At 44.8% G+C, this 142,801-nt stretch overlaps 4 protein-coding genes across 9 annotated transcripts; 2 read left to right on the forward strand and 2 right to left on the reverse strand.

The window, feature by feature from the left end:
* The first annotated feature begins 458 nt into the window (after positions 1-458).
* On the forward strand, positions 459-30,764 carry RAB3IL1 (RAB3A interacting protein like 1). 5 transcript variants are annotated; one of them, XM_082236092.1, is made up of 12 exons: positions 467-1,075; positions 13,492-13,741; positions 15,484-15,579; positions 16,428-16,505; positions 19,012-19,230; positions 19,751-19,879; positions 21,927-22,055; positions 22,179-22,291; positions 23,465-23,488; positions 24,384-24,483; positions 25,849-25,915; positions 26,848-30,764. In XM_082236092.1, the coding sequence occupies exons 1-12, from the start codon at positions 1,065-1,067 to the stop codon at positions 26,928-26,930; spliced, it is 1,299 nt and encodes a 432-aa protein (XP_082092218.1). In that variant the 5' UTR covers positions 467-1,064; the 3' UTR covers positions 26,931-30,764. The 5 variants fall into 5 exon arrangements, with proteins under 5 accessions (XP_082092219.1, XP_082092218.1, XP_082092220.1 ...); XM_082236094.1 differs by having other exon boundaries at positions 471-1,075; positions 19,802-19,879; XM_082236093.1 differs by lacking the exon at positions 23,465-23,488 and having other exon boundaries at positions 459-1,075.
* LOC309539735 (eosinophil peroxidase-like) lies at positions 29,010-51,312 on the reverse strand. Of its 2 annotated transcripts, XM_082236073.1 has the most exons (18): positions 51,277-51,312; positions 48,529-48,628; positions 47,871-47,964; positions 47,543-47,718; positions 47,318-47,450; positions 45,466-45,595; positions 44,807-45,013; positions 43,715-44,075; positions 42,708-42,868; positions 40,653-40,911; positions 39,225-39,395; positions 38,847-39,084; positions 37,149-37,360; positions 36,344-36,508; positions 35,165-35,296; positions 33,712-33,808; positions 31,780-31,888; positions 29,010-31,736 (listed from the first exon to the last, which is right to left on the reverse strand). In XM_082236073.1, exons 2-17 carry the CDS (start codon positions 48,596-48,598, stop codon positions 31,795-31,797), a joined length of 2,700 nt encoding a protein of 899 aa, XP_082092199.1. In that variant the 5' UTR covers positions 48,599-48,628; positions 51,277-51,312; the 3' UTR covers positions 29,010-31,736; positions 31,780-31,794. The 2 variants fall into 2 exon arrangements, with proteins under 2 accessions (XP_082092199.1, XP_082092198.1); XM_082236072.1 differs by having other exon boundaries at positions 29,010-31,888.
* A 14,140-nt stretch (positions 51,313-65,452) lies between these two features.
* On the reverse strand, positions 65,453-92,430 carry LOC309531649 (acyl-CoA 6-desaturase-like). The gene is made up of 12 exons (XM_082221253.1): positions 91,705-92,430; positions 85,028-85,138; positions 81,340-81,537; positions 80,699-80,800; positions 78,569-78,694; positions 75,352-75,412; positions 74,155-74,231; positions 73,850-73,947; positions 72,108-72,204; positions 70,998-71,077; positions 70,164-70,289; positions 65,453-69,185 (listed from the first exon to the last, which is right to left on the reverse strand). The coding sequence occupies exons 1-12, from the start codon at positions 91,909-91,911 to the stop codon at positions 69,134-69,136; spliced, it is 1,335 nt and encodes a 444-aa protein (XP_082077379.1). The 5' UTR covers positions 91,912-92,430; the 3' UTR covers positions 65,453-69,133.
* Positions 92,431-100,009: 7,579 nt separating this feature from the next.
* On the forward strand, positions 100,010-128,802 carry LOC309531653 (acyl-CoA (8-3)-desaturase-like). Its single transcript, XM_082221264.1, has 12 exons — positions 100,010-100,308; positions 106,171-106,281; positions 107,983-108,180; positions 109,091-109,192; positions 109,272-109,400; positions 118,197-118,257; positions 119,926-120,002; positions 121,704-121,801; positions 123,346-123,442; positions 125,103-125,182; positions 126,218-126,343; positions 127,689-128,802. The coding sequence occupies exons 1-12, from the start codon at positions 100,120-100,122 to the stop codon at positions 127,738-127,740; spliced, it is 1,320 nt and encodes a 439-aa protein (XP_082077390.1). The 5' UTR covers positions 100,010-100,119; the 3' UTR covers positions 127,741-128,802.
* Positions 128,803-142,801: the final 13,999 nt, after the last annotated feature.

Consider the following 142,801-nt stretch of genomic DNA (forward strand, 5'->3'; position numbering starts at 1 on the left):
GATTTAGGGTGGGCAGCTGCAGCCCCTTGGCTATGCATTGGGGTGCCAACTTGAATCAAATATTGGGGAAGGGGCAGGTAAGCCCCACCCTGAATAAGTGATCAGAAGACGTGGCACATGCATGCCATTTGAATGGCAATGCCCATCAACTCCGGCACCAGGCTAGTAAGTAGGAGCTGCCTTATAGGGAGTCACCACTGGTTCTTCTAGGGTCCTCACTGATTGGCAGATCTGCAGGCAGGGGTCCCTCCCAGCCCCACCAGGGCGTCCGTGAGACTGGACCCGGGACCTTCGTTACGCAAAGCAGGCACTCTACCACTGAGCCACACAGCCTCTCCCAAGTGTCCGGGCAAAAGGACTTCGGTTGCGCCCGGTATCTCCATCTCAACAGCAATCTTTTACAGCCGCGCGGCGAGCGTTATGCGATCCACGTCTCCTCCCTCCGTTACTCCGGTCCTGCGTCGAGGGCGAGACGCTTGAAGAGCGGAGGCGGCGGGGGGCGCATCTTGGCGAGAATGCCTGAATCCGGGAAGAAAGCCCAAGCTGGCAGCTGGCAGGGCTGGCGTGGAAAGAAGGAATTGGGGGTTGTGCAGAGAGTCACGCCGGCCCCGTCACTCGAATGAAACGCAGAGGAGGCCCACGCGGAGGGAGGGGCAGCCCGCGCTCGGGCGCCGCGCAGAACCCGAGTGAATGGATGGGGGGGTGTTGTGGGGGGGCCGGTCACGTGACTCGCTGGCGAGCTGGATGTGCACGTGCATCTTGGCGCTGTGGAAGTGGGAGGGGGCGAGGAGGAGAGCCTCCCGAGAGGTCACGTGACCCCTCCCGCCGGCTGACTCCCCCCCCCCCCGCCCCGCGCTGCAGAGACGCGCCGGCGAGCAGCTGCCTGGAAGGGCTTCTCCGCCACTGCAGCAGCGGAGCTGGCAGGGAAGGAGCGCAGGCAGAGGCGGATCGATCGCCGTCTCCCCGAGACTTCCATGGCTGCGCCCGCCTCCCCTGCCTCCTCCTCCTCGTGAGCCTCTTTCTCTCTCTCCGGGCCACGTCCTTGGAAGTGCCGCGGAGGCAGCATGTGGAGAGGGTAGGTCGGGAGCCCTGCTGCGGGGACCCGTTTCCAGCCGGGATGCGGAGGCAGGGAGAGGCGGCCCTGGCACTTTCCCTGGCCTTTTGTCCTCTGTCTGTTTCGGCTGCACCTCGGGGCGGGAATGCGCCGCTTGCTTTTGCAGCCCGGTCTTGCTTCTCCTGGGAAGGGAAGGGGCGGCGGGAGGCGGCGGGGGGAAGTGGCGGGATCCGGGAGGGAGAGAGAGAGAGAGACGGGGTCCCGAGCGCTGGCGCCGCCGCCTGCGGGAAGACGCGTCTGTCTGGGCGGGCGGCGAGGCGACTCCCTGGACCTTCCGGGTGCCGTCGAGGCTCTGCGCGGCCTCCCTCCCGCTCGCCTTCCCCCGTTGCCGGTCGCCAACTTTCTCCCGGACGCTCGGGATGCCGCTGCCCGAAACGAGGCAATGCCGTTGGGTGAGGGCTGCTGCCGTCTAGTTCCCGCAACGTCGGAGAGCGTTAATGACCCTGTCTCCAGAAGTTTTAGCGTCCAAACTCCGTTTTAGAAACCCAGCCTCCTTCAGCTTCCCGCCGACCTTGCAAGGCAGTCTACTGTCACCCAGTGGCGTAGCGTGGGTTGTCAGCACCCGGGGCAAGGCAAGTAATTTGCGCCCCCTAACCCGTGGATTTGCGCCCCCTAACCCTAACCCCCAGATGTTGCGCCCGGTGCGGCCGGCCCCCCTGCACCCCCCACGCTACGCCACTGTTGTCACCCCCATTTTTCAGACAGAGGCTCCCGTTCACTTTGCATGCAATGCGGTCCCACAGCTGGTTTGGGAAGTGGTGTAGGCAGGACACAAGCCGCAAATCATTTCGGTTCCTAATACTACATGCCCCACCCCATAAAAAAACAAAACAATCCAGCATCAAACCGAACTGAGAAAAACAAACGACCTGGCCGCACTTTAAGCAGGTAGTGTGTACACAGCCAAGGGAGAAAGGACTGTCCCAGGTGGAACCTTGACTGACCTGTACTTGGAATAACTTCATGTTTTGCCACTAAGGGCAGATATACAGGGCAGAGGATGGGTTTAAGATGCAGGGCAGCGCAGTTAGCTTGTGCCTTAGGAAGATGTTTCTTATGAGCCTCCAGTTTGATGAAATTCCTAGTTAGATGTGCTACCTATTTTCCCCTGAGGGCATTTCCACTCATTTAAGCATTAAAACCAATCCACGCTGTGAATAGAAAGCCTAAATTGGCTGGGATATACGTTGGATTCCTCTTTTGTGATTTCTCATAAATTCACAGAGTTGGAAAGCAGAACAACTGGAGCATCTTAGAGGGTCAAAATCTAAGTGCCAGTGTGTAGCAATAGTATGTTAGTACTGTCTTAAATTTTTTTGTAAAACTAGTCTCAGTCCCCAGGATTTTATTGGAATTCTTAGGGGCTCTGTTCAAGAGCAGTTTGGTACTCTCTTGGTGTTTGGCTTGAGAGGAGGACCATGAGTTTTACAGTACACAGTAAGCTGTTTGCTCCTGGGAAGAAACACCTTTGGCACTCTCATGCCCTCATGCTCAGGACTGCAAAGGGAGGGTTAAAGTAAGTGATTTTGCTTCTAGGAAGGAAACGGAAAATTCTGAATATCCAGTTCTTCATCTTTGGATGCCAGTGGCTTGTCTGATCGCTGCTGATGAATAGGGGACAGTGACCTCAGGTTTGCTGCAGAAATATTAGCCACAGAGAAGGGAATTGCATCCCCCACCCCCATGCTGAAAAGTTTTCTGGTTGGCAAAACGAGATAAATGAGGCACATCAAAACCCTGCAGTGACCTTGGTTTAATTGTTGACATGCTGTCAAAGTCTCTAGGACATCAGAGATGCTGCCTGCATCATGTGACAACCAGATACTGTGGGCTCTCGCAGCAAGGCTTATTTGAGGAATTCTGTGCAAGGGGATCTAGTCTGAAGCAGTGGCTATTAAGAAGCATGGTAATTTCAAACTTTTGGGTACATTTGTTGCAAAGTGTGCACATTTTACCTGTGCCTGAAAAAAATCATGCGGGTTTACATCAAAATTTGTCTGAGCATCCATCCATCCATTCTTAAGGATGTCAGGATGTTAAGGATGTCAGAGGAGGGTAGAGAAACACTGGCCTGTGCCTTTCTTTCTTGCAACCTCCCCTGCACAACTATTATGCTTAAAAAGCAGGTTCCATAGTTGTCAATGGGAGCTGACTTTTAAGCCTATTTGCTGCAGGGGTGATTTTCGCTGTATGTCTCATAGGTGAGGAGGGAAGAGTTAACCTTTTGTTCCTGCATGTTGTGATTTCCCTCCCCCCCAGTGGCGTAGCGTGGGGGTGCAGGGGGGGCGGCCGCACTGTGCACAACATCTGGGGGTTAGGGTTAGGGGGCACAAATCCATGGGTTAGGGGGCGCAAATTACTTGCCTTGCCCCGGGTGCTGACAACCCACGCTACGCCACTGCCCCCCCCCCATTTTTGTTCACCCCTGCTGCACAGCAATTAGGCTAGGAAAGAAACTGCTTTGCACTGGTGCAGAAGATTCCTATTTTTGTTCTAAGCTTTAGAATCAAATTGGGGGTGTATATAACATCTGCGCAAGACAGGCTCTTGATCTGTAAAAGCAGAAGTTTGAGGAATAACATGATTTGCTAATTAAAGTACAGCAGTGAGCCCCCAAAAACAAACCTGTCAGCATTGTTCCCGTACTAATAGTTGGTGCTACTGTAGTACAATCCTGTATTCAGAGGGCCATAGTGAAACTATCAATTTGTATAGCAAACCTTATGATGCTGTATAGTTTTCCAGATACTAACTACCTCTCCACATTAGTAAAAGAAGGCAAGACTTTGTACAGTGAAACATAGATGGCATCTATTCTGGACTGCAAGGATTAATAGAATGGCAAAGAGCAGGCTTATCCTTGCATCGGCAAGGGAATATTTTTCTTCTCTTGGTGACAGAGCATATTCCTAGCAGATTTGGGAGTGGATGATGAGAATCATTGGGACATGCTCTGATGTGTGTGCTCCCTGCAGAATTGTGCTGAAAGTGTCCCACAGGCTTTTCGTACAGGAAACAGCCCTGTCTGATCAGTTCTGCAGGAAACCGCCAGGGCCTCCTGTTAAAAATGCAGATCTTGCACGTTTACACCCACCCTGCTTCATTTTGGCAGAATCTGACTTAATACTTCCCATTGTGAAGACACTTGATGATATGCATTGGGCTCCTGAACGAGATTTGCAGGATGAAGTCCACATCCAGCTTAGGGTTGCTACCTGAAGGGCTCCCAAACAGAGACTGCATTTGTGAAACAATTAAGAGAACAATGTTATTACTTGTGTCAGAACATTGACAGCACTTCTGTCCTTCTAAACAATGTAGCAGATGTAATACACTTAGGGAGAATTGTCTTCAAAGGGAAGATACTATATCTATATCATACTATATCTTCAAACTTAATCAGGGACAGTTCATTGAGATAAGCAGAAGGGGACAATTCTAATCCTGTCTAACAGTAGCCACAGCATAGTGTGTGTGAATCTGTGTCCTCGTCTTGATTTCCATAGCTTCCAATTGGTCAGCCAATTCAAACAATGTGTGATAAACAAGTGGGGCAGAAATAGGAGTAAAATGACAAGCTGCCATCCACGGGCATTTATCTGGAGATATGACACATGTTGCATGGTGGGTTTGCAGCTGAGAGGCAGCACAGCAGGATGGAAAAGATATATAAATAATAATAATTTATTTGTATCCCACCCTCCTTGGCCGAGGCCAGGCTCAGAGCGGCTGGCTAGCATCATAAAAACAACACAAAAGATGGGGATAGGCTTGAAGGAAGATGGGGGGAATCATCAGAAAGGGAAGAGAAGAAGCGAAAACTTGTTCCCGAAAGAATAAGAACACTGCTTGAAAGTATTGCTGGGGCTGCTCCTTTTTTATATAAAGAGCCATTTACTCCCATGTGCAGTGGTGAGCTGGGAAAGCTGCTCATAAAGTTTGCACTGGGTTCTCATACATATGTTACAGGATAAAATCATCTTCAGCTTTCCACCTTAACCTGAATGAGAGTCCACAACTTTGGGTTTTATGAGCACCTGAGGAAAGTCTGTCTTTAGAAGACGCTTGCAATGAGGGAAAGCTTTCTCGCTCCCCACCCGCCTTTCTTGAGTTTGTTAGAAAGTGTTCCTTCCAAAATAAAAACTCATCATTTGCACGTTTTGTGAAGCAGCGCCTGAATTCTATTTGAGAGAACAGACATGTTGTTGCCAACAACTCTTGGAGGGGGACAGGAGGAGAAGGAGAGAGCAGCCGCTTTCTACCATTTAAAAGCAACTCCTAAGTATTCCCAGAGAGCTGGCAGTGGACTTCATGTGAGGTGAGAAGAAAGGCTTTTGATATGCAGTACCCCTTTCCTAGCTTTGCTGTAGGGAATGCTTTGGACCTTAGCTATTTTGTTCAGCTGGCAGTTTCCTTCGCTGGAAAACTGTTGCTGACTGAAGCCCTTTCAAACTAGGCTAGCCCAATTATGTTGTGCTTCGCCTTGCTTCTTTTTGTGAATAATGTTTTTGTACTTTTGTATCTTTAAAGGGTGTATGTCAAACGTGAATCAAGTTTAAAAGTGCTTTGTTGCCCATTTGGCAAAAAGGCCCTTTAAAATAGCCCCTGGGTTCACAATAAAATGACGTATGGAAGGAAAGCAGTAGTCATTCTTGGCAGTTTGAGCCAGGAATTAGGAATCTACTTCGTAGAGCAGGGGTGAGGGAACTTCTGGGCTGTGGATAGACTCTGACTGCCCATCAGCCTCCAGCCAGTGTGGCTAATGGTCAGGGGATGGTGGGAATTGTAGTCCAGCAAGAAGATCAAACCTATCCATTCTGAAGGAAATCAGCCCTGAGTGCTCACTGGAAGGGCAGATCCTGAAGCTTAGGCTCCAATACTTTGGCCACCTCATGAGAAAAGAAGACTTCCTGGAAAAGACCCTGATGTTGGGAAAGATTGAGGGTATAAGGAGAAAGGGGACGACAGAGGACGAGATGGTTGGACAGTGTTCTCAAAGCTACCACCATGAGTTTGACTAAACTGCTGGAGGCAGTGGAAGACAGGAGTGCCTGGCGTGCTTTGGTCCATGGGGTCACGAAGAGTCGGACACGACTAAGCAACTAAATAACAAAACATTAGGAGAGCCATGGGCTCCCCATCCCTGGAGTAGGGAATTGCTGCCGCATGAGACACAAGGCTGAAACATAGGTGTACCCAACCTACAACACTGGTAGGAGGAACAGAAATAAGGCAGAATGCCCTATAGGGCATTTGAACTTGAACCTGGGATTCCTAGGCATATCATCCAACCTTACTGTGGACTAGCTGCATGATTTTGGCCATGTTTCATTGCAAACTCTGTCGTTCCATCCTAAAACTGGAATAATGATAACCTCAAGGGTGTTTACAAAAGGGATAATGCTTTTCTTTATTTTAGCATTGGGTTTGCTGACTGAGCATGTTTGGTATCTGGTAGTCACATTTTTCTGCTGGTTCTTCTCTAGTTGTCCAGAGGGCAAGACAAGGGTGTACCAGAATCGTGTGGCATCATCCAAAGTGGGGACTATTGTAGGAAGAAACCATTGCCATGCTTCATTGGTGCCTTTCCCCTCACTTCTGTTTTTGTTTGCCTTTAACGCAGTAGCATTAGACTGCCTGGATGAAACCTGCCTGGATGAAAGCAATATTGCAGGGTTTTTAGAACAAAGGATAATTAGGTGCCTGACCCGATTTATCAGCATTGCCTCCTTCCTCCTCAGCCCCCACAACTCAGCATGCTCCATTCAGGAGGATCCTTCAGAAGGGCTGGCAGAGGAGGAAGGAGCAAAAAATAACATTTTGCTGAGCACTCTGCTTCTTCCGGCACTTCTTTGGAATCCAAGTCAACAAGTTTACTGAAAGATGTTTTAAAGTTTTTATTGTCCTATCTCTTGCTGTTTGCTGCCCTGGGCTCCTTTGGGGGGGGGAGTGTGGGATGAAAATGAATTAATTAATAACCCCACAAGAGAAGTTTGGGGGGCAACAGTTGGCAAGCTACCTTTGCTCTTTTGTCTTTGGCACCATCATGCCTTGTTTCCACAGAGTTATACTCTTGCCAATTTTGCCATACACGTTCTAAATTTCCCATTGGAATAATCTTGGTTCTTTTAGTTTTCAGTTAAGATAGCATCCTGTGAAACCATACATTCCAATAAAAAGTTGTGTGTTACATCTATATTTTTAAAATATCCTGATTGTTGATCAGGGTTAAACCTAGCGTGGGGGTAAGACTGGCCTAGTTTTCACTAAACTGGTAAACCAGAGTTTAGTCTATACCACTTCAGATTACAGTGAGGTGATTGCACGATCAAGTGCTCCTTCATACAAAAAAGTCCCCAGAATATAGAAAACTAGATGTAAGGGAGAAGGTTGGACTAGAATCTTTCTTTTCAACATACGGTTTTCTACATGCAAACAATTTGAACCCCCATCTGCAGGTTGGTTCAAGATGGTTCAGAGCAGGTTTATTTGTTCACTAAGAGTTAAATATTTGCACCCTAATTCTGCTGCTGTGTAAACAGTTAGTGCCTCATTGATAGTTTCCAGATGATTTGTTTGTTGAGCATCTGCCCTGATTTATTTGCAGAGTTTTCAGGGAGGTTAGATGAACTTAGCAATTTATTAAACATTGATTCTGATTTATTTGCAGGGAGGTTAGATGACATTGTGTCAAACAGGTGTTATCTCACACTTTCCAGTGCATTTCACGGTCAATAAGCTTATTGCAAAAGGCCCAGATTTTTAAGGAAATGGTTTGGTTGTGAAAGAGCACCAAATGCACTTTTAAGTGTGCAACCTATATTTGCTGGTATGTGATTGAATCCCACCTAAAGATAGTGACCATCTCAATGTGCCCCATGAATATTCCCCTTGTGCCTGATCCAAAGCATACTTTCCAAATATGTGGCTTCTCTCTGTGTCAGCATTCATCCTTCACTGTTTCTAACAGACTTGCACTTTTTTTTAACCATTCTCCCCACATACTTCCCCTTTTTAAACCTGATGTTTTCAGCAGTTCCTGGTTTATTTGATTTGCAGGGTGAGAGAGAGAAAAGAAGAGAACAAATGGACTTGCTGTCACTGCTCAGTTATTATCCCCGCTCCCTCATTTTTAGCTCTGCTTTGCAGATGCATGCCAGAGCAGAATTGTCCAAATGTGAACTTGAGATGGAAGACTTAGAACAGGGGTCAGCAAACTTTGCTACCAGCAGGCTGGCTCACTGTCCCTCAAATCTTCTGGTGGGCCAGACCACACACACACACATGCATGCATGCTCGCGTGCACACATATACCGGTGGAGGGGGGCTTTTCTCTCTCTCCTAGCCTCTCCCCCTCCCCCTGCTTTCTTAACTCCTCTGGTGTTGGCTGGGAGCCAGTGACAGCTAAGAGCCAGCAGTGGTGGTGGCACCTCTTGTTTCTGGTCCATGGCCGCAACGCTGGCCAATCTGAAGACTCGCCGCCCGCATGCTGAAGAAACCTGGCGCGGCTTCAGATTGGCCAGTGTTGCTGCCCGCCCAGAGGCGCCCCTGGCTTCAGATTGGCTGTGGGAGCTTCTTGGAGCCAATCAGAAGCCGCCTGCTCACCCATTGTGGAAGTCAGTACCCACGCGGCAAGGCTATGCCACGCCAGTTTAGCATGGAGACTGGGCAGGTGGGTGGCAGGGTCCTCAGGCCGGATTAAAGAGCCCCTTGGGTCTTATCCAGCCCGCGGGCCTTAGTTTCCCGACCCCTGAGTTAGAAAGTGCATGAGATGAGACACAGGTTGAAGCAGGGAACAAAGTCTGTTAGGATTGGGGGAGGGTGCAGAGAGACCTTACCTGCCTTTTGAAAGCTGCAGTTCAAAAATGCTATTTTTTGTAATATGAAGATCTGCAATTCTGCTTCATAATTTATCAACTTGGCTGTAAATAAGAGAGGTGGGCTAGGCTAGTTGCTCAAGACTTCTGCCTTCTTCATGCAGACCAAGGTTTTCCATTTCTGCAAAGAAAATGGGGCCAGCCTGAATGAATCATGACTTTCCTCATAAGCTTAAGGAATTGAAGGAGTTATCTTTATCCTAAACTTTCATTCTTAAAACTTTTATAACAGTACTTTGTTTTCTTGTAGATTCCTATTCATGACTTGTTCCCAGTGCAGATCTTGTTCCTCATGTAGATCTTCACTCACCCTTTTTCCTGATATAAATCTTTATTCCCTACCCCTCCCGTTCTGATGTAGATCTTTAACCCCCCCCACACACTTGGGTCCTGATGTAGATCTTCACTCACACCTTCTTCCCTGGCAGGGCCCCTTTGCAGATATTCTGTTCCAAACTCTAGTTACAAATCCTGGTTATCTTGGGTTAAAATTTGTGCCAATGTACCCTTTAAGAGCCTTTAAGGCGGAGAGAGGGATTTGCTTCAGAAAACAGAGGCAGCACTGGATCTTTTACAGAGGGAGCTCCTGGTCTTTTAACCACAATTGATTGGCATTGTTAAGAGTGTGCCAAGATATTGATACGTGGGGCTAATATCCATCTGTGTTCCTTGTATCTTTTTGTTTTTGTAATGGCTCATAAGTGTTGAGCCTAAATTTCTGGACGCCTTCCATCGCTTCTCCTACTCATGCTGCTTGGCTGCCCAGTGTGCTATTTTACTTGGAGTCAAAATTGGAATTGTAAGGGGAAGAGCTGCCAGATTAAATATCACATTCCTTTTTGCAGAACTGGTTCCCTGTTGATTGTTCTTTCTGCTAATCTTAAAATACAATTGCCATTGCTCAGCCGCTCTCTTTGGTGCATCTCAGCTCACCCAGATCCATCTCTTGTCTTCTAAGGTGCCTGTTTCTTTACTTCTTTCTAAAAAAGCAACACCTGCTTTGATATGTCAGAGTTGATGCACCACACCTGTTAAAAATGTAGGCCGCATGACTGAATTGGCAAATTTAGAGATTTCTCTGATCTGGGTATGAGATACTTTGAGATCACGTAGTTGGTTATATCAACTGCACGTCCTTTCCCCCTCCAGACCTCTTTTTCAGGGTCTGATCTAATAAGATATTGACTATAATTCAACAAAAGCATAGCCTGCATTTTCTTATCATTGGTTTTTGAATTATTTCTATCCCATTGTTAACCCACATGGCTATCTGAATAGCAGCCATGACCATGATATTCTCTTCTACTTTCTAAACTCTTCCCTGGAGAGGTTTCTTCCTAGTCGAAAGGCTTTGCAATAAGTGTATTGCTCTTAATTATTTATGCTTGGGGAATTCCTTTTTTAAAAGAAACCTTCAAATGGCTTTGCAAAATCTCTGGTGTTTGCCTCTGTAGTCATCCTGTGAAATATACTGTTATTATTTCCATTTTGTTGGTGGAAATTTGAAGCAGAGAGAGAGGTTTGGTATCCAGGGCCAAGGTAGAATTTCATTTCAGGCCTTTCTGGCCAAATCCAACATTCCACCCCTGTAGCCATCTTGCTGTCTCTGGAATCAAATTTTGGCTTCTTCCACATATGCACAAAAGATCTTTCTTGCTACGTGAGATTCACACACACACACACACACACACACACAGAGAGACAGACAGACAGACAGACAGACAGACATACATACATTAGCACCTCTGTTTGCAAGCTGATAGCAGCAAGAGTTCTTCTAAGACTGAACTCCCATGCAGGATGCAAGTACCATTGCAGGAAGGGACACTTTATTCTGAGTGAATATGCACATTTACTTGGCTGTCTTTATCTATTCCTTGCAAACCTGGCAAAGGCCATGTCTTCTTTATCTGCTTCTGCACCCCCTCTCCTAAACAGTACATATATTCTGTTTTGTTTTTTTAGAAACTGGGATCCAACTCCTAGACTTTACCAAGCTATTTGTGTCTCTTCCCCATATGCCATTTCTACCCACTTACGGTGATTTTTGTTTGTGTGTGTCTTATTTTTTTCTCCTTCAACTCATTTCCCCCCCAAAGCCCAAGGACATACCTTCTAAATTTAGTATAACATCGTTCTCACAATCAGCAGATGGGATGACAAATGTTTGCATGAACTGCACCACTTCAAATTACAATTGGGAGTTCATAGGACTGAATACTACTCCACATATATTCCCTGTAGTAATAAGAGCTCCCGCTTTCATTGCGAAGTGGTTAAAGCTCAGGCACAGACTTCTTAGCCCATCTGGTGTCGTCGTCCCCACCTGAGGATTAGCTCCAAAGGACTGAGAATTACTTTTAGAGAACTGACTATACCAACAATTCAGAAGTATCTACCTCCCACAGACTGCCTCTGGCTTTTGTGTTCCATCCCACTGAGTCAACCAGGACTGTCCTACCCACTGGAGAAAATAGGGGCATTTCTCCCAGGCAGGGATGGGGAATCTGTGGCCCTTCAGATAACATTGGACAGCAGCTCCCATCATTTCTGACCATTGGCCATGCTGGCTGGGGCTGATGAGAGCTGGAGTCTAGCCATATTTTGGGGGAGCCACAGGCATTGGACTAAGCAAACCTGAATGTTGTTCCTTAGTTCACTTGAAGCTTGATTGCTATTGCTTGCCCGCTGTTTCTTCTTTTCTCCCCAACAAAAACAATGTTAGGAAGCTATCTTTTATTCCCTAGAAAGGAGGAGTAGATGCAACATGTTGGATGGACCTTCCAAGATTTATTCGTAAACTTTTGGCACTTTGTTTAGAACTGCAAACTCTTCAGAATTTGGATCATTTCCAGCTTTAAAGAGAGTATTGGAAACTCTTAGGGAAACACCCATCCTGTCTTGTATGTGTGTCTGTGTGCTCTGCTTCTCTCCCTTTCTCTCCCCCACTCCCCACCATGCACACATCCACTTTTATGGAACATAGGAATCTTCCTTACATCATGTCAGAACATTGGTCCCTCTTGCTCAGTCTACCCAGGCTGGCAGCAGCATTCCAGGGTTTCAGGCAGATATCTTTCCTAGCCCTGTCTGCATATGCCAGGGATTGATCCTGGGATCTTCTGAAACGTGTTTGTGTACTCTGCCATTGCACCCTGACCTTTCCTTGGAAGTTCTCTGCACTATTCTGAACTGGGCAACAGAGCGGGAAGGAAGCAGTGTTCTGTGATGTCGTAAGGCTCAAAAGCTTGTTAACAGACACTGGCTCGCCAGTAGTTCACAGGGTGAGGAAATAATGCAGCAGTCTGACCTTGAGGCCCCTCTGTGGCCAGGTGTGCAGGCATTCGGAGCATGCAGGCTCCTGCAGAACAACATCTGGAATCCCTAATGGAATTTGGCTCCTGAATAGCTTTTGCAGATGTTCACCTTTTTGATGCAATGAGCATGACTTCCTCCCGTAGAGCTGTAGTGGTGCTAGTTTTTATTCTTGTCAGTGTAGTGTGGTAACTACAAAATCTAATGTGTGAATTGCTGCTGTGGCGATAACCTTGGTCAAGGGATAGATGGTGGTGGAACCTATTTGTTTCTATCAGAAGTAGAAAGAAGATTTATACACTTAATATAGGAAACTAGGTTATACCAGATGGTACTTATTTGCCCATTGGGCCTCTTTTTAAACTACACACTTTGTGCCTCTCAAAAACAAGTGCAAAAATACAATTCAGTTGGAGTTCAAAGCAATAATGCATTCATTGGGGACTCCCCTAGAACTGATGAGAAAAAACATAACCCTCCCTCTCCACTTACCTGCAGTCCATGAGAAATTGACTTCAATGAAAGTAATAAGCATATTACAAACCTACACCAGAAAGGTACAAAATCAAGAGCTGATAAAAACGGGGAAAATGGCAATTAGGGAAAATTGTCAGAAATTTTAAAAAATCCAAAAGCAAATTCTCAATCGAATACAAGTCAGTATAGGGTAGATAGGCAAAGCCAAAGGTTCACACATTCCAAATTCTAGCATAATGGGATTCTGGATTTTGATTGTCTTCTTTTGTATCAACATAAGCCAATACCAAGTCGGAATCAATTTGTTGGATTTTGAGGTACCCCAAAGTGTTGTCAGCTTAGGTGTCAACTTCTTCTTAAATGTTAAGTGCCACACCTTGTGAAACTGGTAGCCCCGCATTGCACCCAGTAAGTCCTTCCTGCGTTTTGCCGGGGTTCTTTGTTGTTGACACTTGACAGCAGCATCTCTCCAGAGTATAAGGCAGGTGTCTTCCCTCTCGTCGGCTAACCTGATCCATATAATCTCTGAGCACATCTCTCTCTCTCTCTCTCTCTCTCTCTCTCTCTCTCTCTCACTCTCGGCAGAGGGCCACTCCTATGTTTCCCATTTCCCAGTCTTTTGTCTTGTGGTGGGGGAATGGGAGCATATCTTCCATGTGTTGAGAGCCCTTTTTAGCCACCCAAAGCTCATTGGTTTCTTTCCAACAGCCAGGCCCAGTTTGAGGATACCCGGCAGCATCTCCAAAAGCAGCCAGTGGTGGGACAATGGAAGCCCCTTGCACCAAGCAACAGGGGCCAGGAGCTGCAGCAGCCAGAGCCTTCTGCCAAGGACTCAGCAGGTGGGGATGAGAACCAGTCCGTGGCGCAACTCAACGTCTCCCGCTTGCGCAGCTCCTCTGTGGAGATCCGTGAGAAGGGATCTGAATTCCTGAAAGAAGAGCTCCACAGAGCTCAGAAGGTAAGAGGTTTGGTCAAGATGGGAGAACAGGATGGCCACATCCAAATGCCATGGTAAACTCTAAACATATATTGGTGAGCACAAGCCACAGGCACAGGGCAGTGCCTTCTGAGTCAGAGCTTGGGTCCATGTAGCTCAGTGTAGTTCATACTGACTGGCAGCAGCTCCTGGGACTTCTTCCTTTCCCAGAGATGCAAGGGACCTTTTTGGTGCAGAGCAGATGCTCTGCAATTGAGCTGCGGCCCATCCCCACATATCTGCATTGCTCACTAAGGGGCATTCTGGGTCTCTTATTAGCATGCAGTGGGAAGCTGCTCCAAGGAACAATTGACATTTTGGGTTGTATCCAGTGGTGTCTGTGCATGAGTGGAATGAATGCTGATGCAATGGGACTTCACCTTCACCCCCTCCCCACTGCACCATGCAGGGAGTGTAGGGGGCTGGGGGTGGGGCGGAAATGAAGGAGAAATCTTGTTGAGTGAGTAGAATGCGGCTTGCATAGTGTTGGGTTCACTCCACAGTAAGGCTAACCTGCTTGCCTTCTGTATTGATTCTGTTCTGTCAAAAGCAGGCTCATGCTGCTTTGTGAGTAAGACAGGTGCTGAGTGGGCAAAACACCAGAATCCAATTGCAGAAAAAGAGCGTCTGCCTTTATCTCTCAGTCTCAATTAAAGATGCCACTGCATAATGTGTGGTTTGCATTATAAATGCATGTGTGCACCTTCAAGCATTATAGGAATACATTTTATATTTCTGGTCATTCATGGTGGCCTGATACCTTGGACTTGTGCACATTGCTTATCCTTTTTCATGCTGTTCTTCCAGTTACAATTGCACTCTTTAATTAAAGAAGTGTGATTTGCTTTAAAGGAAATTGGAGAAATCAATTGATATTATTCTTTCAATGTCTGTTGGGCAATGGACAGCTTGTATGTCCTTAGGTTGCAGAGCAGGCAGACCACAGCACTGGTAGTTTTTTCATAACCAAACATCCAAACTGGTGTTGAGGGTGTGACAGTTTGGTGTAGTGGTTAAGAGCGGTAGACTCGTAATCTGGTGAACCGGGTTCGCGTCTCCGCTCCTCCACATGCAGCTGCTGGGTGACCTTGGGCTAATCACACTTCTCTGAAGTCTCAGCCCCACTCACCTCACAGAGTGTTTGTTGTGGGGGAGGAAGGGAAAGGAGATTGTTAGCCGCTTTGAGACTCCTTAGGGTAGTGATAAAGCAGGATATCAAATCCAAACTCCTCCTCTTCTTCTTCTTCTTCTTCTTCTTCTTCTTCTTCTTCTTCTTCTTCTTCTTCTTCTTCTCTAAGAAGATACAATACGTGCTGGCCTAAGGGAGACATAGATTCTAACCTAACTCCCCTTTCCCACCCACCAAATATTTGCCTGTAGGCCAGAGATAAGAGTTAATGCTGACAGTTAAGTACCGGTATCTTTGTTCAATCTTTTGTGACATATATGGAAGCCCAAGGTAGGAAAACACGCTGTTTTTCATTATGGTGTCTTAGAAACCCTCGATCAGTAGCTGTGGGGATGAGGGGTGATGCCTTAGTTTCACCAGCACGAGAAGGTCTTCTCTTAGCATGCCCATGGAGAGGCTTTTGGCTAAGGCCTTGGAAAGCCACTGTTTATGAGTTGTGACTTGGTGCCTGCCGACTCCTTATATCTGTGACTGTGGCCAAGGAGCCTTTGCCCCAGGTGTGCTGTTTCACTTACTTGCATGTTCTGCTCTGCAGGAGTTGAAGTTGAAGGATGAAGAATGCGAGAGACTTTCAAAAGTCAGAGAGCAGCTGGAGCAGGAGCTGGAGGAGTTAACCGCAAGCTTGTTTGAGGTACCGTCTCGTGCCTGGCCTGAAATGAATCCCAGAGCCTCCAAGATGGTGCTGTTCACCTTTAGGAACCACTTTCAAGGCCTTCCTTATGTAATCGGAACAGGCATGTGGTGTGTGTCTGTATGAGTGCACATATTTAAACCCTTATCACCTTCACATCCTCTTCTGAGGCACTTTTGAGCAGTCACAGTGTGTGGGATGGGGTGCTGCCCTCTCAGTTGTGGCTGTGCTTCTTTTTGCCAAGATCTGGAGCAGGCATGGTAGTGGCAAGGGTGGGAGAAACACTTGGTTGTGGGGATGGGACGGTTGCCTGTGCTTGGGCCTGCTGCCAGCCCAGTGCTTCCCCTGCCCTCACTGCTGCCCTGCTCCCTCCAGATCTTCGCAAACAGAAGCACTGCCAGAAGGGTGGCACAGTAGCACTACCCCATCAAACATGCCACAGCTGCTTTTGAGAAACAAGTTTACACAAAGCAGTAGAATTATCAGGCGTGGCTACATGTGTGCCCGCTCACAGAAAACTAGCATGTCAATGAGACGCTTGTAACCTGGATGTCTTCCTGCATCACAGTTGTCTCTATCCAGGGCACTTAATATGCAGGAACATTAAAAGGTTATTCTCTCCTGTCCTCCACCCCCTTCAACCATCACCAGAAGTGAAGAACTGCATCGTGTTGTTTTCATGATCATGTGCCTCAGCTCTGACAGGAACTTCCTTTTTTTAAAAAGAAAGGTTCTATGTAATTTCCCCAGCCCTAGGAGGAAACTTGTATATTACAGTGCCGTTTAGCAAATGCTGCTGCTTTGTATACAGGTGTGTTTTCCCTTGTTTCTTGTTCTCTCTGCTATAGGAAGCCCATAAGATGGTGCGGGAGGCAAACACCAAACAAGCAGCATCCGAGAAGCAGCTGAGGGAAGCCCGAGGGAAGGTGAGCCCTGTTCTGCCACAGAGAGCCATGTCCCCCTTACATATACTCGTGTCATGGGAGGAAGGGCAAGCATGCCTGCTGGCTCTGCCCCAGAAGCCCACATAATGTCCAGTAAAGAAAACCTTCCTGCATTGGCTCTTCATGAGATTGGGTTTCCTGATTACATGGGGAACCTTTAGCAGGCCTCTAAGTGTGCGGGGTGTGTGTGGGGGGGTGTGCCAGCTCTCCTTTTCAGATTTTGCACTGAATGTGCAGAGGTTGGCAGCCAGCAGAATGTGGGGGGGGGCAGTTTGAAAGAAGGGCTAATATGCGGCAAGGAGCAGGTAAAGGTGACTTTCTCATTGGTCCAACTCACGTTCCATGAAAAGAGAAACAAAGCAAGTTTGGGACCCACTGCTCTAGACCTTTTGGAGTTTGGAAAAGACATACAGCAGGATGGGAAACCTCAGGCCCAGGCAGCAAACCCAGCTCCCTAAGTCTCTCTTCCCTGTCTAGGCCTCAAACCTTCTGCAGCTCAGCCCAAGCCTCGCCTCTCCTCTCCCTGGCCCTGCTCCGCATGTGCTTTTGCCTGGCTGGATCATGTCCTTGAGCTGTGGTAACCCCTCTTAACTTGCCTGTAAAGGAGAGATTTTGGGGGTGTTTGTGTGTGTGGAAACCTCTGCATTCTTGGCTGAAATATGGCCTACTGTTGCTCCACCCTCTCTTGCTTCTCACCCTTGCTCACCTCTGAAGTTTGGCCTCCTTGAAAGCTTCCCAGAAGGGAATGCCTAAAAAAGGGTTTCCCACCCTGATACACAATGTCTTAACTTGGGTCCTCCGCCATGAGAAAATTTCTTCAGATGACTCTGCACTCCTCCGTTTTTGGCCCAGGATTCTGTGCCTGCTCTTTATCCAAAGGCTTCTGGCATTACTTGGCAGTGGCTGCTCATGTTGTGACTGTTTTGGATGAATGCTCAATTCAGTCACAGTTCCAAGTGGCTTTTTGGGAACAAGGATGCGAGGCATTTAATAAATATTCAAGCAAGATCAAGGGCAGAGGTGCATCTTTGTGCCTCAATTCCGGCCAGGACACAGGGAACTCTTGTGAGGCTAAGAGCAGATATGGCCAAACGTTCTGTTGTTAGCTGAAAGGGCAAGAGATTTGCAGAGCGCACTGGGTGGAGAGGACAGATAATTAATGCCTAGAGCAGTGCAGTTCCACTCCAGCAAGCTTGCAAGGTCCCTGTCTCAAATTTCGCCTGCCCATATAACTGCTCCCAGCGAAAAGCAAGGGAATGCAGTGGTAGGTGGCCCCACCTAACCAGTCCGTCTGCCAGGGAGGCCACTGAAGGTTAGTTGTTCCTCGCTAATGCAGTGGTCCCTGTAATCCCTTTCTTGATAAACTTTGTAGAACCAGCTTCTCTAGAACTACTTGAATGTCCAAAACTCTGAGACAATGCCTGAGGGTTTCTGAAAAGGATCTGTAGCCAGCAGTCCAGAATGTAGTCATAAAAAAATCTCATTACCATATGGCTGCAGTGCCACCTGTTGACAGGTCCTAGGCAAAGCATACAAATGCTTTCTGTCTCTTCACACAAGCTGGATTCTTGGCTGTATTTTTTAATTAGATTCCTGAGAAGTGCTGCATTTCAAGTCCAAATATTTTGACATTTTAACCTTCCCATTTTAGGGGTGGGGGTGGGGGTGGGGGTGGGGCGGGATAGGAAACTGTGGCTAGGACTGTACCAGCTTGCATATGTTCAACACAGAAGTGACTAGATTTTTTGAAAGTGCACTCCTAACAGACAGCCAAGGCTGGTGAGGGGCAGGTGACAATACTCACAGCACAGCATCCCAGATATAAGTGTGTGTGTGGGACCACGTTAGCATACTGTGCAAATAAAAATTCTGAATCAGTGAGAGCTGAATTTGGCAACCCATATCCATAATAAAATATGCTTCGTTTTGCATATTTCATGATTCCTCTGTTAAGTTTTGGTGTTCCTCCTCATAGATGTGCATCAGGCATCTTCACTGTGCAGCTTTCAGCAAATGCAGAAAATGCACCTCTTTATCCTTGCCCTGATGGAACGATCACATTAGCATGACATGAGGGTGAATAACTTTGTGGAGTACTGCGTCCCATGCCTCCTGACCTCTGGGCATCTGACCCACCTCTGGCTTCTGAGATTTCACCAGGCATTACTCATGCACTTTCAGTCTTACCTTTGTGCTCTTAAGCACTAGATATTTTTTAATATTTTAGGTAGGTTTCTGCACCTGCATGGAACAAGGAGCACATGCAGCTTCAGCTGCACAGCTTGATGCTCTAGACTTCATCAGGCTCCCTTTTCCTTTTTAGAGAACAGAGCTGAGTGGGTTTGGGTGAGCCATTGCATGTTCTGCAGGAAACAGGCAGGCAGGTCCCTGGATCGCATTCAGAGCACCTGCTTCCTGCGTGGAACTAGGTCCTGTGATGAATGAAGAACATGGCACCGGTGATCTCTTTTTGTCTCCTGCCACCCAGATTGACATGCTGCAGGCGGAGGTGACCGCCTTGAAGACTCTGGTAATCACGTCTACGCCTTCTTCCCCCAACCGGGAGTTGCACCCCCAGCTCCAAAGCCCCTCCAAGGCAGTCTTCAGAAAAGGGCACGGGCGGAATAAGAGCACCAGCAGTGCAGGCGCTGCCACTGCCGCCAGCCAAGGCCTGCCTGTGGAGCCAGTCAGCAGTGAGTTCAAAGAGGTGGGTCAAGTTTATGGGTCAGCATTCTCGCTTGAGGTTTTGGAAGGAGGGGCTACTTAGCATCCGTCACATTGGGGAGGGGTGCACATGAGTGGGGTGTGTGGTGAGGTTAGGGTTCAGAGGGGAAAGGTCCTTTTTATCTTGAAACTTGCAGACCCTTCTCTGCTCCACTACAGAAAGCAATTGAATAGCCTTAAACTGACCTCGTTTCATTGCATCAGTCTGGCCAGGTTCTTTAGCTGCCCCGGGCCAGAGCCAACAATTGCACTAGGAATGTGGTTGAGGGGGACCTTAAAAGCAGGTGTAGGCAAGGACCTGAAAAATTCCTTGAGTTGCTTTGACTACCACCTTTATGCAGCTTCATGGGGCTTTGTGCTTTCTTATGAACGGAGTCTTCCTCTTCCAAATCTTCTCTCCCTCTCACACCGTTTTGCTTTCTCTCCTTGTCTTTCTGTCTCTTCTTCCTTCCTGACCCTGCTACCTTGTCTGCCTATCTGTCTGACCCTCCCATTCCTCAAAGTCTGGGGTGCCCACCCTCCTCTCCCTCCTTCTCTGTATCGTCCCTGCGAAGGCTATCCACATCACCTATGAGCCAGGCTGGCAGTCCCTGGCATCAGACTCTTCCTTCTCCTCTTCTCTCTCATGGCAGGTAATCTCTCTCTCCGTTTGGGGTGGCAGCAGGGTGACCCGATGGGGAGGAGGAGGACGGGGCTCGCCCGCCTTTCTAGTCTCTCTGGCAAAGAGATGGTTTTGGCAGGCAAAGCCTTTTAAGCAAGCTTGAGGTGAAATCTCTTCTACAAAACCACTCAAGGGCACCAGAGCCTCGTTCTCCTTGACATCGGTTTGTCCTGCTTGGGGAAAGCAGGAAGGCTTGGATGCAGTAGCCTCTTACAGCTCCCCACCGCTTTCCGTTCTTTCTTTAATACTAACACCCATTTTTGTTCTGTTTTCTCTTTAATTGTTTCCTCCCTTCCCTCACCCCATATTGTGGCTCTGAAGTTGCCTCCCGGTGTCAGGTGAGCAGTCTCTGTAACATAGCGCTTGTATGCTGTTGGTTGAGACCTTTCTCGGGGGGACCAGGAGGAACTTTTTTCATAGTTATATCATGCCTGTGTTGTAGCTGTTTCTTCTCTTCAGCGTGGCGGGGGCAGGCGAGGGAACAAATTATTCTTAAATATTCAGCTTGGGAAGCAGCTAACTCGTTTAAAGATACAACCAGACACAGCATAATACAGTTGTTTCTGCTCAGGGCATTTTTTCAGGTGGGCACCGTTGCCATTATAAGAGAACAAGGGAGGCTTTCATTGTGAGTTCTGGCACCACCTCCTCTAGAAAAATAGCGCAACTTTTGCTGATAGGCCTTGAATCCCAGGGTGCCCTAAACTCTGGTGTATGTCTTTTAGAGCAAGGCATGCTGGGAGTGGTTGGGGAATCCCGTCAGTGACTTTCTGGCTGAAGAGGGAGAATCTGGAGTCACTTCTGGATTTTAAAACTGTGTGTTAGAAAAAGCAGAAGTATTCTTGCCTTTGGATATGATTGATTGATTGATTGATTGATTGATTGAATTTATATACCGCCCTATACCCAGGGGTCTCAGAGCGTTTCACAGAATAAAATCAAGATATAAAACCACAAAATACCTAATAAAAATAAAAACAACAACCCAATAGTGCCCCCTCCCACACAAAAAAACAATTTGGAAGGGCGTAGGATGTAGTATGTGACAGTGCCACAGTGTGGAAACCCGAGAGCTCAGAAACCAGAAAGTAATTGCGGAGAAAGAGGTGACCAGAATCTTCAAGGAATCAGGGCTTACCTGACCCCTTGCAAGTTTAAGCTATGGGTGTCTTTTGTCTTGTGAGCCTGCTCCCTGGAGTATTTTTGCCTTTCTGCAGTGTCCCATAAAAGGCCTTCAATGGAGGGCTCCTTATGCTGATTTCCCCCACCAGCATGCTTGTTTCTGGGTTCTAGAATTGGGCCCAAGATCAGCACAATAAAATTTGCCTGTTTTCCCCCGTGGACTTTGGGTGACCCTTGTTTGCTTGGATGGGAAGTGAGTTCTCTCCAGCAAAGCAAGGTGGCAGCTAAGCTCACAGCAGACAGGCACCACATGGGATGGCAGTGGAATAAACCCGCTTAGTGGCTGCTGTTCTTCTATCTCCCATTGGCACAGGGCTGGGGAACCTGTGGCCCTCCAGATGTCAATGGCCTCCAACTCCCTGGCCATTGGCCATGCTGACTGATGGGAGTCAGGAATCTAAAACATCTGGGTGGCGACAGTAAGCATTCATCCTGAAGAAGAAATTAACCTTCCACAGCTCCTGCGGTGGGTGTGTGGACACATACTGGCTTGGGCATTTTGCAGCTAAAGGTAAACACTCCCATTGCTTAAATTTATCTGGTATTAGGATGGATAGAAAGTATGCTGTCTCCTGATGCTGTTTCCCTTGGCATGGCCCTCTTTTTCTTCTTGTAGACATTGCTTTGTGTCTGGAGTCTTACAGATTCCAAGGCAATGAAGTCTGCTGCTTTGACCCACAGGCCACACTTATTCTGCTTGTTTGCCTCACAGGTTGCACACCAAATACTGCTTAGTCTGAGGTAACCTCTTGGTTCTTGTACGCTAAACCCTGCTGAATCCTTTGTCTCTCCCCTCACCCCATTGTCTGCTCTTCTGTGTTTCTTTGTCGCCGTAGGTGGATTCCATCTTGTTTGCCGAATTCCAGGCTTGGAAAGAGTCTCCAACTTTAGATAAATCATCTTCTTTCCTCGAAAGGATTTACCAGGAAGATGTAGGCCCATGTCTAGACTTTACTAAGCATGAGGTGAGATTAAAAAAGGTTTGGACCGAGGTTTTGAGAGAGCTGGCGTGCTGGGATTTGTTCCAGCAACTGCTCCCTCTTTGGAACCTTGCCTTGACTTCCCTGCCTTTGTTTTATTTGTTGCAGCTCTCGGAGCTGATCCAGGCGGCTGTGGAGCAGAACACGCTCACTATTGAACCCGTGGCTACCCAGGCGCTGCCTGTGGTGAAGGTGTCGGCCATTGAATGCGGCGGACCAAAGTAAGGAAATATTGGCCGCCTCTGCTGCCTCCCCTCCCTCATCACACAGATACACATCTGGCCTCCTTCACTGCTCCAGGAGCAGTTGCCTAGCAGAAGGAAATGCTGGTTAGCTGTTCATGGAGTGCAACTGGTTTATTCCTTCCTTTTATATCCCACTTTTCAACATGCCACATGTGACTCACAAGATAGGAAGGAGAACTCAAAGCAGGGAAGGAATCAATGACAGCAAAAGTGGGGAGGGGAATGAAATCTTGAACAGGCACAAAAATAAAGCTGCATTGCAATGAATTTTGCAATAAAATAGGCAAACCAGAAGGGAGTTGTAAAGCAGAGGAAGGGAACCTCTGGCTCTGAAGTTGGACTAGAGACTCCCATTATTGCTATTGGCCATTCTGACTGGGACTGATGGGAGTTGGAATTCAACAGCCTCTGGAGGGCCACAGATTCCCCATAAGAGTTTGCAGATATTTTTGTTTTTTGTATTATTACTTAATATTTATCTTGGACACTGCTTTCATAGCCTCAGGTGATGAAGTCGTTTATAAATATGTGAAACAATAATACCCAATACTAATAAATATGGTGCCACCATCAGGAAATCCCTGTGCTTAATAACTGCTGCCCCAGAAGGTTGTTGCGGGGGTGGGGGGCATTTTGGTACATTTGGAACAGTGTAGTTATAAATTCACCCAAGTATGCAGGGATGGTTTTTGAGTGCAAAGAGCCTTCTGTGAAAGGAGGAGCAACAAAGGAATACACCTCATAGAATAAAGCTACCATTGCATATCAAGCTAAAAAGGCAGCAAGCCATAAAAACAAGAGAATATTGACCATTAGAAACTTGTTCAAATGAAAAGCTCTTTATTGCATACTAAAATGGTCCTGACTTATGTCCCCATTTGTCTGGTCTCAGCAGGATGGAGAGCAGGGCCTCTGATGGGCAGGTTAACCTCAAGGTTCTCCTTTTCTGAGCAACAGCTCATGTAGGTGAAGACTTAACTTTCATAGCATCAGAAGCCAAGGGCGTGACTGAAATCACATGGATTTTGTCTCCCCTCTCTAAAAAAAGTCTTTCTCCAGCATCAACCATGTTTTCTGGGGTTTGCCAAACAGAACACCTTCTGTATTTTCATCCTGATTTTGGTTTCCTCCTCTTGTTTCTTCTCACAGTGGCTTCCGGTCCCAAATTGTAACGTAAGTTACTTATTTTAAGGCAACGATGAAAGGATGCCTTGCTCCACTAATAAGTTACTAACTTGCCTACTTACTAATGGTCTTGAAGTTGGAACTAGAAAGTAACTCTTAAAAATTCCTGGTGGTTAACCCACTGAAAGCATATCAGTCATCCTTGCTTGGAATTCTCTTTGAAGTTGATGGCCTGACTTTCTGTGGTGCTGGGTATGAAAGCCTAGAGAGACCTCTGGCCAATAATTTTCAATGTTTTTCTGGAATATTAAACCCACTTGGCTTTCAGAACTGCCAAAAATGTACCTAATGCTTCACTAACATTTTTCACTTTCAAACACAGATGCAAGAAAGTTTGCCTGCCTGCAAATAGCCTGGGAAGCCTCCATTTCACACATGACCCAATCCTAAGCATGCTTACTCATAAGCAGTGCTTTTTTTCTTTTAAAAAAATGTTTAGAGGTACTCTCATTTTCCTACTCATATTGAAATACTTTGCCTCAATGAGGCCAAATTTAGATTCACAAAATGTTTAGGGGTATGCGTCCCCCTGTACCCCCCCGAAAAAAGCACTTTTTATAAGTAAGCCCTACTGAGTTCGGTGGGGCTTCTTCCCTAAGAAATATGCTTAGGATTGCAGCCTTCATCACTGTATTCCCTGTTTGCTAAGGGTAGCAAATAACTGAAAGTGATGAAACAAGAATATGGTGTACAATATCTTGAAGAATATGTCTCTAAAATTCCATATCCCAATGTTCTCAATAACATCATGCATTAAACTGTTTGGTCTCTTGGTTTGGCTTTCACTAATCACCAGCATAGTTTGGCTTCTCTTTTTCTTCTTCATTCCTTTGATGAACTGTCTTTTGAGGACAACCTGCTTTTTCTTTTTCCCCTTTTGCAGGAAATGTGCTCTAAGTGGCCTGTCTCGGGCCTGTAGGCATCGCATCAAGCTGGGAGACTCTGGGAATTACTACTACATCTCCCCTTCCTGCAGGGCCAGGGTAAGTCTCCCAAGAAGCCCTGAGATTATTTGCACAGGGGCAGGGGCAACAACCATCACATGGAACTGTCTGGTCCTCAGCATGATCCTGTGGAAGTTAACACTTGCACTACAAATGTCTGCAGTCTTTTGTTTTGCTGAGAACACAATGTCCTTCTGCCATTTCTGAAGCACCCAGTGCTCTTGTACATATTGCTCATGTACAAAACAAACTGTGTTTTTAAGTCTAACATGTATTGTTCAGGCTCAACCAGAGCTGAATTCATCAGATGCATTAAGTAAGCTGTGAAGTGGTAGATATTACACAAGTGGGACCTGTTCCCAGCGGAGGTTCTCCTCTTCATGGACCCAGCCAGTCATCTGATCCTCCAAGATGCTAAAGACATTCACTTCTTGCTACCCCCCTCACCCAAAATAAAAACCTGGTTCCATTTTGCTTTCCTAACTGACACACAGCATTCTTTTGCTGTTGGTCAGGCTCTGTCTGTATTGGGCTGTTCTTTGTGGGTTTTTCCTCAGTAGGTTTTTTAAATATATTGCACTTCTATAAACTTTGGGGTTTGGCTCCAATCTATCAGCACTCACCAACAGAGTTTGCTGTTAAACTGAAGATATCCACATAACACTGGGATATCCACATAACACTGTTTCATTTTTCATTTAAGGAATTCATTATGGGTTCCAAGTAATAAAATAAAATGCTGCCTTACTTTTTCAGTGGAAGTCTGCGAATCATTAGAACACATTATTGCTCACAGTGTGCAGAAAAGCCCTGAAACACACATACACAAATGTTCTTTGCCAAATCTGCTATGTTTATCCTTATAAACATACCTGAGCCTCTTTTTTCCATTTTTTAAAAAACTTCACGAAACTCTCTTAGTCATATTGGATTTGCCTCTCCTTCTCTAGTGTGGCTTCTGTTCCTTTGTAGGATACCAAAATAATCCTGCAGCGAATCCAAAGACCCATTGTTTCCTCCTGTTGAGACATGTTTTCCCTCTTCTATTGAGCCCATTCTTTGCAAAGGCTGCATAAATATGTAACTTATAAATGTATATGAATATACTGTATTGTAAATATTTTAGTTATCAGTATGTCAATTGTTGTTACTAATAATATTTTATTATGTTTATAATATTTTATTATGTTTATATCCCACTTTTCCTCCATGGAGCCCAGGTGGTATACATGGTCCGTCCCCCCTTTTCATTTTATCCTCACAACAATCTTGTGGGGTAGGTTAGGCTTAAGAGGCAGTGCCTGGCCCAAAATCATCCAGTGAGCCTCATGGCTGAGTGTGGATTTGAACCCTGGTCCTAGTCCAACATTCTAACCTGTATTCCCTCCCTCTTTATTTTTCCAGATTACAGCAGTATGCAACTTCTTCACCTATATCCGTTACATCCAGCAGGGACTGGTGAGGCAGGATGGTAAGTGATGTGTTGGCCTTTCCCATTTTGGATGTGAAGTCTTGGCTGCTCCCTTGTTCCTTACTGGCTAGCTCCTAAGACTGTGCAACCACTTCCTAGCATGGAGGAACTGCTGGCTCAGAGCTCAGCTTTTCATTCAGAGACTTGGCAAGGAGCTCCCAAGAGGGAGGGATCAATTCTTCTCCACCCCATGTGCACAGCTTGTCATTTTTACCCAAGGCAGGCTGAAGATGAATGACATTTCCACACTAGCCAAATGAAGTGTGAGGCAGAAAGCAAAGTGAGGGGCAGGGAAACCAGATAAAACGAGATGAGCAAGGTGAAGCTGAAGTTAGGATGGCTGCAAGTCCAGCTTTGATCCTGGTAGAATTTGGCCCGTTTGAAACCAAGCTCTGGTCCACAGATACTTGCCAGATCAGTGAATGGGGAAAGATGCGGTGTCAGAAATGTCAAAGGATATGCTTAAAAAGAGTATGCTAACACTATGCCTCTAACCCACAAGGGAAGTAGCTTTGCCAATCCTTAGCCTTCATTAGCTACATTAGTGACATTCATTAGTGACAGTCAGAAGGTGCTGCTTCTAATGTTAACGGATGATGGGTGGTATGCACATTTAATCAATGTATTTTTTTAAAAAAGACAAGCTGAACATCAGCCTGCTGTGTTGCTCTCCTAGACACTAGATGGGTTGGCTTTTCCAAAAGGAGGATGTAGAATCTATTGGATACCACCTCCCAATAGCCCTAGTCAGCACAATCAGTGGTTCGGGGTGATGGAAGTTGTCATCCAACAACATCTGGAGGGCCACAGGTTCTCCACCCCGGTGTAGAACAAACATGCGTACTTGTCTTCTACGTTATGGCTTTCTCTGGTGCTTCACTCACCTCTCTCTCTCTCTCTCTCTCTCTCTCTCTTCCTCTCCCCCCTTGCAGTGGAATTGATGTACTGGGAAATCATGCGTCTCAGAAAGGAAATGTCCATAGCTAAGCTGGGGTTCTTTCCCAGTGAGATGTAGCTGAGGACCGGCACTCTGGAAGGGCATCACCTTACCACTACTCCGCCAGGCAGTTAGAGGGCTTGACCCAGCACATCTCCTGGTGCTGGCAGGATATAAACTGAAGCTGCCTGATGTAAACTGAAGAGATAAGAAGCACAGATTTCCCCGTTGCATTATTTGCAGAGCTTCCTGACAGTGCTTAGCCTGATGCGGAGTAGCCAAGGGACCAGCCCTTCTGTGGCTCAACTGAATGAAGTTGTCTCTGGACTCCTCCCTTCCCCTGTCTCTATGCATTCCACAGCCATTATATATCAAGTCTTCTTCAAAGATCTGCTTCTGAAGGTTCTGAGGCCATGGCTGGCCCTTGGGCTCATTATCTGCTTGCTGCTCTGCAATGCAAATGTAGCTGGGCATTCCCGTACAACACAGAGAGAGAGAGATTCGGACTCTTCCACGCAGCTGCCAACTCCAACCGCGACTGGGCATGGGGGTGTCAGTGCTGTACGGTGGCCTTGTTTGATGGCCTCTACGTGTGTGTTCTTCGAGTTGTTTCCCAGGCAGCTCTCCTCCTGAGGAGCCCGCAAGAGTCAGCCGGGGGCTGATTTCTATTTATAGCTCAGGGCTTGCCGTTTGGTTGTGTGACAGATCCGATACCTTGCTCTGTGTAGGCAGGCATCTGTTCTAGGCCAAAACTCTGGCTGGAGCCTTGCTTGTGATGTAAAAGTGGGGAAATTGCATAACAGGCAGTGGCCCACAACCACATTGAGGTCAGCTGCGCGAGACCGCAGATGCTTTTGCTCCCACTCTGCAGGCCAGAGAGTTGGCTGCTGCCACATTAGTTTTCTAGGGAGCAGCTGTCCTCAGCTGACACCCTCCTTCCCACAGGCTCCTTCACTGTGCTTTGTTGCAGTCCAAACGACACTCTTGTGGTATTTTGTGCAACACATTTCAGCTCCGCTCTAGCTTCCCATTTGGTGCTTGCGTCTGCCTTGACAGTATTATAGACTCTTGTATGAAACATTCTCTCTTTTGCTTCATTCACGTTGGAGCTTAAAAAGGACTTCACATCTTGAATATTCTGGCACAATTTTGGGGTTTGTACAGCTCAGCCTTTCCCAACCTAGCACCCTCCAGAGGTTTTGGGCTGCACCTCTCATCATCCCTAGGAAACACAGCCTATGATGAAGGATGATGGGAGTTGGAGTCCAACAACAGACTGGGGGACACCATGTTCACCACCCCTCGTGTACATCCTGCATTTATATTTTTTTAAAGGGGGGGGATGGGGATAATATTCGGATTCAAGTGTTACAAATAAATTTTGGCCCCTAAATGGTTTTGGTACTGTAAAAAAAAAAGAACCACACTTGATTCTGAATTTGTAAATCAGAGTTGGAAGACCTGTTGAATGTTGACAGAAGTGAAAAGTCTTCCTCACTTAGCTTTTGATATGATTTTTTTTTTTAATGGGAAGGGGAGAATGAAGCTTATCTTTTGGATGCTGTGCCTGATTTCTAAAATGGGAGCGGCTAGGGTTGTGCTCTAGCTGGAAGCAGCATCCTCTGCCCTGAGAGCCATTTCCTCCTATTCCCAGGCAAATGGGAGGCTGGTTGGTGGCTGCTCAGTAGTGAAGGGGAGGCACTCTGCCCATGCTGGAAAGCACTCACTATGCTATATTCCACAGATGAGCTCTGGCACTGAGGACGAGGCTTCAACGGTGAACCCTGGTATCCGTGAAGCCCTAACAGCATCCATGGCCAGAGCCTCACACTATAAATACAATGAAGTACATTTAAATCATCTTGGCCATAGCGAGTGGTTGCATCATCACCCCTGGTTCCATTAGGCAGAAACTACTGGCTGGTGCGAAAACATCTTGAACACCCCAGTGCTGCTGGTTGCCCCTTGATGCCTGCACTGTACGCCTGGCTTTGTGTGATCTTGTGACTGGCAATCCCAATGCCACTCCCTGGAGGAGGAGCACCATATCTGCTTTCATAGGAAAGAATCGCCTGCCTTTTGGGATTGTGTGCAATGGAGAGCACTTTTTGGTATCATTGAAGTAAATGCCTTTTCTTTCTTTCCTTTCCTGTTGAGTGCAGTATCTCCTTAGCATTACAGGTAAGTGGCTGTCTTATTAGACCTTGATGGCTGGAGGGGAATTGTGGGTTCCCTGCCACTTGGCTGCTCAGTGGCCCAGGGCTTTGTTTCATCTTGATCACATGTAGTAGCACTTGCATGCTAAGGATTATAGTAAATATATATATAAATATAAATATATATATGTAACTTAAAAAGCTATTCTCCCCAAAGATGTATCTGGGAGAAAATATTATTGGAATTTATGCTTACAGGAGAAAACGTTGCAACAACACTTGCCTCTTCCTGCTTTAGACAAGGCTTGCCATAAGTGAAAGGACAGCTTCTCAAGGGATCCTCTTGACCTTGCTCTCAGCCGTGGGGCCTTCTGCTCCTCACCTCTGCAGGGATGGTGAACTGCCAAGCAGGTTTACATCCAGCAAATCTTGAAATGTCAGAATTCCTAGTACCATGGCCTGCTTCCCATTTCCTTGTCTGCCTTTGTGTTTGTGGAGGGGTTTATCCCTTATTTCCTATAGCTAATTTCACTTGATTCAGTAAGAGAGGATTCCCATACTATGCTCCACATGGCAAGCTGCGGCCCTTCAGATATTGCTGGACTACAGCTCCCATCATCCTTGCCCATTGACCATGCTGGCTGGAGCTAATGGGAGCTGGAGTCTTCTACAAATGATCAAACCAGGCCAGCTCCTGATTAATGACAGTCTACATGCTGCTTTGCACATTATGGCAAGCCACAGACTGACTTACCATGACCACTTGAATGTGATGGCTCCCTGAGAAGAGCTTGCACCTGCTTTGCTCCTCCCTAGACTGCTTAGGTCAACATGCAACAGCAATTAAGCCAAGGTTTGGCCTTCGTGGGATCCTGAGTAAGGTCTCATGCCCTTAACTGCAATCTGTAATTGTAGGACAAAACTTGGCTTCTGATTGTAGCTAGGTGAAGAGCCCAGGATCTGATGCCATGCTAAGCCAGACTCTGGCTTAGCTCCATGCAACAGTGACCTAAAAACTGCCCCAGGAAGGAGCAAAGCCTAAGCACCAGCATGTTCATGTTAAGTCATGGTTTTGCTTAGTGTGGTGTGCAAGCTCTCAGTGCCTCTCCCAAGAAAGAGTTCTGCTCCAGGAGAAGCATTCAGTCACGCATCATCTCCACACCTTGATAAGCATAATTATTAGTTGCCATATTTCTTCTATCATAGAAAGACTTCCCATACTATCTCCCTGGTTTTTGCTGCAGCAAATTGGGAGTGCTGTCTGGAAATTCCTTACAATAAACAGACACTACTCTGCTGGAAGCAGGTAATGACATTGGAAGCTGCCTTCTATTGAGTTGGGCCTGTGCTCCACCTGGCTCAGAGTTACCTGCTCGTGGCTCTCCTTGGTCTCCGTTTAATGGGTCAGATGCTGTAAGTGGGAGTCCAGTCAATTCTAACAATGATGATAAATTAATTGAAGAGCCTGGCTTTCTAAATTCACCCACCACTCACAGCCACTCTCTCCAAACTGCTGGAGGAAGCACCTGTTTTGCTTCCAGTCTCTTACGGGAAGGGGCAACTGCTGAGCTGTTCTCTTGGCTGCATTATTATCTCCTTACTCACATGTTCATATTTTAATAAAATATACTGATCTCTATTTAATAAATAGACTGCAGTACTGACAGTGAGGCTGGTTCTTATTGCCTTTGGGCTGTTTTATTCCTTTTGAAGCCTGCATGTATTCCAGCTGCAAAATAAACAGCACATTTTCAAAGCAGAGTTCATTGTATTTCTCTCCCCACCCCCTACGAAGATTAATTCTTAAAACTTGTATGAGATGATTTTAGCTTCCTGTAGGGAAGAGGTGTGCCCAGAATTAACTCTAGTACACACTAAGCTTGGATCACCATCAGTTTGTGCCAGGATTACCTGCCACCTGGGCCTTGAATAGATTAAGCGGTAATTAACCAAGGATAGGAACTGCCAAGATCAGGCTGAGACTTCAAAGGCCTGTTGGGTCCAGCTGGCAAACGAACACAGATACTTCTGTCTTGCCTTGTTCGTGGCTAGACAAGCAGCCAAGGGGCAAAGTAGACGAGTGGACATTTGTAATGCAACATTGACAGTGTAAAAATAAGTAGTCTCAGGTGTTTGCTTTTGGAACAGAGGAATGGCACCAACAGATGTGGCATTGCTTAACTCTTGAGATGGGACATGTGGTTCTCCAGATGGCATCGGACTTCCCCCCCCCCCATCAGCCCCAACCAGTATGGCCAACTGTTAGGGATGATGGGAGTTGTAGTCCAACAGCATCGGGAATGTCACAAGTTCCCCACCAACCATTTCTTCTGCTTCAAGCTTCTTCCTGGACATACTCTACTGCATGTGCATTGGAACCCTGATGCGGATAAGCAAACTCGTGTCTGGGTGAGAGAAAATTGCTTCCTTTCATTAAAAAAACCCCTCCTGATATGACCCCAGTCTATTTGCAGGTATTTTCTAACCAAGTGTTGCCAGTATAGGCTTTTCCCTAGGGCCAGTCCTAGAGGACTACCTGCCTCCCCCTCCTCCAATCACGCCATGGGCTGTGCCCAGAGCACCCAGCGAAGCCCCTAAGTTTGACCAATCTTCAGTCGTCAAATCTTCTTTGCAACTCTCTAGAAAGATGGGGAGGAAGGGCATTCTCTAGAAATTATTTGGCAAGAATGATTTGAGAAATCTTTAAACTTGAAAATAATACTAATTCAGAGCCACAGTGGTTTGGGTTCCTGAGATGCAAGGCCTGGAAGAGAACTTGGGGAGAGCTAACTTGAGTCAGGATTCTGGCCTTCTTTGGAACAATCCTGGGGACAGCGACTATCTCTAGAAAGGGAGACCTCCTCCTTGCTCCTGAAGCACCTAGGAAGCAAACAGCAAAACAAATGGTCATGAGTGCTGAAGGGGCAGGGCAGGCTCTTCAAGCAGCATGGGGCTGGAGACTAGAGAACAGGGGCCATCTTCAGTTCTTGAATCAGCTACACATTTGGAGCAGCTCAGTCTGCAGGAAGTTGTTGTGGAAGAAGAGATCTTTACCAAAGGAGGAAAGACACACTTGTGAGTCAGAGGTGCGGACTCTGTTGCCCTTGGGATGCTGCTGGAGTCCAGCTCCCATCATTCCAGGCTGCTGGCTAGGGCTGTTGGGAGTTGGACCACAGCTTCCCCACCCCTGCTGGAAGTGCTGGCATGGAGAGATAATAGATGTGGGTGTCACTAATGCACACAGAGGCAAAGGCATGGGACAACACACTCTGGGCTGAAGGTGGTATAGGCTGTTTGGCTTAGCCCTTAATGTTTCAAAGGGGAAACTAAGAATCATAACAGTATGTTTCATAGCTGTCCTATTAAGGCAGGGCACTAGGTGTTGGATTTCCAACCCACAGCAGCCCCATCCAGCATAGCTAATGGTCAGGGGTGATGGGAGTTTCAGCTTGGCAATGTTTGGAGAGCCACAGGGGCCCCACCACTGACTTGGCGGGGCAAACAAGCCTATAGCTGCAGTGCAACCCTGCATTTCAGAAGAGAACACTTGCAGTTAATCCAAAATGTACAGAACTGTAAAACATTTTGCAGCGATAAAGCTCTTTGTAAATAGTTTTTAAAAAACCCCCCAAATAAACAGAAAATGTCAATAGGAGTCCCCACCTCTGGATAGCTGTAGTTGTATAGTGAGCCACTCTGCATTTCACAACTTAAATGAGTGTCTTAATACTTGTTTTATGCATAGCCTTCTCTTTTCGGAGGATTAGAAATTTAATAAGTAATAGCAAAAATTGGCTTTTAAACTGTGTTTAGGGGGTGTTGTTTTCCATTGTGATTATGGTATTATGGATTAAAAGCGGTGTAGAAAAAAGAAAGCTCCATTGTATTAGAAATAGAGCCATCACTGTATCAGGGCAATAAAACTTTCTGAGGTTCCATTCAAAGGATTTCTAAACACAGCTGCTTTACTCCACTCTTGCTTTTAGGAGTGAACATCTCCATATTAAGAGAAACATACAGGTTTTGTTCCACACAGAAGTCAGCCTAGATCTCCATGTGTCTCTCCAGTAATGTCTGAGGACACATGATGTGGATTACATTGTGCTCTGGTTCCCCAGCCAATAAGATGCAGCAGGGATTTTTAAAACCCTCCTCTTTAAGTAAAAGTGACCAAAGTGCGGATGGGGAGGAGAGATGTGGCAATCAGGTGGCAACCAGACATTCCATATAGCTTTGTACCTCAGGTTGGACTATATAAACACACTTCTGTAACTAGGAATTTAGTTCCACTGACATGCATGTGACTTGGAGAAAAACAAGAATAATATTGGATGTAAGTACATGCAAGCTGCAGCAATATTCAATGACTTTCCCATCCTCTTCCCTGGCCTTCAAGGATTCATCTAAACTAGGGAGAATGTACATCCCCAAAACATGGAGAGGGGAAGCACAAACCCCTCGTGCTTTCCTGAAACAGCAGAAGAGGCCAGAGGTCCATTTGTGTCACTTGGAAAAGTTACGTGAGCAGATAATTGAAAAGAGAAGAAACCCAAAGGCCACAAGAAACCACAAGAAAATATTACAAAGTTGGTCCTACTGAATCTATTACTTCACTTTGGCTTTTCCCCTCTAAGTGGGCCAATGCGACTACATACATTTTTTTAAAGGAAGAAAACATTTCCAGAGGTGTAATTCAGCCATACCTTCTATGCAGTGCCACAGCTACGGCAATGAGAGAAATAGCTCCGGCCACAATAGCTGCAGTTGCAGCCAATGAAGTAACAGTGACTCCTTGGCCCCCTAGGACAGAAAACAGCAGCGCTTTTAGGGCAGATCTCACGTGCCTTGCAAAACCTGTGGTGTGACTGCCTTTGGAAAACTGTACGGTTCTGGTCACCTCACCTCAAAAAGGATATTATAGAGTTGAAAGAGGTTCAGAAAAGGGCAACCAAAATGACCAAGGGGATGGGGCGACTCCCCTGTGAGGAAAGGTTGCGGCGTTTGGGACTTTTTAGTTTAGAGGAAAGGTGAGCAAGAGGCGACATGACGGAAGTTTATAGAATTGTGCATGCCATGAAGAGAGTGGATAGAGAAAGGTCTTCTCTCATAACGCTAGAACTCATGGGCATCCAATGAGGCTGAAGGTTGGAAGATTTGAGAAAGATAAAACTACCGTATTTTCTGCTCTATAAGACTCACTTTTCCCCTCCTAAAAAGTAAGGGGAAACGTGTGTGCGCGTCTTATGGAGTGAATGCAGGCTGCGTAGCTATCCCAGAAGCCAGAACAGCAAGAGGGATTGCTGCTTTCACTGCGCAGCCATCCCTCTTGCTGTTCTGGCTTCTGAGATTCAGAATATTTGTTTGTTTGTTTTCCTCCTCCAAAAACTAGGTGCGTCTTATGGTCTGGTGCGTCTTATAGAGTGAAAAATACGGTACTTAGTTCATGCAGCGCATAGTTAAACTGCTTCCCACAGGAGGCAATGATAGTCACCAACCTAGATGGATTTAAAAGAAGATTAGACAAATTCATGGAAGAGAGAGGGCTACGGACGCCATGATGGCTCTGCTCGGCCTCCGCAGTTGGAGGCAGTAATGCTTCTGAATGCCAGTTCTGGAAACCGCAGGAGGGGAGAGGGCTCTTGGGCTCAGGTCCCGCTTGTGGGTTTCCCAAAGGCATCTGGCTGGCCACTGTGAGAACAGGATGCTGGACTGGGTGGGACGTTGGTCTGATCCAGCAGCCTCATCTAACCTTCTTAAAGGTAGGCAGAGCAACAAAAGTAAAAATCCCCTGTTTCTGCACACACTAATGCATACCTTTCTATCCTTCATCCAGACAAGCAAAAGGCATTATCAGCGTTCAAGGGGAGACGTGTGGTGTGGGGAGAGTCTTGAGGGCTAGAAAGAGAAGCTGGGCCCCCCCCAGGCCTACAGTTTACCACCCCTATGATGGAGGAAGACTCCAGGAATGACTCTTTTTTAGTTCCAAGTATAAGATTGAGCAATCAAAGCAATGAGACAAGGGAGAAACGCAGCTTGAATAAGGATGCTGACATCTGCCAAACCCTTCCAATTGGCTTCTCCCAGTGAGGAAACGAGGTCAAGGGCTTTGCTAGACCTTCTGGCTTCCTCACAGCCTGGTCCCTCGACCCAGCCTACCAATGCAGGTGGTGCCATCCTGAGACGGAATCAGGGAGCCCTGACAGGCACATTTGAAGCTCCCAGGTATGTTCACGCAAATCTGCAGAGAGGGGCAGGGATTCTCTTGGCCATGCTCACATTCATCAATGTCTAAAATGACAAGAAGGGGGTGGGGGGCAAAGAGAAAGAAAGGAAATGCTTAGAGCACTCCCTACAGCATCAATGAAGAAAATGAAACTCACGGGAAGAAAATGTCCAAAATTCCTCATTTCCTGACATAGGACTAGCATCTCTGGAGCCTCCTTATTTGGGACTCTCATCAAAGATAGACTTCTGTACTTTATAAATAATAATAATAACAATAGTAATAATTTATTGGGTGGCTCCCAACAGAATATTAAAAATACGATAAAACATCAAACACTAAAACTTCCCTAAACAGGGTTGCCTTCAGATGTCTAAAGTCAGATATTTATTTCCTTGACATCTGTCGGGAGGGTGTTCCACAGGGCAGGCGCCACTACCGAGAAGGCGCTCTGCCTGGTTCCCTGTAACCTCACTTCTCACAGTAAGGGAACTGCCAGAAGGCCCTCGGAGCTGGACCTCAGTATCCAGGCTGAATAATGGGGGTGGAGACGCTCCTTTTCACAGTTGCAGTGCTGGACTGACACACAAGCTAAGTAAGCCACTGTTTAGGGCCTCAGATTACTAGGGGGCCTCTAAGCACACATAAAATACTAAATTTCAAGTTCCACATAACTGGCTAATAATAATAGAACAATACACTTTTTAAAAGCATTGCTATAGGGCCTCTTAAATGCAACAAGGCGTTGGGTCTCTTGATCTGGGCGTGAATAGCAGTGTGACCTGGAGGAGCTGGACAGTGGTTTCCGTGACCACCACTGCAACACAAAAGCGTCAGAGGCGCAAGCCAAGCATATGTATGGATACACTTGTAAGGCCAAGTCTTACAAGTGTATCCATACAGACTTGACAAGAAATCTGCCTGCAATGTATGTCACACATCTAGGTGGTAAGGGGATAGCAAAGCTGTAAATAAAAGTGGGAAAGGGGCATGAGGTAAAAAGTGGCAAGAAGTGAGGCTGAAGAGGGGTGGCGTCATTGTTTTTTTTTTAAAAAAAATCATGACATACTTTATACATGCGTCCCCAAGACTCTTCCTGTGGTAGGTCTTACCTCGGCAAACAGGCAACCCAGTGCTCCACTCTCTGTCCTCAACATTGCAGGTTATAGAGGAAGGACCCTCCCGAATGTAGCCAGGCCAACACTCAAAGAACACCGAGGCTTTACACTGGACGTAGTGGGCACCTTCAACCAGAGGGACCGGCCCACAAGGTGTGTCTGTGGAGAGAGAAAAAGAACACAGCAGAAGGACTTCCTAGTTTGAAAGATGCACTGCACTGGAACCAATTCCCAGATGCAGACCTCTTAGTGTTCCATGTTCCCAAATGGAAATGAGTGAATATTGCAAGAGGGGAAGGGAGAAACGAAGAGAGGACATAAGGACTTCTTCTGGATAGGGCAGGGCAGTGTATGCATATTTGGTTGTGAACACACAGAACACAGGCACAGTGACAAATGTCTGGGCTATGGCAGATGTATTAGAAATTTATTACTAGCTTTATTATAAAGGTACAAACTGTAATAAATTTACATTTATTATCAGCACTTTGTTCTGGGTTTACTCAAGTGTATGCAGTACTGGCACATTTTATTTTTTCAAATGTTAAAAAGTGTGGCACTTACTGTAACAACATGGTGAGTACCACCCTTCTGTAAAAAATAATAATCCTACAGCAGTTTACATAAAGGAAAGCATGCAATATATATATATGTGTGTGTGTGTGTGTGTGTGTGTGTGTGTGTTATACACCCCCTCCCATCCCTGAGACTCCCTTCTTAAGTGCCTGAAGGTGGCTGAGAACAGGCTGTCAAGCCCTCTGTGAACTGTGTTCTGAGTTGTGGGCACTCCAGGTTCTACCTGCTGAATCTTCCCTCCATGCGGTCAGGTCCACCCTTGGAATCTGGGAGCTCTTGCAAGACACAAAGTCACTTGGGAAGTGACTGGTTGAGAAGACGTCTGCAGGGAGGTGGTGGAGGTGGGTGTTGTCGCAGAGGATCCGGAACAAAGTCACCTTTGCTAACTCTTCCCTCTGGCGAGGGGTGAACACTCCTTCATTCTCCCACCAGAACCTGCAAAAGAAAAGGGGGAGCAAAAGCCTGTTCATGAATACCTTATCTGGCTGAATTCATTTATTTCCTGCACTGCTTCCTGCTATTGAATGTAGCCAGAAGATAAGGAAATGTATAGGAAGGAAGGAATCTTTCCCTCACCCTGCACCCTGCCCCAAGTTTGAAATCGAGAAGTAAGTCATGTGGATTGTGTAGCTGGTGTGAATGCCACAGTGAACCCTATTTGTGGAATGGTCTGCCAGGATCAGGCAGCAAAGCAGTCCAGCAACAAACCCATTAATTCCAAGCATATATACCATACCTCTCACAATATCCAGTCTAGTTTTGTACTTCTCACAATATGCCACAAGTTTGGAAAACTCAGCGGTGGCCAAAGGATTGGAGAAGATCAGTCTACATCGCAATCCCAAAGAAGGGCAGTGCCAAAGAATGCTCCAACTACCGCACAATTGCACTCATTTCACACGCTAGCAAGGTTATGCTTAAAATTCTACAAGGCAGGCTTAAGCAGTATGTGGACCGAGAACTCCCAGAAGTGCAAGCTGGATTTCGAACAGGCAGAGGAACCAGAGACCAAATTGCAAACATGCGCTGGATTATGGAGAAAGCTAGAGAGTTCCAGAAAGACATCTACTTCTGCTTCATTGACTATGCAAAAGCCTTTGACTGTGTCGACCACAGCAAACTATGGCAAGTTCTTAAAGAAATGGGAGTGCCTGATCACCTCATCTGTCTCCTGAGAAATCTCTATGTGGGACAAGAAGCTACAGTTAGAACTGGATATGGAACAACTGATTGGTGCAAAATTGGGAGTATGACAAGGCTGTATATTGTCTCCCTGCTTATTTAACTTATATGCAGAATTCATCATGCGAAAGGCTGGGCTGGATGAATCCCAAGATCGCCGGAAGAAATATCAACAACCTCAGATATGCAGATGACACAACCTTGGTGGCAGAAAGTGAGGAGGAATCCTTCTGCAGATTTTAAATTGGAAACTAATTGAGGGTAAGGATCTATTTATTTTCTGTTTATGTAGGCTGAACTTTAACCTTGTACTGTGGTCCTGATATGGTTGGCTACCCCCCCCTCCCTGTGCTTGTTAACTTGTACTGAACATGTGGGGTGGGGGTGCATTATTCAGTGATTGCATCTTTCATTTGCTAGGAATAACTGAATCAGTCCGTTTCTGATCCATGTCACTTCCACATGTGTTCACCCATAAATCCTTTCTATTCCATTTCCTCATTATTCTGTGGCTTTTTGTAAACGAAAGCCCACTTCAAATTTACAGTTAAATACACACTTGAGCATGCATTTCTAACTTATTATGACCCTTATAGCTGACAACGGTGTCAAAACAACTGAGAAGCGCCACGGTAAGCAGATAACAAAGTTCTGACCTGCACATTAGTCTGGGAGGTACAGATCAGACAAGTTTCTATCTTGGAATCTGCAAAGACTACATTCCTCAAAGATTCCCTACCTGTCACCATCTCGCAGGGCCTGGAACTGCCTTCCCAGCAAGCAGGCAAGCAGTTCCCCCACTCGGGCCCTAGGCAGGAGAGGTTCTGCGATGGCCCCAATCCAGACATCAATGTTCTCAGGCGTCCCATACAGCTTGAGTAGCTTGTGAGCCAGGTAGCTGCTGTTGAGGATATGCCGCAAGTCAGAGAAAGCGTGGGCCTCTGGGAGACCGCAGAACCTCCTCCAGGAGTTGTAACCTGCAGGGAGCACCAGAAAATGGCATTTGAAGAGAACATCAAGTGTTAGTTCTAGAGGGAGGTGCCCTCTGCTTCTGATGTCCTCTCTTTCTCTTTGTCTCTCTCTTTCCTGTCTCTACCCCTGCAGCAGGGTTACACACCTAGCAGTCCATGGTCCCGGCCTCTTTGCAGGTTCAGAGCTGCCAGGTCAAGGGACAGGGCCTTCTTGGGATGAAACAGCTTTTCTGTCAGCTCCTCTGGCATCATCTGAGTGGCTGTCTGGAGCTTTGCAAGGGTGAAGATCTCTCCACGTAGGATAGGATCGATTCCTCCTAAAGTTTGTGACAGAAGCCAGCGAAAACAAACCAGCATTCAGTCTTTATGGCAAAGCTCTAGGGCAACTTCTCACACAATATTTGGCATTCTGAAGCAGATGATTCAGTAGAAAACACTGTTATTAATAATCCACGTGCACAGCACCAGACACAACATGCAGGTGTTTTGTGTGCAAAGCATTCATGATGATCAGCTTAGCAAGGGCCCTTTTCATGTGTGACACCCCGAAGCTCTTCCCCTTGTCTGTGTTACATTTGCCCCAGTTTCTAGGACAAGCAATGGCGATATGGGGTGGTGCCACAGGATGGCTGAAAGATGGCCTCCTCCCACAAGGCCCAGGGAGGCACAGAAACAAGCTGCACGCTACTGACACGACAAAGCACCGTAGGTTGAACCCTGCGGCTGACTATATTCACATAACTCAAAGGTGGAATGTCTATAAGCAGAAACCCTGGGGATTTTTAAGCCTAACATAAATGGTGCACATTTCTTTCCAGCATCTCTGAATGTTGTAACCCTGCAAACAATTCTCTCTCACTGCTCTCCACAGGACCATTCCTGGCCATATGTAAAGGATGCCACTCAATCTCACATTCCCTCAAATTCCTCAACAACAGCAGAGGCTTAAAAAGAAAAAGAAAAAGTACAGACACTTTATTTAAATAACATATTGTTTCAGGCTGTTTTTAGGATGAATAAAGGTGGTAACCCTATGACAGCCCTGTCACTCCCTTACAAGATTCCTGTCACCAGGAGGATTCAAGCCCCCTCCCCCAAATGCACTGTGACAGGCTTCCCTAGGCCTGTTTTATCGCATACATTCAATGAATGTATAGGCTCAAGCCACAATAAAAATATTAAGGTCCTACTGCAGGAACTTCTAGTTGATTTTGATGCAACGGATTAATAAGGCAGCCACACTTCTGGAATTCAGCCACTCAAAAACATGATTTACTCAGCACAATCTGAGTACAATAGTTCTTAGATGAGGAATGGGGAACCATTGGTCCTCCAGATGTTGCTGGACTTCATCTCCCATCATCCCTGACCACTGGCCATGCTGACTGTGGCTGATGAGAGTTGGGGAAACATCTGGAGGGCCACAGGTGTCCCACCCTTGCCCTAAACATTGCTGATCTCTGGGGCAGATCTGGGTTCAATGGGACTAACCCTGTGTAACTTGATAAATGACATCACCAAAGACAACATGCCCTTTCCACCCGCTCCCATCTCATGTGTTGCCAGTTCTGTACCTTCCTCGATGATCCTCCATGGGGAGAAGAATGACTGATGAAGAGATATGCTGGGGTGACTGGGATTCTCTTCAAAGTTTTCATCCAGACGGGAGAGGAAAGGATTGATGGTGACGTGGGCAAAGCGAAATGCAGCTGTGGCAAAGACATTGGAGATACGGGGGTCAACAGACTCGTCGTAACCAGAGTATGGAGGAAGGTAGGCCTCAGTGGCTTCTGGGCCAAGGATCTTTGGGACATAATCCCTCCAGTTTATAATCTACATCAAGTGAACAAACATAAAAAGGAGAAATATACTTGAGTTCAGTGGGCTTGATTGAGCATCTAGTGAAACCAATGGATGCTATTTCTATCTGCTTTGTACCAGGCTAAGTCCAGTAGATATGAACACTGAAAAACAAGGTGAGAGCACACCACATGGAGAAGGTAAGAGGAAAAGAGCCTTGCTCTTCCATTAGGGGTGGCCATTTATGAACGGCTAATTTACTATAGCATATATGTAACCACATGGTAACTGGCTGGCTGCATTATCCTGCCAAGTGGTAAAGATAATTTTACCACACAACAAGTGCATTCTGTGGTAAAATGGTTGTGTGCCTCCATTTTGAGTCCCTTCCTGAGCAGTCAAAATAAAAAAATTCCTTCCAGTAGCACCTTAAAGACCAACTAAGTTAGTTCTTGGTATGAGCTTTCGTGTGCATGCACACTTCTTCAGATACACGTATTTTTATTTTGACTATGGCAGACCAACACGGCTACCTATCTGTTCCTGAGCAGTGCCACTGCTACTCACTGGATGGATGGTTGCCAGAGGAGGAATCTCAGTCAAGTGGGGAGCCATGGAGATGTGCAACAGGAGCAACAAACAAAAAGCATTATTTCATTTGTGCCCAGGCTAAAGTGGAGAGAAGCAGTCAAAATGGCAGCTCAGTCACAGAATTGTACCATGGAAGATACAGATTTGTTGGGAAGAAATTGCTCATTGGGCCTCAACCACTGCAGTGCAATAGATAAAAGTGTTGGGATGCATGCAAGAGGCTCAGCAATGAAGCTCACCGGTGGCTTATTCCCAGGCAATAGCTTTCATGTTCATCCATCTCACAGGTTGGCTGTGAGGATAAACATGCTAAAATAACATTCACTTTCCTCTGAGACTGCAAAAATATTCTGTGAGCTCTGTTCCCTAAACAATTGGAATGTCTCTGAATATTCTGTGCCACCACACTGGGTCAGCCAAACTGGTGTCAGGTACTTCATTGCCTATTAGGATAGCATAATATTGATGACCTTTTAAAAATGAATGTGTAAAAAACCATCTGGATTTATGAGAACAAAATTTCTAATAATGTCAATGTTTCCTCTCAGCGACTTTCATATCTGGTGAAACTGAACCATGCCTCAGAGAAAACACTTGAATGGGATTCCCCCCCCCCCTTTCCATCCCTTGCAGACGCTCTAGAAGGGAGCTTGAGTCCCAGTAGGGAGATCAGTGTCCTGCAAGTTAAAGAGTTTTTCTATTTCACTGCCAGCTGCACTTTGACCCTGGTGTTAGTTTTGCGGTTCTTGCATTTCTTCACAAGAGGCCTGGTAAGATTAGAGTGCCTCTTGTGCAAACATATCCACCTGCATTAACATGGCTTGTTGAGTGTTTTCAGAATTACCAGCTCTTATCTGACATAAGAGCAGGTTCCGCAAAGCAAGCAAGGTGGAGCAGCGTGTGAGTGATTGGCAATAGCAGTGTATTTGGAGCCAAACTGTGGCACAGAATGCAAAGCTGCGGTAGAAAACACCAGCTGCATGTTTAGATCCCCTCCATCTTCCCCATAATAGCTAGTAAAATTTAGTCATGTCCTGACATCACAGCAACCGTGGCGCATGACATTGTAGAACCATAGAGTTGGAGGGAGGGGGCCTCATTATAGCCCAACCCTCCTAGTCCCCAAACACGACTGCCATATATATAACATGGATGTTATATATAATCTGCCCCTCAATGGGAACTGTATCCAGCCCTCTGTTGAAGGAACTAAGCAACGACATGCCTGAGGCCCTCACCTGGAGGTAGGCCCCAATGACTTTGCGAGTCTCCTGATACAGAATTTCCCCACTCCACTGGGGGTTGAGCTGGTGGAAGGTGGTAGCGATCCTGTTGCTCTCCCTCAGGAACACTGTGTGCAGGACTTGAATGCCTAAATGTTCATTGGACCGCGAGTCTCCTGGCAAGGAAAAGACCAATGCACACAGTAAATGAGATAGAAGTTACACAGCCTTTGGCAGGCTTTAAGCAGCCTGCAAAAAGCGGGAGGGGGGAATGTTACATACATGTTTTGGGGGGCGATAGCCCTGTTTTAGTATTTTCACCATTCACTTCCATCAGTGGAGGTCCCACTGATGGAATTTTGGCTCCAGATGTTTTCCCCTGATACCTCGAGGTAGAAGCCACCCATCTCCCCAGTCCTTTTTCACCTTGTTCCCAGCATCCAACAGGACTGGCATCCTTCTGAAAACTCACCCACGAAGCTCCCATATATGGACCAAGCACACAAGTCAGTTAGGGAGGGGGAGAACCCTACAGCCTATAGGTGGTGCTATTGGACTTGTTAAACCACAAGTCAGACAAAGCAGATCCCATTACGGTAATCCTGAAAGGCCGTGCACACATTCAGGGGAATCCTGTACAAAGCCAGGAGACCCACTGGAAAGGAGAATTGGGCTCTAATTACTTTAACAGCTGCCCAGAAGAGGGCATTTTGGCATCTTGTCTTGCAGGGCTGAGCAGGGGCTGCCTGTGATAAAAAATCACCTCCGTTAACAAAACGAAAGTCCTCTCTTCCTTTTCATCTGGCCACACTGTTCAGCAGAGATGGCAGCCGTAAAAAACAACAACAGCAGCGATGGGAGCCTGTGGCATTCCAGATGTTGTTGAACTACAGCTCCCATGAATCCCCAGTCAGCATGGCCAACAGACAAATATGCTAGGAGTTGGAGTCCGTCCATGCCTGCAGGGCCACAGGTCCCCCATCCCAGATGTATTCTCAATAACAGAGAAGCCTTCCTCTTACCTGCCACAAAGCAGGGCACGTCAGACGCATTGGCAAGGCAGGAATCCCGCGTCAAGGCACAAGGGTTTGGGGATTTCTTCTCAGCAAAGGGCAGGAGCGGAAGGCCACCGTCAGAGAACTCCTGGTTGACTGCCAGAAGCCCCAGTGTCTGGGTGAAGTTGCGGAGCTTCCTGGCCAGCGAAGCCGTGCTGCCATAGATCATGCTGCCGTCCACAAAGGAGGTGAGGCTGTTCAGCTGCTCCCGGGGCTGCAGCTGCCCCAGAAGGAAGCTGGATTGTCCACTGCCACAAGCTGGCGAAGAGCGGATGAAAGGCATGCACTTCATTGTTCCCCCACCCAGACGGAGGTCGCCAGCAGGGATCTGGCACAGGAGAAGCAGAGTGGTCAAGAAGCCCTGGGTCTGATTGACAGGCAGCCAGGAAGAATGGAGAGCGCACATTCTTTACTGAGTTTCCACAGCTTCCCACACAGAATCAGAGTCTAAAGACAGAGGTGGTTCTCCCCCATGCCACACTGCGCCCCGAGACAGGGACATAGTTACAGAGTGACCCAGGGGGATCTGAGCACCCAAAATCTACTTCCCCTTCCCAGCCTTTAAAAACTATTTCTTCATTATTTATTTCCTAAACTTTGCCTTCTTGTTGAAAGACAGCAAGCTGAAATTGGCATCTCTGCATATGTATTAGCATATATAAATGATCTTAACTGGTGTGTACTCTGAGCTTTTTTTAAAAAGGACCTAGCAATGGATGGATTAATTTCAAAATGGTAGGCCTCATTTTTTTTGCTTTCATGCTCAACGTGGCTGTAAAGTCACCTCCAGGAATGAATTACGTTGTATAGATTTCACTTCTGGTTTGGTATTTTAAAAAGCTCTGTAAGCAAGCCCTGTGGACCTGTCTGGATATGACAGTGGGGGAAAGTATTTGTGAATCCATGTACTTCTGAAACACTCTCATGGGGGTTGTGACATATATAAACCAGCTCTACTTCACATTTTGGTAAAAGGTAAAGGCGACAGTCCTTACTATTAGGAGGACTACGGTGAGTTTTCTTCTTCCTAAGTTTTTTGTTGTTCATCGCTGTCTTTACCTGAATGGGGAAGCACGGATTCCGGTTGATGCAACCATGGGAGCAGTCTGCTCCGTCCGTGAAAGAAACGGTGCTGGCACTCTGGGGGGTGAGATCCATGTCGTGATCAATCCACTGGCCCCACTCCACCAACATATGGGTGTAGGAGCTGTCCAGGGAGATGTTCTCATTCCGTGTATGCAGGATTTCATGGGACACCTGGCGCACCTGGGAGAACAATTCATTTCAAATATGAACACTGTTGGCCTTGTGAATAACACAGTATATTTTTCTACTTTGTGTGGAAATGCAGTCCAAACTAGTCATGCTTTTCATGGAAATTCTAAAAAGTTAAATTTTGAGTGCATACTTTTTGACAGTATTATGAGACATGGAATTTGCAATTGCCATGGAGTGTGTAACTTGTCCATGGGAAACTATGAAAATGTCACGTGCTCCTCACTCCTTCATGCCTTCACAGATACACTTTCCAACATTTCTGTGTAAAGACCCAGTAATGTTGGCACGTCATGCAAACCAAAGGGTGCTTTTTTTAAACATCTTAACATTTATTTTAAAGCAAGCTAAGAAGGAGAGCTTTGGAGTTGTCTTATAAACCCTGTGTGAACTCTGCCATCACCATTCATAAGAGATTCCAAGTCTTGCCTGCTGCTGCATACCAAAGGCAATGAGAAGCCGTTATAGGTCTTGGATTGATTCCATCCTTTGGGTGCAGAGAAGCCATCCTCATAGTCTGCAGGTAACCAGCGGGCGTAGGCTGTGTTTGCTGCTCCCCAAAGTGGGTTCTTCCTGCAAGGGAAAATGAAATCTCATAAACTGCAGGAAATGAGCAGGTGGCATTGGGCTCACATAAGTAGAAGGTGGAGAGGGAAAACGGCTCCTGAATTATACTACTTGAGAGTGCAGATGAGGGAATCAGAGGACTGTATGGTCTTCCATATCCAAGACACTGGCTCATTGAAAGCAATAGATGTTAGGGAGAAAAAGATGTCAGCCTTTCCCTGGGTATGCCCATTCTGTATCTGCAAGTTTTTGTTTCAGTGGGAAAATTCAACCAAGATATCCCCTACTCACCAGAGGATTTACCAAGTGGAAGCATTTTACTACCTCATCTGTGCAAACTAAAGAAGCACGGGGGACACTTTATTTGATACAGAGGATTTCCTAAATAACAGCAAACAGGCAGATTTCTGTGGTGTATTGATTCATAGCCTAGGACACCCATGGGGGTCGTTTGTACTGTGTGTTGGGCAGAGGTTTGTGAGCAGATAATTTTTGTGTGGTTTTAAAACTTCATTTATTATTTAAAAAGCAACATTCAGTATTGGTTTAGCACTGTATATAATCTTTATTTCAATATACTGCTATTTAGTTTTATGGAGGTATGATTGATGTTTATGTTATGTTATGATGTTTATGGAGGTATGATTCCTCACGAATATGTGACTAAATATATATAAAAGATTACTAGCCATGTTCAAAATAAAGATGAAATTTTATGGAGGGTTGAAATTGTTAAAGGACAACTTTAAAAGGAAGGGCTGGGCTGAGGTTGGGTAGTTAAATAAAGATGGCAAAATATACAGATATAATTTGCTTCCATTTGGCAAAGGGACAATTCCCCACAGTTGGTGTTTTAAATTGTTATGAAACAAAAATAGATATGTTAAGGGTTCTGCTGGCGATATAATTGTTTTCTCTGCCTTTCCCCATTCTTCCCCCTCTACCTTTCTTGATTGTTTTATAGCATATGGCAGTATTTAGCTGATTCCAGTCTGGCTACCAGTTGCTTAGTTTGCTCTGTGTATGCTAGATGTGGGGCCTATGGATCAAAAACAAAATGATTCCTTTGGAGGTCTTCTGTGGATTTTGTGTTCAACTGCTGTATCTCATGTCTTACAGCAGTATTCACACAGGGTTGTTTAACTTCCCAGCAAACTTCATGCAAGCACGTCAGAATGAAAAAAAAGTTTTCTGGAATCGCTCTCTCTGTATTTGCATACAAACAAGAATTACAAAAATAAAAATCAAGAATCCCCAGTATTCTGTTTTCAAAAGAAAAGGTGACTCTGTAAAAGTGCCCTGGGGGAACATCCTACTATCAGCAGAAAGTGGGGAGTGTGAAATCATCTCTATGATTTCCCCCACTACCTGCAAGACCTGTGCAAAAAGGCACAGCTAAAAATAGCTGACTTTCTTCACAGTTTATGCTATTTATAAAAAAAAAATTATAGACTGCCCTGTCATATAAATCACCAGCAACAAAATACAGCAACATTTACTAGTACAATAAAACATAAAATGTCATAAAAACAACACAAAAGAATCATAAAAAAGACAGGCTCGTCCTGAAAAAAATGAAGCAACCGAAGAGGCCTCCTGGCTTAAAAAGGTCTTCAGGAATTACTGGAAATTAGTAGCAGGTCAAAGGGTATTTTGAAGAGTGCAATTTTGCATTAAATAATATGGCCAGTGCTTTTGCAGGTTGCAGGACTGGGCCAGCAGAATTACCTGTTGTTGCACGTCCCATCTATGGATCTGTACTTTTCAGTCAAGCAGGTGTCTGAGCACTTGATGGGCCGCAGCTGAGCAGCACAGCCAGTTACTTCTGCCAAGGTGGAGAGATCATGGCCGCTTAAGACTCCTTGCAGAAGAAAAGGGAGAAAGAAGATTCTCAAGAAGGTCAGGAGGTGAAGACTGGTACTTCTCGGGCTGGGTGGTGGATGCAAGACACACCTGACATGTTGGCATAACGCTTCTCCCGCGTGTACACAAGCTGCCGAATGAGCTCCACTGTTGTGTCCATCAGCTCAGCCGCATGAACCGCCGCGTTGGTCTCTGCCTCGGGGTGCTTGAAGAGGCTCAGCAGGTCGCTGGCACTGAGGGATCCCTTGGTCAGCACTGCTTTCCCTCTAGGATTTCACGGAATGAGGCATGGCTGAACGAAGAAGACCAGAAACCCCCACAAGGCCTGGGGTGTAGGCACAGCGGGCAGGAGCAGAGAGCATGACAAGGAGGGAAAGAAAGGTGCTCTCTACCACCTGCATCAGCTGGAAATGCATACCTGCTTCGAGAGCGCTGATACGCCAAGGAGACCAGCTGCTTTGCCTGTGCCAGGGCCTCTTTCACCAATGGCCTTTCAAGTTTGCTGTCATTTTCTGAGTGAGGGAAAATAGTAGTCCCAGAATGAAAAGAAGTACAAGGGTCCACACTGATTTCCATGGCCCAGTACAAACCTATTTGTTTCTAGGCCCAAATCAAGGTGCTTATGATTACGTTTAAAGCCCTTAATGGCTAGGGGTCAGGATACCTGAAGAGCTGCTTTCTTCCATATGCCTCTGCCCAGCTTAAGAGATCATCTCATGAACCTCTGCTTTGTATCCCATCCCAAACTGAAGTGCGACTGGTGAGTTTGCAGACTGCGTCTTCTCTCACCATTTTCAGATGACTACTGAAAAAAACTTTATTATTCCACTGAGCTTTTAACAATTACTTGAGCCTCTCAATCCCAATGGATTTTAACCATCTGCATTTGACCTTTGGTTCACATCTGAGCTCTGGGAGCGTTTGACTGGTGCCCATCCCTGATTTCTGCTTTTTGGGACTGGTCTTAAAAAATGGAAAGGATTTTATTTGCCAGTTTTGTAATTTTGCTTCTGACGGCTTTACAGTATACTGAAAACTATAACCGATTAGAGCTGAACGTGCACAGTGTAGGTTACCTGCATGGACCAGATTGGCATGAGTGCTGAATAGGGATATAACCACAATTGGCACAAGTCCAGGGAGCATCACTTGGGTTGGAAAAGCCGCCACAGAGTGCTGAGGATTGAACACATACACGGATTAGTAATTGCTACAGTGCTGTGAATAAATTATCAGCAACCCTCTTTCAGATAAAATTGGTGTTTATGTAGATGATTTTAAACTTGAACATTATACATACATGGAAATAAGTAAGTAAGAATCAATATATGTCATTGAAAGATCCACATGCAAGTGTATGGCCTCCAGTGTGCTCTCACTGCTGTGTACAAAAAACATGGGCCACAATCCATACATGTCTACCCTACTGTTTCTTATGAAATATTTCATTTCAATGCATTTCTGTCCCAAACTAGCTTCAATCTGAACTGCACAAAATAGTTTTAAGCCAGTAATGTGCTCACACAGTCTAAGGACAGAAATTGATCTCTGCAATCAGTAGGCTTTCTGCCTAAGAGCACTCTGGGAAAAAGTTTGTTAGCAGCTGGCAAGTGATATGCCTTATTCTCAGCAGGGGATCGGAGAGAAGATGAGCAGCCTGACTCTCCTTCTGCCTCCCAGCTCCACCCTCCAGAGAGGAAGAAGGGATCCGATTAGAGAAAGGAAATATGGCGAGATCCCTGCCTGCTGCTTTAAATGTCTGGTTGTGTGCGCAGCCTGCCTGAACTGCTTGTGCCCCTGCTTTTCTCTCCCTGTAACCTTTCCATATCCATTTGTGGTCCTGGTTTCACTCCCTGTAACAGTTTTCTTATCTGTTCTCTCCTGTGTAATTTGCTAGGTCAGATTGAGTTAAGGAGAGTGGATTCAGAGATCTGCACACATCACTCTTTGAAGTGCAAGGCCATCTGATTTTGATGGAATAGATTTCATTGCATCACCCTTACGAAGTTGCCCAAATATCCAGCCCTTTATCAGTGACGGTCCCTGTCATCACCTGCTTTCAGTTGAAAAAGAAGAGATTAGCAGGTGAGCTGAGGAAGCAAAATCAGCTGTTGGGGCAAAGGCAACAGGAGGGCTATGTGTCCATTAGCCACTATCAGAAAGGGTTCCTATTTGCTTGAGAGATATGATAATCTTTATATAACATTCATCGCAGACAGGTTTCCCAAAGAACAGGCAGTAAATGGCAGTCAGTCAACCTATTTATTCTCCTAGAAGCCTGGTTTATTAGTGGGAATTAAGGTTGCCAAGTGACCCAACAAAAAACAACAACCCAGTTAGGCCTCCTGCTCTTGTGCCTTTAGAGAGGAATGTCAGCTCCAGAAATCAGCAGCTGAACACAGCACAGAGAAGCATTATTCACCCACCAGTGTGTGCAGATCAAACCACTGTTGAAAGCACAGGAGCAGTTTAAAAAGTTAGCAGCACTAGTAGGAATAATTAATTAAGCACATATGGAAATTAGGGTACTGCATTTTATTTTATATTTTTAATGACCTTGTCTTGAAACTTGCAATTTAATAAGCAGCACCCAAAGAATGTTATACCTTCCATGTAGGGGAATAATGTTTTTTTTAAAGTGCACCCACAATTCCAGCAGGAGAGGAGGAAGAAACAGAAATACCAGGATACAGAGAAAGCAGGAACAGAAGGCAGAATGAGAAACTTTAGCTAAATAAAGACTGAGACAGATAATGAGGTGTCCAAGTGATGTCACATCCACCCCACACATTTAAAGCACATAGCTTAGCTGCAATTCCCAGCATCCTTTAACAAACTACAGGATTCCTTTGGGGAGAAGCCACGCGTATTAAATGTAACAAAGAGGACAGGGCTCTTGCACCCTTCCCACTTGCGCAGCAGAAGGCCTTTCAGCATGGCAAAGCTACACCTGCTACTATTCCCGCTTCTGCACAACTATTAAAGTCATCCTCACTCTGGCCACTTTACTTTTGGTGACCTTACACAAAGGAAACAAACAGCAGACATGCAGGAAGGCTGCGAGAAGCTGAAGGTGAAAGATCAGGGGCAGAAAAATACAAATGAATGTCCTCAACCAAGAAGCAATATAATCTATACGAAAAGAACAAATAAAAGGACCATGAACTGAGTAATCTGGGCTGGATCGGTATTATATGCAATGCTGACAAAATACAGATCAGGCTGCTGGGGAAGGGAGGTGACAATAAAATGCAGCCTTTAAAGGCAGAAATTCAAAAGGTACAGCTTTCCCCAACACACAGAACAGATCCACCCAATTATTTCCACCTCTGCCCCTGTCCAGCTGGCCCATGTGTGGAGAGGTGCACACCAGTGTGTATAGAATTTAGTGGCACACACTGGTCATAACCTCTGCACAGAAGCAGACCCAGGGGCACCTCCACGTGCATTGACATCTGTATCTTCCGTTTTTGCAGCGCACGGACTGCCCACACTTAGGAGCCTATGTGAGCTGAAATGTACACGTGTGCAGCTTTCTTTGCAGAAGTCCCAACCAAACTGTACCCTGCAAAAATTGAGAGTACAAATGGTTGGTTGAGAGTGTTTAGTCCCTAGAAGTAAGGATCAATGCACAGAGGTCAGAGATGAAGCCAGCAGTTCCCACCCCAATTTCCCCTCCAAGCATAAATATTTAGAAGAGTAGCACACACTATTGCATCCATGGAAAGGAGGCATAATTTCTGCACATAACAAAAGTGGGTGCTTTTACCCTATAGTTAGTCAGGCTTCTGGGGGGGCCACCCCAATGAAGCCCCTGGACTTACCACTGCTTGGTGTCCTATCGTCCATATGTCCCCCAAAGCCCCCCAAAGGCCTTGCAAGATTTGAGTCTTTTCTCCAGGCGCCTTCCTTTTATTTGCTGGCTTCTAAGGAGGCATTTCCAGAATGTTATTATCACCTTGCCAGTACAAAGCCCTTTCAAGGTAACTTCAAAGAAACCTAATTAGTTTTACAGAGCATGAGGATATTTTATCTTCTTGATATGGTCTTCTCTCTCTCTCTCTCTCTCTCTCTCTCTCTCTCTCTCTCTCTCTCTTTCTCTCTCTCTCTCTCTCTCTGGAAAACAAAGATCATCTCTTTGGAGATAGGATAAAACAATTCAAGTTAAAACAGGAGGTCCAGAAAACAGCTTCATATTTGGAAAATGTAGAACACTTTTTAACACAGTTGCTGTGATCAAATGGAAGAGGACCTCTGTGCATCCTATGCTATTTTTGCAGTGCCCTTAGTCAGCCAGCAGGGGAGCTTTAGCCAACACAAAGGCAAACCATTACAGTGGTACCTCGGGTTACAGATGCTTCAGGTTACAGACTCTGCTAGCCCAGAAATAGTACCTCCGGTTAAGAACTTTGCTTCAGGATGAGAACAGAAATTGTGCTCCGGCGGCACAGCAGCAGTGGGAGGCCCCATTAGCTAAAGTGGTACCTCAGGTTAAGAACAGTTTCAGGTTAAGAACAGACCTCCAGAACGAATTAAGTTCTTAACCTGAGGTACCACTGTATTGTTTCCTAAACACATTAGGTCTCATCCTTAAGTAATGGACTACAACAGAGGATTGCCCACACTCAGGTTCTGCTTCCAAATTTCCCATGGGCATTCAGATGGCCACTGTGAGAACAGGATGCTGGCTTTGGGTCTCATCCAGCAGAGCTCTTTTTAATGTTCTTATATAGCTTAGTGCTGCCAGCGTAACTCCCCCCAGCTGCCCAGGCCATACAGTGACACCCCGGAGGGCTCAAAAGTTGGCACTAGGCAGTTCTTGCACTTAATAATGCTAACCAGAAATTGTTTTTTATGCTACAAGAGTCCGAGGTGTAGCCTGGCTAGGAATGGAGATCAGAAAAATGCCAGCTGGGGTGCTGGAAAATTCAGAAACGGGAATAACGTTTGCAACACAGTGCTCAGTTCGAGAAGATACCTCAGAGGAAAGCCTCGAAGCCAAAAGATTGGGTGATTATTTACAAGTGTGGACAGCTCCGTGAGTAACGGCATGTTTGTAAGATAAAGCAAGCCCAAAATATGTGGACTGGATCCAGATTAAAGGGTAAAGGCCCATTGGCACATCTTTCTCAAGCAGGAAGCCAAACACGGGTATTATGCTCAGATGAATTGCTCCACTCTTCCCCCAAACCGATTTTTTTTTCCTTGCAAAAGTATTCAGCAGGCATCCTCATCCGCTCCTGTTCCTGATGCTGCAGTGATATTAGTGGGCAGGGTGGTTTTGCAGCCAGCCTTAGCTCAAGGCAAGGCACTGGGGGCTAGTGTGGGAACTAAAATGGTCTCGTGCAAAAGAAGGCATCGTTCCTGTACCCTACAGCCTCTAAGATCAGCGCAGAGGGCTCTCGGTAGCTCCACTATCCTTAGACTTTTTTGTGGGGTAGGGTGGCCCAAACTCTGGAACTGTGGAATTTCCTTCCCACAGAAGTACATTGGGCACTTTCATTGTTAGGTCGTGGGCGAACTTAGCAGATGACACAGCGATTTCTCCAGAGCAGCTCTTTATTTGTAAGCTGGACAGAACTGAACAGCAAACAGCTCAGCCAGCCTGCTTTTATAGGCAGCCGGCTGTCAACAATGTAGCAACAACAACCCAGGGTTTCCCGCCTAAAATAACTGACGTGGACCTGAGTGAAAACTACATACACAATACTCCTGGTGGCCAGGGTGAGAACTTCAATACATAACATTCATTATATACCAGGCATGTCCAGAGTCAGGCCCAGGAGCCTAATCTGGCGTGCTGGTTGGTTTAATGTGGCCCCTGCAACAGTTTATTTTCTGGGGGGAAATCCTAAAAAAAGTTCAACAACTTTGGGGTAAAATCCGGGGGGGGGGAGCTAAACAACTTTGGTCGGCCCTCATGCATGTTCACATCTTCAAATCTGGCCCTCTTTGAAAAAAGTTTGGACAGCCCTGTATACCTTCCGCCGTGTGCTGAAGAGGGTGAACCTGAGCATTCCTTCCAAACAGATGATCAATGCTTGTAACAATTGAAACCATTTTCATTTACCAAATTTGAGAAGTTTAAGCCATCTAGAGTTTTAAGCATGAAAATTCAACTTTGGCAGTTGAAGTTTCTGCATGTAAGGATGCTGTTAAAGACACAAGAGCAGGGACCATTAACGTTCATTGACCCTCACTTGGTAATGATAACAGGATCCCCTAGATGACGTAGTTCAGGGGTCGGCAACATGGGCCAGATGCGGCCCACAAAGACCGTTTTATCGGTCCACGAGCCACCCTTGAACAAAGCCGCCCGCTCCCCGACTCGCTGCACTAAACTGGGCATGTGCAGAAGCAATTTCTGGCGTCGCACTGCCCCAGTCCAGCCCATGGACAATCGCCATGGGAGTGATCCGGCCCATGGCCGGTAAACCTTGCCGACTCCTGACGTAGTTTGATTGCATAAAGCTTACATGCAGGTTAGACTACGCCCAGTCTTTACTAAGCATTTGTTCTAAGTGATTTGTGAGGTGATTATACAACAATGAACATCCATTCTGATTTGCTTGTGGGGTATTCACCATTGGTTCAACACATTGTTTAAAGCACATTGAAACTGCTGCTGTCCTCAAAACTAGTTTGGTGCTTTAAAAAAGCCAAACCTCCTGTAATGTAAGAGTGAAACATGCCTCCAACTGTACAGTGGTACCTCAGGTTACATACGCTTCTGGTTAAATATGCTTCAGGTTACACACTCCACTAACCCAGAAATAGTGCTTCAGATTAAGAACTTTGCTTCAGGATGAGAACTGAAATCGTGCTCCGACGGCGCGACAGCAGCGGGAGGCCCCATTAGCTAAAGTGGTGCTTCAAGTTAAGAACAGTTTCAGGTTAAGTACAGACCTCCGGAACGAATTAAGTAATTAATCTGAGGTACCACTGTATTTGAGAACCAAAGTGTGCCAGGAGTTTGAGAAGCAGGGTTCTATCTCCATAAAAGAGTTTATTTCCTTTACTCAATGTCTAGCAAGCAAAACAGGCAAAAACAACTGCTTTGTTTTCCCCGCTCTCACAGACTAATCTTCTTTGCCTGTCATAAAGAACATTCTTATCAAGATTTACCATTAAGATTTGAATTGTTATTGCATGTTATAAACACATTTTATGCCACCTAGCCTGCTCAGCACTGAGCCTCTTGATAAGAAGAAAGGTGATGGCAGGTGGTTTTTCTTCTTTTTCAATATCGCATCTTCATCTTTGTCATCAATGTACTGTGCTTAAAACGTAGACTCTATAAGCCAAGGTTTGTGTGTTCGTCACTAAGTTTGTATTTCTGTTGACAAAGTTCAATTAAAATGATTTATTTGTTCTTGTTTTTTAATGCAGCAAAACAAGTGCATGCAACCTGACGTAACTAACCTTTCCCTCCTGGTAGAAATTTTCATATTTATTTTTAAAAACATTTTTAGCCTGCCCTTCCTCCAGGAAGCAGTTTAGAGAGAAACAGGGGCAGTTTAGAAAGCAATGACAACAGGCAGAAATTCAGTAAGTAAAGTCCTTCCATTGCTGCTTCTCCCCCACCTGTTAAACGTCTTTCTTTCACCCAGATGCTAAAAATGAGTGTATGAGTAGCAACCTTAGTTCAACATCCCCAACCTATTAAGGTTATTTTCCCTAGAAAGGAAGAGACAGCCTTACACACGCTGAAGTGGAGACTTAGAAAAGTGATTCCAGCAGCTGATATGTACATTTAGTTTTGGGTGGCTGTGGTGGAACTGCACCTGATTTGCATGTTGGAAGACCCAGGTTTAAGGCCTGGTAAGTTAAAGGTAAAGGTACCCCTGACCATTAGGTCCAGTTGTGGCTGACTCTGGGGTTGTGGCACTCATCTCGTTTACTGGCTAAGGGAGCCAGCGTACAGCTTCCGGGTCATGTGGCCAGCATGACTAAGCCACTTTTGGCGAACCAGAGCAGCACACGGAAACACCGTTTACCTTCCCGCTGGAGCGGTACCTATTTATCTACTTGCACTTTGACATGCTTTCGAACTGCTAGGTGCGCAGGAGCAGGGACCGAGCAACGGGAGCTCACCCCGTCACGGGGATTCGAACTGCCGACCTTCTGATCGGCAAGCCCTAGGCTCTGTGATTTAACCCACAGCGCCACATGCGTCCCCTTAAGGCCTGGTATCTCCAGCTAAAAAGGAGTTCAGAAGAAGAAGGGGTGACTTGCCCTCAGAATGAGACTCCTGGGTCAGATGGTCTCTGACTGTGTATATGGCTGACTATATTATGAGAATAGTCACTCCTTTATTTTGAAATTAGCAAGATGCAGACTTCATCTTAGAACATTTACCTTTGAATGACCCTTGTAGGCTGCCAGCTTCATAAAACCGTCTACTGCTTGTTTTTATTGCCTGATTTACTTGATAATTGTGGTGAAACCCGGGAGAGTCACTGCTTGTAAATGTAGATAATACTCAATTGGGTCAATCAATAGTCTGACTCTATAGACTGCAGGCAGCTTCCTATGTTCCTTCTAATTACTGTAGTACCTGAGCCTGGAAGCACTGATCTCACCTGCCTTGGCTTTTTGCCTCCTCTGGTGATCTGGCTTGCAACCAGGGAGTACTGTAGTTGATCCCCTTTCTTGTGAAATCAAGCAGCTGAACAAAATGGGTGAAACACAAAGGCAGCATTTTCAGTCTCAAGGCAGTAATTTATTTCCCAAAGGAAACAAAAATAGCAATTCTGGATGTGAAGGAGGTTTTACTAGTTTAAAATAAGGCTTTCTCTGCATCCTGTTTTTGGGTGATATTTAAATATGCTACAGTGATTGATTTATGAAACTGAAATAAATAAAAGCAAATTTCTCCTGATTAAGTTGCAGCTAAATATTATACTGTATTGTGAGGGATGCTGAAGCCTGGATTCAGAGGGTGTTTGAGGTTACAATCTCCTTCTTTTTACAGTCCCAGGATCCTCTTGCTGAACATATATTAGCAGGTGCAAATGCTTATCTCCCAGATTGTGAAAACTTCACCTGCTGTTTTATGTCAAACTATCTGGAGTTCAAGGTAAAAAGTTGCTGGGTTTGTTTGTTTTTATTATTGTTGTTGTTGGCAATCCTAGGTGAGTCATTCCTAAATTCCATGGATTTGTCTCTCTGGATTGGGCATCCTACTATTTTCTGTTTATTTGGGAAATCTACTATTCTAACAGAATTATCTGAAACAGATAGCATTTACATTTAGGCAATGGAACTCATGGGATGTGATTTGTGTTGCATTTGAAAAAATTAGATGCATTCATGGACAACAAAATGGCCTCTCAGTCAGCAATCCTATAGCCACTTTTCTGGGGACTAAGCCCTAATGTAATCCAACATTATTTATTTATTTTACTAAATATATATCTCACCATTTCACCCAAAGAAACTTAATATGCAAGTAAAAAGGTAAAGGGACCCCTGACTGTTAAGTCCAGTCACGGATGACTCTGGGGTTGCGGCACTCATCTTGGTTTTACAGGCTAAGGGAGCTGGTGTTTGTCCGCAGACAGTTTTTCCGGGTCATGTGGCCAGCATGACTAAGCCGCTTCTGGCAAACCAGAGCAGATAAAAGAATAGGAGTATCCATCCAAATTTATTTGCACAAAGTTTGTGGGGAGGTTAGACAATGCTGGCTATTTAATAAGCATTCATTCTGATTTGTCTGAGGGGAGGTTAAATGATGTTGCTGACTTTTAAGCTCAATAATACGGATTAAAAAAATAATAATTCCACAATCCATACAAACACACATTCTTTTTTTGCCACGAAATAAAATAGTTCTCAAATTGCAAAGAAAGTTTAAGTAACTGGACACAGAAGATGAAGTAGTATCAGGGTTAAATTTATAAATGCTTTTCTTGCCATTCCTATTTCATACCTGTAGATTCAGTTTGGGAGGGTCTCTCCCCCCCCCCCCCCCCGTGTCATCTCTGTTATGCCAATGTTGGGCTTCTTCACCTTTGGCTGTGGTTGCAGGGGAGCCACAGTAGGTCACAGCCACAGGATGAAATTCACCTGTGCTTATTCATGCAGGCTGAGAAGAGATGCTGTTGATTTGTTTTTGACCTATGTGTGATAATATTGTATCTGAAGAGATTTGCTTTGTATTCTGAGAACATAATATATATTTGTGTCTGTGTGTGTATTCACACATGCGTACTTAATGTCAGTTCTAAGTGGGATTTCGGGTCTGCATGTAATCACTGACACTAATCTTCCAGAACTGCCTGGTGCGACCCGGGCCTCCCTGTCTCAGTGACGTGGAAGACTTGAATAGATTCAAAAGAAGGCAAGCTTTGTAAAAATAGGTCAGGTTGCCCCTGGAGACGCAGACCAGAGATTTGCATTACAAGGAAGTAACAGGGAAGTAAAGCTTGAAGTTTAACATATGGTGACGGGTGGGAGGGGTCTGAGGAAGGAAAGAGAACCCTGAAGAAATGAAATGAAAACGTATGTAATTGTTACTTCCTGAAACAATATGGGAACTAAAACAGAGTTATCCTTCGGAATTCACACTTCTCCAAAATTTGCAAAGCTGTTTTCCAACACTGTGTACAAAAATGTGTATTTTAGGAGAAATTGTGCATGAAATGCATACATTAGTGAGAAAAGCATACACAAATTGGTTTATTATGAGGGGGGAGGGCTGGCAAAAATAGTGTAGAGTAGGCAGTCACTGATGAAGTTTCATAATTTATTTGTTGCTGTTTTTTGTTGAAAAATTCAGCAAACTGATGCAGCAATGTGAAGAACTGAACTTAAACTTGGGGAAAATGAGGAACTGAGAGAAACAAAAATTGTTTCCCCGAAGACTCCCCGATGGCCATCTTTGATACAGAGTCATGGGTGCTGCTATTTAGGGTGAACTGAAGGCCAAGACAGGTGTACATGTTAGAAAAGACTGAACCTTGAATGTGTGTTTTAGTTCTCTTTTGGATATACGTGTGCCTGTAGCGTATCAGAGCAAATTGAAACAGGTACATTCATGAAGGAACAATACGTATTCAAAACCTGTGATTCTTTTTTTATGTATGCCTTGTCTTGGCCCTCAACTAAGATTCTGTTTGCAGAAAAGAACATTCATTTATGAATGGAGATGGCACAAAGTGTGGCATTTTATTCCAAAGCTGAGCAAAACCCAGTTTTCAGTCCAGAACAAAAGGTGATTGGCCCTTTTGAATGATTTATCTTTTCCTTGAACATAACACCGAGCACTTTGACCCACTCCCCACAAGAGGCCCAAAAGCAATGCAATCCACACCTTTGGCAGCTGTGGCTGCTCTTGAGGGAAATGCAACCTCTTGAAGGAAATGGCATAATAAATAACAAACTGCTTGAAAACAAAGGCAAAGAACAATTAAATGATATCCATTGTTCAGTCTCTCATAGGAAAAGAATGGAAGTAAATGAGCTTCCTTTTCCAGGGCCAGCCCTGCTACTGGGCAAAATGAGGTAGCCACCTCAGGCAGCTGATATTGAGTGCTATGAAAGGGGAATAATAGATTCAGAATTGTAGAGTTGGATCGCGAAATCATTAGTCAGTTTATTACTATTGTGCAAGGGGAAAGTAATATGGATTCAGCTGTGCAGCACAGGAAGTAATTGAAATGTGCCTTGTGAAGCCAATCTCTTGTGCCTCTTCACAGTGCACAGGAAGGATGACCAGCTATTGACTCAGAGACGGCACCTTTGGCTTTAACACTAGACCCAGGGCATGGCCCTGCAGCAGCGTCTCCCATCCTAGTGCCTTAGTACTTCACTGTAACCCTCCTCCTTTCTCCTACCTGCAAACAGCATTCTAGTTTTGTTCCTCATGAGGTCAGCCTGGCAAATGCTGCATTGTCTCTAGTGAGTGCTGCTCCCGGGGTCAACAGCAGGGTACCTTATGTCCTCCAAGCTGGAGAACTCTGGTAGATGGGACGGCGCAATGTTAATTACAACGGTAAGGGAAAGAGGAAGCAAGTTTCCACCTGGATGGAAGATTCTGTATTAGGAGAAGAAATAAGCTCCATGTTCTGCCATGTTCAGTGGTGCAGTTGCGGGGACATATGATGGGGCTTTTTCGGTTCTGGCACCCAGGTTGTGGAACTCCAACTCTAGGGAGATTCCTTTTCTTACAGCTTTTAGATGTGCTGTGGAAACCATTCTATGTTGCCATGTGTTTTGTGCCTATTTTCTCCCTGCTGAGCTTCTGATTGTTTTCAATGTGCTGTTTTCATGCTCTTGGATTTTTAAATATTCTCTAAATTGCTTGCTTTGTTTGTAAGTGGAAGCCACCTCAGACCCTTTTAAGGGCTGAAAGGTGCTACCTAAAAACAGCTTTAGGAGGAAGTAAATAATTCAAAACGTGTGTGAGCTTGGAGGCTGGGAAGATACAACTAGGTCAACGCTTGAGATGCTCAAGGATCTGCTGCTGCTGCTGCTGCTGCTGGTTCCAGTGGCACTGTCCCTTGTACCATCATTATCTGTTGGAGCAGGAGATCAATTTTCCTTGTCCGTGCCTGGGCATGATTTCAGTTGTTGGGTGTTTAAACAAGGCCTATTGGGTTATTTATCTGGCTGATAAAGAGCAGATAATAATCACTGAAATGGAGCGGTCACCCCAGCTGTCAAGGCAGCTGGACTTTGTGCTGTCACATAACTGTTTCTCCAAACGACAGGAGGGTTAAAGTCAACCCCTGTGAACTGGGACTTATGCAAATGTGCAGTCACCCCACCAAAGCCAGCCAATAGCTGCACCCACCGGGTTGCAGCTGGTTCCCAAGAAGCCATCGGATTCAGGTTTGGAAAATTTCTTTGCCTTTCCCGATTTTCTTCTGCCTTTTTCTCTCACATGAAAGCCCTAGGTGGGTTACATTAGTAAAATAAATGCAATAAAACCAATAAAGCCACAATGACAATTCCAATCATCATTCAAACCACTGTTCACCATAATTCAAACGCATTTAGCAGCTGCACCATCTCATGCATGCCTACTCTGAAGTAAGCCCCACTGGGTTTACTTCTAGATAAGTGTGTATCGGGTTGCAGCCATATGCGAATCAAACTATCAGTTGTCTGAAACTGGAATTGAAATTAAATTAATAAAAGTGTTTTGAACTAAAAAAAGGTTTTGCCCATTTCCTGGAGTTTGACAGCCTGATCATTTTTACTTGGAACTTCTACTTAAATCAGTAGGTCTTTACTTCCTAGCAAGTGTGTGTGGGATTGTAGTCTCCTTAGAGTCCATTTTGGGCAGCTTTGCTCAGAAGAGAGTTCTATTTAAAAGAGAGGGGAACCTGTAGCCCTGAACCTGAACCTCTGTGGTTGGACTCTAACTCCCATCACTCCCTGCCAGCATGACCAATGATCAGGCATGATGGGATTTGTAGTCTAACAACCTCTGGGTTGCCACAGATCACCCTTCCTGCAATATACTACGCTAGCTGAAATGTCTTGACTCCTCAAGAACTCACGTAGCCTCTTACAAACTACGAGGGATTTTTAAAGAGAAACCCTACTTTTGTGCTAACAATAGGGTGACAGATACAATCTTTTCAAAGTGTATATGCCTAAGGCTGGGTACACATCTTGCCTCTAAAGCACTTTTAAAGATTACTTCCCCCAATGAATCTGAACTGTAGTTTGTTAAGGGTGCTGGCAATGTAGCTCTGTGGTGGGTAAACTACATCTCCCAGGATTCTTTGGGGGAAGCCATGTGCTTTAAATGTATGGTGTTTATGCAGATTTGGGATAATATATCCTACACATAGCCTGTAACATTGTCCATGACAGAGCAGTAATAATGTAGTCCAGGAACAAGCTTCCTCTGTCCCCTTGTTACAATGAGATAAGCTTTCTAACTTAATCGTATTAGAGAGTTAACCTTAGGATTTTTCTTTAAGTGAAATGTCAGTTAGGATTTAACCGAACTTCTTATCCTTCTTCATTCCATCGGCAAGAGAAATATGTCTCATTGGATAGATCCAGGCATACAATGCAATCCTAACCATGTCTACTCTATTGAATTCAATGGGACTTACTCCCAGGCAAAGGATGGACAAAATCTGTCCACTTGGTTTCTCATTTTTCCAGTTACTCCCCGTTCCTTAGCAATCTGCATTTTTTAAAAATTCCCTCGTGAAAATTTGTCAGCATTTTAGTGCAAATTTCTCCTAATAAGCACATTTTGCACATACAGCCTAACAAGCAGATTCCTCTCATACAATGCATTTTTGTATGCTATTTCCAAGAATATAAGCACTTATAAGCGGGTGACAACAGGGATGGTGGCAGAGAGATCGGGACAGGCAGGCGGCAGTGCACACCAGGTTTCCGAATGCTGAGCTTCACTCTCACTTACTGAGAGGCACAAGCCATGGGAAGCTTAGTGGCCCAGCCAATTTAATGGTCCTGCCACTGTGATTACACCACAATGAGGTCACTGGGTCCTTTTTAAAAAGTGTGATTTCAATGTCACCGATTAGGAGAGTTGCAATACAGTTTTTCATCAGAGACACAGCATGTCTTCTCGTTCAACAGGAAAATCCTTCCTTAATTTTCTGAAGTTCTGGAAGAAGTCTTCACTACATTTGCAAATGTTGCCGCTTCTGAAGTTTGCAGTATGTTGTTGCCTTTAGTATTTGAGCACTTCACAAAGGGCCCCAATCCAACGGTGTCTTTAAGCACCTTGCCCCTACATCGTCTTACAAGAAGCAGCCCATCAGAGAACTATTAATACTTTCCCATTGCTGTCTGAAAGTTCTCTCGTCTGCCAAACAGGAGGCAGAAGCCACCAGCACCAGTGGAAACTCCTGAAATGGGACATTTAGGGGCAGACACAGGATCTGCAGGATCCTGTGCAAACTGTGCTATCATCACGTGACGACAATGGGCCCAATCAGACCTAGGAGCTGCTGCAGTATGGGGAGTTGCATTTTCTCCTTGCTCTCTCCTCCTCCTCCTGCCCTGCTGGGGCTGTGGATGCAGCAATCTATCAAATCCCACTTCTGCTGACCAAAGATTAAATATTGTCCAACTTTTCCAGAGCCAAAACCAGGATGCGCATCATCCAGGTGAGTCACGTGACCTGCACTATGCTCTGAACCCCCAAAAATGCTTTTTCAGGGCTGTGATTGCATGTGATGCCCAAAAACACGTTTTTCAGATATTGGGGGGGGGGGGGTTAGGCTGCCATGATCTTGCATGGAAAAACAGGATGTCCCATTTTCCCCAGGGCACTTGGGAGATCGAAGATCAGGGTTACGGCCTAAGCTAGTAATGCTTTAGTCCTATTGAGATCAATGGGGCTTAAGTTAGTGATACTTGGTCCAACAAAATATTATCAAATCCACAACTGGCTCAAAATCAATCTCTTCAAATTTTTTTTAAGCAGCTCCAAAGGTTTTTCTTCTTCTGAATATGGCAGGATCACACCATGTAATGAAGGAATCACACTCAGCCTTGGTGCAATTTGAATAACATGGGAAGCCCTTCTTAGGTTAGTTAGATAGAGCCAATTATGGTAAGTGCTTCCTAACATTCCTGGTTGTGTTTGGAGAAATCACAATGTGTTTGGATGTCTACACTAGATATTTTAAGACACAATAATTAAGACACAAACCATTTATGTATTCAACAGCTATGATTTTATTGAGCTTAACAGCAGACATTTAAAAAATAGGTAAATTGATTTCCTAACAACAAAATTTGAATTAGGGACTGATACACATTGGAGCTTTGTGTGTAAAGAAAGCCTTCTTTGACTACCACTAGACCACACTGTAGGTTTATGGGTTTTGTTAGAATAGCTCATTTTCTTTTTTTAAAAAAGCCTGCAAAGTACAAGATTGAATGGGATGGGGGGAAAGCTGCTGAAAATAGAGCTTTTGCTTTTGAAGTTAAACATTTGGCGACTTAACCATTAAAACCCATGATTGTGTGGATATTTCATTACTAATATCTAGTGCCCAAATTCTGCTCTATTAATCCAATGTTTAAAGTGATATGTTTGCAGCCTAGCCGTTTTCAACTGCTTTTGTATCACTGATAGCCACATGAGATCCAAGTAGCCACACAATCAATGTAAATGCTAAGGCGATTGTTCCATCAAGCCTTTTGCCTTTCCAGATGGCACGGTGCAGCTTCTCCTCCCCTGCTGCGCTGTTCTGAGGGTTCTTCCAACCCCCCTAGAGCCAATTTCGCAGTGTGCCCTGGGAAGCAAGCCCCATTGTGGAAGCCCTTAGGGCTTCCATTGACAGGACTCACTTGCTGAATCTAGATTTTACGTTTTATTATATGCTCAGATGTTATGACTGAAAGGAAGAAATAACCACCTCACTGCATGGAACAAAGTTTATCCTCGGCATGTTTAGCTTTCCATGTGCATTAATGTGCTTGACATGGGTGAGCATGAAAACATGGAATAGTAGTTTCATTTGAGGTGGGTAAGTCCTGGGAGGATTGTACCACATACATTACATGATCTTTAGAGCTGGCTTTCAGACACATGGGCTTATTGGTCAGTGTTGATGGTGATTGTATTCCAGCAATATCAGGAGGTCTTGGGTCCCTACCCATCACATTTCACTACGTATAGTGCTGTACGGCTGACTCTGCTTATCACCAATTTGTGAAGTAGGGGAGTGAATCTGCAGCCCACTTCTGCATAAGATGATCTCCAAATCTAGACCAGAGAGGCTGCAACTGACTTTCTTTTTTTGAGAATGTATTTGCTCTTTGCCCCTGGTGCATCCTTCCACCACTGATTACACCCTAAAGAGTGAAGAAGACTGGCTTTGTCTTATTTAATTTTACTATCTCCCCCTCTCACACATTGCATCTAACACTTCCCTGCTCTCACATGCCTTTCCTTGTCCTACTTAGCCCAACTTTCCTCCCCTCCTTCTTTCCTCCCCTTTCCCAAGGGTTCTAGAATGGAATGCTTGCTTCCATTTCACCTTTGAACCCTCCAACTGCTACAGAAGCAACAATTCCCAGAACATGTGCTGCTTTCCGCTAAGTAGACATCACTCGAGACATGCCATAGCCTAACAAAATGGCTGAAATGCGGCAAGAACATATCCCATTCTTCACTCATTTAATCATTATTCCTCATGAGCAAAAGCCATCAAAATATTCAACACACCATTACATTATTACTTGACTGGAGAAGGAGAAAGAGAAAAGATGGATTTTTTTTTCCTAGCATGTGTTGTTTCCATGAAAGCACACTTAATTTTGCCTTGCTAATGGCCAAACCATGTGAAAGCTTTGATTTTCTACATTGCTTAAAACAAGCCGAGGGCTATATTTGTCCAATAGCATTGGTGAATCTCAGTGAATATCCTGTGTTAGAAATACAATCTCAATGTGGAAATTGTATATGCTTTTGTCTAGCTCAGATATCACCCAGGAATGGATTTTAGTCCATGCTAACATCATGCATTATACAGATGGCTAAGCAGCTCTGAGTCTGGTCAGTGCCTGGGTGGGTGACTGCCTGGGAACTGCATAGCACCACCTTGGCCTGTGATCAGAATAAATAAATATTGTCCCAATTTTATTTTTCCTTACAAACAACTTTCCTTGAGTGGGGGAATTTTGATGTTAGATTAGGCAGGGACTGATATGTCATTGGAAAAAGAGAGCATTTAAGCCCTTGTCCCAAGTAAACGTAGTTTTTACGCATGTTTTGGAAGTATGGACGAATATACTTTGTGCTAATGTTTTGTAAGACCCCTCTAAGACAAGAAGGAACACAGCTTTCAGAAAATAATTGACTCAGGACTAGTTAGATAAGAGAACCCGACAAAAAAAATGTGAACACAGGACTGCTAGTATTTACAATTGTCACAACTTACCTATTGACACACATGCACATTAGTTAAGAATCAGTGCTTTAATGTCTGGGGAGCAGTGGAACATTGTCTTTCAGCAAAAGCAATGAAACACAACACACAAAGTATCTCCCAAATGCAAATGCTAATGTTTATTTCAATCACTCAATTCTGTGCTTTTCTCATGAACAAGCTCAGTCAATAGAGCATGAAACTTGGGTGAAAGATTCCTGCATTGCAGGGGGTTGGACTAGAATTCTATGATTCTAAGGTCTGAATAAAGACAGCCATTGGGGCTTGTTTTAGTCAAGAGAGAGAAAAATGTCTATTTTAGGCTCCTTACTGTACCTATATTCTTCAGCACTTGCTACATTTTCACTAAAGGAATTGCTCTGTATAAGTTGCATACTGACCCCTACTTGTGTGGATTGTCCCAGCAACATTGTTCTTTATTCCAAATAACACCTACGTATCACTATCAGAGGATGCAACTGCCATTTCCCACAGTCATTGGCAGTACTGGTTCTCCTGCTTAAATGTTTAATAATCCACTAACTGCACAATCCTATACATGCCTACTCAGAAGTCCCACTGAATTCAGGCTTTGTCCCAGATAAGTGTGTGTATAGGATTGCAGCCTGCATTTCCCCCTAAGCCAGGTGTGGGGAACCTTTTGCCCTCCAGATGTTGTCCCATCATCTCTACCCAGTGGCTGTGCTTGCTGAGGCTAATTGTAGCTGAGTAACATCTGGAGGGCAAAATGTTGCCCGCACTTGCCCTCAGCTGAAGAGAAGAAGGCTATTGAGTTGAAATGGTTGAATCCCCAGATTTCTGCGGCTAAGCAAAGAGAAATCATCTGAGCAGGATGGAATACAAGATTAGAAGGTGCTGGGGTGGAGCGAAACAAGGTAGAAAGCTGCTAAAGGTATGATAGAATTTGTTCTGGAACCAAAGGTTGGGCAAACAGAACCACAAGAAAATCAGAAGACTTCAGACCAAATGAGCTTTCATCTTGGAAGACTGCATAGGAGATGCTACAGTACATTTTTGGGTGGTTATTCCTGTTGAAGCAGAGAAATTGAAATACATTCATGCAGGGCTTTTTTGTGACAGTACTGACTGGTTTGGGGCACCAGCACCTCTCTTTTCTTTGCTGCCCATGGCAGCCATTTTGTGCTGGCACCCACGGCACTTTTATCAATTTATGAATACTGGCACATCGTTTTTTTTAATTGAAAAAAAAGCACTGCATTCATGGAACCAGAAAGAGGCAGAGGGCATGAATCAGCCAAACCTAAGCACTTATGTAATGATTCAATACTTAATTACATGCTTAAACTGCTCAGTTGTGTTTTTTGTTTAATACTCAAGTTTGGCTTGATTATGTCCAGGTAGATTAAGGCAATATGTAGTTGTGCTATTAACACCCTGGTGTTTACTTCCTATATTATGTATCAAGGGTATAAAATATGGAATGTTCCTTTCAGTTCTGGAACCAGGGGTTTCCAGACCCTCAGTAGAAATGCTATTGAATAAAGTATGGTAGCTACACATACTTGGCGGCAAGTAAGATTTATACTACCCGCCAAATAGTCAAGAGGCACTGAACAGGCATTAGAAGCGGAAATAATTGCAATCTCATTAACTTTTTAGTTAGTAAGGACTAACCCAAAATTTCACTGGGTGTGGGCAGCAAGGTGTCTTTCTACTAATGGCCCGCTGGCATTTAAATGTGGTCATTAGTAGAAAAAGTGGATGAACAGTGTACTTTATTTACAGTGCTAGAATTGCCGGCAGAAAGTATAAGATCCATGAACTGTGGGAAAGGCCCCAGAAACCATCTTTGAAGATACATGCCTCATTCAAATATCTCATGATTCTGGCCCATTGTGCTCGCTCACAGAATAAACTGGTTACCCATGAGAGGAGTCCCAGAAACCCCTGGAAGCATGTTCTCATGGGTGTATTTACCGTATTTGATTTTTCCCCCTGCCATTCCTCCAAGGAGCTCAGGGAAGTATATGTGGGCTTATTACATTTTCTTCCTCACATTCCTGTGATGCAAATTAAGGTGAGAGAAAATGACTGGCCTCAAGATGCCCTGCGAACTTCATTGCTGAGTGAACCTAGGCCTCCTCCACTGTCCCAACACACATAATTGCTGCCCCAAGAGTGACCTGGGTATTTCCACATATGACCAACAGACTTTTGCATGAATGGCAAGAGGCAAGCTTCCTAAATATCTGAGCTAGTTTAACTGAGACCGTGAGCTAGACAAGGCTGCAAAGAAGAAGGAAAATCACCTAAGGTGGTTGAACTATATAGCAACACTGTACATGAGTTACCTGGGAACTTGTCACTGTTAATGGATCCAGAAACAAATTTTGATCTTTAAAGCAAGTCACTACCTGCTGTAGAGAGTACCTTGTTTCATGACAGACCCTTGTAATATCTGAGACTAGAGGCAGAATGCTCCTGTGGGCCCAGAACGCAGTGGCCCAATTAAAGCCCACGCACACACAGCTCTGAATAAAGCTAGTCAGCTGCCCAGGCTGGAAAAAGTGGGGGAAGACTAAACAGATGGCACCTGCTTCTCATCCTGAAGCCCGGTCTGCATTTGCCCTGGAACTGCATATGCGCAGACCTGACTGGTGAATCATGCATGCAGCAGCCATTTAAGTGCACCATCCCCTATCTGGTGAGGAGCACACATTGGAAAGCCTGCTTCCCTGCACACGTGGTCCCTGGTTGGATCAGGCTAGCTGACCCAGGGCAAATGGGAACTACACCAGTTTATATGCAGCCCCATTGCAGAGAATGGGAAGTGGCCTGCAGAAAGGTCAAGGCAAAACAAGTACAGTATATGGAATTTTGTTCTAACAGTGTGGCAACTGGAGAGGGAGAAAGGGCTGCATACATGGAAAGGACCAGCTCTGAGCAAAGGAGACAGACCTGGCCTAGCTGCTTGGACCTGGGCCTTTCAGTTCTCCTTTTGAAAAGGCAGAGAGCAGAGAATCCCCCAATGTAATTCTCCATTAGATTGGTGACAATATTTTGTTACTGGGTGGTGGTTGTTGTTTTTCAGAAACATGCTTCTGACATTTATTGTCTCAGCTGGAGGCTAACAAGAGTGAGATGAGATGATCTCAAATGTCTCTTCCAATGCTAAGATTCTATGTAAGCCTATGATGCAAGGCCTGTATTTTATGAGTTTTGCATTCAGAGGCACTTCACAAATAATGAATATTATCACGATGATTAACTTATCTTGCCTTCCCTCCTCTTGTTTCAGCATCATTAAGGGGAAATGGGACCCAAGTCTATTAAAAAGAGCCAGCCATGATTGTTTTGCAATTCAAACATCTGCAGAAGCTTGACTGTTTTGAAAAATAAAATCTGTGTAGATGAACCAAGTACCTGAGAGTCTGGGACAGTAATAATAGTAAGTAATAAGTCTCAGGAAGAGGAACAGGAGAGTATCTCTGCCTACTTGCTTATTCACTCATCCTCCCTTCTCAAAATACCCCCTCCCCCCACCAACTGGGCCAATTCTCAGCCATCATGTGTTCAGATCAGCATTTTCCATTCAGATTCTATGGACATTAACTGACCTGTCTGAAACCCTCTCTGATTTTAAATAGGTCCCCTGAACCCACCCCAGCATCAATTTTAAAATACAGGAAATTCCCTTCAAGCTGTGTACACACAGATACACACTGAAATTGGACGATAAGAATACATATGTGAACACCCCCAGCCCCCAGTCCCCCCCCCCTTTGCCTAACACCTTCCCCTTTGTTGAAACCCAGCTTCATTTATGGAGGTAGGCATCCAACCAGAGTGCTCCAGATTTCTTTAGGGACCTGTGGAGGAAGAAGAAGAGAGGCATGGCATTCCAGTGTTGGCATGGTCTCTAGAGCTATGTTCCTGCATTTACTTGTGCACAGGATACTCGTGTGTAGCAACGGGGTGGGGCCATGCTTCTCAATCCTGTCTCAGGTGTTGCATTCCTGTTGCTGCACCCCATCCCCCAACCTTTCCAGAGGACTGGAAAGCAAACTCTTCACACAAAGCAGGGCACACAATTGTGTGAGCATCCTGTTCACATGCAGCCCTTCTGCAGGAGCAGCTGCTTGCACGAAGAGTCTCACTTTCAGACCTCCACAATCAACATGGAAAGGTCAAGTGTGGATGCAGTGTCAATGGCAGTCCTGCTCCTGTTGCTATATATGGGTGCCCTACATGCAAGTAAAAACATGAATAGGGCTACACTCCTCTTCCCAAATCTGGATTTATAGGGCATGTTGATAACAACCTATACTTAAATTGTGAATTCCAATAGTTATTTAATGACCAAGGCACACTGTCTTCCTGCACAGGTCTTCCAATGGATTGCACAGGAGCATTTAAATGCCTGTTAAGGTGCCTGGCATTCCAGTATTGCCTCCTTTTCTCCTTCCATTACCAGGTTCCAGCATATCATTTGTTTCATAAACGCTATATTTGTCAATTTCATCTCGCTCTGCCTCAGTGAAAGTCAGGGCAGTACACACATCATCTCTCTTTCCCTTTTTTCTCTCTTTCACAACAACCTAGCAAGCTGGCTGGCTTGAGCAATGGCAACTACTGTGCTTTAAAGGGAATAGGCAAGGTAATGTCCACAGGCCCAGCTCACTTGCAGAGAATTCCCAGCTCTAAACATGTCTGCAGCAAACATCTGCACAGCAGTTAAGTTGGTTGAAGGTTCTGCCAAGGATATGGGCTACGGGCCTTGCGGTGTCTTGCCAGATTTTCTACATGTGCTAGGTGAACACATTGGAAAACCCCGCCCGTTCTCTTACCCAACAATGTCTGAGAATGCTTTCATAATAGGTTTTTCTTCATAAGGGACATTGTACTTGGCACAGAGGGACCTCACCAACGGTGCTATCTTGTGGTAGTTGTGGCGCGGCATCGTGGGAAACAGGCTATGGTAAAACAGAAAGGAGAAAGCTTCAGGAAGGCCTCCGTAGATTCTGTACTTGGGGAAATGTACTGCACTGCCTTGCACGTTTGCTTACAGGAATAAGCAGCAAAATGTAGTAGTAGAAGAAATGTCTGTACCCACTTCAGACTACAAGTGTGTGGTCTCTGCTGGTAGAAAACTAGCACTGAATGGAGGAGGCTGGGTTAGAACCCTAGACCCTGATGCTGGGTTTTACTTGCAGTAATTTTTTTAACATGGGAAGGCATTCAAAAGTAGCCTCCTCATCTAGTAGCTTGAAGGTGAACATCCCTGTACATCACCTCAAGGCTCTGCCAACCCACTCTGCTGCATGAGTTCATGGCTGGTGTGTGTGTGTGTGTTCTCAGTGCAGACAGTCCAGAACTAAAACATTAGCAGAAGTCATCCAAACTTCCTGAGCAATTGTTTTCTTCTTTTTGTATCTAACACCGGGGTTTTATTTCAACCATATTGTAATGTTATGTTCTTTTGCTGTTAGGCACTGTAGCCACTTAGTGTACAAGTGTGGGATAGAAATAATTATTTCAAAAATAACAACAAGGTAATAATTACCTTGCTTTTCGCCCTTCCTTTTTATGGGTTTCCAGTTCCCCCATGGGGTTTCTATTCCATCTTATAGGGTCTGTTCTTTCTAGCAAAATTCCTTCAGGCCCAAACATTGCATACTTACTGGTGCTCTATTTGAAAGTTCAGGTGTCCACTGAACCAGTCGTTGAAAAAGGATTGTTCAATGTTGCAGGTAGCTGCCAACTGCAGAATTCAAGGAGACAAAACAGTGAATCTTAATGAAGCCCAGACTTGGAAGCAGATCAAGTGGATTTCATAACAAGCTCTGCTCTTCTGTCACTGTCTGTGGTTCTAATACCACACTGCCATCTTCTACTCTAAAGCCACAATCCAAGGAAGTCTCAGATTGCACCTGTTTACACAGGAATTCCCTTGATCTCTCTACCAGTCTCCGGTTTTAATTGCCGTGTTGTTTTAAGGGGATTGTTTTATTCCCTCTTTTAATTAGGAATGTTTATATTTTAATGTTCGTGTCGCTGGTTTTTATATTTTCAAAACTGCTAAGAAGCCCATTTTGGCACAAAGAGGTTTAATAAATCAAGAAATAATAGTCATTGTGCAAGGGCTTCCATGTAGCCCTCTTGTTTAAATGGGGGCCGTCTAATTTAAGCAAATGTTCTTCCCATGGCCACTGCAATGCTTAAATAGGCCCATCAGTTTTGGAAACCTGAACCAAGAAATCTAACGTTGGAAATAGTTACAACATGTGGTCTGGAGCCACTTCAAATATACCTTGAATAGATGGCAGCAAAGAACTTCATGGATGTCTGTAGTGCAGTTGTCAGAAATATGACATTCACCCATATATCAATGGGGAACGGGCTATCTACCACCAAAAATGTAATTTTAAGGGTTAGTTAGAGGTCAGGAGCAATTGGAGGGTTGTTGCTGCTGCTCTGCACATGGCCTACCAGCAGCAGTCACTGCTCCTTATTGGGAGGGAGAGAAGGGAAGCTACTGGGTGCTGTGTGGGCGCATCGACAGAGACCATCTGCCACTCCCACTGATCTGCCTGCACAGCACCAAACTTCCTCAGTTAGCTTTATTTTTAGAAGAATCCCATGACACAGACACAAAGGCTTAAGTTTTTTCCAGCATGATTTTAGAACCCCCACGGTGCAATCCCAGAAATCCCACCAAGTTCAGCGGCGCTTGCTGTCTCATTAAGGCTGTGCAAGATTTCAATAGTTCAGACTTTAGCGACCCAGTTTACCTGAGCACTGAGCCAATCTCTGTGCTTGTCATTGTCGATTTCCATTGGGATGTGATTCATCTGTGTGACCCATACAAACCAGTGACTTTCCATGAACCTTAAAAAAGGACAAGGGGGGGGGGAGACAAAAACCACACAATTCAGCCTTGTATATCTGGAAAGATTAATCCTTGGACAAAACTGTGCTCCGTTAGTGCAGGGGAAATGGAATTCTTGCCTGAATAATCAAAGGAGAGCCTCCCCCATTCTGTGCAGACAAACATCTTAGTGGTTGCTAGGTTTTCCAGTGGAAAGGGTAATTGGCATTTTGCTCTGCCTTTCTATATTGTGAGACACTTTCCAGTCACTTATTTAATAATTTGCATATTCATTTTCTATCCTAAGCAGAGACAAGACAGCTGTTCATTTGGGATAAAAGAATGTAGTTGGACATCAGCTCCCATCAACCCAAGCCACTGCCCATGCTGGCTGTGACTAGTGGGAGCTGAAGTCCAACTACATCTATTGGCCATCAATTCCCTGCCCCTGCTGTAGCCAGGTAGCCTGTATTTTAAGCAGCTCAAAGAAGAATTGACCTGGCTATGAAACCCCCCAAATAATAGACACCCCAGCTTCATAGCAGACTGTGTTTCTTGTATTTACTCGTGGCAACAGTACTAGGGAAGGAGGTGAAACTGGAATTTTCCACTGGACTGCTTGACATTTTTTTGTGTCTTCTCCAAGGGATTTCGTCAGTGACAAATATAGTAGCAGAAAGGACTGGTTTGTACATGATTATTTTTTCACTTGGTAATGGGAGCTTATCTGAACAGCCTAACACAGATACACTGCCAGATTCCCCTCAAGCCCAGGGCTGCTAAATTGAGGGAGTTCACCAGATTCATAGGACTGTCATTTATCCAATGAGTCTGAAGATATAATTTTTAATATACCCTGCATACTTTTACCTTAATAATATTACTGTTTGTCATAGGATCAATTCAGAAATGCATAAATGAAGACAAATGAATGGGTGTTGTTGTTTTTAATGAATGTGAGCTGTTTGCAAAGATTATCAGAGGACCAGCTGCTGATGGCTATCTGAAATAATCAGGATTTAAAATACCAGAGTATGGGATGGCAACACAACATTCCTTAGAAGAGGAATGTCACATTTCAGGAAAGTTGTACTCATTTGCCTAGAGGTACCCCAGTGGGGGCATGAAAATCCATGCAAAAGAACTTGCATTCTTAAGAACAAGAAACACCATGGTGAGGGTGACAATGAAAAGACCTTGGAATCCTGAGGCCTGCCATGCAGTCCCAAAGCCTTCTAGTTCAAAGAACAGATCCAAACATGCTTTGCAACCATCTCTGGTAACTAAATCCCTGCAGAACATGTGTGAATGTGTTGAATGTTTAAGAACTCTTGAATAAATAAAACCAATGAAGCACTTTTGAAAACTGTGCGCTCCTGCAACTCTGATTTCGGGCAGCATTCACGGCGCAGCATTTGGTGTACAGTAAACAAGCACAGGGAAACTTTCCCTCAGAAAAAGAGAGCTAAAAAAGGGGGAGGAATAAGTTGGGAAGAGATGGGATGCAGCAAAGCCTGAGGTAGAACAAGTCAGCAAAGAGAATACAGCGTAGTAGACCAAAGATGGATGACTGAAAGAGGTAGAAACAGTGTGATTAGGCTACTCTGAAGACACTCCTTAGTTCCACTGTTGGAAAGGGGAGGTTCAGCAAGAGGGAAACCTTACCTGACGAAGGTGAGGAGACACAAGGATCCCAGAACTCCATAGAAGGGGATATATAAGGTGAAATAGCGTAGGTAGTAACTGAAGGCCCAGGCCAGGTCCTAATGAGAAAAGGAAGAGGTTACGTGTTGCAAGGGATAATGCTGCCTCCCTCCTTCCACCAGTGCTGACTTCCACAGAATATGCAGAGAGATGCCTCTTCGTTTCCCCCAGGAAGATCTCCTTGGAGTGGCCCAGGCCATTCAACTCCAATGGAATGAATGGGTTTGAATGAAGGCAATGCAGGGTATGGAGGGTCTTTCACTTACCGCCCAGAATTTGTGTCTGAACATGGTCATGAAGATTTGCATTTGGAAGTAAACTGGAATGAGGAGAGGTGGAAAAACTGAAAGGAAAACCAGAAGGCATTAGAGGAGGCAGGCAGGCATGAAACATAAAATGGCACCCTGCAGCTGGACAATGACCTTAACATGAAAGTTAGGGTCTGGAGGGAACTGCTATCACTCTGGGAAAACATGGCAAGAGGTTCTGTTTTGGTCTGTGTTCTAGCCAACATCTCAAGATGTTAAAGAGACTAGGATACCTCTGCACCATTCCAGAAAGGCCCAGTGTTTCTACTTACAACCAGTTCAGCTATTTAGAAAACAGCAATCGCCCATTTTAACTAGCATTCTGAACCACTTCAAAGTGCAGGTGGGTAATGCCAAGTTTGAATTCTCCACTAGGACAAATGATTCCCCGTATGTAGGAACTAGCACCTCAGTTTTAGAACAGCTAGCTCTCTGGATACAGAGAATTTACGACACGTGGAAATACTTAAAAATTACACTCTAAAATGCTGTAGTCCCAGGAGGGTTCTCTTGATGCTTGTTCCTAGTTTAACTAGAGTTTATAGACTAGTAACATTTATTCTTCACATTGCAAGAACCTGGAAAAAAATATGATGTAGCTCCATGTTTTCTTTAATGGAGTTGTGTGGAGTTGCATCCTTTATGCCACAATAGTGAGTGTGGTGTAGTAGTTAGCAAGTTGGACTAGGTCTCCCAAGACCTAAGTTCAAATCCCTACTCAGCAATGAAGATCCCTGGATGTAGTCAGTCCCAAATTCTCAGCCTAACCTACATTGCAGGCTTGTTATGAGGATAAAATGGAGTATGTGGGGAGAAGAACCATGTATACTGCTTTGAGTTTCTCGTTGGAGGGGTGGGATAAAAATGAAACAATGGCAGAAAGGATAGAGTCAAGAGAGAAATATGTAGCATGGTTCTGACTGGATTCTATGAGTTTCCAAATATGGAATACAATGAACGCTCAGAAGTGAATGAAAGGAGATCTACCCTATTGCTGCACATCAGAAATGTAGCAGGAGGAGGGATCTTAATTCCTACATAGGGAGGGGCTTGTTAGGAAATAAAGAATAACTGTTTAATCACAAAGGAATTACAAGCAGGTTCCTGCCTGCACCTACATGTAGGAAAGCGAAAGAAGGAAATGGAGATACTCACCAAAAAAGAAGTATTCGTGCTGATGGTTATATGGGAAGTATTTCAGCTTCTTCTTTCCATACTGAGGAAAAAAAGGAAAAAAATGGCCTTCTCAGTGGTAGCTCCACAATTGTGGAACTCACTTTCCAGGGAGATTTACCAAGCTTATAGGTCTTTTTAGGTCTTTTAGGTGTACTTTGAAGCCTTCCTGTTTCAGAAAGCCTGTTAAGGTTACAATCCTAGGTACGTTGCCTAGGAGCAAGTCTGATTATAATTGCCTTTGTTTTAGTGGACTTCCATTTAAATTGTCATTGTGCTTCTTGTATTGTTGTTATATTGATTTGTATCAGATTAATATTGTAAGCATTTTTCTGACGATAGAGGATTATATTCACTCATTTAAGCCCACTTGTTATTACATTTCATTTCCCCACCCCACCCCACGCAAGAACCCTAATACCGTATTTACATGAGCCATCAAATCTAATGTGCACCTCAATTTTCAAAACCTTGAAACAAAACAAAAAAAGTATATGCTGTCAAATGTAAATGCGCACCTTAATTTTTGCAATGTAATTTGGCCAAAAAGGTGCACATTAGATTCAAGTAAATACGGTATTTACACTCAGGTTTTTAAATATCCACTTTTCTTGTCAGCTGTGGTAAGTAAGAATTGCCATCAGGCAACAAGTCATCATCATCATCTTCTTCTTCATAATTTTATTATTTATATTCCGCCAAGCGTATGGGAGGGGGAAATGGAAGGGGGACTGAGGGAGGAGAATGTGTCCCCAACAATCATTCTGGGTTTTCTAAAACCATGGTTTTAGCAAGATGGGATCTTTACACCTACGCTCTATACATAGTGGGGATGGCAGAACTCCTTTACCATTCTCCACAGTTCACAGTATGGTGGCTCTTTCCTCAATTTTTTGAAAAATTGAAATGACACCACTTTCTTTTAAAGGTTTGTTGTTGGAAAACAGCACACATATTTCTTGAGCCTACTGGCTCAAACCGATTGCTTTGCTTTCGCAAAGGTCAGACGGTAAATGCCAATTTTCTGCTTAGATGGACTTTAGACAAGTGCCAACTGGATGATATGCTGACAGTTATGTCCATGAAAGAATGGAAAACCAGCCTCTTCCTTTTCACAAGTTTCTGTGTGCTGCTAAATCATTCAGTTTTTATTGCTGTTGTTATTATGATCATAATCACCATTTATAAATAATGATATTATTTTTAAATGTTGCATGTTGTACGGTCCGTGCCAGCAGGCTCACAATCTGATAGGCACAACGCTAAGAAGAGCGCAAGCAAATTCAGGCGCCTGTTGATAAGGCTACAATTATCAGCTTCGAAATGGCCCAGTGTTGAAGGTTGGCATAGCTCCATTGTTAATTTTGTTTGAACATAACGAACCAGGCCAAATCAAGCGGTGTTCCTCGAGGGCACGCAGCGCTCTAGACACCATGATCAAACAGCATTCCTCTACGACACAAGGTACAACCTGTACACAACCATGCCCAGTTTGCCCCATCCCCTGTTTACTTTGAAAATATTCAGTGCCCTCCTCCTGGCTGAGGCTTTGGATTTAACGGCAAGCATCTTCTTAGTATGTGATGCAACAGCACACAGAGCGTTGCTGTGGCAACCATTTTGCAGAGCTCCGCTGAAAACTGCATTTATTTCTGGTTATTATTGGCTGAAGAGCATTCTTTGCACTTTTGAACCAGAGCAAAGTTGTGTTCCAAGAAAGCAACCCATCACAAGGACAACATACAGCTGCAGCGCCCCAACATTATCCCAAAAAATGTAACAAAGAATAATATCTTACTGCCCCCTTTTCTTTCCCACCAATAGGAGGTCTATTTCCTGTTTTTGTAGAGGTGGTTCTCATATTAAAGGTTCAGGTGTGCTCTTGCAAGGCACATCTTTAGCTGAGGATAAGTGCACATCTAAGAGTGGGAGAGCATCTGGCCTTGAATGCAGGAGGTCCCTGTTTCAACCCCCAGGATCTCCAGGCAGGGCTGGGAATATCCCCCATCTGAAATCCTGAACAGCTACTGCCAGTCAGTGTAGACAATATTGGCAAGATCCAGTCCTCAAAGCAGGCAGTGAGCTTTCCCTGTTTAGGGAAGTTTTTAATGTTTGATGTTTTATCACATTATTATTATTATTATTATTATTATTATTATTATTCTGTTGGAAGCTGCCTAGAGTGGCTGGGGAAACCCAGCCAGATGGGTGGGGTATAAATAAATAAATAAATTTATTATTATTATTTTATTAGTGTAGCTTCATTCTAGGTGAGTCTTCTGCAAACCAGCCACGCAGAGAAGCCAGCTTTGCTATCAAATGGAAGTATGATAGTAGCAAGGATGGCCTCACAGTAGCACCAAATGGCCAGTTCCATACATGAATGAAACTGCCTTCAACATGAGATGTGACTGGTTTTTAGGAGAACTCTAAAGACTTTTCCCCCCGGTCAGCTTTTGGATGAAGATAGGTCAGTTTTATTCTGGTGATGCTGTGCCAAACATCATGTTTTCAGATGTGCTGTGCTGTAGATTATGATTGTATGGTTTTAATAATTTGTGTCTTAATGTGTTGTGATCTGCCTTGGGCGGGCTAGCCCTGAAAAGCAGCCTATAACTAATATAATAATAAAACCATTCTGTTGTTATTGTTGTTTGCGGATAGTCTCCGAGTCATTGGCTCTGTCATCCAAATCCAAGGTTGTGCCTAATGAAGTCATCCCATTATTAGCACAAGGGGTTCCGCTATGCAACAGGACTTCCTCCCCCTCCTCTCTCCTTGCATGCCCCCAATCCTCCAGAGCCGAGCAGAGACTTACAAGGAGAGGAAAGGGAGAGGAAGTCCCATTGGATAGGTGGAAATCTTCGCACTAATGAGACAGCTTTGTTTGATACAACCCATAGCATTTAATTCATATCCAACTGGTATGAAATTCAGAGTCCTAAAACTGGTAGGGTCAGTATTAAGCCATGGATTAGAATGTGGATGATAGTTTTCCCCTACAAAACCTGACCAGTCACAAAGTCCAGATAAACCGGCCTGCGAAAGAGCTTTGCCCCTCTTGTTTGCTAGTCATTGAGGTGCCACATAACTGCGCTGGGTTCCCGTCCCCCCACAAACATGCGAAGCGGGTGCCCAACTCTTGGAAACAAAGAGCTTCCGTGTAAATGCAACTTGATTTCACACCCCCTCTTCTTACCTCGACAGGCTGCGTGTCTCCCAGGACAAAGAGGTGCACCATGTTCACGTCCGGATCCTTCTTGAAGATGTTTGGTTTCGCATGGTGCTGGAAGTGACGGTGATTCCACCAGTTTGCTGAGGCGCCCTGCAGGAAGAAAAGATTTGCACGGTACATGGGGAACTCTGCTTTTTCAATGCATTTGTGTACACAAAAAGATGCCCTGCAATGTTTTAATAATGAAAGGGGCTGGGAACTAGGTACAATAGTCAGTTTGGCTCCCGCGAACTCTTAGCTCCTTTTTCCTCTTGAGGTTTGAGTACCAATTTAAAGCGGCAGATCAGAAGGCCAGCTTGCTGCTCATCACTGGCCTGGTAGGCAAGCTGGCTGTTGGGGCGGCTCCAGATCATTTCCAAAAACTCAGGACAGACAGAAAGCCTTTGCTCACAAAGAAGCTTTCAATTCCAGCCCAAGGCCATGTTTATGGAAAGCAAGTACAACACCCTATTCATAGACCCTGGAGGTCCCCAGAGGAAAGCAAGGAAGCCTACAGCTTGGAGCAAACAATGTGGGCATTATCGAGAAATTAGCTAGCCAGTCCCAAAAGCCTTATCTGGGTTTTATGTGGCAAGGATAAACTACTCCAGCCAGCATTCCTTACTGCTCCATGGTTTGTGATCTTGAATGATAATCTGAAAGGAGGCACTTAAAAGAATGGCCATGAATGTCCATTCCAGGTGATGCTAGTCTTGCTGCTCTGTGTCTTTAATAGTTGCCTGGTAACTGCAGCAACAAAGCTTTTCCTGACACTTTATCTCCACCAGGAAAAGCTTAATCTGCTTTCCATCTGTGTGTCAGGTTGCTGCTAAAGGCACAGGAGCTTGAGGGGGGGGGGGGTTTGACAGTCCTAGGTGACATACTGCTAATTCTCCTGGAGTATTTCAAGTTGGTGGTTCTTAGCTGTGATTGGCTGGCTAGATCTGTTGGATTTCTGCCTTTCAGGCACAGGCCCTCTGTTGGTTAAAAAGGTGGTAACTATTGTTGGCTTGATCCTTATCTTCTGCCATAGCTCTTCAGCCTATTAATGGATTCTTGCAAGAAGTGATTTCCTCACCCTGAGCTCTTGAGCCTCTAAACTCATTGTATTTATTGTGAAATCTCTTGGACTCAGATCTTCCAGCTTCTGAGTTCTGAATTTATAAAACCCCCCACTTTGGGGTAAAACAGGTGAGACATCCTTTGATCCAGAATGTCCACACACTGATTCCATTATTTTTTTTCAATTTTATACATTTCAATTATTTTACAATCATTTTAATATTTCAAAACATGACTACCTTCCCCCTCTTTCTGCAGTTCCTTAGATTTATTTTTAATATTTTCTGCATATCCAAATTAACTTAATTTGCTCATTTATTCATCTACTTTATATGTATACTCTTTTTAAAAATCTCTTGTAATACTTTCGGGATTGACTCTATTGAATCTTCTACAGATATCACCACGTCGTTTGCAAATGCTTTTAATTTATATTGTCTCTGTCCCACTCTTATACCTTTAATATCTTGGTTACATCTTATTCTTTGCACCAATACTTCCAAACTATTATAAACAACAAAGGTGACAACGGGTAGTCTTGTTCCTTTAGTTATTCTACCATTCTCCGTCAGGATTCCTTAAGAAACTTAAAGGGAATAATATAGTCATACAAGTTTGACTGTGGCTAATGGTTCAGATTTTGAAGGGAATTTATATATATATATATTGCTTGAGATACATTTATGTCAGTTCACAAGCTATACCCTCTGTGGGCACAACAACCTGTTCATCTAGAATAGATTCATTTCGGCTTATTCCTTGCTAAAGCAATCAGACACAAGAGCTAGAATTTACTGTTTTTTATCACTTGGAAGAGTGAAGTAAGCTGGCCTCCAGCTAAGACTGTGCTCTTTTTGTCCTGCTCCCTTAAAAGCTGCGTGACAGGCAGAAATCCAACAGGCACAGCACTTCCCAGTGATGGGGAATGCATGATACTTGGGATCTTTGTCAGTTCTGCAGTTTTTAAAGAAACTTTCCTACCAGGAGAAAGATGGCAATCTTAACCTCATCATTTCTTACTGCAGTTATTTCCTTAATGGGAAATGACCTTACCTTCAAGTGACCAATCACAAACTTATGAACTAAGTGGTTCCATGTAGACTTCTTAAACACAGAGAGGTGTCCAAAGTCATGCTGTAGCCATCCAGCCTGGGCCTTGGGAGGAAAGAGAATGATCATGAGAGAGAGGAAAGGCACCCCTAAGAGAAACGTCATATCAAAAACTAACTATAAGTGCTTTCTCTTCAGTTTCCTTTACATCAATGGTTCCCAAACTTCTCCCCACCCTGGACCACTTGAAAATTGTTGCAGGGCTTTGTGGACCACTTAACGATTTCCCTGCCTGTTCTAGCAATTGTAATGTGCTGTGTTAGATGCTGTATGGTTTTTTAAATTGTTCTTTTATTGCTTATTTTATTTCTTACATACTGTGTTTCATTACATTACAAATTGTAGGTTTATTTTTTGAGGGTATTTGATTCAGTTGTATTATAATATTGTAACAGGGAATGAAACACAACACAGTATTAAAGATGGCCCACCCTTCCGGTAACGATTGGCAATTATTAAGTTACAAGTTGTTTCATGCTATCTTCAGTGCCTTTTTGAAGCAGTGACAGTATGCAACTTTCAAGGCATGGGTGAACTAGGAGGCAGGTGACTGCCCATTCAATATCCATAGAACAAAGTTTCACCTGGGAAACTGCAAGGATGATGGCAAGGAGGAAGGTTGTGATCCAGTTAGTACCACAGTATGAAACCATAAGCCAAGCCAGAGCCTCCATCACAAGGATATGACCCAAGTAAAGAGAGAAAAACACAGGATCCGCTTGGAATAAGTTCATGTCTTCTGCTGTCTTCCTCAGGGCACGGAAATCTTCCACCAACTGAGACTGCAAAGTAGAAAAAAAGGATATTAAAAGAGGTCCTCTCCTCTTGACACCAAAGGGACTAAGGCACACTAATTTTTTCTGGATTGCAAATTATGTAAAAGAAAATTATATGCCAGCATTTTTGACAACAGCAAGATGGCTTTCCCTCTCTGTACAAATGCATCTCTCTCAATGAGAAAGAACACAAAACAGACCCCCCCCCAAAGATCCAGAAAAGCCCATCCATGAGTGAAGGAAGTGCCTGCCATTTCCACACACACACCCCAATTTATTTTGTCTATTTCCCCCCTCCTTTAAAAAACAATAATAACCCAAAAACTACACAAGAAAGGGCCATTATAACCTTGGCAAGGGTACAATGCTGAAGTTTCCTAAGGAAACTGGGGCGAAGCAAAGGGGAGAGGAGGAGTCTGTAGACAGTTATGCAAACTCAGTTCCGCAAAACTGTGGCAATACTGCAGCATAAAACTCAACCGTTTTCCAACTGCCCCTGCCTGCAGCCCCAATTTGTTTTCCAAAATACCCCTGTCTGCGGGAATATATTTTGGAACAGCACAGCCTCTGTTTGCAGCAAAAATCATCCGAGACTCTCAGGGTTTGTCACTGCACTGCACCGACTGTGAATGCACCCTAGAGTAAGGTTACCAGACGTCCCCGTTTCCCAGGGACGGTCCCCGGATTTACAAATCAGTCCCCTGACAAATTCCATTGAAGTTGAAAAGTGTCCCTGGATTCATTGAAAAAAATCTGGTCTTCTGCTTTGCACCTTGCTAGGGGAGGTCAAGATTTCTTTTACAAAATCTGCTCTGCCATTACAGTACTGAACTCCTCATGGAAGAGTCTCTGATAAGCTTTCTAGGAAACCCTGCTGCCTGCTGAAACGTAGTCTGAACCGTTATTCCCTTTGGCATAGGAAGCCCTGAGCTCTGCAGAGTGGTGTTCCTGAGGGAAAGCAGCTCACGAGGCACCTGCAGGTTAATGTTTAGACACTGGCTGGCTGTCATCAATGCAGCCATCCAAGAACGAGAGGCGGCAGAAAGGGCTTCCTTTTGCAATCAGCCAAGTGGGACGAAGTGCCTGAATAATTGATAGCCGGAGCGTTTGAGATTTGAGGGATCCTGAGTGACACAGCGACATGAGGCCCGATGGGAAAGGCATCTGTGGATCCTGTTTGCAAAGCTGCCCTCCAGGCCAGAGCTCAAAATTTCAGATTATGAGAGACCCACGCATGGCTGGTTTCCTATCCGTTTGGAATATATATGGACGACTGGTTTGGTTATGTGGCCAGTTGTACTGGGAACAGGCTCCTTACAGGCCCATGAAAAATTCTCTGGACATTTTATGTTACTGGGTAAATTTACATTCAGGACTCTTCGTTTCTTTGCAACACTCCCCCTGCTTCCTCTTCTATACCTAGGCCTTGTGCGAGGTTTTTCTTCAGAATATTGATTCTGTGACATAACAGCCACTCAGCTAATCTTTCTCTCAAGCTCTCTCTCTCTCTCTCTCTCTCTCTCTCTCTCTCTCTCTCTGTGTGTGTGTAAAAGTCACAGGTTTATTTCCAGCGGGCTCCTTTTCCTGTTTCTCGTCTGTCGTCTCCCTCCAGCCTTCCCATATTCTGGTGTTTCCCTTTTTATTTTCTAATAGTGTCCCCCGCCCCCCGCTTCTCTCTCCCTGCTTGTTTCTTGCAGCCTGCTTTCTTCAGGACTACATTTATCTTTATTATAAACCCCCCCCCCAATTGTATGGCATTTGCATAAATTTTGGTTTAATGTTAAGTCGCTTGGAGACCTTAGGGTGACTAGCGACTAATAAGCTTAATAAATAAATAATAAATTATCTGCACATTAAAGGCAGTCAGAAGCACCCCTGAAGCCACATGTCTCTGGAGATGTGTCCCTCCCCCGTTCCTCATTAAGGCATCTAACAAAACAGCTCATCTAATAGCTAGGGATGGCTTTCAAATGGAAAGTTAATTGCAAACTTGTGTCCGCCTCATGCTTTATTCTTTACCATTCCTTTTCTTTCTTTTCTTTTTTTTACAGCCTGTGTGACCTTGGGTGGTGGTGGAATTATCGTCATAATTTTCCATAAAATCATTATTCTAGTTATTTTTGGAGGATTCTAAGATACAGCATTTATTAAGCAAAGTCAATGTTGGTAGGTTGGACTTACATTGTCCTAAGCGCATTTGAGAAAAGGGAAACCTCTAAACCTGAAGTTTACTAAATATTCCACCTTCCCTAAAACCTTTTTTTTTTTTTTTGCACATACAGCAAAAGGAGGTAGCAGTAGACTCCAGGGGCATAGTACCTCAGTTCAAATAAAGCAAAGGCAAGCTGAAACCCAAGAAGTCTTGCAGTATCAGTTCTTCCTATTGGTCTACAGTGTCAAATATCCACCGTATTACAACCCTTGATACAGTTCTGGATGGTAGTATTTAATCCTCAGATGAATCAATGTTCTATGCCTTCTTTGACACCTCAATCCTATAATGTATTTTATGACCCTATAGAAATGTCTACACACAAACCCTGAATCTGGCGTTACGGCATAATCATTGTGCTGATATTTTCTGTGTTTTCTACTGCTATCCTGTTTTCTTTCTTGGGTATCCACAGACTAGTTTAAACTCTGATCAGTATATCTGTGTAGTCTCAGGGTAGATTACTTTGCAGGAAAATATCGAATTTCTGCCTGCAGCCTCCAAGCGCATGCCACTGTCACTGGTTCATGCCTATCCACATACAAAGAACTCCCAGAGCTTGTGAGGCAGGGCTGCACTTTGCAGAAGCCAGGCTAGGGTTACCATATTTCAGAAAGCAAATGGCAGCCCTACTAATTCATCTTCGCCAAGTTTCTCCCATGGGATAAATAATTTCAGCTTTTAAACAGATTTGCCTGGGATAGGCTGGATTGTCTGTAAGATACTCCCCTTCTGACACTCAGTGCAATTCTTCATTCTCCAGTGATCGTTTGTCCTCCAAAGCACCACTTCAAATATTGTGACACACTTTACAGAACTAGCTCATGAGAGATACTAATGTAGAGTAAAACACAAAAAGGAAAACTGACTCTAGATCAGGGGTGCAGACCCTCTGGCCTGTGGGCCAAACGTAGCCTGCTAGGCATCCCTATTTGGGTCGCAAGGTTGTTTTGGCACTTGACATAATATATGACATTAGGTGTGAGGCAAGTAAGGACAGAGCCTTAAAGGAACAATGGGCACTTTAAGGGGAACTCCTGTTCGCTCCTTTGCTGGAGCTAGACATGCTTTCATCATCCATCAGTTGATGGGTGGCGGGAACATTGCTCCAAGTTGGGAAAGTGGTTTCCATTGAAACCATGGTTATGAAAAGCACTTCTCCCTGCCACCACTGCTCCTTGAACCTCTGAAAACCAGAGGGCTGTTTGAAAGCCCTTCTGCAAACAGCTCAGTGCCGTCCTTCAAATATTCACTGAACATATAGGAAAAATTGCTCTTACTCACGTTCTGGCCTCTGTCTTGGCTGGGTTCTCCTGGGGCAAGTTCTCCAATCAATAATGGCTTAAGAAACTTTCTTACAAACACAGGATCAGGGTGAAAGGCCTTAAATGCATCCTAGAATGAAGAAATACACAATTGCTGTTCAAAGAGCTGTTACCCACTCTTCCTTATCTCTCATAATCATTTTCCCCTTAAAATCCAGAAACGTCTTTCTACATGCAATAATCCTTACAGATGAGCCAGTGCAGAGCAAATTCCCAGAGTGGTTTGATAACCAATCCCTCTTCTCTGGGAATTGTAGCTATGTGAGGGGAATTTGGGTCTCCCAACAAGTCTCAGCACCCTTAACAAAATACACTTTAGGGCAGGCATCCCCAAACTCGGCCCTCCAGATGTTTTTGGGACTACAACTCCCATCACCCCTAGCTAACAGGAGCAGTGATCAGGGATGATAGGAATTGTAGTTCCAAAACATTTAGAAGGCCAAGTTTGGGGATGCCTGCTTTAGGGGAAGCCATGACTGTTTAAGGTGGTGATACCAGTTTATATGTTTTGTGCAGACAGGGCCTTACTGTAGGAATCAAACAATATTCCTTCTGATTACAGATTCTCAAAACACACACACACATGTATAAAATAGTATATAACATTGAAAATCTCCATCTCCCAGCATAATTATTAGTAGATAAGCAAACAGAAAGCAACATATTTTCACAGCCAAAGAGTGAGTGGGTGGCAGAACTAGGAATCCTAATCTTGCGGTGCTTTATTCCTAGGGACTGGTCTGACTCAAGTCATTGTCTCTAATGAGTCCTTTGTTGTCCTTGCTTATGGAAAAAAAAGGAAACCTTAATTAGTAAGATTAGCTTCAGCAGCTTAATTCACTTGGAAAAAGCACTGGAACAGGGGACATGGAGTAAATAAATTAGAAAATGCTGGAAAGGAGAAAACAAGATAGGAAATAATATACAGATAAGGATAGCTATTAAAGCATAAATGTGAGGCACCATGGAAATTTTATCACCAAATGTGATTTCTGTGTGCAAGCTGCTACCTGAATCTGCAGTCATCAAGAAACGAACAAGCATGTGCATAAGCCTAAAGGATTTGTAACTGAGGGAAATTTCCAACTCCTTATCTTCCCCTAGAGCCATATAAAATCCCTAACTCCTTCCTAATTCCCAGCAGAAAACACTCTTGCTTAAAGTTGTGCATTGCTAATTCACCTTGCGGCAACATAATCTAAGGCTGGGCGCACCCAGACGATGAACATTTTGGTGTGCTCATTAACTTCCAGAGTCTACATGAAATGAAGGCTTCACCTTTAATTGGTACCAAATTTTTCCATGTGGTGAACAGGCGTTGTTGGGGGTACTGGAGCACAATTTTCAGCCTGCAGGACAAAACTCTTCCTGTCACTGCAAGAGGACCAGATGTGAGAGAGCTATCTGCACTGTATAATATAAAGCCAAACAAGGGGAGTGTAGACAACCATTATGTGGGCAGGCCCTTTGTGCCGCTCCCTGTCAAAACACTGGATGCAGCATCACTGGACTTCTTCCTCCTCCTTTTGAAATGAGTATAAGCCTGAAAAAAGTGAAGGAAAGAAACCCTTCCCACATACTTCAGCCCCCTCTGATACCCAAAACAAATGGTACAGTGGCTTGGAAGGAAAATGAAAGGTTGTGGGATGGGGGGGGGGAGCCAGGGAAGCTTTCTGCTGAGCCACACAATGCCCACCAAAGAAACAGCTAAGTGTTTAGGGAGATGACAATTGGCCTTACAAAAGATACTGGATAAGCACTGTTTAATGCTAGGGAAAATTTGAGCCTCCTGGGAACCGACTAATGGTCTTCATTACAACCCGGTAACCGTACCTTGCTAGCACTGGATTAAAGGACCTGGCAAGCCCTCTACTGGGATCATATTCTGGGGCCATAGGCCTTTCTGACTTATATGTCAGACTCATATACTGCATGCACACCACATTTTCTTTGCAAAGCAGCCATGCTATTTTGTTGAACAGATATCCATCTCTTTCTAGGTTCTTGAACACATTGCTAGCAGATGGCAAGCAACAGTGGCATCTCCTTGGGAAGCACTAAATGGCTTCAAAAATGCACTGTGAATGAAGTCACACTTGCAGTAAGGGTTTATGCAGTCTGAACCTGGCCAAACAGGAGACAGTCCTATGGTATTGGAATTGGCTGGTGGAAGCTTCAAGGGCTTGATGTGACTTTGGGGCTTGCACTATCAGCTTCCTTGCTACCTGCTCAAACTGTGTGTGTGTTTGTGTGTGTATATATACAAGGTACCGTAAGTCTCTATCATTGCCTCACCCAAAATGAAAAACTAGCTTGCAACATCCTAAAGAAGGTGATCAGGCCTCTCACCACACTCCTGAAGTTCAAACAGAATTATGGTGGCAAGCAAGCAAGCAATGGTCACCTTCAAGAATACACTTGAAAGAACATGATGCTGCAGATTTGGCTCTGTGTGTCCCCCCACCCCCATAAGTACAAACACTTCCACATGTGCTGGTTCATGAGACTGATAGCTTTGTAGTGGATATACAACATTTGGGAGAAAGAGCATTCATGAAATCCTAGAAGGGATGAAAAGGCAATGCAGCTAAACCAGTGACAAAAGCTGGGAGCCATCAAACTTGCTTCTGCAAGTTGGGAAACTGTCATATCTGGTAACCTCTAGGTTAGTTTACTGCAATGCATTTTACACTGGGCAGCCTTTGAAGACACTTTGGAAACTACAGCTAGTGTAGTATGCAGTCGCAAGATTACTGACTTGGTCCAGAAGGTCTGAGCACATTACACTGATTCTGGCCTGACTGCACTGGCTACTGATGAGTTTCCCAATTCAATTAAGTGCTAGTTTTAACCTATCAAGCCGTATGCAGCTCAGGACCACAATACCGCAAAGGCTGCCTCTCCCAATATGAATCTGCTCAGAGCAAACAATCTTCATCAAAGACCCTTCTTTATGTGCCTTATCCAAGGGAGTTATGGAAGGTGGTCACATGAGAACAGGCCTTTTTGGTAGTGGTTCTTCCTTGTGTGGAATGTTCTCCCCAGGGAAACATGCCTGGTGCCTTGGTTTTTATGGGCCAGGCCAAGACATTTTTATCTGCCTAAGCCTTTGGTAGTTATACCAGCTTCTACTGTGGTGCTTACCTTTTACTGATATGAGATAGGTTTTAACCTTATTGTGTTGGATGAGCATTTTAATTATTTTGTACTGTACACTGTGTTTAAATTTCCTGGTTTTTATTTGACTTCATATATATATTGTTAAGTTGCTTTGAGACTAAGAAGCACAACAATACATAAAATAAAGGAGGTAATTTGTTTTTAAAACGTTGCTCCACAGAATCACACAATCCAGACATTTCAGCTCATTGTGTCTCTTCAGTCTTCTTTTTAAATGTTGCTTTGAAAACCCCCACTGTGATTTAAGACAACAAAGACAATAGAATCACTGTGTGTTTCAGTTTGGGAAGTTCAGAGATGAGTGGGAAATGAAAATTACAATGTAAATGATTTAACAATAAAACTTGCAGATTGGCAGGACATCTGGACCAATTGATTTTAATACATGATGGCTGCGTTTCGAAGAATGACAAGTTGATTTGAAAGCATGTAGTTCTTCCCAAGAACACAAAATGGAGCAAGTGCTTTATAGACAGTGGACAGAAGTAACCACAGCCAGAAACATGCAGCCAAGGTACCTGGCCAAAAACATCCGTTCTGGCTACAATTCTTGTTCATTCTGTATGACAGACACACACACAACCAAAGGAGAAGCACAAGAGAGACTTAACGGAGCCATGACTCGATACAGATTCACATTTTCTCTATATGTGAAAGCCTGTGGCTGCTTTTGATTAACACACTGTTTGAAAATACACTCCTAGAGGTTACTGGTACACGTGCTGTCTGACATGCATGTAGAAGGGTGGAGAACAAAAGGCATACTCACCTGCCACCTCTGAAGGTGGACTTTGCTGCATTATATGAATGTGTGATTTCACCCTCACTTCTGAAGATTTGCTTTAGATACCTTAGCCTGAGAATAAAGCTGGGAACCTGTAGCCCTCCAGGTATGCTGGACTCCCATCAACCCCAAGCAGTATGATCAATAGGGATGATGGAAAACAGTAATGATGCTCTGAGTATTGCCAGGGTGCTTCACTTTCCCATGAGTGATCACAACCAGCTGTAACACTTTTAGGATTTGTCCTCAGTGCGTCTCAGGTCCAGAATACTTCCCCTGCCCTCGGTTTCAAAAATAGGAGGGAAGAAGAAAGTAGAAAACAGTGCCTCTGAGCACATGCAAAGAGGCCTTCCTTCATCATCAGGTAACTACAACCCACATTCACCTGAGGAAAGGTTTCCGGAGCAGAAAATGCAGCTGGAGCACATTTATGAGTCCCATCACCTTCTCCGATAAAAAGACCTCATACACCTACCTTTGAAGGTGACCCGGAAACTACAACTAATCCAGAATACGGCAGCTAGAGTGGTGACTGGGAGTGGCCGCTGAGACCATATAACACCGTTCTTGAAAGACCTACATTGGCTCCCAGTACGTTTCTGAGCACAATTCAAAGTGTTGGTGTTGGCCTTTAAAGCCCTAAACGGCCTCGGTCCAGTATATCTGAAGGAGTGTCTCCACCCCCATCGTTCTACCCGGACACTGAGGTCCAGCACCGAGGGCCTTCTGGCGGTTCCCGCACTGGGAACCAGGCAGAGGGCCTTCTCGGTAGTGGCGCCCACCCTGTGGAACGCCCTCCCACCAAATGTCAAAGAGAACAACAACTACCAGACTTTTAGAAGACATCTGAAGACAGCCCTGTTTAGGGAGGTTTTTAATGTTTGATGTATCACAGTATTTTAATATTTCTTGGAAGCCGCCCAGAGTGGCTGGGGAAGCCCAGCCAGATGGGCGTGGTATAAATAATAAATTATTATTATTATTATTATTATTATTATTATTATTATTATTATTATTATTATTATACAAAAGGCCTATCTAGTTCAGTTTTCTGTTTCCCACTGTGGGTCCTCTTGAACATAAATGGACCTTGGTATCTAAAAGTTTGCAGGCTCCTGGGGGAAGCCCAGCAAAAGCTGGGGAAATATCCAGTTCAGAATGAATTACCCCCAAATGGAATGAGAGTAAAAAATAGTTTGTGGTCATTCAGATAGGGCTGGGATACAGCAAGATGCTGAGCATCCAGTAGGCCGTGATAGCCCAAAGGGCCATGGGAGGGGGAATGAACATGCCAAGCAAATCCACAGAGGATGCCATGTGCAGATATGGTCTCTAAGCTATGATAGAGGAAGTGGGGTGCTTGGTTTCAAAAGCAATCATAGAAAGGTGGGCATAAAGGAAGTCTGGTCAAATAGAGAGACGCAGCAGTATACAATTATCTTAATGGGATGCAGTTAGGGCAAACCTTTTGAAGCTGAGGTCCACATTCACTTGAGGGAAAGTGATCAGGGGCGCATGCAAGCGGTGGACAGGGCTAAAGTCAGAAGTGAGGAACAGCACAGCTTCCCCTCCTCTCTGCTTTGTCTTCCCTCTACCGCTTCATTCATCTCTCTCTCTCTCTCTCTCTCTCTCACACACACACACACTTATACAACTTGTTTCCCACAGGCATCTAGTTGGCCACTTTCCCCAAACCTCTCTTCTCCTGGCGTAATCCAGTAAACCAGAACCTGGGTAGACAAAAGTGCTTCTTCAAAGCTTGTATGGTTAAACTATGGAATACTATCACAACATGTGAGGAGGACCCCCAACTACGGTGGCTTAAAAAAAAAAGGGGGTAGAGACAAATTCATGGAGAATAAGGCCACCAACAGACAGACTCCCTCCAGGACCAGCGGGCCTCAGGAGTCCAGTCGCTAGGGAATAGCAGCTGGGGAGAGCTGCAACTCTTGTGGGCTCCTCAGAGACATGATCTGACTGGCCACTTTGGGAAGCAGGATGCTGGGCGAGACGGACCTTTGCTTTGAGCCGCACAGTTCTTAACACGCGACTACCTTCCCCGCGCTGTGCGTCCTGCCCGGAGCTAAGCCTCCGCTGGCCGGCTGCTTGCGCTTTCAGGAGCCGCAGCTACTAATCTTGCAAAGGCATCCTGGTTTTGCTCCTTCCCGCCGCCGCTATGCCTCCTCTGCTGCCGTTACTGAAACAGGAGCCCGGTTGGGGGGGGGGATGAGGCTAGCCAACCACTAGCTGCAGAAGCAGCTGCTGGTGGAGGACGCCACCAGCTCCTTTCCTTACGTGGGGGGTGGGGAGTCTCCGGGAAAAACCCCTTGCAGAAAGAGCCACCCGAGCGCAGCTCTTTGGCCGGCCTGCAGGCAAACCTCTCTCCTCCCCGCTCTTGCTCCTTCTGCAGTCTCCCAGCCGCCGGCAACCTTCCAGCTTGCAAGCACCCCATTCCCTCTTTGCATCCAGTCCCCGTTTCATATCAAACGGCGGTTCCTGCCAGCCCTGCGGCTGCAGCGAGCTCCGCGCTGCGGATTTGCCAGCCCTGCAGCGGCTGCCGCCGCCGGTTCCCTCCCTTCTTCAAAGCAGCAGCAGCAGGTGAGCGGCGGCGCAGGAGCCGGGCGGAAGCCATTTGCGCCCTGCCAGCGGCACCGGCAGCCGGAGCCCCTTACCGTGGCATCTTCGCCGGCGTAGTGGCTGATCACGCGCAGCCCCCCCGGGTGTCGCTTGGCCCATTGGGTGATGTTGTACACTTTCCGCTCGATCACCAGCCACTTGTCCGTGTGCACGTTGTGCTTCTGGATCTCCTCCCAGGTGTACGAGGGGCTCGGCGCTTCCCGCTCGGCGCACATCCCGCCCTGCTCCTCGCCTTTCCCCATGACCGGCTTCGGCGCGCTGCTTCGCGCTTGCTGGCGATCCGGCGAAGCGAAAGGCTCCCCGCCTCTCCGCTCCGGTTTAACTCACCGACTGCACCGCCCCCCCCCACGCCGCCCCCTCCGCGTGCTCTTTGTCTTCGCCTTGCCGCCTGCCAGCCCTTGTGCAATTTCTGCCGGCTCCGCCGCCTGCTCTGAAGTGCCCCCTAGGCTGCAGCGGCGGACTTTTCCCTCGCAAATAATCCCTGCGCCAGCCAGCCAGGGGGGAACCTCAGCCTCTCCATCCCATTCCATGAATCACCGACGAGGATTCCGGAGGGTAATCAGCAGAGCTCCTCCTCCAATCGCCGCTCTCCGCCGGCCAAGCGGGGCTCTGCCATTGGCTGGCGCTAATCTTTCGAAGGTGAAGGCCGGCTGACCTCAGCTTAAAACTTGAAGAAGCTTTGATATTGTGAAGCGGAACGCCGCCGCAGTGCTTGCGCGGGGCTCGCGGCGCTGGCCCAGGTCTCTTCTCAGAGGCGGCCACCGAGGGCGCCACCGAGGCAGCATCAGGCACGAGGAGCGAGCGCGCGCGCGCCTCAAGGAAAGCTTCGCGCCTTCCGCCAACGCGCCTGTCTTTGTCTCCAAAATTGGCACAAGAAACGAAGCTGTCATAACTCAGGACAGCCGGCTTCCTGAAAAGATTCCACACACACACACAAAACGAAGAAGAGTTTTTACAGTTATGCAGATTTGCCTCCCCGCTATCTTCAGCCTAAGAGAGTCCCAATCTGCTCCTCATGTCAGTGTCTTATCTCCCCAACTAGGAGATCTTGGCAGTTCTCCCAGGATTGTCTATCAAGAATACCAACTTGTAAAATATATCCTGCAGGGTGGCCCTTCTTTATTCAGACCTTTAGGTAGGTAACTTAACTCGAGATTTAGGCAATTTCAGTTCAGGATCCATAAATATTTTCCTGTATGTTTGCATAACAAAATGAGCAGGGTTGGTTTTATAGACATTGTTTTCTGATTGCACTTACATGAGTGAAACAAAGGTTTCTTTCTTCCTAATGTTTTTTTAATGTCAAGTTGCTTCTGTCAAGTACATAAAAGTGATAGGGTGCTGTTTTTTTCTGTTAAAAACTCGTGGCCACCAGAAGGCTGTCACAACCATACCCATTTCCATGTGACTGCAATGTTATGTATTTTGCCATAAATACATGTCACATTGCAGCACCTCATGCATGTCTTCCCTGGAGTCAGGGGAGATGTCATAAATTCGGACCTTTGCCACTTTCCCAGGAAGGTAAAACAAATGTTTTCACCATGGATCACCTTTTATTTGTTGTCACTGAAAAACCTTTCCCTCACTTATAAACAAGCTATGAGAGGTAAAAGTGTAGTTTTAAATTGTTGATTAGGCATTTGGATCCCCACCGGGTCTTTTTCACTTTGCAGTTCACAAGGACAGATTTGCTGGGTTTAAGGCTATGAAACTTTGCAGAGGAATCTCTGATGTTACAGATTTAAAGCTGAGGGAGAAAGAGAACCTTGCAGGCGTGGAACATGCCACTCCTGTTCCACAGATCACACACAGTTCCACAGAGTCACAAAAACAAAACAAAAAAGCCACAAAAACGCAAAATAAATAGCTGAAACAGACAGACCTCAACATAACACTGAAAACGGAAGTGTGGCACTCAAATCAGAAGCATAACAGTCAAAACGGAGTGCCTCTTTCCAGGTATCACTCTTTTGACAGTAATGGCTATATAGAGATCAAAGCAGCCTTACCATAGTGCCGCATGCTCTGATGACCTCTTGCATAGACCACTGGAATGTACTCTAGGTTTGGCAACCGTTGAAGATGATCCAAAAATTAAAACAAGGGCAGGATGTAGCCGCTAGAGTCTTAACTGACACCACTGTGCAGTGTCACATCACACTTATTCTGCAGGATCTGCACTGTATGTCTCTAGGTGCCAGCACCGATGTAAAAATGACAAGGGTTTTCTTCTGGCATCATCCAGCACAAGCCCTGAAGTCAGGGGAATCCTGCTTGTGCTCCTACCAACAGGGATGACCCATTGCAAGGGAACCTGGAGTGGGGCCGCCCCTGTTATGGCACACTCTCTCCTTGGAGGCTACAACATGAATGAGCTTCCAATGAATGGTGAAGTCTCACAGTTTTTCCTAAGCTTTTGGAGGCCACGTTTAGTTTTTTTTTGTCTGTCTCTAATCTTCTTTGCATTTTATATAGACTGCAATTGGTTTATTGGTTTCAGTTGTGTTTCAAATTTTGTTTTGTGATTAGAGCTTTCAAATGTTCGGATAACACTGCAGCGGTTGTGCCGTGTTAACACCATTTGGCATGAAGGGTTACTTCAGTTCTTAGGGTTGATTTCATACGGGAAAATTGGGAAGGGTCATGTTTTCTGGCAGTGTCCTATACAGCACTAGCAGTGTCATTATATAATCAAGCCCTCTGGCATGTTTGGGAAGTATTTGTACCTCTCTCTCCAGTGTCAAAGCCTTGGGTTTGGCACTCATCCTCAGCCACAGAAAGGAAGACTAAGAAGGGGAATGAATTCACTGTATTTACTTTTGAGGATAGTGTTGGTAGCCAAATAGGCAAAAGGCTGCACATTGTAACTGCAGCTTGGGAAAAGAGTATGGAGTAGCTTTGATTAAACAAAAGATGCTGTGTATTAGAAAGCAGGAGAGGGGCACCGAGTTGGAGGATTATGTGTGGAATAATTAGGCTGAGAATTACAAACAGAGAGAGAAAATGAGAGGAGGAATGAACATACAAAGAGGAAAGAAAAATAAAATAGAGGAAATCAAATGCGGAGGTGGGGGCTGGGAGGAGTATGCTTAACAGATTTAAGACAGATACATTTAATCTCTAGTATTGAGGAGCATGCCTCATACAGCCATGCTGCCTCATATTCACATAGGCATCTCATTTTTTATTTTTTTAAAATTAATTTCAGATAGGCATCTCAGTCCAGCAACTAGTGTACTGATGTTAGAGGTTCTTATATTCAATCACCATGGGTATTTGCTGTGGCCTTCATGGCATAGCTGGCTACACTGAAACATTATTGTCCTGAAACCAACAGCTGTAAAGCTAAAGATTTTTTTTAAAAAAAGTTTGTCTGTATGATACCAACTTTGCACATATAGAACAATTTCCTAGTCCATGATTATGGGAAATGTTTGCTAGGTTCTGTTTACTAGATATTGTAGTGATGTATGTGCCATGGCCAATGATATATCTATGAAACCTCTCTGGGGGATAAGGAATGTCTGTCTGTCTTTAGCTACTATCTCTGTCTCTTAAGAAGGGAAGCAGATAGATACCCAGGATATTACAGTATTTAGGTTAAAAACACAACCCCAGAATACTTTATAATAAATCTATGCTTGAGTGACAAAGGAGGTGGTTATTTAGCATAGAAAAGCTGGTTAGAGTAGAAGTTGTTTTTGTTTTGGACCAGGAAACCATTTCAAAGTGTAACATGGTTGCAATGTAGCAGAAGTCACTTAATGGTAATAATTTTTACAATGTAATCAAAGAGCCAATGTTAGCGACACATTGCATGTTGGAGAGAATACTAGTTCAGATGTACTGTATAGAAGTCAAGCTTCCAGAATTCCAAACAAGCAGAACTCTGGCTATCTGTATTCCTGTCTGCTTCTCCTCTTAATAGAAAACGGGGACAGTTTTCAGAGTTTCGAATGTTAGTAGTCTGAAAGTAGTCATTCTGCAGAGGGGGGGGGAAATGGGAAAGAATATAGAGTGGCTGGCTTGATAAACCATATCACAGTAGTTTATTCCTATCACCTACTTTTCTACTGTCCTAAAAATTAAATCAACAGTGAATTTACTCAGAAGTAAGCCTCAGAGAGTGCAGTTTACAACTGTAGTTTTAAGGGCTTTCTCCTCTCCAAAATAAGCCAGAAGCACATAAGCAATAATGAATGCACAAACAGCACATAAGCAAAGATAAACAAGAATAAATCCAAGCCACTTAATTAATTGGTGGCAGTGTAGTCTGTTCCTTTGTACAAAAGATAGATGAATATATAAATCAATCCAAAATTTATATAATGTGCCACATGGGCATTTGATTGCATAAATTGCACAGCTAAGCTATGAGTAGAAAACTGCTTGAGATAGTATGTTTCTACAGAATGAGTAAAATGTTTCATTTTTACAAGTTAATTGCCAATATGCAGAAGCACCACATGGGAAATAGCTCAGGGGAGGAGTTGTTCTGTGCAAGACATGACTAAATAGAAGACTACTACAGTATGTATTTAAGACTACACAGAAGTATCAGAATTAATTGCCCTGCCCTTCAGATTTTTATTTTGCTCGTTTCTCTTATTTATCACGTGTCTCTTACCACAGAAGGAGATGCTTCCACTGAGCCTAGGGCTTGCCGATCGGAAGGTTGGCGGTTTGAATCCCCGCAACGGGGTGAGCTCCCGTTGTTCAGTCCCAGCTCCTGCCAACATAGCAGTTCGAAAGCACATCAAAGTGCAAGTAGATAAATAGATACCTCTCCAAGCGGGAAGGTAAACGGCGTTTCCATGTGCTGCTCTGGTTCGCCAGAAGCAGCTTAGTCATGCTGGCCACATGACCTGGAAAAACTGTCTGTGGACAAACGTTGGCTCCCTCGGCCAGTAAAGCAAGATGAGTGCTGCAACCCCAGATTCGTTCGCGACTTGACTTAACAGTCAGGGGCCCTTTACCTTTACCTCTTTATTTATAATTTATTCCCCAGAGCTGCATTAACATTTGTCGAAAGGCAGTTTATGCATGATGAACCTTTTAGATGTTGGGCTTGTTTCCCCCCCTTTCCACTTCAAGTAAATTCTCTGACCTCCCACTTTCCTTTGCGTTGTCCTTTCTCACCATATTTATTGGGTAACCTATATGTATTGGGTAGTTGTACATCTCTGCCTCAAAGTTACATGTCTTTCCTAACATGTAAAACAGAGGTGGGTAACCTTTGGTCCTCCTGATGTTCTTTACCTCAAACTCCCACCAGCCCCAGTCAGTATGGCCAATGGTCAGGGTTTATGGGAATTGTAGATCAGCAATATGTGGAGGGTCACAGTTTCCTCACTTCAACGTGCACATCATCCACATGGATAATTATTTCCTACATATCAAGGATGGGAACTATTTCTATGACACCCTGAAACCAGATTCTCAAAACAACTTACAACAAGAATAAAAGGAAATCTAAAATATATACAAAAGAGCTCAACAATAATACATATTTAAAACATATACAAACTAATTCCAATTCCTTTCTTAGGCCAGTCAAAATATAACAGAACAGTGTTGTGAACTTTTAAGTTCTCCAGAACTCTTCATAGATAGTAAACAGAACAAGGGAAGAGGGAGGAAATATTTTTGTCTGATGTTGAAGCCTTAATGACATTGGAATGTTTCTAAAGCACCAGCACAACTACCTTTACATTTTATGTTACATGGAAAATAAATAACAAATGGCAAAGATAAAATTGATTAGACCTGGAGCAGATTGAAATATATCAATCTGAAATGCTACGAACCAGGTGAGCCTGGTGAGCAAGGTCAGCTTCTACTGCTTTTAGCATTTTATTGTAAGCAGCCATGGGAGTCCCATGATGGGTCAACTTTTCCTAAGTGTAGAAAAAAATAAACGTTTAAAATAGTTTTAAAAACAACAACATTGCACAGTGTAGTAAATGTGTGGGCACTCATTCAGCCACAGTTTTGATTTTAATAGGAGAGATTTAACTCACATCTTTTTCAATGAAATAAATGGCGTTTGGGTTGGAAAGTGCGAAATGAAGAAATGAATGAATGAATGAATGAATGCAGTCGGGGAATTCAGTTGTTCAAATGAGATCAGGCAAATACAAACGAAGGTATGAACCTCAGGATTTGAAGCTGGAGATATGATAGTAATGGGAATCTGATGTTTTTCTGAGGCTTGTTCACACATCTAGCCAGATAGCTAATCATGGTATTGTGCTTGTTTTAATCAGAATGTGTCACAAGGCAAAACATATATGGTCTGTAGCAGCCATTCATCCTGATATTGCTCAGAAAATGTACTGTGCAGCTACATGCAACAGATTATAGATTTTGTCACATTGATGAAGTTGTTCACATAGAAACTGAAAAAGTGTGAGCAACAGACTAGATAACAAGGCAATCAGGCAATCAGACATTTTGTTGGAATAGCAGAGTTCACTGAGTAGTCTGTTCTACTATGTTTCTATTAATTACCTTTCACCAGAGATTAACTCACTGTAAATGCAGATGGCCACAGCTGGATGCCAGTGAGCATATAGTAGCAGCTGCTTTTTCTTCTTATGTTGCTTTCATAACAATGACCTTATTCTTGGCTGTGTGAGGTCCTTTGGAGCTCTGTGTATATTAAGTGTGAAAGAATTGACTCTTTGGACCAGTCTTACGAGTGTCTTCAAAATCCATTACACCTTTGGGAAAGGCTGTTCTCCAATTGGAGCACTCGCAGGCCAGTGTTCCCCAATTGTCGGTGTTTATCCTACATTTTTAAAAAATTGCCTTGAGAGAGTCTTTAAACTTATTTTGTTGACCACTAGCATTATGCTTTCCATTTTAAAGTTTGGAATACAGTAGTTGCTTTGGAAGATGATAATCAGGCAGCCAAACAACATGACCAGTCCAATGACGTTGATGTTGAAGAATCATTGCTTCGACACTGGTGATCTTTGCTTCTTCCTGTACACTGGCATTAGTTCGGGAAGATATGTAAATTTTTTTTGAGACACTGTTGATGGAATCTTTCAAGGAGCTGGAGAAACGTGCTAAGAGGAAGGCAGATTTGGCAAACCTTCACCATTATCAACTATGTTCCCACTGTGGAAGGACATGTGGGTCCAGAATTGGCCTCTACAGTTACTTACGGACTCACTGTTAAGACCGTGTTCATGGAAGACAATCTTACTTGGCTATGAGTGATCGCCAATAAGAAAGAAAGAAAGAAAGAAAGAAAGAAAGAAAGAAAGAAAGAAGACTAGTAGCAAACTGCTCTAGATTGCCTACTAATCAAGGCCACTGTGCAATTTTCTCCTCTACCCACCAGTTTAAGCACTGTTTATTCTGGCTGACTACTAGACAACTAGCACCTGACATCTAGGCTGGGCACCCCTTCTATAAGGGGGTGCTGGCAAGTCAACGAAATGTAACATTTTGTCTCTGTGGATGGTATATATTTTCTGTCTATGCAAAGTAGTGTTATTGGGCGTCATGCAGCAGATAGCAGCTACTGGTTTGTTGCAAGAGAGAAAGAGATTGGCTGCTGCAAGGAAATGAGAAAGAAGTCCGAAGATTTTGCAAGTGTATAATAGTCTTTTTGAAAATCAGGTGATGCGTTAGAACCAGCAATGTCACTCTAAGGTCAGTGCTTGCTTGACTCCCTCCTGCTCAGTTTTGTCCGTCTGAAGTGTGACCCTTTCCTTACAGATTGATTGGTCCAGGCCGCAGGGTAGAGAAAGGCATTGCAGGGTAAACTTAATGGGCATCGGTGGAGGTAAGATTTGGATCAGCTGCAGTGGGTGCACATTGGTTTGCCATCAGATCAACTGTGCTAGCATTTTTTTTATTCTGTGCTGCACATTGTATTGTTGCATTCCACCCCAGTCTCCGAGTGGCGCGAGATTTCAGGGTTTTCCAGGCGATATAAAACAGTTAATTATTGAAGTTACTGAAGCACCATGGACTTTCTTGGAAGCCACCCAGACAGCAACCAGTTCTCATTTGCGCGCGCACCACCCCCACCCCCACCCCCGCAGTCATTTTTTATGTAACGTCTTGGCAAAGGCAAAGGTTTGCTAAATATCATCCGGAACGGGACCGGCACGAACAAAGGCCGTGGGATTACGCAGCCCGGCATCTGCCGGGGCACAGGCAGCGGCGAGAGGGAGCGGGCGTCCAATGCGCGCGAGGGATTTCCTGCACAATAAAGCCGGAGCTCTCTTTCTCCAAGCGAGCCGGCAGAGCTGCCGGCCAATGGGCTCTCGCGAGCCTGGCGCGCAGGGCGCGGGGAGGCGTGTCCAGGGCGGAGCGCGCGGCTGGCTGGGCGCTCGGGGGTGGTGGCTGCTCGGCGCCGCTGGATGGGCAGAAGCGCTTCGGCCGCCCGGGGGTCGGTGACTGTGGCATCGTGACAGCCGCCGGCAGAGATGGCGAAGGCCGAGATCCCCGCGGCAGCCCCGCGGCTCTTCACGTGGGACGAGATCCAGCTGCGATCGGGCAGGGCGCCGGAGCGGTGGCTGGTGATCGACAGGAAAGTCTACAACATCAGCCAGTTCCACAAGCGGCACCCGGGGGGCTCCCGCGTGATCAGCCACTATGCGGGGCAGGACGCCACGGTGAGGGGGCCGAAGGAGAGCGGGGGCGCCAGAGGGGATGCCCAACGCAGCGAAGCCGGGGAGCGGTGGGGGCGGAGATCATGTTTCAGGGGCCGGGCTGGAGGGCGAGAGATGCCTGGAGGAATAAGGTTACTGGATAGGGCGGCATGTGTGTGGTGTTTTGCTTGGGCTTTACTGGAGAAGTGATCATTGTTGCGACCCGATCCTACACGTGTTTACTGGGAAGCAATCTCCGGGACTTAGAATCCTAGAGTTGGAAGGGACCACGTAAGTCATTTAGTCCAAGCCCCTGCAATGCAGGAATCTTTTGCCCAACGTGGGGTTCGAACCCGAACCCCTGAGATTAAGAGTTTCATTCTCTACCGACTGAGCTATTCAGTGCAAAGCCATGCTTCGGATTCCAACATCTGGAGCCCACTCAGCCACACCGAGGGCCCAAAAGATCCTGCAGGGGTTTCTTCATGAAGAGGCTATGCTTTATACTCAAAAGGACAGGAGTTGCCATAGGCAATGATGAATACTTAAACATAAGAAATAACTAACTGACCAATCACATCGGTTCTGCCCAACAAAGTCCACCCCCCCAAACAAATATCCTAGCTATGCGCATGTATATATGGTGAGGGATGCAGGTGCATTACATTTTCTGACTGGAGGTAGAGAAAGAAAAATAACTCTGCACATGCTCAGAAACACTGTTGTTTCACATGTCTCACAGTGATCACTTTTCTAGTTGTAAGAACATGCCGTACATTCACTATGCTGCAGGGACAGATCACCTGTGGACCTCTGGGTGTTGCTGGCCTCCCAGCCTTCTTCAGCTTTATGCAGCATAGGCCATGTGGTCTGGGGTGGAGTTGGGAGTCCAGCAATGTTTAGAGGACCACAGGCTCCCCATCCTTTTTGTAGGACTTGTACAAAAATGAGAAGGCTATGAATGAATATATGCCTATTTGTGCGAGAGAGCAGGAACTCTGGAAGAGAGGAAAGCATGGTGACTGGCCTGTGTGCTTTGCTAGTTTGTTTGTCTGTATGCACTGTGTCTATCTATTTGTTGGTCTATATGCCTCACTCTTCTTCCCAAAGCATGTTCAAATAACCCCCATAGAAAACTAACATGGTCAGGGAGAGAGCTAGACAGACCGTTTCTCCCCAATACATTTATTTCCCATGTGTACCGTCTTGTACAAGTACCAACTTGAGAATGAGGATAACTTTTCAAAATGATGACTGCAACCTATTAGGGCTGACTCTACCATTAGGCAGAGCAAGTCAATTGCCTTAGGTCTCAGAGGCTTGGTGGGGCAGCATCACACATCCAGCCATTTCTCTTGGACATTTTCCTCTGTTAGAGACCAGAGCTATGTGTGCCCCAGGCCAGTCATCCACCCCCATAACCATCCTGCTACCCTTGGTTGCACTGGAGGATGCTATCCTGTTGCAAGCATTGAAGTAAGATTCAGTTGCCAGTCTAGTCAGTACCTGGGTGTGTACGTGTGTGGCAAATTATCCTTTGCTTCAGGCGGCAAAATGTGTTTGGGCTGGCCCTGCTTATTAGGCATCTATGCAGTGTTCTATTTGTGTTCACATTAGAAGTGGCTCTCCTGATGGGGTGGAGCTACAGCACTAGCCTTCTGGCAGTGGAGAGGGGGGAGGTGGCGGGGAGAATGGTGTGCTGCAGGCACACCGGTGGAGTCAGTCTGGCGCTCCTGCCGGTGGGTCTGCACCACACTGACCTTCACCCTTCTTCCTGGCAAGTGGCAGTGACACCTGGTATTGTGAATCTGCCCCACTGTTTGCATGTACTAAATTTAAGTTTAGCATGACATATATGCAACCAGGAATCAGCCACAGCAAGCCTAATGTGCCCCCCTTTGCATAACCATAGTTTACCACGCCATCCAGACTTGGAATTATGATTAATAAAAACTTAACTTTGATAATTATGGCGTGACGTTGATTTGCCTGAAACCAACCCTTATTAAAGTTAACCATGGTTTGGACCAGCAACAAACCATGGCTAACCATAAAAACGGGAGCTTCCAAACCTTTCTGTGGAGAGAGAAGTGGGGAGCATTCGCTTATCTGCAGGACATTTCACACTTCATACTAAACTGTGATAGTTACAATAAATACCTGTTAAGAGTCCAAGTGCTTGTTTATCTACACAAACTTGTTTGTAACTCCATGGGAGAACTGTACTGGGGGAAGTGGAGAAGCTGTAGGTTTGATAAAGGTTAAATAGTCTCTGTGCCCTTCTGCCCTATCCCATCAGCTCTCCTCCAGAAATGGCTTCTGTTTAAAAGGAAGATGAGTCTATCAGGATTTTGTTGCATGCATTGTGTGTTAGTTAAGTTGTAAGTGTCAAGTCAAGTAATGCCATTTTCTTCTTGCACATCCTCATAACCACCTTGTGGGGCTGGCTGCTATTCTTTGTATTTTGACTTGGAGAGCTGAAGTGGAAAACCATGTAGAAGTATTTGATCTGGGTTTAAAACCCAACCACAGCATAGACTTATTGCAGTCATGGCTAACCTCTGATTTCAACCTAAGTCATTACTTCACTTCACTGATGGGATCCCAGAACAGCAGAAACTTGGATTAACGGACCTCCAGTTTACGTAGCATTTACGTGGCTGTACTTTTTATGGAACTCAGATAGTCTTGTGCTTACAGTGAGGTTTCTGTCTGAACCACTTCTCACAAAATCAGATTTCAACCGGTGGTGTAGCCACTCTAGCCTTTTTAGAAATGATAGTGGTGGCATACTAAATGGCAATTTGTGTTTACGATGAATGGTTCAGCTGTCTGACTCATCATGTACATAGCACAATCCAGACACAAAAAAATGCATCTGGCAATGTGGATCGTGGCAGTGTGAATTGACTCTGAATAAGCCATGTATTTTAGTCTGGATTTAGCAGCCTTGAGGACATGCTGAAAGCTTAACACTGTGTAATTGGAAACAAAGATGAAATACTGTTCATCTGGCAAAAAAAAAAAGCTGTTACAGGTCATACACACACACACACACACACACACACACACACACAAAATCTAAAAAATGTAAGAAAATGAGATGTTCCCCTTCTACTTCCTGCTGCCCAGCTAACTATTCCAGTTCCGAGAAGGTGATTTACAAGGTCCCTCTCTATCGCCTCCCTCCTCTCCCTTTTTCATTACTGCCGGGTTTTTACAACAGCCATTGTGAGGATTGGCTGAATCTTATGGTACCACCGTCTACAGATCAGCCTACGAACCACCCCCTTTCCCCCTTCCAATGAGAAAACTAACAGGAAAATACCGTTCCCCACTCCCAGGATTCAGATAAACTTAGGAACAGCGGATACAATCTCTCTCTCTCTCTCTCTCTCTCTCTCTCTCTCTCTCACACACTGGAAGTAGTTATATCAGCTGCATTTTAAAACACTTTCCTGGCCAGCCTTAAAGGGCCAGCACCATCCAAAAGCACACAAATTAAGGATGGCATGTGTTGATCAGTATCATGGAAAAGAAGGATAAAATAAAAGCCAATACAGAGATTTTTTAGAAAGGGGACATTTTCGGTCTGAGGGGTGTCAACAGCAGAGGCATTATATTAGACAAGAAGAAACCAGCTTCTTTCCTGAGGTCCTCACACCACTTGAACAGAAGAGTGACTGACACTGTGTCAGTGTGATATAAATATGTTGTTGTTGTTGTTACTATTTATTCAATTTATATCCTGCCCTTCCTGCCAAAGGAGCCCAGGGCAGCAGACATGACAATAATAATAAAACAGCTTAAAACATGTTTAAAACATGCTATAAAGAAAAGTGGATTATGCATCAAACCCAGGTCTGAGCACAGACTGGAATGGGTCCAGATAATCTGTTTCCTCCAATAATGCTTTCAGCTGAACTAAAAAGACCCTCTTGAGCATTTGAGGCAGATTTAGGGCAGTGTGGCCTGTTCTCCCCAACTGGCCCTGAGCCTAGTGAGCGCCACAGGGTGTCACAACTATGACATAGTGAATTGAGCAGAATGGAAGGTGAGAGGCAGGTGGGGTGCTTAATTTTGTACATGGCACTGCTGACATTTGAAAGACCAAAGTCCAACCCTGTAAGCACTTTTACCTCAAAAGGGGGATGTTAGAAGCCTGGAGTACCCCCTGTCTACAAAGCTGTTTCTTTGGGGGGAAGCGCACGCCTTCCCTGGACATTGCGGTGTAGGGGATAGTGTGTCAGACCAGGGTTCAAATTCTTACTCAGCCTGAAACTCAGTGGATTGCTGTGAGGGGAGTGGAAAACTGTATACGCCACCTAGGGCTCCTTGGTCAGGTTGTGCACCTAATTATCAGACTGACTTGAGAGCACAGGCTTGTTTAGGTGACACAGGGCAGGCCAGGTGGTACACACAGCTTTACCTACTCCTCAGCATTTGCTGCCTGAGGTGGCTGCCTCACTCTGCCTTATACAGACAAGCTAAATAGCACATGGAGAGGAATGTGAGGTTGCAGAAGTTTTGCTCTGCCTTCTTATATGTATCTGAATCAATATTAGATTGGGGTTGGGAGGCCTTTCAGTAACAGCCAGGAAAATTCACACGTTCTTATAAAACATAAGGGTTATTTGCTGGTATTTCTACACAACCCTGTTCCCAGCTTTGTCCTGTTTATAACACTCAGGGACTGAATGAATGGTTGGCAGACATCAACCAGTCATTTATTGTATTTGACTAAAAGCCATCACAAATCCAGTTACAGGTGCAGCAAATCAAATAAAACCTATTAAAAGAGATCCAGAAATATACATCCATTTACATTAAATCAAATTAATGAATCCCTGCACAATCTACAGAATTGTCTTTTATGTAGCCAGCACAGATACCTTTTAGGGGCTTTTGCAAATAAGGCTGTTTCATATGTGACAAGTGGGTCGCAGTCACATAATAGCCAACATGTTTTCACTTCAGGGTTCTGTCCAACATCTGTTCCAAAAATATCTCTCTGGGGTTTTGATAGAGCTGACAATGGAGTATATAATGGGGAATATCTTCTTTTTCACCTACCCCACAAATACAAAATCTTAAATGCCTTGGGAATGATGTGGGCATTGTTTGAAAGCAGAAAGCTGTAAATGCAGTTCTCAGGGAGGCAAAGGTAAGTGTCTGGTTTATAAATGCAAACACATTTCCAGAGCGGCACCTAGTGACCAGAAGGAATAACTGTTACCCAGGACTTTTAGTTGTTTTCTTGAAGCCCTTCAGAAAGTCTTGGGAACAAATGCCTCAAATAAAAATAAAAGCACAGGAACAAGGAAACCAGTGTCCTGGCTAGAAATCAGTCGAAGGACCATCAGTATCTGTGCCAATGCCACATGTGCCAGAATGTGTAGCTGCAGCCTTTAGAGAAACTCAAGTCAGAAGGTGAAAGAGGCTTTTTGGAAGAGGAGACAAAAGAACATTATTTGGCTAAGAGAAAATAGTCAGGATATGACTGACAGGTCTCTGTTTAGAGCAGGGATGGGGAACTTGTGGCCTTCCAGATGTTGGACTACAACTCCTGTCATGACTGGGCTGATAATTAGAGTTCAGCAACAACTGTAAGGCCTCTAGAGGAAATGATGATATATTCCCACACTGAAACACTTTACTAATTCAAGGAAAAAGTTAATGGAACAATGTGGCCATTTTGGATTGGAAAGTATATTTTAGGAAGTGCAGAATGGGACCAGCAAGCTTCACTAGCTAGATTTCCCCACATTGACCTAGGGATGCCAATAGCATCATGCCTATTTCTTGACATTATTTAAATTAACATTTAAATTCTCCGTTCTTGAAGCACAACTAGTTTACTCACTTCATTCCACTGTGGTTTTTCAGGATCCCTTCACAGCATTCCACCTGGACAAGACTCTAGTAAGAAAGTACATGAAGCCCTTGCTCATTGGGGAGCTTGCAGCAGATCAGCCCAGCTTTGAACCCAGCAAAAATGTAAGTTTCCTTTTAAAAAAAAATGTAGTAATATCATTACTATTATTGTTGGTGGTGGTGATTTATTTTGAGACCACCCATCTAATAATTGCAGGTCGGTATACTACAATATCTAGAACCTTACATGGTATTAAAAATACTTAAAATCTTAAAACATCATAGGACATATTGGACTGGTGAGACTGATGGTCAGTCACTAGAACTCCATATATTATATATAGCTTTAAAGTCTCAGTTTGCCCCCTTATAAAAATATGTGTCATCAGATGGAACTGAAAGAGGGAACCAATGGTATCTGCAATGGGATAATGTCTCATGGTTGTAGTTCCACCACAGAGGAGACCCTGCCACATGTTGCCACCAAAGAGGCAATAACCATTGGTGGTACCACCAGTATGTAAGAAGGCTGTGAATTCCCTTAAGCACTGATGTTATATGATTCTGTCTATGATTGCTGTATAGCAGCCAGGCTGCAGCATTCTACACTAGCTGTAGCTTTTGATCCACATTGAGCGCATTACAGTAATCCATGGGTAAGAGTGGCCAGGCTATCCTGATCCAGAAACAATCATAGCTGGTGAACCAGCTGCATCTGTGAATTAGCACTCCTTAGAATCCATGAGTGCTCTCAAGTTACACACTGACTCTGTTGAGGTGAGGGCAACCCCACCTAGAACAGGCAAATTTCTCCTTCTGCAATAGACGATTCTCCCCATTTCTTCCCTATGTATGTCTTCTAAATCTGTTCCGGGAGATCCTCCATCCCTCTGGAACAGATTTAAGGATGGTATTGGGGGGAATGTGGAAGTCACATAGTTGTGCATGTGCAACTATCTCATTGAATACAGCTCATGGGCTTGAAGTCAAGCAAGATCAGTGAAGCCAGTGGAAAGGTATCTGGGTGGCCTATCAAAACAAGAAATACAGAAAAAGGATCTAGTTGGGGGTGAGAGAAGCAAGAACTAGTTTTCAGTTGAAGAAAGATGAGGGCACTGCCAGAACACAAGAAAGAAAAAGAAACACTACTGGCAAAGCTACTACTATCAAAATGGTAATGAAATACAGTTTAATAAATTATAATAAGAAGTATGAAATGTCCAGAGATACGTAACAATTTTTTAGAACATACCTTCTTCATGGGTAAAGAAATAGAGCTTGATACCTTATTTGGGCATAATTTTAAAAAGCGCCGTGTCTCACTGCATGAAGTATCATACTTCATTGTATTCCTTTGACTTTGAAGAACACCTGTCTTGAAACACATTGCGCATTTCATATGCTTTACTAAAGTTTTCTATACCACAGCACAGTTTTGAGGTTCTGCCTCGATATCTTTTGTTGTTAAGAACTTGTTTTTAACATGGTCGTTAAGTGTGAGAATATAATATGCTGAATACTGAATGGCCCTCAGAAGAATGGTTCAGCACCAGTACCCTACTGTATTATGATTTTTAGAAAAAGTATACATTAGCACATATGTAGACAGAATCTATACTACAATGACCTTTCTAAGTCTTTTTGTTTATAACTGTTTATGTGTGCATTTTAAAATGAATTGTAAGACTATCTAGGTTCTAACAATAGGCTCACCTGGGATGGTTCTAGAGATAGAAAAGCTGGACTTCAGCATGCTCTCTGTAGGAGGCTGGGTGAGGTCCCCTTTCAGAGGAGAGAAAACTGCAATGTGGTCTCTCTCCACAGAAACTGCACGTAGATGATTTTCGTGAGCTCCGTGCTACCGTTGAGAAGATGGGACTTCTGGATCCCAACCGCCTCTTTTTCTTCCTGTACCTCATGCACATCTTGCTGCTGGATGTGGCAGCTTGGCTCAACCTCTGGTACTTTGGACCATCCTTGGTGCCTTTCCTCTTCTCTGGATTGCTGCTTGGCACTGTACAGGTAACCCACAGATCAAATACAACAGGGTACAACAGGACAGGTGGTGGGGCAGGATTGACTACAGTTTTAGCTACATTAGGCTGCACAAGAGGAGGCAAGATACTTCTAGAAAGTGCCTATTTTCCTCCTGGATTCTTGTAACCATTGCTTCTCCAGCTTACCACCCATGGCTGCCCAGAGGTTTCCTACCCTCAAACAATTATTTCCACTCACCCATGCTCTGCTTAAGCTAGGAACTCCTTAAAGCACCTTGGGAGTGCTATCTCACTCTCTTCTTTGAAATCACTCCATCAAGCTTTGGGATTAATTCCTCTGCCTTCATCTCCTTTCACAACAAAGTCTATGCATGTTGTTGTTGCTTTAGAAAATGTTTAGTGCCTTTCAGCTGAAGATCACAGGGTAATTCACAACAAAAAAAACAAAAAATGAGAAGACAAAAAAACATAATACAACAAAAACAAACCAATTATCCCCCCTCCCACAAACGCATTTAAAGGGTCAAAGAATGTTAATCAACCAAATGCCTGGTTATAGAGAGATGTTTTAGCCTGGCACCTAAATATATGTAATGAAGACACTAGGTGAGCCTCCCTGGGGAGTGCATTCCACAAACTGGGAGCCATCACAGAGAAGGCCCGTTCTCGTGTTGTCAACCTCCAGACGTCTCATGAAAGAGGCCTCTGATGATCGTTACACAGAGTCTGGGTCGGTTCATATGCATATTAACTGTACTTTCTCTCCATATTGTCCTGACCTCTCCCAGCCTTCTCTTTTCCCTTCATTGACAAATTTCAGTCAGTAAAACTCGCTTGGGTGGAGAGGGGTCCTTTCCCCTTTCTGTTGCTACTATGCTATAAAACACTGCATGCATTTTACATTGTGGCATTGTGTTTGTACTGATGTTTTCCAGGCGCAAGCTGGCTGGCTGCAGCATGATTTGGGACACCTTTCGGTCTTTGGCAAATCTAAGTGGAACCACTGGGTTCACAAATTTGTGATTGGACACCTGAAGGTGAGTAACGGAGCTGGGATTTATTTGGGGCAGAGTATAAAGATTCTAGTTTAGACCTCTTATTTATTTCTCTCTTCAGGGGGCACCAGCTAGCTGGTGGAATCACTGGCATTTCCAGCACCATGCTAAACCTAACTGTTTCCGCAAGGACCCTGATCTCAATATGCATCCTTTGCTTTTTGCACTGGGAAAGAAACTCTCTGTAGAGGTGAGTCTTGAAATATTTTGGAAATGGCAGGGGAATGAGAAGCATGTGAAGGTATATACATTGAAATTAGATTAGTGTCTCTGTGCTTTTTTTTGGTATTGTGGGAAAGGCCTGGGTAAAGCAGATTCCTTGCTTAAATTTAATTGAATCAAGGCAGAATGAGGTCCAAATGTTAGGGAGAGATTAGAAAAAGTTTATAGACATTCCACAGCCAAAGTGACATTACGTATTTTTAAAGAAGTTATATGCATGCTCTTAAATACAGGAGTGCCTGGCGTCCTCTGGTCCATGGGGTCACAAAGAGTCAGACACGACTAAACAACAACAATATGCATGCTCTAGCATTATATTGTTTTGAAAGGTTCACAGTTTTGCAATCATTACCAGATTTATGGCCTGTTTCTAAGTATATTGACTCAGAAGTATATATTTGTTTCTGCATTGGGAAACAAGTTCTGGACTTGAGGCAGAAGAGATTCTGCTAAGCCTTGAGCAAATAAGTTAATCCTGGTTAAGTGTTATTGCAATTTGAAAGGTTGACTGACTTTTATTTGACCCCCTTGTTACGATTCAGAAGTTTCTACTCAATTTCATTTGAATGGTGGCTTTTTGGAATATTTTAAAAATAAAAGTAGACCAGGTAAGATTTTTCATAATAACCTGTGCTGGGCAAAATTATGAAAATCATCTGCCACTTAAAACCGAACTCATGCCAAACACAATTCTCTGTTATTTTACTGGTAGGAAGCTCTTAGTGAAATAAAATGTTAATACAGTGGTACCTCAGGTTAAGTACTTAATTCATTCCGGAGGTCCGTACTTAACCTGAAACTGTTCTTAACCTGAAGCACCACCTTAGCTAATGGGGCCTCCCGCTGCTGCCGTGCCGCCGGAGCACGATTTCTGTTCTCATCCTGAAGCAAAGTTCTTAACCCGAGTTAATATTTCTGGGTTAGCGGAGTCTGTAACCTGAAGCGTATGTAACCTAAGGTACCACTGTATAAATACTCTTACAAATCTAATGAAAGCAATAGCAATCAGTATCTGGCTGATACATTTTGAAGAGTACATGATACATTGTCCATTGCATAACTCTACTGCAGAGCTTTCCAAACTGTGTCACGACAGGTTAGTGTGTTGCCTGCAGTGTGCAGGTGTGTTGCACGACTACTCCTGGGGCTGGAAAAGGGTTAGTTTAACCTCCAGTTTGCTAGTAAAACTGAATTACTGTGTTGCAAGATGATGCATGTCTAAAAAAGTGTGTCACCAAACATGAATAGTTTGGAAAGCTCTCCTCTACTGTTTCTAGGATTCAAGTATTGCAGCTCTGATTCTGGGTACCTGTACCATCCTTTATTTTTCTCTCCCTGCCTCCAGAGTTTAACCACAACTTTGGGTTGCACGATTGGGTTAGACTGGGGAAATAACATGAGGAGGAAGCAGTGGCGTAGCGTGGGTTGTCAGCACCCGGGGCAAGGCAAGTAATTTGCGCCCCCTAACCCGGGGCAAGGCAAGTAATTTGCGCCCCCTAACCCCTAACCTGCCGCCGCTGCCAGCTTCTTCTTGCTGCTGCCTGGTCTGGTCTGGTGTGGTTCTCTCCCGCGCTCAGCGCTGCGCTGGGCGGCCGCTGCACTGTCCCTCCCCCAGATAGTCCCTCGCTCTCTCTCCGCACCGCACCGCACACCTGGCACCCCCCCTCCACAGTGGGCGGCGACCCGGCAGCTCGGATCGGATTCGCACAGCCAGCACTGCAGTGAGAGTGAGTGAGCCAGGTAGAGGCAGAGAGCTGAGAGTGCGAGCGCCCCCCCCCCAGATGTTGCGCCCGGTGCGGCTGGCCCCCCTGCACCCCCACGCTACGCCACTGGGAGGAAGGTTTAAGAACATGCTGCCTTCCACCAGTTCTGTTCAAGTCAAAACTGAAATCTTCCGCAGCTGGTTTCAAGTAAACAAAAGTCCTGAGAAATCTGATGATTCGTGGATCTCTTATTTAAAAAATCCTTCTTTTTTGTATGAAATCTGCAATACAATAATACAACAATACAACCTGTGCTGTGAAGAGCCTTTTGAATCAAACCACTATTTAACTCCCTGGGGAAGTTTTAACTATTTATAAAAATGTAGTACCACATGTTATAAACCAGCCTGTTCATTTTGTTCCTTATCTTCTATTGCCATCAACCATTCCTGGTAAAAACATACGTACTGTATTTTCCTTTCTTTTCCTAGTAGCTGGGATAGGTTTTAGGCTTGAGACATAAATTGAACCAATGTACTAAAACTTATTCATTTTAAAAAAAAAAACTTAGGACAAGTATTAATGGTTGGACTATATTCGAATAGGCTTCGTTCAGTATTTGCTTAATTGATACTATAACCTAAGGAGTTGGAAATCATCTTGAACTAGGTTGCTTCCCTAACTAACAGGGCTAACTTCATTTAAATTGCCAGCCCCCTCCTCTGCAACTTCCATCAGCCCCAGCGAACTTGGCCCATAATCTGAGATAATGGAAGTTGGAGTCCAACAACATTTGGAGGGCTACAGATTTCCTATCCCTGCCTTCTGTTAACTTGTCCACAGTTCGAACTCACTGTTTTGTTTGGATGTTATTGAACTGAAGCCTTTCTTCTGGTCAGGACCAGACTGACAAAGGTTCAGAACAGAAGAGGTTTACAAGCTGGCACTCTCTGAAGACATCACAGCTTCTTGAGCTCACCTTCTTATATCGATCGTACACCGACTCTCTTGAAGTGCCACTTCAGAAGTCTTTCTCTTCTTCCAGGTCTTTCCTCATGAGTTTCTACCTACATGAATTCTTTTGCTATCCTTTGGACAGTCTAAGCTAAGTTGTCCCTCTGCTGTCCCCTTTGACCCCTTTCAGATTTTCCAGTGCAGCTTTGCTTTAGCTTCTTCTTGACAAATCCCCTTGACCCCAAACTTTCTCTTTTTAGTATTCTCTGATATATAACCCAAAGGGTGCTCATCAATGGTTCCTCTTCATCCTGGAGAAGAGTGACTAGTGGGGTGCCACAGGGTTCTGTCTTGGGCCCGGTCTTATTCAACATCTTTATCAACGACTTGGATGATGGACTCAAGGGCATCCTGATCAAATTTGCAGATGACACCAAACTGGGAGGGGTGGCTAACACCCCAGAGGACAGGATCACACTTCAAAACGACCTTGACAGATTAGAGAACTGGGCCAAAACAAACAAGATGAATTTTAACAGGGAGAAATGTAAAGTATTGCACTTGGGCAAAAAAAATGAGAGGCACAAATACAAGATGGGTGACACCTGGCTTGAGAGCAGTACATGTGAAAAGGATCTAAGAGTCTTGGTTGACCACAAACTTGACATGAGCCAACAGTGTGACGCGGCAGCTAAAAAAGCCAATGCAATTCTGGGCTGCATCAATAGGAGTATAGCATCTAGATCAAGGGAAGTAATAGTGCCACTGTATTCTGCTCTGGTCAGACCTCATCTGGAGTACTGTGTCCAGTTCTGGGCACCACAGTTCAAGAAGGACACTGACAAACTGGAACGTGTCCAGAGGAGGGCAACCAAAATGGTCAAAGGCCTGGAAACGATGCCTTATGAGGAACGGCTAAGGGAGCTGGGCATGTTTAGCCTGGAGAAGAGGAGGTTAAGGGGTGATATGATAGCCATGTTCAAATATATAAAAGGATGTCACATAGAGGAGGGAGAAAGGTTGTTTTCTGCTGCTCCAGAGAAGTGGACACGGAGCAATGGATCCAAACTACAAGAAAGAAGATTCCACCTAAACATTAGGAAGAACTTCCTGACAGTAAGAGCTGTTCAACAGTGGAATTTGCTGCCAAGGAGTGTGGTGGAGTCTCCTTTTTTGGAGGTCTTTAAGCAGAGGCTTGACAACCATATGTCAGGAGTGCTCTGATGGTGTTTCCTGCTTGGCAGGGGGTTGGACTCGATGGCCCTTGTGGTCTCTTCCAACTCTAGGATTCTATGATTCTATAAGTGTGGCTTTTTATTCACTGCAACCAACTCCTTTCCCAATCAAAATTTAAGCCTGGCAGACTGATGGTTCAGTACACCAATAAGTGGCGATGGAATGTCCACCCATTCATCTCTCAGTGACAGACATCTTATGCCCTTTTCAGTGTTCACATTCTGTATTACTAGAGGACTCTTACAGTCTTCCCTGACACCAGTGTGTGATAGCAGCTCCCTTTTCCTCTCCAACATTAAAACATATTTGCTGCTTGGCAGGCTGTCAGCTGTGAATCTCAGTATGACATTTCTATCTCAGGATTTTTACTGTTTTTCCAGGGGAAGTAAATATAAATACGATTGTTGACATACTGTGGTACCTCAGGTTATATACACTTCAGGTTACATACGCTTCAGGTTACAGACTCCGCTAACCCAGAAATAGTGCTTCAGGTTAAGAACTTTGCTTCAGGATGAGAACAGAAATTGTGCTTTGGCGGCACGGCAGCAGCAGGAGGCCCATTAGCTAAAGTGGTGCTTCAGGTTAAGAACAGTTTCAGGTTAAGTACGGACCTCCGGAACGAATTAAGTACTTAACCTGAGGTACCACTGTAGTCTCATTTTTTTATCTTAAGTGGCTTATTCATCATTTCCTTTTGCTTCCCCTTGACCAAAAAAAGACCCTATTAAAAAAATTCCTGTTTTGTTAGTGGTTAGATTATTCATGAAAGAATTCACCTAAATCTCTATTCACAGTAGCTCCATTCAAGCCCATGTTCTTTGATTACAGTACTTAGGTACATGGTAGTATTTCAAAAGGCTCCCTTTGTCTGAGACATTCCTTTCATCCATTAAACTTGCTTGCTTGCCAAAGAAAGAAACTTCATAGCAAAGTATGCTGGTTGCTAGCAATCACCTTATTTCCAGTATGTGTCTTACTCCAACAACAACCAATGTTATTATGCATTCCCCTATTCACAGAACAGCAGAAAGTTCTATGGCCTGCACTGCTGTGTTAATTGACTTTGATGAGGGAGCCCTAGAGATTAAGGACTGTATCTAACACTGCAGTTCTGTTTGTGTAACAGACTTCTGTGTGTTCAGTGGAACTTCCCCTTCTTCTCCTGCCACCTGTAGCTATTTGTGCAGCCTCAAAACCTGCTCCAGAAGGTTGGGAGACCCTCCACAGCAGATATTTTTTTTTTGGGGGGGGGAATTGCAGGGGGAGAAGAGGAAGTTCTGTTGTGTGAGCAGAAATCCTCTTGCACAGTGCTGGATAGAGTCCTTTGGATGTTTTTGTAATATTTGCTTTATATGAGCAAAGGATAAGTGGAGGCAAACAGGAGCTCACACAAGACTGAAGATTCCCCCAGAGGGAAACTTGTTCCCCCCTACTCCACTTTACTATCCCAGTTTTCCTTTCTTAATAATAATAATAATGATAAATTTTTATTTGTACCCCACCCTCCCTGGCCGAGGCCAGGCTCAGAGCGGCTAACATCATAAAAACAACACAATATGCATAAAAACAACACAATATGCATAAAAACAACACAATATGCATAAAAACAGACACCAATCATTTAAAATATATCTTAAAATTAATTCAGACAAGTTAAAATCTGGGCAGGTGGCAATTATCAGGATGGAATTGAGAGTGGTTAATACTTGCCAGGACCAACTTTCCACTGATCATACAAGGCCCTGAGAGTCGGCTGGGGGCCTCCTTCAGGCTTGTTTTATACACCTGCCACTGCTGTCTGTTGGCCTGTCTCTCACTTCCATGCACAAATATACCCTTTACAAACTCTGGTGGGCACCTCAGTTTAAAAACAAGAGAGAATCAGCAATGGAGACTGCACTGTTTTCTAGAAATTTGCCTGACAAAGTAACAGTCAGTCATCATTCTTACCATAACAATAAGTAAATCTGGCCTCTGTAATATACAAGCTCTCTCTCCTCCTTTTCCTTCTGGTCTGGCCTCTCAATGATATGTTTGCACTATATTTGCCCTTTTGGGACACCACCTGTTTCACAGATTCACAGCATATATAGTTCCGGACAGTGCCGGTGCCAGGCTGTTTTGCACCCTAGGTAACTACTTGCACACACACCCAATGGCTAACTTCAATTTTCAACAAAACAGATGTATTGTAGAAAAAATGAAAAGTGCAAAACTGCTAAACTTATTTTAAATTGCAAGAATAAGTAATACAACAATCCTTGATTATCTTTCTCAAATACAAAAGAAAATGTTTTAGCACACCAATCATTTGGAATAGTCTTGTGAATTGTGATGTTAAAAATGCAAGTCTTTTCAAAGTTTCAATTTCGGGCACATCAAAATCTCCCTTTGCATGCCTTTTCCTTTGCAAATGTTGTCACTTCAGGTCAAGTGTTGCAGCTTGAGCATGTCCCCCCCCCTTTTCTTTTTTCAAATCCTTTATTATTTTATTCACACAACATACATTCTTTACAACAAACAACTCCAAAATAAACAGAGAACTCCAAAATAAAATCATATGTAACAAAACCATAAGTCTCATGTTTTCAAGTCATATGGTTGCCAAGCCAACTACAGTGGTGCCCCGCAAGACGAATGCCTCGCAAGACGGAAAACTCGCTAGACGAAAGAGTTTTCCGTTTTGGAGGTGCTTCCTAAAATGAATCCCCTATGGGCTTGCTTCGCAAGACGAAAATGTCTTGCGAGTTCCTGCGGGTTTTTTCCCTTTCCTCCCTCTTTTTCTAAGCCGCTAAGCCGCTTATCAGCTGATCCGATAAGCCGCTAAAAGCCGCTAATAGCGCTAATCCGCTAATCCGTCAATGGGCTTGCTTTGCAAGACGAAAAAACCGCTAGACGAAGAGAATCACAGAACGGATTCTTTTCGTCTTGCGAGGCACCACTGTAGTCTCTTTTGCAATGTTGTTGAGCCCGTGTAAGTTTCTGTAAGTTTGAGCTTTGAGAAACTATGTACAAAATAGAAAACAAAAATAAAATACTATCAGAAATTTATAAGATATAACAAAAACTAATCTGTATTAAAAGGTCAGAACTGCTCCCATCTCAGGTCTGTGCCCTAGGTGGTTGCCTAGTTGGCCTAATGACAGCACAGGCCCTGGTTCTGGGTGGTCAGGACCCAAGTGTTTGTTTCATCCGTCTGGAATTAATTCCTGTTGGCTAAATTGCTTTTGGTCTAGCCTGATTCACTCCATCTTGACCTTATCCATTTTTGTAGCTACTTCAGTGTACAATGCATTCTTCTCCTTATTTAGTTGTTCCCTACAAGTGCATTCTGAGGTGAATCATGAATATTCCTAGTAATGACAAGCAGCAGCAGCAGTGAGGGAGTGGGAGCTTGCACAGGCTGCGTGAAGAAACTGGGGAAGAAGGAGTGAGTGGTGAGGAGGGAGCCCAGGGCCGGGTTTGAAAATGCAAAGGGGTATGTTGCAAAAAGAACAGAACCTGATGCTCTTGTGCTTTTGGTTGGAGGTGGACAGAAATTGCAAACAGGGTTGAATGCAGAAAGGTTTGGAGTGAGCAGCAGGTGGAGCTGCTGGGCAGGCACAGCAAGGGCTCAGCCATTGATAAGGTAGCCAGACTGTGGCGGTTTGCTAGAAAGACTTGACTTGAGGAATCGGGCCAATGAAGAGCAAGCAATTAGCCAGTCTGGCTCTGGGCAGAGCCTCCAGGGTTGGGAAAAGGGGCACAGTCCCATTTTGGAAGCCTATCATCCACTGACTCATGTAATCTATATTGAACTTGCAAAGGAAAGCATCGCATACTGAGCCAGACCAGATCTAACTGACTATTATTTACTCTGATGGGCAGCAGTTCTCCAGGATTTCAGACAGGAGGCTTTTCCAACCCTAGCTGGGAAATGCCAGTAATTGACCATTTTGCTCACTTTACTACTGAGCAAGGTCCCTTCCCTTGTATCACTTCAAACTATAGGTGAGAGACTGAATGTTTCAGTACTTTCCCATATAAAAAGCTCAGTGCACGCACAAAATTACCATATAGTCGTACCTTGGTTTTTGAACAGCTTAGTTCTCAAACATTTTGGTTCTGGCTTGCGAGCTATTTTTGGAAGCTGAATGTTTATCGTGGCTTCCGATTGGCTGCAGGAGCTTTGGTTTCCGAATGTTTTGGAAGTCAAACGGACTTCCAGAATGGATTCTGTTCAACTTCCAAAGTACAACTGTATTGGGAAGAGGGGTTCTGGTATATGCTGATCATGTGATTTGCTTTGGAATAAGGATGCTTGATAAATTAGAGATCTGTGAATTCTGTTGCCCCTCTGCACCTCCTGGATTAATATGTGGAACAGAACTTTGTTCTCCACCAGCTTGTGCCCTTCCCAAATGTTTGAGCATAGCTCTCAGCTAAAAAAATAATAATCAGCATACGTTAACATGTGTTTTGAGAGAAAATATATTTAGAAATGCATATTCAAATAAGTGTTTGCATGAATTTTTTTGTGTATTTGAGAAGACTAGAGTAATGCAGAAATGGAACAGACAGGGACGAAATCATGCAAAAATGAAAGTGGAAATACAGTCATACCTCATGTTACGTTTGCTTCAGGTTGCGCATTTTCAGGTTGCGTCCCGCGGCGACCCAGAAGTACTGGAAAGGGCTACTTCCAGGTTTTGCCATTTGCGCATGCGCAGACGCGGCAAATTGCGACCCACGTGTGCGCAGACGTGGGTTGCGTTCTTTTCAGTTGTGAACGGGCCTCCGGAATGGATCCTGTTTGCAACCAGAGGTACCACTGTAAACTGATTCATCCATCTATAGCACTTTTTGTGACCATTTTCTCCCTCTTACAGCTTGGTGTAAAGAAAAAGAAATACATGCCTTATAATCACCAGCATAAATACTTCTTTATCCGTGAGTATAATTTCTTTTCTGCAATGGCTTTTTGGATAGCTTCAGAAGTGGTTTTAGGCAAATTTATGGACGGCAAGGCTGTGCGCTACGTCCAGTTCTAGAGGCCGTATGTCTGCCAGTTTCTGGGAAGCGCAAGTGGGGAGCATGCTGTGTGTGGGAACAGGATCCTGGACTAGGTGGCCCCTTGGTCTGATCCAGCACAGCTCTTCTTAGGATCTCACCACATGATTTTTTATCAGAAGTCCACAAAAAACCTGCCATCTCACAAGAAGTTTTAGTAGTTTGCTTTCCTGTCGGTATCTAAGCTAGTCATCTGCAGAATGCAGAAACAAGGAACAAACCTTGCAGTAGAAAAGAGAAAATGTTTGTGCTTGGTCACTCGTAGGTGATTCTTACTTTCCATAGGTGACCCAGGGGAGTGAACATTTACTACAACTGAGCCAAAGTATTGCTCACAAGGGGGGGAGGGAAACTTGCAAAATGTAAAGTTCCCCCTCAGTGCCTTTTTTTTTTTTTAGTTTCTTCTGTGGTTGTTTGCCATTATAATGATTCATTTTGCTTCCAGTGTTTCCCAATAGGGTGGGAGATGCTTGCCATCTTTCTGTCTTGTGCCACAAGACTATCCCAACACGACCAATGCTAGCTCTTATCTATCTATCTATCTATCTATCTATCTATCTATCTATCTATCTATATCTATCTATCATCTATCTATCTATCATCTATCTATCTATCTATCTATCTATCTATCTATCATCTATCTATCATCTATCATCTCTATCTATCTATCTATCTATCTATCTATCATCTATCTATCTATCATCTATCTATCTATCTATCTATCTATCTATCTATCTATCATCTATCTATCATCTATCCATCTATTATTTTAAAAGGTGTATCTTACCTGTCAGTATTTCTGCTTCCAGAATGGTTATTTGGCAATGAAACGTAGTTTAAAACAAAGTACCATACTAAAAGCAAAGAGGGGGGGAAAAACACAGAATAAAGAGGTAGTAGAAGATGGCACTGTGGGTTAAACCACAGAGCCTAGGGCTTGCTAATCAGAAGGTTGGCGGTTTGAATCCCCACGACAGGGTGAGCTCCCGTTGCTCGGTCCCTGCTCCTGCCAACCTAGCAGTTCGAAAGCATGTCAAAGTGCAAGTAGATAAATAGGTACCACTCCGGCGGGAAGGTAAACGGCATTTCCGTGTGCTGCTCTGGTTTGCTAGAAGTGGCTTAGTCATGCTGGCCACATGACCCGGAAGCTGTACGCTGGCTCACTCGGCCAGTAAAGCGAGATGAGCACCACAACCCCAGAGTCAGCCACAACTGGACCTAATGGCCTTTCCCTTTACCTTTTAGAAGATAAAACATAATAGGAACATCAGAAATAATACAATTTCAGACTATGAGGCAGAAGGAAAATATGGGGAAATAAAAATGCATTCACCTGGTAACGAAAAGCAGCAAGAGTGGGTGCCTGTCAAACCTCTTGGAGGAAACTGCCGTCAGGAGGGGTTCCACAACTGAAAAGCCCCTTTCTCCTACCCTATTCAAGACTGCAGGGGCACCTAGAGAATATGAGCTGAGTAGGTTTGTGTGGAGAAGATGGGCCACTCATTTCTTTTGAGCCAACTAAGAATGTTTCTCTGAATTCTTCCCTAGTTGGACCACCAGCTCTGGTGCCTTTCTACCTGCAGTGGTACATCTTCTACTTTGTTGTCCAGCGCAAACAATGGGCGGTGAGTATGCCTGAGCCCAGCTTCCCCAGGTCAGCTGCCCTGGCATCAACGGAACAGGATTGTTCCATGAGAGCTAGGAGCTCGTTGCACCAGATGTTTGTCAACGGGACACTTTGTAGGACTCTACATATCTCTCACACCCATACTTAGTTTCCCTGTTTCCAAAAAAATATATTGTCTTTCAGTCTGAAAAAGAAGAAGGCAAAACTATGGATTCGGTTTGTAAACTTGCTGTAGAGAGGGGAGATCTTTAGCACATAGCCATGTCGCTAAACTCACACAAGTTGCTTAGCTTACCTGCTTTCTGTTTTCCCAGCCTCTTTGTCGCTGAGGCTGCAACGCTGCGCTTTCATTCTTTAAAAAGGAAATGAACTGGAACTGAAGACTTAAAGCTACTCCTCAGTGTTTATGCTAACATTTCCTCTACACTGGGCCGTTCTCAGTTTTGGTTTTTCCTCTTTCTAAATTAGTTTGCTGCTAGGTTTTTCCAGTTAAAGTTTAACCTCGGACAGTCAAGGCTTAATTGCTACATTAGAGCTGAAGAACTGCAATTTCGCAACAGAATGACCTCTTCAAGAGTTATGGTTCAGTTCCTGAGATGAAGTGCCCCTTTTCAGCTCCGGGTTATAGATTTATATAAATGGATATTACCTGATCACAGAGATGGACTCTCTTGAAATCCAGCCCTATTAAAACCTATTATAGCAGTAGTTATCACAAGGGTGAGCAAATCAGAGGTGTGGATTGCGCATTCTTACAGTGTGGGCAATGGGATTAGGGGATTGAATTGTCCAAAGGCCACAGTTTGTTGGGTAGTATAGATATGCCTAAACAAACAAACAAACAAACAAACAAACAAACAAATATTAAGGGGAAATAGTTAGGATCCTCTGGGAGCCAAAGAGTATGACCTGCTTTAAGCTTGGCTAAGCTTGCATTTTTCTAAACTTACACTTTATTACTATTGCTATTATCATTTATTAAATTGATTTACCACACTTCATCTGAAGATCACCGGGCAGTTTACAACATAAAAACACAAAATTCATAAAATAATAGCACAAAACAAAACCCCAACATATTTAAGAGGCTATAGAGTGTTTAATTAGCAAAAGGCCTAGTTGAAAAGGAACATTTTCGCCTGTTACCTAAAGAGATGTAATGAAGGCGCCAGGCAAACCTCCCCAGGGAGAACATTCCACAAGTGGGGAGCCACTGCAGAAAAGGCCCATTCTCATGTTGCCACGCTCTGGACCTCTCATGGAGGAGACACACGAAGCCTTAGATGATGATCGCAGGGCCTAGGTCAGTTTGTATGGGGAGAGCCAATGCTTGAGGTATTTGGGTCCTGAGCCATTTAAGGCTTTATAGGTCAAATTCAACACTCTGAATTGGGCCTGGATGGGCAGAAAGAGGGCAGGATGTGGGAAGTGAAAGATTAGATGAGGAATAACAGGAATGCGTATAAGAAACTTCCTGACCGAGACAGGTTTAAGCATGTGGATATTTAACATAGCTTTGGGAGATGTCTGGGCTGTTACCTTTTCAATATATCAGACTGAGGGCGAGCACAGGTTTAGTGATGGGAGACTGCATAGGTGGCCTCTGAGACTGGTGCCCTACATGAGCAAATTGGTGGGGCAGGTCTGCAGCACAATGACATGGCCTTCTGCAGAGCATTCATCCTTTCCTTTGCGACAGGATCTGGCCTGGATGGTGACTTTCTACATCCGTTTCTTTTTGACTTATTCATACCTACTGGAACTGAAGGGTCTCCTTGGTCTCTTCTTTCTACTCAGGTGAGTTTCATTTGGATGCATACCCTCGCCATAACTGATTATTTGGGGTTACCATATAGTCTCTGCAAGTCAAAGATCTTTGTTTGCACTGCAGCGCCAGATTCTGGCATGGTCAAGAAACAGAACTTTTCCAGGATATTGAGCCGTGCATTGAGAAGGGCCCCATGGTGTGTGCGCACACAGGCTTGCACACTGTGTTTCTGCATGCACAGATGCATCGAACCTTCCCCAGGGTCACAGCAGTCTGGGCTCTACCTGTCCACATTCCTCTGCCCACCATATCAGCAGGTATTTTGTTCCTCCCAGAGGCCACTCTCACAGTCAGTTAGATTGCACTCACAAGCTTGCACCAGAAGAATGGACCCCGCTGCCATACACCAGCCATAAATGAGGTTTAAGATTTACTGATTTGTATTGACTAATGTTGAACATACATTCTAAAACAACAGCAACAAAACCCCTTTCTTGCTAAGAGAAAACTATATAGTTTTACTCTTCACCCTTCCTCTCTCTACTCCCCTTCAAGGTGTGTGTGTTGTTGTTGTTGTTGTTGTTGTTTTAAAAAACGAACTGTTTCAGTCAAGCATTGGTGCTTTTCAATAGGTTCAATACAGAGGCAAGTCATAGAATCATAGAGTTGGAAGAGACCACAAGGGCCATTGAGTCCAACCCCCTGCCAAGCAGGAAACACCAAGTCTTCCCTCTGCAGAAGCTCAGTCCTGGCAAAGAACTCTTAATTATTGGCTCCGTCTAAATTTAAATCCACCCGGTCTACTGCCCTTATTGACACAAGACCCCCATAAAAGTGCGTGGTTTAAAATTGTGCACCAAAAACTCTTATCCTGTGGACTCCACCCACATCAGCTTCTCATGATGGGTTTTATTAAAGCAAAAAGGCTAATTGGACAGCATCTGAAGGACTTAGAGCAACAGAACAACCTGGACATTATAAAGAAATTCTGTCCTTGGTATGCCTCCCCCCCCCCCTTCTCAGTTTGATTCCCTGGCACCATATTTGTATAAATTAACTATCCCAAAATACAGACGTGCCTTCACACTGGCCAGATTGGATGTGATGCCCTCTGCCGCACTTGAGGGCAGATACTAAAATATTCCAACTAAGAAACACTCTGCCCCTGTGGAGATGGTAATCTGGGAAGAGTGGCTCATGTTGTCCTGTCCTCTTTATAAAGATCTGAGGAATGAAATCATTAACCCACTCTTACTTACCCTCCCAGGCCACCCATCTGAGGCCACATTTTTTTTTTTTTATCAGCTCAAAATGATCAGACAACAGCAAAGGTTGCTAGGTTTATTGAGGGTGCAGTGAGATTAAGGGCCACTATCTGAATGATAATCTTGGCCATTTGATTGCCCTTTTTACCCATTGCTGTCTTTTTTATTTGTATATATATATTATTTGTATATATTGCTTGTTTTATGTTGCTATGGCTAATGCGAATAAAGTTTATCTTATCTTATCAATAGGTTGTGTGGGTTTGGTTGGATGGAAACACAATAATTTACTTCTGTGCTTTGTGCAGATTTATAGAGAGTCACTGGTTTGTCTGGGTGACACAAATGAACCACATCCCAATGAACATTGATTATGACAAGAATGTGGACTGGCTTTCAACCCAGGTAATGTGCACAACGATTCCAGCAGTTATGATCATGAATATGAGACTTATACAGGAGGTGTCTTATCTTAGGAGCTGAAGTATAATTGAGTGACTGGAAGGGTTGGGTGTAACTGTATGTAAGAACTAATTGTGGAATACCAATAATGGGTTGGGGTGAAAGAGGACAGACTGTGGGAGTAAAAGAAGATTAGAAAAGGAATAACATGAATGCTTGCAAGTGTCTTCTTGACCCAGAACTTTTATACTGCTTGTGTAACACATGGAACGTCCATCAATTATTGCTGCTTGAAGGCCCCATCAGGTTGAGTCCCATGTCCAGTGAAATCCTAATCCATCCTTCCTACCACTCTCACTGCATTCATTATTTTGAACATGGGATTTTGTCATGGGTGGGTGGGGTGGCTGCTCACATGCTCCACATTTGGGCCCCAGAAGTCAGGCAATAATGGTGTTACTCTCTGTGCTGATGCTCTGTGGTTGACATGGGAACTGGGAAGGCACCGAATTTTTCGCTCTATAAGACGCACCCCACCATAAGATGCACCTAGTTTTAGAGGAGGAGAACAAGAAAAAAAATATTCTCTCCCTCTCTGCGCAGCGTCTCTCCAGCAATGCGGGAGCAGAAACGGAAGGGGCTCTGTTTCTCCTCCCGCTTTACTGAAGAGGCGCTGTGCAGCTTTCCCTCTCTGCGCAGCGCTTCTTCAGTGCTGAAGAGGTGCTGCGCAGAGAGGGAAAGCTGCGCAGCGCCTCTCCAGCGAAGCGAAGTCAGAACAGCAAGAGGGATCGTTGCGCAGTGAAAGCAGCAGTCCCGCTTACTGTTCTGGCTTCTGGGATAGCCATGCCAAGCCTCTTCAGGGCAGGGGGAGCGTTCCTCCCATTGCCCTGAAGAGGGTTCGCACGGCTTTCCCTGAAGCCAGGTGAACAGAAAGCCTCCTGAGCGCAGTGGGAGGAGCGCTCCTGAGGCTTTGCGTGGCTGTCCCTGAAGCCAGGAGAGTGACACACCGATTCCTCTCCCTCTCCTGGCTTCAGGGATAGCTGTGCAGCCTGCATTCGCTCCACAAGACACACACACATTCCCTCTTACTTTTTAGGAGGGGGAAAGTGCGTCTTATACAGTGGTGCCTCGCAAGACGAAATTAATCCGTTCCGCGAGTCTCTTCGTCTTGCGGTTTTTTCGTCTTGCGAAGCACGGCTATTAGCGGCTTAGCGGCTTTAAGAAAAAGGAAACAAACTCGCAAGAACTCGCAAGACGTTTTGTCTTGCAAAGCAAGTCCATAGGGAAATTTGTCTTGCGGAACGACTCAAAAAACGGAAAACTCTTTCGTCTTGCGCGTTTTTCGTCTTGCGCGTTTTTCGTCTTGCGAGGTACCACTGTAGAGTGAAAAATATGGTATATGAGGTGTTGAAGTTTTTTGCTAGCGTTCACACAGACATATATTGTACATCCCTGCGGTTAAGCGGGCCCATGTGGGGCAAGGCGATCTCATAGGTAAACTGCTCCCAGTTGTTAGGTCCATCTATTTATTATTGTTGTTCTTATTCTAAGGACTAGGATGGGGAGATGAGGGTATTCCACAGTTCATTCGGGTGCCTAGCTAGAACTGAAACATGAATATCCTCATGTGGTGCCTTTTTAAATATATTTTCTCTCTCTCCAGCTCCAGGCAACATGCAACGTAGACCAGTCCCTTTTCAACGACTGGTTCAGTGGGCATCTCAACTTCCAAATTGAGCACCAGTGAGTATATTCTTCTTTTTTTCACCAGTTGGAAGGTGTCTTGAGGATATCAACTAAGCCTAGAAAAAGAATGGGATCTATTTCCCCTAGAGGCTTATTTCATGCTGTAGTAGTGAGTGAACTTGTAGGGGGCTGAACAGGATGGAGGCCTCATGAGAAAGAACTTCCTGACAGTAAGAGCTGTTCGACAGTGGAATTTGCTGCCAAGGAGTGTGGTGGAGTCTCCTTCTTTGGAGGTCTTTAAGCAGAGGCTTGACAACCATATGTCAGGAGTGCTCTGATGGTGTTTCCTGCTTGGCAGGGGGTTGGACTCGATGGCCCTTGTGGTCTCTTCCAACTCTATGATTCTATGAGAAACCTAACAATTCAAGAGCCTGGAGTCCTTTATGGTATACGTGTGATTCAGTCATGTGGACAACTGAGCTTGTAGGGCTTCACGTGCTGCTGCTGAAGCATCACGTGGGTAGGCTTTTGGGTATACAGTGGTACCTCGGGTTACGAACTTAATTCGTTCTGGAGGTCCGTTCTTAACCTGAAAACGTTCTTAACCTGAGGTACCACTTTAGCTGATGGGGCCTCCTGCTGCCGCCACATCGCTGCCGCATGATTTCATTTCTTATCCTGGGGCAAAGTTCGTAACCTGAAGTACTACTTCCGGGTTAGCGGACTTTGTAACCTGTAGTGTTTGTAACCCGAGATACCACTGTAATGAGGAAGCAGAGCTGGACAAGGGATATTACGAAGATGAATTCCTGTGTGAAAACAGCCTTGCACCAGGGGGGCACCCAGGGCATGATAAGCTTAAGCTGGCAATGCAAGAGGACCCAATGCTATGATTATAATTTTAGGATAAGGCCCTCTGCAACAGTTGTTTTCAGAAGAAATCATTAAGCTTGTAAGTGATTATTTGGCTCGGGCAAACTTCACAAAGAAGTATTGCAGACACTAATGAGATTTTGGGAGGAAGAAGAAGGCTCTCTAGAGCTCTGAGGAAGCCATGAGACCTGGCCGCTGCCTCTCTCCCTCTCTCCACAGCCTTTTCCCCACCATGCCTCGACACAACTTCCACAAGGTGACCCCCTTGGTGAAGTCCCTATGCGCAAAGCACAGCATCGAGTACCAGTCCAAGCCTCTGCTCACAGCCTTTGCAGACATTGTACAGTAAGTATCAGTGAATGTGAAAGCACCAGTACCCCCTGCAAGTTCCAGGAGGAAGGATAGCTCCCCTGTGGGGGGAGAGACATCAGACCGACATCTTGTGAAAGGGCACAAAAAGAAAAGGGAAGGGGGGGCGGAATAATATGGGACCGCCAGTCTCCAGCCATTGCTTCCAATAATGCAAACAGATAGCTGGGAAGAATGCCCTGAGGAAACAATATTTGTTAACGTTCAGAGTTTTCAGCACTCTCTTAATTGTTCTAGAAATCATAATCAGGGCTGCATACATTCTGCTTGCCCTCCTCCTAAAAACACATCAAAACTTGGTGCGAAGGAATCGGAACATTTCTGAGCCAAGCTTATGCAAAGTAGATGCACACACATAAGTCAGGGATGGGAAATGTGTTACCCAGCAGAAGACTCTCACCAGGCTCTGCCAGAAGCAGCCAATAGAAATAGATACTGGAAACCACTGGAATCTAATGCCGTTGTTAAAACGCAGCTTGAACGCAGGTTGGGGGAGTTTGAAAATGTTGGCACTGCCCGTGTTTTGGTTGTCCCCCTTCAAATATTCCTATCTGACCATAAGGCTTAGAAACAACAACACAGAGCTTAGTGCATGATTAGAGCATAACTCCTGCGCAGTATGCAAGGAGGTCTGTAGAATATGCACATCCCAGAAAAATGGACAGCCTTCATTAAATGAGCACGGAGTAGGTGGAAAGCTAATTGGGAAGGCTGTTTATATTAATGTTAATTTATGTACATAGTTTAAGTCTCTTTGAGTTTGCTTTTAATAAAAAAGCTAATAGTCAATTCAATAATAATAATAATAATAATAATAATAATAATAATAGCTAGTGAAAGTAGTTTGCCTGAGCTTTTGCAAGAGCATGGTGGCAAAGTCGAAACAAGCATTTGTGGATTCTGAACTCTGTGGGTTAGTTCACACATACCTACTGCATCTCTTGACTGCTTGGCTCCTCAAAACTTGCAGACAAAGTGTGCAGACTGAGCCCACTGAAAAGAACTGCTCTGAGACGACTTGAAAGTTCTGTCCTGTCTCACCTGGAATGGCTCATTCGTACAGCATTTGCTGCTGCAATCAGGTGGTGAGCCTGCATGTGTGAACCAGCCCTGTGGCTCTCTCCATGAGATGGTGCTGCATCCTTCCTTGGGCTTTTAATGCCACCCCCCCCACTTGCTGCTCTATTACAGGTTTTTTCTTATTGTAACATGCTCACTCAATGACTATAGTGCCCTGAGAATTCCTGGCTCAATATCGAATCTCTTTTTCTGGTTTGTTTCTTCATGTTTCGTGACTTGACCCTTTTTATCCTCGTTCCAGTTCTCTGAAGGATTCAGGAGAGCTCTGGCTTGATGCGTACTTGCATCAGTAAGAAGCAGCTGACATCTCTCACCCTTGCTGCCTCCTGCCATTGGCATCTTGAAGAGCGCAGAGGCCTGGCTTAATCAACCGCGGGCAGCTGGCTGAGCTGAATGCTGGGACTGAGTATGATGTTTCAAGAAGTCTTGTTCCTTCCTCTTCACTCATGCACCTCACTCTCCTTCTTTCTGCTCTTGGAAGATACTGCAACCTTTCCAGATGTGCACGTTCACCAGGGAGAACTCTTCAGGACCAGGAAACGATGCTCATTTCTTTGCCGCCATTTCACTTGCTTTGTATGTAGAAGGGAAATCTTACTTAGGGATCTCTTAAGGCTTCTGTCGCCCTGGGGTTGAGCTTGCCTGGCTCCCTCCTAGAGTAAACAAGGACCGAGGATGTGGATGTAGTCTGATGAGCAAGGTGGAGAGGAGAAAGCTTAGGGAAGGAAAATAAAATGCAGGATCTGAGGAGCTGTTGGTAGAAAGATTAGGACACGAAAGCTTGAAGTTGGGAAATGAGGCATAACCAGGATTAGAGAAGACAACAGATGCCAAACTACTGTGCAGGTGATTGTGAGTAGAGAGCAGCCAAATACTGATACCGGCACACATTCCAGGGCCAGGCTAGAGAATGGCCAGCCTATCTTAACTACAGAAAGCAGTTTGGGCTAGGCTTTTTAAGCTCAGGAGTCCAAGACATTCCTGGGTGTACTTTTCACAAAGACAAAAAAGTGCCTTAATTACAGACGTGGCACTACTACCACTCCACAGGACCATATTTTGAAAGGGGGATAATGAATGTCTGGTCTGGCTACTGCTCAAACTTCCAGAGGCAAATTGGGAGTACGAAGATGCCCAAGTCTCTCAGCTTAGCTACTGATATGCCTCGAGAACAAATAGTATATACTTTCGCACAACTGGAACTGCACTCTTTCTGTATTGCTCAGTTGCTAAGGGCTGTTTCTAGATCACATACCTGATTAAACTAATTCTGTTCTACAAATAGGACTAAACCTCTGGGGTGTTTGCTGCTACAACAGAGGGGGTGACAGCAACTAAAGCACAAGTCCAGAGCAGGCATTCTCAAAGTTGTCATAGTCTTTCCTTGTCTCTAAATCAGCCTTTCTCAACCTGTGGGTCCCCAGATGTTGTTGAACTGCAACTCCCATCACCCCTAGCTAGCAAGGCCAGAGCTCAGGGATGATGGGAGTTGTAGTCCAACAACATCTGGGGACCCACAGGTTGAGAACCTCTGCAATTGAGAATGAAGGGAAGAAGAGTTTGAATTTTCTCATGCTTATTTCACCTGGTGTCTGATTAGAAGAGTTTGGATTTGATATCCCGCTTTATCACTACCCTAAGGAGTCTCAAAAGGGGCGTGGGTGACGCTGTGGGTAAAACCTCAGCGCCTAGGACTTGCCGATCGCATGGTCGGCGGTTTGAATCCCCGCGGCGGGGTGCGCTCCTGTCGTTCGGTCCCAGCTCCTGCCCACCTAGCAGTTCGAAAGCACCCTTAAATGCAAGTAGATAAATAGGTACTGCTTTATAGCGGGAAGGTAAACGGCATTTCCGTGTGCTGCTCTGGTGCCGTTTCGCCAGAGTAGCTTCATCATGCTGGCCACGTGACCCGGAAGTGTCTGCGGACAGCGCTGGCTCCCGGCCTCTAGAGTGAGATGAGCGCACTACCCTAGAGTCTGTCAAGACTGGCCCGTACAGGCAGGGGTACCTTTACCTTTACCTTTAAGGAGTCTTGAAGTGGCTGAGATACTTCAGAGAAGTGGGACTAGCCCAAGGTCACCCAGCAGCTGAATGTGGATGAGCGGAGACGCGAACCTGGTTCCCCAGATTACGAGACTACCGTTCTTAACCACAACACCACACTGGCTCTCTTAGTTGTGCAATTAGTTTTTATGGGGGGAAAGTCACCATGAGGTGTCTGTAATTCCTTCATGGCTTCTTATTCACACAGATGTCTTCCCTTATGGTGAAACTGGGATGCATAGCCTTGGGGCATTTTGGCTACTGAAAACAAATGGCACTTCATGGTGACATTGGTTCCCCCCCCCCCAGACAATTTCAGTGTCATCAACTTTCTCTAACAGCTAAGAGATGCATCTGCTAGATCATTCTGTTCTTCCTGTTCCAAAGGCAGATAGTAGGAAGGTTCACACCCAAGTTGCTGCCTTGGGCTTCTCCAGGAGGAAGGGTGGGATATAAATAAAATAAATAAAAATAATAAGAAATAAGAAAGTGAGACTTTGATTCTCCGAAGGAGAGACCATATGGAAATGTATCTCCCCACAAAATGGGTTTTGCCGTGCAGTTCAATGATTGGGTTTACACAGTGCCATTTTTCTAGAAAAAGAGGTGCCAGAACTCACCATGACCGCCTCCCTTGTTCTCTTATAATGGCAATGGCAGCCACCTTAGAGGTGCCAGAACTGAGTTCCAGTGAGTTCTGGCTGGAAAAAAAAGCCCTGGGTTTATATGCATAGCAGTGATTAGGAGAGAGGGACCTAAGCTGAGAAGTAGACCAGAAATCCATTCATAATGAAAATCTGTTAGAATGGAGTTGCCAAACCTCCCAGCGACTGGGTATTAGTTTTCCATATGAATGCCTGGTGGTTTGAGACAAGACCCATAGCTCTAGACAGGAGTTGTCACCCACTTATAAGCTTTAAAGCTTTGACATTCCAGTCCAGAGGGAAGGGTGATGCAGCCTTCAAAACAAGCCAGTATATCACCTCTGGTTCTTTCTTGTATAATGTGCCTCTTAGGAATGCTTTTGGGGGAAAAGCATGCTGCCTTGGATTGCCACCATAGCCTTATGTTGCCATTTGAAAGAATCTGTAGAACACGAAAAAGCACATCTGCCAAATTAGACATGTGGAGTTGCTCCTGTTCCTTTGAAAATAAAGCTCTAACATTGAAGCATCTTTCTTTTCTCAACCTCTAGTCTTTCCTTCCGTGAGTTGATGCCAACCTTTCTTCTTCCAATCTTCACTATCTGCTGATTTTATATAAGCAGCATGTGATGGCTTCCTTCCTTCCTTCCTTCCTTCCTTCCTTCCTTCCTTCCTTCCTTCCTTCCTTCCTTCCGGTAAACCTTTCCTGATTGCACATGTTGCCATCTGCCAAAAACTGCCAATGACACCAAACTAGATGTGGTAGTGGAGAACCAGGACTGGATCATCAGTTTCTTTAAATTTTGACAAATAGGAGCTGCAGGTGTTTGTGTCCAAAATCTAAATGGGGGTCCACCCTTCACTCCAGTTGCTATTTGCCATTAGAGACAAGGTAAATGTGCACAGGCTGCACCCATAAAGGGGCAATAAAAGCAACTGGAATGGCTTAATTCAGTGGGAAAATAGCACAAGTATTAACTTTTCAGGTAGTTGGCTGCTATTTGTCAGTTTTTAAGAGGCATATCTCTGCTGCCTTGTCTAGTTTGGCCCTGCTTATTATAGAAGTGCCCTTTGCAAGGTTGTGGCATAGGATAAAAAACACCACTACCCCTGCGCTTATTATTAAGAGAGGATGGAAAGGCTGGAGGCAGAGGTGTGTTTGTCTCCCCCATGGATGAAAACTCTGGACATACAGTATTCTCTTGCGTGTGAATTTTTTTGATGGGGATAACCATACTGTAAAAAAAGAAAGAAACCATAATGTGAGTGTTGAATAAATAAGAGTAGGTGAAGCAAACAGTGTGTGCATCTTTTTATCTTTTCCACCAGTCTGTTCATTTTCCTTCTTCTCTTGCTTCATACCATGCACCCTGCTCCCCAACAAACACATACGTTCATTGAGTGTGTGAGGAGGTAGGGTGATTGTGTCCATGGCCATGATCCTTTGGCAGACATACATGCATCACTAGCAAGAAAGGGCTCCTTTCTGTGGATGGCTTTGCCACCAGTCCTTCTGACCTGAGCAGGCTCTCTGAGAAGTTTGGAAAGCAGTATTTTCTGATGTTCACATTTGGAATGGCATGATACCATGGGCGGAACTAGAATTCAACATATCACTAAGTGAGGTATGCACACGGGGAACAAGGTCTGCTGATGCAATGGGACTTTCCCCCTTCTACCCCTGTGCACTCCTTGAAACTGTTCTGTGGTGTGTGTCCCCCCCCCAACCATCTAGAGCAGATTTAGGGGTCGTGGGGGCACACATGGGGGGAAGAGAGAGAGGAAAGCCCTATTGTATGAGCAGACCTTATTGCACGCATGCAGCAACTTAGTTGAATCCCATCCCACTCAAGTTTCATGTGGGTTTGAAGCTTGTTTGTTTGTTTGTTGAGGTGTCCACACAACACCCTCCTCATCTTAGTGGCAGCCTGCAGTTTCCCTCTGCTAAATTTTGATTTTTCCAATTGTAGGATAATCTGATAAAGGAATAAAATCTAATATAAAATTGCATGTCACCTGACTGGACACACTAAAGTGCATTGCATGGGTGTGTTATCCTAATAAATACGTGTCCAAAAAGAGGTCACGGACACCATGTGATTTATTGCTGACCTGCTCCTGACACATGCAGAGCTATGCATGTGAGAAGGGATTTATGGTGCCCCTGATGCAATGGGGTGGAGATTGGTCAAGAGGCAGCTGTCTTTCACTTGTGCCAGCCTACATAACATACTGTTTGCAACAAAGCACATGCGCCAGGCAACACCCTGGGACATAGATATCCAGAGATATAAAGCCTGATGTGTATGTGTGGGTGGGGAGTGCCATAGTTTCTCAGACCCACAGATGATTTTTCTTTCCCACACTCTTGGGCTGCTGTTGCAACACAGAGTGATGTATTCTGCTAGATGATGATTAGGTGTAACACAAATCAATTGCAAATTTAAGGGGATGGGTGTGCAGTGCAACACATTTGATAATACTGAGTATAGGTGTAGCATAAAATAGCCCCAAGATTTCTCTGCAAGAAGAGTTGTCTTAGTCAACTGCTGCTCTAAAAGGTAAAGGACCCCTGACAGTTAAGTCCAGTCGTGAACGACTCGGGTTGCGGCACTCATCTCGCTTTACTGGCTGAGGGAGCTGGCGTTTGTCCGCAGACAGTTTTTCCGGGTCATGTGGACAGCATGACTAAGGTGCTTCTGGTGAACCAGAGCAGTGCACAGAAACACTGTTTACCTTCCCACCAGAGCGGTACCTATTTATCTACTTGCACTTTGATGTGCTTTCGAACTGCTAGGTTGGCAGGAGCTGGGACTGAGCAATGGGAGCTCACCCCATCGCGGAGATTTGAACCGCTGACCTTCTGATTGGCAAGCCCTATGCTCAGTGGTTTAGACCACAGCGCCACCCATGTCCCTAACTGCTACTCTAGCTGAGGCAAAAGATGTCTACATATTTCCTTAGAGGAACAGCTGCAGGGACCTTCCACTTTGAAATCTTGAAATCAACTATATGAATGCTGTTGCTGCTATTTATTTATATATCAACATCATACTCAAACCATCCAAGTCCCAAAGGTGAACCATTCTCCAACAGAATGCAAAGGGGACAGTGCTGAATAAATGTCCTCTGCAGCGTCCACATTTATTTGTATATTTCAATCCTTCTACCATTTAACACAAGACAGGGTACATAGAGATCCCAAGCCCTCTCCCATCCAGGCTCTGACCATATCCAGACATAATAATAATAATAATAATAATAATAATAATAATAATAATAATTAAAAAAAATTATGCCCCACCCACTCTGGACGGCTTCCAACAAAATATTAAAATACAATAGTGCATCAAACATTAAAAGCTGCCCTAAACAGGGCTGCCTTCAGATGTCTTCTAAAAGTCTGGTAGCTGTTTTTTACTTTGACATCTGATGGGAGGGCATTCCATAGGTTGGGTGCCACTAGGGTGAGAAGGCTCTCTGCCTGGTTCCCTGTAACTTGGCTTCTCGCAGTGAGGGAATTGCCAGAAGGCCCTCAGCGCTGGACCTCAGTGTCCGGGCAGAACGATGGGATTGGAGACGCTCCTTCAGGTATACTGGACCGAGGCCGTTTAGGGCTTTAAAGGTCAGCACCAACACTTTGAATTGTGCCCAAAAACGTACTGGGAGCCAATGTGGTCTCGGCAGCTGCCCCCAGTCACCAGTCTAGCTGCCGCATTCTGGATTAGTTGTAGTTTCCGGGTCACCTTCAAAGGTAGCCCCACATAGAGCACATTGCAGTATTCCAAGCGAGAGATAATTAGAGCATGCACTACTCTGGCGAGACAGTCCGCTGGCAGGTAGGGTCTCAGCCTGCATACCAGATAGAGCTGATAAACAGCTGATAAACAGAACTGACCTGTGCCTCCATGGACAGCTGTGAGTCCAAAATGACTCCCAGGCTGTGCAGCTGGTCCTTCAGGGGCACAGTTACCCCATTCAGGACTAGGGAGTCCTCCACACCCGCCCGCCTCCTGCCCTCCCAAAACAGTACTTCTGTCTTGTCGGGATTCAGCCTCAATCTGTTAGCCGCCTAGCACCTTGTAGCACCTACAAGGTTTCTGCATGTTAACCAGGAAAAAACACCACTCACAATATTGAACTTAATTATTCCGCTCACAAAAAGGCTTCCCATTTTATTCCACTTGGGTGTCTGAGAATGTGAATTCATGATACACTGATCGGGGCAGAGGAAGGGGGGTGCGGTGGGTGCAGCCCACCCTAAGTGTCGCCACTGGGGTGTGTGTGACAAAATGCCAGGCGGCACTCACTGCGGGGTCTGCAGTGCGCCAGAGCCACGCTGTTTTGGACGACCTGTTCCTTGAAAGCCATTCTCACTTCTGGGATTAGGATAATGATCTGGATTAGAAGGATGATCTGGGGAGGGTTGCACTTCCTCTGAAGGAACAGATCTGTGCTTGCCTACAACTTCCTTCCAGCTACCTATTTGTCCAGCTGCCTAGTGTGATCTTCTGTGAAGGTAAGCAGCTCTCAAGTCTCTTGGGAAGAGATATTTCACCTCATAACTACCTGATCCTTAAACTGGAGCTGCCAGGCCTTGAACCTGGGACATTCTACATACCAAACATGTGCTCTACCACAAAGCTAACATCCCTCCCTACAATAATGTATTATATGATGTCATATCATATAAGAAGCATTGTCTCTACCACTCATGAAATACTACTTCCTCTCTAAATAGAATCAACCAGATGAACACATATTTATTCTTGGTATCACTAGTGAAAAGGGAAGATGTCTGGCACATAGCACCTTACATTTGGAAACCTGATGCTGCGAACACATTTGCAGATGACCTGATTTTCAGTCAAAGTTCCATATATAACAAATTAGTTCCTTAGCTGTGCAAGCGGTGTTTTGTTTTTTATTTGGGCAAAAGCAGAATAAAAACAGGGAGGTTGGCAAATGGCAAATAAGCTTTTAGACAAAGGGGGGGGGGAGAGAAGGAAATAATGTATTTAAATAAATATTGAGGTAACAGCCCGATTTGGGATAACCGTTTGTTTTATCGTTCCATTTTCTGTGGATAGTTTATTGTTTTTAAACAATTGTTTTGATGTTTGAGTCTGAACTACCACTTCAAGGCGATTTTATATTATGAAGCACCCTGATATCTGAGGACAAAGGGCAATATACAAAATTAGTTAGTTAGTTAGTTAATAATACAGTGGTACCTCGCAAGACGAACGCCTCGCAAGACGGAAAACCCGCTAGACAAAAGGGTTTTCCGTTTTGCAGGCGCTTCGCAAGACGAATTTCCCTATGGGCTTCCTTCGCAAGACGACAGCCCATAGGGAAATATCCGGGACAGCGGGGAAGTGCAGCGCGTCTTCCCCACTGTCCTCGGACCTCCTCCGAAGCCTGGCGGCGGGGCGGGGACACCTCCCGCCACCGCCGGGCTTCGGAAGGCTCCTCTGAAGCCGGGCGGTGGGGCGGGAACACCTGCCCCCGCCGCCGGGCTTCGGAATGATGCTCCGAAGCCGGGCTGCGGGGAGGGAACACCTTCTGAAGGCGGGCGGGGGGCGAAAGTCTTTGCTCCCCCCTGCCTGCCTTCCCAGGGGCTTTTAAATCGCCCCGGACAGCGGAGAAGTCCTCCGCTGTCCCGGGGCGATTTTAAAATGCCGCCCGCCAGCATTTTAAGATCGCCCGGACAGCGGAGAAGTCCTCCGCTGTCCCGGGGTTTTTTAAAATGCTGGGGGTGGGAAGAAAAGCCCTTGTCCCCCCCCCCCAGCCTTCAGAAGAGGTCCGGGGACAGACTGTCCCCGGACCTGGTCTGAAGGCGGTTTCCCTAGGAACGCATTAATTGATTTTCAATGCATTCCTATGGGAAACCGTGCATCGCAAGACGAAAAAACCGCAAGACGAAGAGACTTGCGGAACGAATTAATTTCGTCTTGCGAGGCACCACTGTACAGCCCAATCCTATGTGTGTTTACTCTGGTAAATCCTATTGAGTTCAAAGCGATTTGCAGACTGATCCTACCTAGTGACTCTCCTCTTTTTCACAGCCTCCTCTCCTCTCCATCAGTCCATCCTACTGCCTCCATCGTCTAGTGTTTACCTTCCCTCAGTCACTGTTCCTTTAAAGCTCTGCCTGACAGTGTGTGCCTCCCAGTGCTATTCTTCCAGAAAAAGAGGTGCCAGAACTCTCCATGAACGCCTTCCTTGTTTTTTGAGAATGGCAATGGCGCCCACCTGAGAGGTGAAAAAAAAAGGCCCTGGTTGCCAGTCAGGACAGGAGAAAGGAGGTGAGCTAGGACCTTAATCTGCCACTGAAGCGTCCAACTCAGGCCCATTGTAGGCTCAAAGCAGTTCCTCTGTCATCTTAAACTTCCCCAAGCTGTTTAGAATACTGTAGTTCATTTCCTTAAAATATATTCTGGGAATAAATGTAGATCATCCTACATTGAAATGCACAGTTCATGATGAAATCCTTAGTCTCAAAGCAGTTCCTATCTCTTTAATGAAATACTTGGGCCTGAGAAGGTTGCTCCTATCGGATCTTTTTTAAGAGTCAAGTATCAGCTTGCAAGTCCATGTACCAGATTTCAGATATACTCCTCTGTTTGCTCACTAGCTTCCAGCCTTCCAGCCACAGAGAAAATATACTTGCATGCAAGTATAAAATGAAGCAATGGCTTTTATGATAACTGAGTTGCAACACAGTTACTGCATTATAAAAGCCATTGTTTATTTTTTTAAAAAAGAATTAACAAACTTTATTAAATCTCACATATAGATATAGTGTGTAACTTAAGATAGCAAAATACACACATTTAATAAATGTTCATATTATAATTATGTTATACTTAATATTTTACCACACAGAAAAACTTATGTATATTCACCCACATTTATACTTTATTTATTCTTCATAAATTCAATAAGAGGGTTGCATGTAATTTTATTTCTCTTTCTTGTCTGCTTTCTCTCACTCTGATCACTTCCATCAGCTTGTACTTGTACTGCTACCTCCCAAATGTTTGTTGCCCATTCTTTAACTCTTGGTGGTGACCTATTTTTCCATTTTTGTACAATGAGCATGCAAGCAGCTACTATCAAATTCCATATTAACTTCTTATGGTTTATTTAATAATTTATAATAACAATTTCTTATTAATACCCTGTCCATCTGGCTGGGTTTCCCCAGCCACTCTGGGCGGCTTCCAACAGAATACTAAAAACACAAGAAAACATCAAACATTAAAAACTTCCCTAAACAGGGCTGCCTTCAGATGTCTTCTAAAACTCAGATAGTTGTTTATTTCTTTGACATCTTATGGTAGGGCGTTCCACAGGGTGGGTGCCACCACCAAGAAGGCCCTCTGCCTGGTTCCCTATAATCCCACTTTTTGCAGTGAGGGTACCTCCAGAAGGCCCCCAGTTTGCGGATCTAAGTACTCTAATAATAGGTCAAAACCAGCTCTTTGAATTGGTCCTGCAAACAAATTGTCAATCAGTGCAGTCAGGCCAGGATCGGTGTAATATTCTCAAACTGCCTTGCTCCAGTGAGCAACCTGCCCGCTGAATTCTGGACTAGCTGAAGTTTCCAAACCATCTTCAGAGGCATCCCTACATATTTTTCATACATAACCACCCTTATGGGGGCAAGAAAACCTTTAACAGGATCCACCAGTGAGATTGACAACACACACCTGCTCTTTGTAAGAACGCAACAGACCAGCAACAAGATGAGCCATAGAACGCTAGGGAAGAACAAAGCATCTGGAACAGCACCACCTAGTGGCATGTGCTGGGTACTCCCTTACTTGCTATGTATTCAACAAGGCAAAAAGAGAACCTCTCACTGCCCCCACCCCAGCACCAAAAACAGTTCAAAACGTGGATGCCAGTGAATGTCATCAGGGTGTTCAATGGAGAATAGTTGTGCACTCTGTACCTGCTGCACTTCTCTCTTCCACTCATCTATTACAGGTACAGGAGCACTGGCCTCTAAACTAGCTATTCTAAATGTTGTGCTGTCACTGACCCTCCACCAGTGTCACCCATGGCTTCCTTTGACTACATTTGTTCCCCCTTTTGGTCTATGGACCACATTAAAGCGCTCCCTCTGTGTGTGTGCACTGTTAGGACAGCCCCCCTAATTTCCATTCAGGTTTCACCTTGGCTATTATTTACATAAAGTTACATAGAACTTGGCCTGAAAATACAGCCCTCCAGAATTTTTTCCAGGAGTTCAGTGTTGCTTTATATGATGTACCGTCTTAGTACAGGGGTAGGCAACCTAAGGCCCGGGGGCCGGATGCAGACCAATCGGCTTCTCAATCCGGCCCCGAGACGGTCCAGGAATCAACGTGTTTTTACATGCGTAGAATGTGTCCTTTTATTTAAAATGCATCTCTGGGTTACTTGTGGGGCCTGCCTGGTGTTTTTACACGAGTAGAATCATAGAATCATAGAGTTGGAAGAGACCACAAGGGCCATCGAGTCCAACCCCCTGCCAAGCAGGAAACACCATCAGAGCACTCCTGACAAGCCTCTGCTTAAAGGAAACACCATCAGAGCACTCCTTGTCAAGCCTCTGCTTAAAGACCTCCAAAGTAGGAGACTCCACCACACTCCTTGGCAGCAAATTCCACTGTCAAACAGCTCTTACTGTCAGGAAGTTCTTCCTAATGTTTAGGTGGAATCTTCTTTCTTGTAGTTTGGATCCATTGCTCCATGTCCACTTCTCTGGAGCAGCAGAAAACAACCTTTCTCCCTCCTCTATATGACATCCTTTTATATATTTGAACTTGGCTATCATATCACCCCTTAACCTCCTCTTCTCCAGGCTAAACATGCCCAGCTCCCTTAGCCGTTCCTCATAAGGCATCGTTTCCAGGCCTTTGACCATTTTGGTTGCCCTCCTCTGGACACGTTCCAGTTTGTCAGTGTCCTTCTTGAATTGTGGTGCCCAGAACTGGACACAGTACTCCAGGTGAGGTCTGACCAGAGCAGAATACAGTGGCACTATTACTTCCCTTGATCTAGATGCTATACTCCTATTGATGCAGCCCAGAATTGCATTGGCTTTTTTAGCTGCTGCGTCACACTGTTGGCTCATGTCAAGTTTGTGGTCAACCAAGACTCCTAGATCCTTTTCACATGTACTGCTCTCAAGCCAGGTGTCACCCATCTTGTATTTGTGCCTCTCATTTTTTTTGCCCAAGTGCAATACTTTACATTTCTCCCTGTTAAAATTCATCTTGTTTGTTTTGGCCCAGTTCTCTAATCTGTCAAGGTCGTTTTGAAGTGTGATCCTGTCCTCTGGGGTGTTAGCCACCCCTCCCAGGAGGACATTTGGCAACCCCGGGAGGTGATAAACAAGCAATACACATGATAAGAAGGATGGCCAGGAGGACAGCGATCATTATCACCTTCATGTGAGAGCCCTTCATGTTTCCTGGCCCTAAGATTAACATCCTAAGATTAACATATCAGAAAGCTACATCAAAGAAACTTGCCCACAGCAACTGGGCTGTGTACGTGACTTGTGAAGAGAGAGAAATGGGCAGTAGAGAAAATGGCCAGAGATGCAGAGGGTTGTGGGATTTGATCAGAAATTATTGTCAATGTATCAAACCCAGTCAACACAATGCATTCATCGTGGGCACAATGGCTTGATGCATATTTTATATTTCCTCATAGTAATCCCACCTGACCCCACACTCTGGATATTTGCACACCTACAGATGCATTTTAAATAAAAGCACACATTCTACTCAGGACACAGAAAGGGCTGAACTCCTCAATGCCTTCTTTGTCTCAGTCTTCTCCGATAAAGAAAACAATGCCCGACCTGAAGAATTTGGAGCAAATGATTCAGCAGAGGAAACACAGCCCAGAATAACTAAGGAGATAGTACAAGAATACTTGGCTAGTTTAGATGTATTCAAGTCTCCAGAACCAGATGAACTGCATCCAAGAGTATTAAAAGAACTGGCAGATGTGATCTCAGAACCACTGGCAGTCATCTTTGAGAATTCCTGGAGAACAGGCGAAGTCCCGGCAGACTGGAGGAGGGCAAATGTTGTCCCTATTTTCAAAAAGGGGGAAAGAGAGGACCCAAATAATTACCGCCCAGTCAGTCTGACATCAATACCAGGGAAGATTCTGGAGCAGATCATTAAGCAAACAGTCTGTGAGCACCTAGAAAGGAATGCTGTGATCACCAATAGTCAGCATGGATTTCTGAAAAATAAGTCATGTCAGACTAACCTGATCTCGTTTTTTGACAGAATTACAAGCCTGGTAGATGAAGGGAATGCAGTGGATGTAGCCTACCTTGATTTCAGCAAGGCATTTGACAAGGTGCACCATGATATTCTTGTAAAGAAGCTGGTAAAATGCGGTCTTGACTATGCTACAACTCAGTGGATTTGTAACTGGCTGACTGACCGAACCCAAAGGGTGCTCATCAATGGTTCCTCTTCATCCTGGAGAAGAGTGACTAGTGGGGTGCCACAGGGTTCTGTCTTGGGCCCGGTCTTATTCAACATCTTTATCAGCGACTTGGATGATGGACTCAAGGGCATCCTAATCAAATTTGCAGATGACACCAAACTGGGAGGGGTGGCCAACACCCCAGAGGACAGGATCACACTTTAAAACGACCTTGACAGATTAGAGAACTGGGCCAAAACAAACAAGATGAATTTTAACAGGGAGAAATGTAAAGTATTGCACTTGGGCAAAAAAAATGAGAGGCACAAATACAAGATGGGTGACACCTGGCTTGAGAGCAGTACATGTGAAAAGGATCTAAGAGTCTTGGTTGACCACAAACTTGACATGAGCCAACAGTGTGACGCGGCAGGTAAAAAAGCCAATGCAATTCTGGGCTGCATCAATAGGAGTATAGCATCTAGATCAAGGGAAGTAATAGTGCCACTGTATTCTGCTCTGGTCAGACCTCATCTGGAGTACTGTGTCCAGTTCTGGGCACCACAATTCAAGAAGGACACTGACAAACTGGAACATGTCCAGAGGAGGGCAACCAAAATGGTCCAAGGCCTGGAAACGATGCCTTATGAGGAACGGCTAAGGGAGCTGAGCATGTTTAGCTTGGAGAAGAGGAGGTTAAGGGGTGATATGATAGCCATGTTCAAATATGTAAAAGGATGTCACATAGAGGAGGGAGAAAGGTTGTTTTCTGCAGCTCCAGAGAAGCGGACACGGAGCAATGGATCCAAACTACAAGAAAGAAGATTCCACCTAAACATTAGGAAGAACTTCCTGACAGTAAGAGCTGTTCAACAGTGGAATTTGCTGCCAAGGAGTGTGGTGGAGTCTCCTACTTTGGAGGTCTTTAAGCAGAGGCTTGACAACCATATGTCAGGAGTGCTCTGATGGTGTTTCCTGCTTGGCAGGGGGTTGGACTCGATGGCCCTTGTGGTCTCTTCCAACTCTGTGATTCTATGATTCTATGATTCTATGACTCAGATACCTATCTGCAGTACATTACTTGTCAAGAAAGAGAAATGGAACAGGGATGCAGAGGTGTGGCTTGATCAAGAATCATATCAAAATAGTTTAAACCCAGTCAGCGCAATGCTTTCATTGCTGACACAGATGGCTTACTCTATATTTGTTATAATTCCTCATAGCAATCCCACCTGATCACTACAGGAAACCTCAGGTGTCAGGGGTTCAGGGACAGAGGCACAGGTGAGGGGGGAGACGGAGAGCGATGGGGAAGAAACCCAGGACAGTGACGAAGAGGATGACAATGACTTGAGGTCTTCCATGAGTCTCTCAAGTGAATCGGAGGATTCCCAGAAGGGGGCGCCCCTGGTCAAGCTAAGGGGGGTCAAAGGGGGGACTTGCCAGGAGCAGGGAAGCAGCAGGGAAACCCCGAGTGGGAGTGGGAGATCGGGGTCGGCTTCCCAGGAGGAACGGAGTGAGAAGGGTGGAGTTCCCAGTGTGACACACGGAGCAGAGCAGGAAGGAGACAGGGGAAGGAGATCGGGGCAGGACGTCCTGCCGGAAGGGGCGGAGAGTAGTACAGGGAGTAGTGTAGCTGTCAAAAGGAAGGTCAGGGGTAGCGAACGCGCGCCAAGTTCAAATGTGGAGGCGCGCGGAAATGCAGAGAGCCCGGAGGAGGAGCCTGGCCCCAAAGCACGAAGGAGGGGGGAGCAGGCATCTGAGGGATCCGCGTCAGGGGAAAGCAGGAGGGAAGGAACCCAGGGGGGCAGAAAGACCCTGCGGAAAAGAAAGGACAGGAAGAGGTGGTCTAGCACAAGCCTCTTAAACTGGTGTAGAGGCGGGACCGATTCAGAGGGGACTACAAATGTCTAGGCTAAGAGGCGCGGGGCTGCACGCCTCGGTTGTGGAACCAATAATGAACTGCAATAAACATCCTTGTATATAAGAAGAGCCTGGCGTTGGTCTTTTGTGAGCTGAGACCTGAGGCAGCCCTGACATCAGGACAAACAAAATACCGTATTTTTCTCTCTATAACACACAGTTTTTTTCACCTAAAAAGGAAGGGGAAATGTCTGTGCGTGTTATTGAGCAAATGTGTGGTCCCTGGAGCCGAAAAATCAGGCAAAAATCGAATCACGCAGTCACTGAGAAGGGAAACCTGAAAAGAGGAAGCTGCTGCTTT

Source organism: Podarcis vaucheri, assembly GCF_965113315.1.
Source record: "Podarcis vaucheri genome assembly, chromosome: 1".
Classification (NCBI taxonomy): domain Eukaryota; kingdom Metazoa; phylum Chordata; class Lepidosauria; order Squamata; family Lacertidae; genus Podarcis; species Podarcis vaucheri.

Coding starts and splice junctions, on each gene's coding strand:
- RAB3IL1 (XM_082236092.1), top strand. Junction 16,506..19,011: donor TGAGGGAAGCCCGAGGGAAG/GTGAGCCCTGTT, acceptor CCTGCCACCCAG/ATTGACATGCTGCAGGCGGA. Junction 22,056..22,178: donor TAGACTTTACTAAGCATGAG/GTGAGATTAAAA, acceptor TATTTGTTGCAG/CTCTCGGAGCTGATCCAGGC.
- LOC309539735 (XM_082236073.1), bottom strand. CDS start 48,598: ATGCTCCCTGGACTTGTGCCAATTGTGGTTATATCCCTATTCAGCACT. Junction 47,719..47,870: donor TATCAGCGCTCTCGAAGCAG/GTATGCATTTCC, acceptor GTGAAATCCTAG/AGGGAAAGCAGTGCTGACCA. Junction 36,509..37,148: donor ATGGAGGGAAGATTCAGCAG/GTAGAACCTGGA, acceptor CTCTCTCCACAG/ACACACCTTGTGGGCCGGTC.
- LOC309531649 (XM_082221253.1), bottom strand. CDS start 91,911: ATGGGGAAAGGCGAGGAGCAGGGCGGGATGTGCGCCGAGCGGGAAGCG. Junction 78,695..80,698: donor TTGTGATTGGTCACTTGAAG/GTAAGGTCATTT, acceptor TTCTTCCTGCAG/GGCGCCTCAGCAAACTGGTG. Junction 74,232..75,351: donor GCACGAATACTTCTTTTTTG/GTGAGTATCTCC, acceptor TTTTCCTTTCAG/TTTTTCCACCTCTCCTCATT.
- LOC309531653 (XM_082221264.1), top strand. CDS start 100,120: ATGGCGAAGGCCGAGATCCCCGCGGCAGCCCCGCGGCTCTTCACGTGG. Junction 123,443..125,102: donor TGGACTGGCTTTCAACCCAG/GTAATGTGCACA, acceptor CTCTCTCTCCAG/CTCCAGGCAACATGCAACGT. Junction 126,344..127,688: donor GCCTTTGCAGACATTGTACA/GTAAGTATCAGT, acceptor TCCTCGTTCCAG/TTCTCTGAAGGATTCAGGAG.